This window comes from Xenopus laevis, chromosome 4S (genome assembly GCF_017654675.1).
Source record: "Xenopus laevis strain J_2021 chromosome 4S, Xenopus_laevis_v10.1, whole genome shotgun sequence".
Lineage (NCBI taxonomy): Eukaryota > Metazoa > Chordata > Amphibia > Anura > Pipidae > Xenopus > Xenopus laevis.
Window position 1 is genome coordinate 85159913 of NC_054378.1, and position 144179 is coordinate 85304091.

The following is a 144179-nucleotide window of genomic DNA, read 5'->3' on the forward strand; positions in this document are numbered from 1 at the left end:
TCACTTTGATGAGAGCTCTACTCCTACTATAAGCACAGTATCTGTAACTTTGCCATAATATAGACACAAGGACAAATTGCTGTTTATAGAGGATTAAGATATATATTTATAAAATAGTTTAGCAAAATATTCCTGTGTATACTGCCTTAAAAATATATAAAATAAGCAAAACCTTTTTTAGATGGAAGCATTTGGCAAATGCCAAATTTACACAACCGATGCATGACAATTATACACTCCTGCACTGTGCTGCCATCCAGTGGAGAGACTTGAAACAATATCAGAAATGAAGTAAAACTGGTTTTGTTCTTAACATTTAATAAGCAAAAATACATGTGACCAATAGCATCAAAATCTGCAGCTATGTAGTGCATGTGTTTTCTTCTATTCTATCATTTGTAGACACTGCTGACATTTTGGAAGATGTTACTAGCAGTTCATATTTTTGGCCTAATGTCCTGAATCACAGAAAAGGGGAGGAAGCTTACTGGAAAATAGGCATAGAAGATGAAGGTATGGCTTAAATTGCCCTATTTCTGAATTCGAAAATTGAATGTTGGTAGGGATGTGTCACTTCAAAGCTGAATAGTACATTCCAATCAGCAGCTATTTTAGTAGGTATAGACATGTCAGTTTAGCAAAACTACACCTGTTTGAACACATGGACACTATTTAGAAAGGATACTTGGCTCCTATAAGTCTCTTACACAGGGGTCGTTTTTTTCTGCGTGTTTAAATGCAAGTTTGAAGGCAAATTGATTGCATTGTATTCTGCCCTGCACTACTCAAAAAAAGCGTATAAAAACAATATATGGGTTCAGCGCGCGTTTTAAAAACGTAGAATCAAATGCCGTGTATAAGAGCCCTCAAGCCTACTTAAAAGTTGCGCATAGCACCAATGTCCTGGTCCACTCAAGTATAATGAATTGCATGCAGCTGCAATTGTGCGTGTGATAGGGTGTGTGAATGTAATGTTTTACATACAGGATTCCTTTGGGTTCAGGTTGCTCCTACACACCATGAACTTGTGTCCAGTAAATGACACACTAATGCTGATACTGACCCAGCATATCATATGTGACAACATTCCCACTAAGAAAAACTTACAGAAATTTACCAAAGCAGAAGTTCTGAAGGCAAAATGGCAATTTCTGAATTTAGCACTTTGCTAAATGTGACTTCTCTTGTTCTATACCCAGCAGTGTCACACATAAATAGAAATATTACCTCCATTATATCCTGGCACAATTTTTACCTTTAGTAGTAAGTGCCTTGTAAATTCAAGAGTAAACTGCTTTGGAAGTAATAATACTGTCAGCCACTTCCTTATCTGAAGCATTTCCCCAAAACTTTTAGGCATCAGTTGTTTTTGTTTTGCTTTCCTTTCTCTTGTATACACAAGGAAAATATTGGCACATTTATCAGTGAGTATGTAGATACAGTAGTGGCTGACTGGCAAAGTGTACAATACATGATCACTCTTGTCTGGAGTCCATGGGGTATATTTACCAGTGAGTGAAGTTAGAGGTCGCCACAGTCCTCTAGAGTGAAATTCCGCCACTCTCCATTCATTTCTATGGGATTTTAAAAGGCATATTTACTTTCACCCATTGATAAATACTCTTTTAAAAATCCCATAGAAATGAATGGAAAGTGGCGGAATTTCACTCTAGAGGACTGTGGTGACCTCTAACTTCACTGTTTGATGAATATAGCCCCATGGCTGTCTGTTGCAGAGCTGTCGGCTTTTCAAATGCACAAGACGGAGGGATTGTGACGTCATTGGAAGTCCTGGCAGGCCGCCATCAGGAGGGCATGGGAGGACAGTCCCACCCCATGGCCAAGTTTTAAGGGAAGCCCAGCTGTGCTGAACTTTCCAGATTAGCTGGGCCCTCTTTGAATCGAAACAAAAAAGCAGCAGAATCCATCAAAAGGAAGCAAAGATAACTGAAGCCACCGCAAGGGAGCCAAAGCCACTGAAAGGAAGCAAAAGCTGCCCCAAGCCAGCTTAAGAAGAGGAGAATGGAGAAGGCCACATGCCAAACTTTTTAGGTAAGTTCCACTAAACACCACTGGTCTTTTTTTTTTTTCTTCTAAACCCCAGCCACCATTTTTTTTCAAAACTTTTATGTGGGACTCTGACCCCAAGGGGCCCAGAAAATTTTGTCGTACAGGGCTCTGTGATTTCTGATGGTGGCCCTGAAATCTAGGGGGCGCAAGTGCCCTGTAATTGAGGACTAAGAAACACCCCTTAGTTCTCTTATTTAAATAGTGTTTGCTTTCAACATGTTTGCAATGCTTAGGTGAGACTACTTGTTGCCCTGCAACAAGGTAAACTGTTATTTTTATAATGCTTCCTTGACAAGAAAAAAACATATGTACTTTTGTTGCCTAATTCCAAATCCTGTCCGCCTCCACTGGTAACAGATGCATTTTCTGTAGTCGATTCTCAACCTGCACATCACTAGTCTGCAGCCTTAGATCAGAATGAAGTATAGAAATTGGGTCCATATGAATTACATTATAACAGGAAATCACTCATCAACCAACGGACCATGAGTGAATGTTACAAGGTCGCCTCCTCCTCCATCTCTACTATAAAAATGTATTGTAACGTTATGTAAAAGCAGAACCCTGTGTTAATGTAATTATTTATGATATTAACCTGCTCACCTTACTCTTTTTCTCTCCAAACTATCTTAGCTTGTTAGATTACTTACCATTATTTTACCTTGCCTTATATTCTCTGATATGTTGTCATCTGTTCTGCTTACAATTCCTATGACTGATGCACAGTGGATTTCTCTGTTCATATTTTATTATTTTTGGCCGGTCAACTGTTGTAATTTAGTTTCTTTATATGAAAATGCAATAAAATTGTTTAATTAGAATTCGAAAAAAAAGACATTATAATGGACAAAGTTCCTTCAGACTTTCCATAAGCTTTATCATCCTGCAGTTGGCCTTCTTTGAACACTGTTTCAGTAATTTCCCATTTGAGCACTGGAGACTAAAACTGCGCTGTATATTCCAGATGGGGCCTTACTAGTACTTTGTAAAAGGGAAAATGACCCTCTCCTCTTGTGACTGTAAGAGCCTTAGAATACAGTTTAAATGCTTGTTTGCCCTTGCAGCTGCTACACGATCAGTTTTTTTTGCTTTTGTGTTCCATATGGTTGCGCTGTTGTGCTCTCCATGAGATAGGAATACAGACATTAAAGGGGAGGTTCACCTTCAAAGGACCAGTAACATTAATTTAAAAAAAAAAAAAAATTGTTAGTATAGAACGAAAAAAAAACCACAAAGACAAATTAAACATTTAAATCACTAAGTCTTTATTAAGAAATAACTTACCGAAAACGCCACTTGCGCTCCTCTTCAGAAAAGGCGCCGCGGCAACGCTTCTCCTATTAGGAAGGCAGGGAGGAGCAATTGAGCGCCGCATGATGGATCGCCTTTTCTGAAGAGGAGCGCAAGCGGAGTTTCAGGAAGTTATTTCTTAATAAAGACTTAACGATTTAAAAGTTTAATTTGTCTTTGTGTTTTTTTTTTCATTCTATACTAACGAATTTAAAAATGTTTTACTGGTCCTTTAATTTAACTTTTAATATGTTATAAAAATGGCCAATTTTAAGCAATGTTTTTCTTTATTTTTTAAACTATTTTTTCTTCTTGTGACTCTTTCCAGCTTTCAAATGGGGGTCACTGAGAGCCGCAGAACAACAAGCTAAAAAACCCAAATAATAAAAAAAAACTTAAAAACAACTGCAAATTGTCTCAGAATATCACTCAGTATCAGTACGTCATATTAAAAGTTAACTCAAACTCAAAGGTGAACAACCCCTTTGTCCTGAACCAGCTCTATGGGGACTGTGCTCACAGATAATGCAGATAAAATAGGACGTGCACAATTATACGTCGTATTTAGCATTGACAAGCATTCTTGTGGTCACAGTTCTTGAAAAACAAACAGAAATCACTTCAAATGTACCCGCAATGTAGCCAGGCTGAATATACCCACACTGCACCTCGCCAAAAGCGCAGACGCCAGCAAGTTCTCGCGGCTTTTTCTTTAGCTGTCAGGGCTGCGAGCAAATGACTTACGTTTTACGTCCGTCGTCCAGCATCACTGGGCACGTGACCAGGTAGTCTATATAGGCAGGAGTGCGCCGTCTGTCGGGGGCTTGTTTAAAAGCTGATTGAAAAGTCGGCGGTAGAAGGAAACAGTCATGGCGTCGACGAGTCGGTGAGCATACTGTCCGTCTTACGGTGGTTTACGAGTTGTGTTTGCGACGTGTCCGTGGGGCAGCATGCAGTGTAGTCGTGCTCTGAATAGACTTTCGCTTTCTCCTACGGCCATGCTATTTTGAGAACTTTGAAATCTTTCAACGCCCCCGGCATCAGAACGTATTGTGTCATAAACAGCAGCTGTTCTGTCACAGTCCCCGGGAACTTCGTATTAGTCGCTGGGTGGATGGCGTGCTGGTTAGTGCGGTCCACTTCACCGTCTGCGTCACCTTCTGTAGCCTTTGTGTCTTGTCCTCTGAGTGGGCCGGGAAGAAAGTACTTCTGGAACAGACCATTAGTGGGGGGGCACTGTTACCTCTACGACTTGGGCTTTTCTTCCTCGTAGACTTAGATAGAGGCCACCAAGGTGCAGATAAGTGCTGTGTATTCTCAGTGGGATCTACAGGTGGAGCATGGAGTCCAGTTACGGTGCCATTTGGGGGCAGCACTTAAAACTGGACTCGTCACCCAAAAAAGTAATTCCAAATCCTATTTTATCATGTTGCCTAAGCAAAATAAACTTTAATTACACTGTAAAAAATTTTGTCTTGTGTCCTTCAGTCTGGAAATTCATAATTATAACAAGCAGGCAGGAGACATTTTGAGACACTGTTATTAAGACAAGCCTTGCATCAACTCAGAATCTTGTTTGTGCACCAGAATGGGGGACCTGATGTCCATCCCCATGCCCTGGCTACACATTAAATGGTTAACAGAACGGGGAATGTGGGGAGAGCAGTGACATCTAGGAAGTGCTGAATGGAAAGTGAAAGTAATTGTCTGCCCCGCCTCTATGCCTAAGGCATAGAGGAGGGACAGACAATATTTGACTGACAGCTGAGATTTTAAAATTAGTTTACAACAGCTATGAATGCTTAACTCAAAAAAAGAAAATTGAGTTTCATGTTTAATTTGAAAAGGTCATTAATTGTACAGCTTTTTATGTCTGCGTGACGGGTCCACTTTAATTGCCCTGATGAAATACTCTACAATCTTATATTGACGGCCAGTGAGAGAGATTTGACCAGAATAGACTTTGTGCCTGTGGTGACTATTCTGGGAAACTGGAGTTGAATGGCTGATACAGCAGTGACTTTATATCTGTAGCCTTTGAACAAAGGAAAGGGGGAACCTCAACATATGTTGTACTTTAAAGGAGTTGTTCACCTTCAAACACTTTTTTTCAGTTCCGTTGGTTTCAGACTGTCCACCAGAAATAGACTTTTCCGATTACTTTCTATTTTCTACGTGAAACCATTTCTCTAATATTGAAGTGTAAAATGTCCTCTTTCACCTTCTAAAGCCACTCTGGAAGGGGGGTCGCAGACTCTTAACTGTTTTAAATCCATACATTTACGTTTATCTTTGTCCCTGCTGAGCAGAATCCCTGAGAATCCCTTTCATTAAAGACGTTTTGTGTAAAAAAAAAAAAAAAAAATAACAATGTACCAGTGCGTTATACTCCTTTAAATATTGGAGAATTGTGCAAAAAAAAGTGGTGTTTCAGGCTGGTTTATTGAATATTTCTGCAAAAACCCTAATAATCCCTCCCTTCCACTTCCTGCTCCCTGAATTCCCAGGCTGTGCAGGGGAGCTGGCAGGCACTCGGCTCACTGCACTGTAGGACAGGAACCAATCAGCAGCTACCAGGACCTGATAGGGAACTGAAGCCTGTCTTTGCTATTGTGACTGCAGGACTCTGGCTGTCCCGCTCCTACTGTGCTTCTGGCAGGGGCTGTTATGACACGCCCACCCCTCATTTGAAACACAGATGGGGACCTCAGAACATCTATAGGGAGCTCCAATAAAGGGGCTAGTTTTAAAGATAATATACATTTTTAGCACCATGTTAAAGCACCACCTTATATTATTTATAATTGCCTACAAAATTAGTTTTTTGTTTTTTTTCATTTATCCTATATGTCTCCTTTATAATAGTTGCTAATATTCCTCAAATATGGCTGAGAAATGTATCTGGTTGCTAGGGTCCCAATTACCATAGCAACCACACATTGATTTGAATAAGAAACAAGACTATGAATAGGAGAGGACCTAAATCGAAAGATGAGTAATACAAAGTAGCAATAACAATACATTTGTTGCTTTACAGAACATTTGCTTTAAGATGGGGTCAATGACCCCCATTGAAAGGTGGAGAGAATCAGAAGAAAAAGGCAAATAATTCAAAAACACTAAAAATAAATAATGAAGACCAATTGAAAAGTTGCTTAGAATTGGCCATTCTATAACATACTAAAAACGAAATAAAAGGTGAACCTTTAAACCCTTTAAACTTCAATTTTGGAAAAAATAAATGTTAAATAGTTAGGAAAACCGAAAATAAAAGATGGAAAGCAATTGAAAAAGTCACCACTTATGCATAACAATCTGAAAATTTAACTGAAAAAAGTGTTTGGAAGGCGAACAACGCAGGCTGGTGCAGAACTTCACAATAATGCTGGAAGAATCTTTGTAAACCTAGTTAAATGTGTATCAGTCATTCAGATAGTAGAAAAGTTGTATTATAAAAGTCTTCTTAAAATTAAACATGAAACCCAAATTCTTTTATTATTACAACATTTTTCTGTTGTTAATGCACTTATAATTCTCCGCAGTCAATCATATAATTGTTTTCTGAGTCTGTGCCACAAGTACAGCAGTCACTTTCACTTTCATTTCTGCTCTTCCTCAATGTCACTGCCCTCCAAGTTCCCATCTCTCCTGTGTATAATTCTGTAGCACTGGCTCCTTCTTTCATATAAGTTTAGGATGTTGCAAAGCTTGCCTTGATGATTGCCTCTACAAAATGGCTGCTGGGTATTGTTTCTGTATCCAAAATAAGGAAACCATATTTCCATAATGTATATATTCTGAAGTTTTATTTTGCTCTACTAGTACAATATAATAGAATTTTATAATTTATTTCTTAGTGACCATAAGTTCGCCTTTTATAAATACCCTTTGGACACGGTCCCAAACGGTTCCCTGCCATTTTTTAATTAAACCATAGAAGCCTCCAGGAAACTATTGTTACCCAGTGGATCCAGAACTTCATGGTCACACTGGACAATTGCCATGAGTTCTTATCACCACTTTATAGCCATGTCACACCAATACTTAGTTTGGCTCTTCCAGTGGATCCTGTTTGATTTTTCTTTTTCAGATTTACATTAGCATTTTTATCCAGGGAACAGAACCAGCTTTGTGGCCTATTTATTCCTAATTTAATGATATAATTATGCACCTCATTTCAGTTTTGTAGTAGAAGCTACACTGTTAAGTGACCCAGTTTTGGGTTCTGATCTATAGTTAAAGGGAAACTGTCATGGGAAATTTGTTTTTCAAAATGCATCAGTTAATAGTGCTGCTCCAACAGACTTCTGCACTGAAATTCGTTTCTCAAAAGAGCATATTTTTTATATTTAATTTTGAAATCTGACATGGGGCTAGACATATCCGTTTCCCAGCTGCCCCCAGTCATGTGACTTGTGCTCTGATAAACTTCAGTCACTGCTGTACTGCAAGTTGAAGTAATATGGAAGGTAACAGCTCCCTAACACATAACAGCTGCCTGGTAGATCTAAGAACAGCACTCGATAGTAAAATCAAGGTCCCACTTCGACACAATCAGTTACATTGAGTAGAAGAAACAGCCTGCCAGAAAGCAGTTCCATCAGAGTGCTGGCTCTTTCTGAAAGCACATGACCAGGCAAAATGACTTTAGATGGCACCTAAAAACCAATGTTACAACGAAAAAAAATACTCTTGCTGGTTAAGGAATGCCATTTTATGTTGTAGAGTGAATTATTTGTAATGGAAAGTGTAATTTAGAAATAAAAACTACATCATAAAAATCATGACAGGATCCCTTTAAGAACCTTGATGTATACACTTCTCTCCTGGGTTTTAATTACATTTGACTAGGGATGCACCGAATCCACTATTTGGTATTCGGCCAAATCCTTGGTGAAAGATTCAGCCGAATACCGAACCAAATCCGAATTTGCATATGCAAGTTAGGGGCAGGAAAGGAGAAAGTGAAAAAAAAATCTTCTTTTATGATGAAAAGTCACATGATTTCCCTACCCGCCCCTAATTTACATATGCAAATTAGGATTCGGTTTGGTGAGGCACAAGGATTCGGTCGAATCCGAATCCTGCTGAAAAAGACCGAATCCTGGATTGGGTGCATCCCTACATTTGACTTCTTCAGCCAGAGCTACATGGGTCCATAAATTCCCTGGCATGGCACTTTCAGATGTAGGAGGCTTAACTGCACTAATGTCTGGCAGTAGGTCTGCAGTCTAATGCAACTCTGGTCTTTCGCCTATGTTGTCTGTGCTAAAGAAAACTGGGCAAATTACAGGTTGGCACCCTCCCTTTGCTCAAAGGCTAGTAACAGCGGAAGTGAATGATATATAAGCGATGTAAAGTGATGAATAAAGGATCATTTGTTTGTATCCAATTATACAAGTTGTACAGTCCATATAGTATACTGATGCCTCTTGTACATCTATTGCAGTCATTCCCACGGTGTATTTTACTTGGCTGGATGTTAGATGTGAGTTCTTGCAGCAACAAATGTTTACTTGTATTGACATTCTCGTATACCAACCTTTCAGTTTAGCAAACTGATCTCGCAAGTTATTTTTTTAGAATTTTACTTTAGGGCATTGATAAACTCTCAAACCATAAGCCAGCTGAAAACTTGTTTCCTTTAATTCCCATTATTATTTTGCCTGGTTTATGGGAAGATGAAAGCTTAAAGGATTTACTGCAGATTGATAGGTCTCATGTAGCTCTCCTGAAAAGCCACACATTGACCCATTTTCCTTACAGTGTAGCTGCCATCTTTGCATTCCTAAGCCCCATTGCTTCACAGAGCTGCACAATTTAAAGCCGCCACTTGACCCTGATCAAGAAAAAAATCAATGAGCGAGGGAGCATGGTCAGCGATTGGGATGACTGCTCAACACTCCCCCCAACACTTTGCTTTATTGCATGCAGACATACCACTCCATACAAATACATACTGTTGTGGAGATCATTTAATCACTTTCACAGTTGGAACATGATGTGAAAGTATAGTAGAGGAAAGTATGAGTAATGTATTACACCTTTCAATGAATATGATCAGCAATGAATCAGAATGTGACCTTGCTCTACTGGTTTATACAGGCATTTTACTTGTCATGTGATTGGCTCATGTAATATAAATGGGCTTTGCACAGTTGATGAAATTAACTTGCAGTGTGCAACATAAAGGGCATGTAAAGACAAAAAAAATAAAACCCCATTTTACTATAATTAAAAAATGTGTACAATTTTTATAAGAAACCTGACTGTATGCAGTGAAATTCTCCCTTCATTTACTGCTGGGGATAGGAATTGTCAGACAGTCCCTAACTGCTCTGTAGGGAAACAGTCATACTTATGAACAGCACTGGGAGCCCCACCTTACTTCCCAACCATGCAGAACTCAAGCAGCTTTGTTTGTTTCCCTGTAGAGCAGTTGGCGACTGTGTAGAGAATTTGTACTGGATTTTATTTTGGCTTTGCATCCCCTTTACTGTTTCCAACTCCAGCTGCAGGGACAAAGATCATGCAGCCAGATTTAAACAGATAAATTATGATTCTATTTGGAGGATTATTTTGCTGCAGCCACTGGTTCTGCAGAGTTGTAGAAAGTTTATATTAAACCATACAAAAACTATAAAATCCACATTAGATTACATGACAACACAGGGCCCAGTGTAGTCTGCATTTTCTGATTATTAATCAGTCTTGCTGTATCGGCTTCTGGCAGATATCATTTGACTTGTTCTGTTTTGATCATTTATGACGATCCCTAAGCAGACCACACTGAGCATGTGCACAGTCTTTGTCTTGCAAAGATGTTTAACAAAGTTACAATATGGTGACCCCCTGTGGCCAACTTTGAAAGCATAAATCATTTGTTTGATTAGGCTTGTGGTGCAGTAAGTTCATGTTTCTGTTTAATATACAAAATACAGCATTTCTAGCATTATTCTATTTTAGACTTCCCCTTTTAAGGGCAGTATGTTCACTGCTCAATCACCAGTCCTGACAAATGCTCCATTATTGGTAAATGCATAGAAGCATGATGCTGGGACAATCCAAGTGTTGCTGAACTGCAGTTCATTTTAGTGTGTTCTCATGGGACAGGATTCTGAACACAAAAAATGGTCTCAAACGTTTATGTAGTTTTAGCTTGTGGCTTGACATAAACGCCTGTTCCTTTAGTTGCCAGCTGTAATCAGACTGACTTTCACACTTTGAATCATTTCCCCAGCGAACAGAATTGTGTATTTGTGTGTGCTTTTATTTAGACCAAATAGTAATACTGACAAATCCTTATGCCCAGTATTGGATAGGGCAGGGCTGTCCATCTGTAGGCATGCCTTAATAAGCTTATTATAGCCACTGGATGCCAAGAGCTCCAACATTCTTTATCATTGTTATAGAATAATCTGCCCAAAATTAATTAAAATAGAGAAAAATGTACCCACAACGTGCAAAATACTATACTGGACAGCTTTTCGCTTTCACGAGCAGGAAGAAGTTTCTACTCACAATCTCTGTGAACTGCACAATCCAGGCACATTCCAAACTAGTGGCTCCTGCATGAAAAGCGTTTTGACAAGGTCATTAACGAAGGGGACAATGTGAAGTACTGCAACTCTTTCACAAATTGTAATGTCAGCACAATGCAGGAACAATTATAATGAACTAAAAAAGCTTTATTCCGTAAATCAAAATGTTTAAGCCAGCAAGAAGCTGGTACATTACAGTGCAGTAGCAGAGAACCTCTTTGTGAGGATCCTCCTGGCATGTGCTGAGAACTGGACTGAGCAGTGAGTGAGGCAGGCACACAGCAATAGGCTTTGCTGGGAAAAAAACCTGCTCGTGCTTCTCTCATAATGTCACTTGCACATGCAGCAGGCTCCTCTCCGACTACAGTCCTAGTTGGAGAGATAAGGATGGCTCAGAAAGAAGGGACGGAGATTCCCACTCGAGCGGCAAGTAGGTGAAAAGAGCTGGAGATTTCAACTTGTTATTCAGAAACCGAAAGAAACTGAATGCAGAGACTATGTTCTTCTGGGGGCTGTTTATATTTTAGAGTTAGAAAAAAAAGGTTTACTTGTTCTTTAAACAAAGTTGATCTTTTACCGATCTGGTGAAAAGTGCATAAGTATATAACCAATTTATTTGTTTTTTAAATCCAAACAGCGTCGATGCACTTCCAAAGGTCACTTGCCCAAACCATGCTGATGCCCTTTTGGTAGAAGATTATAGAGCTGGGGATATGATCTGTTCAGAGAGCGGATTGGTAGTGGGTACGTTTTTTTATCAGTTTTGAAAGATAAATCTGTGTTTGAGTTCACTGGGCTTGTGTTGAACAGAAAAATGTGTGAAAAATATTGCACCCTGGTGTGATAAAAATCCAGATGGATAGGCAATGTTGTCAGCTTCCTGAGTGACAGGCAGTTTAGACTGATCAAGATGATGTATAATCAGAACATGTTGGTGCCATATAGATAAAGCATAATTCAAGAGGCATAAAAGTTGAAGGCCGCTGCATTTTACATTCTAATATTGCTGCCCACATCATGTGAAGTGAATTTGAAGGTGTGACGGAATGTATAACTGCAAGTGTCGATTTTCTTCAGGTGATCGCGTTGTTGATGTTGGGTCTGAATGGAGAACATTTAGCAATGACAAAGCTGCTAAAGACCCTTCTCGAGTTGGAGATGCACAAAATCCTCTCTTAAGCGGCGGAGACTTGACTACAATGATTGGCAAGGTGACATTTATTAGAGTTAATACATATCAAATATACAATAGAATGAAAGGGAGTTCTTTTCGTTAATGGAACAGTAAAACACTTTATATTTTTGGTGTTAGTCAAAATATAATATACGGTTCCCCTACACAGGTAAGTTTTGTCTTTTCTTCAGAAACACTGCTGTAGTTGAAACAAGCTGCTAAGTAATGGTAGGAGCAGCCATTCTAGCTACAATACTGAAAAAAGCACAGGTAGCCTAGAAATGTGTATAATTCAATATATTTATACTGTGTGTATATGATGTGTTTAAAATGGCTGTTTCAGGGGACTGGCGCTGCAAGCTTTGATGAATTTGGAAACTCCAAATATCAAAATCGCAGAGCAATGAGCAGTTCTGACAGAGCAATGATGAATGCTTTCAAAGAAATAACAACTATGGCGGACAGAATTAACCTTCCTCGCAACATAGTTGTAAGTAACGACCTTCTATAAAGATGCTAAAAATCTTCATGGATAAAAAGACATTGCTGACTTTTCTTTTCTCTTTCACTCCCTGTTTTTGTATTGAAGGATCGGACTAATAACCTATTTAAGCAGGTATATGAGCAAAAAAGTCTAAAAGGGAGGAGTAATGACGCTATAGCTTCTGCATGCCTCTATATCGCCTGCAGACAGGAAGGAGTCCCTAGAACATTTAAAGGTAAAGGTCAACTTAATTTAGTTTTGCACATTTTTAATGTGGGCTCATATGGTCTGGGATTTTTTTTTTTGTATTGTACAGCACTGCAGCAGTTCACCTTTCATATAACTTTTAGTATGATGTAGAGAGTGATATTCTGAGACTATTTGCAATTGGTTTTCATTTTTTATTTAAGGTTTTTGAGTTATTTAGCTTTTTATTCAGCAGCTCTCCAGTTTGCAAAGTCAGCATTCTGGTTACTAGGGTCCAAATTACTCTAGAAACCATGCATTGATTTACATAACAGACTGGAATATGAAAAGGAGAGTACCTGAATTGAAGGATCAGTAATAAAAATTAACAATAACAATACATTTATAGCCTTACAAATCATTTGTTTTTTAGGAGTTAGCAACGCCCATTTGAAAGCTGCAAAGAGTCAGAAGAAAAAGTCAAATAACTATAATACTATACAAAATAAATAATTGAAACCGATTGAAAAGTTGGTTAAAATTGCCCATTCTATAACATACTAAAAGTTACCTTAAAGGTGAACCACCCCTTTAAAGTAATACTGACGCTAAATTTCTTCTTTTTAAAATATTAATCTATATTAAAAGTTACCTCTAGGTTGTGTCGATTGCTTTTCACGGATAATTCTGCTGTTGTAATGCTGTTACTTGAAGTTCCTAAACCTGACTGTCCCTTTTTAACCTGTCAGAGTTTCTAATGCTAAGATACTACTGCTGTACAAATATGGCAGCTCCCTCATAGAGGAACAGGGTAGTAAAGGTAATGTAAAAGCATCAGGCAAATACTTTTATGGCAAAATTATAAATCGTATGCAAAGACAATATTATGATCTAAAAAAAGGTTTAATTTCTGGTGTCAATATCTCTAACAAATAGTGATACATACATAGTGCGTATACCATATGTACACGAGAGATGTGTTCTGAGAGTTGGCCAGTGAAGAAAGTAATGCTTTATATATATATACACTGTAATATTTCATTTGTTTTTCCCAGAAATCTGTGCTGTATCAAGAATTTCCAAGAAGGAAATTGGCAGATGTTTTAAACTCATCCTGAAAGCTCTTGAGACAAATGTGGATTTGATAACTACTGGAGACTTTATGTCCAGGTTCTGCTCAAATCTGGGCCTTAGCAAACAGGTGCAGATGGCAGCTACTCACATTGCACGTAAAGCTGTGGAACTAGACTTGGTTCCAGGGAGAAGTCCAATCTCTGTGGCAGCTGCTGCCATTTACATGGCATCTCAAGCATCTGCTGAGAAGAGAACCCAAAAGGGTAGGTAATATCCAGGGTCTTCATCAAAATTCAATGTGTTATGCACTTAGAACTTGGCTACATGTCACTTTATCCTACATGTCTGAACAGACAGTTGCTGATGAATAGTGATATAGAGCATAGTATAGTCTAAATAGAAATGTCTAGGAGAGGAACTCTTGAGAGATGATGGAAATTATTTTAAAATAATGATCATCTACTGGGCCACAGCTGTAGCTGAATTACATTTCACAGATTATTAATGAGCGAGTACTGGGAAGTTTTAAAGGACATGTAAACACACGCACACACGTAATCCATGAACAGCCTCTTTGAAATCATTAGATAACTGCCACTCTGGTTGTTAAAATGTTAACAGTAAGACTGCAGCATCCCCATAATCATTTAGAAATCATTCTCCTCCTCTAACCCACTCGCCCCCTCCCTCAGGAATTTGCATTGGCTGTTGGCTAATAGGCATGCGCAGTTCTTCTCAGATTACTAAACACCTCCTCCAGTCTAACAGCCAATGAAGAGATAGCATTATTGGTTCCCATAGAAACTCTGCTCTAGCTGTCTGATCCTATTGATTTCTCCTAACCACTTCACCCGAGCTCAGCTTAACCATTACAGTGTTCAACCCCAGCAGAACTGTTTATCAAAGTATGTTGTGCCGGTGTAACCCTGCATTCTGCATGGCACAAACTTTACAGCATACGTGTCCTATTTGCACATGTCAAGGTTACTGATGATGTGTCAGAGGGAAAATGGCCGCCCGGTGTAAGCTATTTGTTTTAGGAAAATCTGATAGAGAAACTGTCATACAAGCAGTAAATGTTGAACAGAAAGTTCATGTTCTAGAGTTTCATCTTTTTTTGTTGAATTATTAAAGAATAACAATTGAAAATATACTGTTAATACCACTGTCGACATCATATGCATTTCATCATATTCAGTTTGAAAACTTTTTTTTTTTCTTTTTCCCCCCTATAGAAATTGGCGACATTGCAGGAGTAGCGGATGTGACCATCAGACAATCTTACAGACTAATATACCCACGAGCCCCTGACTTGTTTCCTGCAGACTTCAAGTTTGACACACCAGTTGACAAATTACCTCAACTATAAACTCCGCTCTGATTGGTTCTAAAATATATTGATATTTTACAACCTTTTTATTTAAATGTGTTGATATTGAGCCATCAGAATAAAATTGGGTTATTTGCTGCATATTTCTAACTCGACACATTCCAGACTGGTATATCGTGTTTATACAGGTGCGTTCAATATTCCTGTAAGGTATATTTGGTTGCTTTTTATTTCTTTCGGAAGCAGCAAATATTTAAAGCCCTGTAAACTGTATGACAGTTCCCAAAGTGCCAGATTGTGTTCGCTGGCACATGATGGGAGTGTGGTGATTCTGGTGCCTAGGCCACGAAGGAAAGAATATTGGAATGTTCTTTTGTACAGACTGTCGGCAGAAACCCAGTATTTCATTTACTCTTTATTGTAATGTAAAGTTTACAGTGAACTTGTCATTTTTGTGTACTTTTTTATGAATGTTGAGTACATTTTCTATTTAATATATGCTTAATAATGCCAAACGGGGTCCTTTTTATCTCTGCTTATTACCACTTACCTGATATTAATGGTAACTTAAGTAATAGCTGCCAGAAACGGCGGTCTGAATAATTATTGGGGGTTTAAAATGGTTTGTTTAACTTTGTAATATTTTGTTACAATGCGAAATCCAATGTCGCTCATTTGCAGTAGCAGAAACCTGTTGCCGAGCTTTGTAGTAAAGGATTTTTTTTTTGCTTTTCATTGTGTCTGTCTGTCAGTTTGTGCCGTGGTGCTCCGTTAGTTTTGTGCTTATCATTAACTCACAGAACACTTACTCCCATTTTCACTGGATGGTATTTAGCAGTATTTGTAACTCATATCAGTTTGAGAACTTTCCTTTGTAAATGTATTTATTTGGTAAATTTGCAGCTTAAAGGAACCATAATGGTTTTAAAGTAATGAAATAATCATGTAGTTGCCCTGCACTGATAAAACTGATCTGTTTGCTTCAGAAACACTACTATAGTTCATATAAACAAGCTGCTGTGTAGCAATGGCGGAAATTGAAAAAAGAATATATGGCACAGGATAAATAATGGATAACAGATAACACCATTATGTTGTACAGAGTTTATCTGCTGTGTAACCTGACCATTTTCTCCTTTGAATGGCTGCCCCCATTGCTACACAGCAGCTTTATTTATATAAACAATAGTAGTGTTTCTGAAGCAAACACAGCAGTTTTACCAGTGCAGGGCAAATTATATTTGTATTACTTTAAAACACTTTCATTTTTTAATGTTACTGTTCCTTTAACAGTGTAAGTGCCACAGATCGTAGATTTCACAATGTGTGGATAAAAGATTAAACAGGTCATAGATTCTGCAGGTAAAAGATTGGCTATTATCCACACAGGAGTGGCCACTGAGCCTTGATCGCCCACGTGCCCCAAGGTAGCAGCAGACATGAAAAGTACATGGCTGATATTGTATTCACTTCCTGGATCCCCTCAGCACTGCCCAATCACTGAAGCCTCTGCAGCTGAAGGGCCACTTCCTGTGTGTGTTCCAGATGGATCTGCTACTGCAGGTAAGTGACACACACACATTTTCTAATACACCTGTACACTTACACACTTACACACTACCCATGCTTTACAACAGTTTTTTATTTGCTGTGCCTTTTCTCCTTGAATGGCTACCCAGCAGCTGGTTTATATAAACTATAGTAGAGTTTGTGAACCAAAAACTTTTACCAGTACAAGACAACGGTACATATTTCAATTACTCTAAAACACATTCATCTTTTGGTGTTACTGATCCTTTAATACTCTTGCCAATCCTATCCCCTCTGCTGGGTCACAAATAATCTGATTGCAATGGTCATCACCAGAAACATGCTAGGGAGTATGTAGAATTTAAATGGCATCTGCTTTATCTTACACATTTATAATAAGAAGTGGATTAAGTAACACAAGCAGAACATTACACAAGCAGAGGTGGAACTACAGAGGAAATAGACTGTGGTTGCAGGGGGTCCCAGGAGGAATAGGCGGCTCTATGAGTCCCAAATAAAGAGCAATTTTATTTATTATTAACATATGTTGGTAAAACAGGCAACCTCTGGATCTGTTGGGGGCTGTAACATCTTGTTACACAACTGTACAAACAAGTTGCTAACTTGTACAGGGTGGATTGCATGCTATTTGTGTAAACTACTGTTGGGTCTGTAAAACTACTTCAGCACAAGAATTATTTTACTTTTTATGTTGGTTTGTTGAGATGGTCTTGAGAGAACTTGATTGGCCTACATACAGTGCTGGAATTGGGGTGCAATGATGGCATCCCACCACTTCTTTTATTTCACTCAATTGCAACATTTCTGGTGAGATGCTAATGTTTTTAGAATATTGGAGCTTTTTCTCCCCCAGATGTTTTTTTGCCTCTCAGAAGGTCAGAGAGATCTGAACCTGCCCCTAATAACTTAAACCCTTTCAAAATAGCAACAAATTACAATCCCTCTTATGGGATTAGCCCCCCCCCCCAGTTAACTTCAAACACAGCTGTCTCTTCTCAAAGTCTAAAATAGAATAAGGCTAGATATGCTGTATTTTGTATACTAAACATAAGCATGAACTAACTGCACCACAAAGCCTAATCAAACAAATGATTTCTGCTTTCAAAATTGGCCACAGGGGGCTGTCATCTTGTAACTTTGTTAGACATCTTTGTCTGACCCTGACCCTGCACATGCTCAGTGTGGTCTGGGCTGCTTAGGGATTGTCATAAACAAAGCTGCTTGAATTCTGCATGGCTGGGAAGTAAGGCGGGGGCTCCCCCTGCTGTTTATAAGTATGATTGTTTCCCTGCTCAGCAGTTAGGGACCATCTGGCAATTCCTATCCACAGCAGTAAATAAAGGGAGAATTTCACTGCATACAGTCAGGTTTCTTATAAAAACAGTACACATTTTTTTAATTAAATTATATTGGAGATGGGTTTCTTTTTCATTAAAGTAAAAATGGGGGGTGTTTTTTTGCCTTTCCTTGTCCTTTAATAAGAGCGTGTGGGAGGAATGGACTGCACGAGTACCTGTAGTTTAGTCAAGTGCTCATAGAAGTGCACGCTCTTACCTGACACTGCCGATTGACACGAAAGGGATTGTAATTTGTTGCTGACGATGCATATTGGCTGCTATTTAAACTAGTTAACAGGGGTTTAAAACTGATCACATTGTGCTTGGCTAGGGGAGTAGAGACAGAACAGAAGGATATTATTGCTGGCTATTCTGCTATTTTATGTATTAGAGCTCACTATTAAAATCACCAGACATCATGTCTCTCTACCTGTAGAATTTGTGCAAAAGGCAGTTATTTTATTAGATTTTGTTTGTACTGGAATCCGTTATTAGAGTGAGCTCTTATTTATCTGCCAGGAAAGGAAGCCCCCCCCCCCCCCGTATAAGATATATTGGATCTAACTGTCAATGAATATCTGACACCCAACTGCTGCATGAAGACAGAATGAAGAGAAACAGATGCAGAGAGCAATAGTGAAGTTTAACTTGATTATTTCATAAACAGTATAGAATATTTGATTGATTGTATTTAGAAAGTTTCTTTTTTCAGTGTGCTGAAGCTTATATTACATTTTAATTTTTGTGATTGTTCCCCTTTAAAGTAAACTGTTAAGCTTTAGAAGAAAGAAAGACATTAATGTATAAAGGAAAGACGAGCAGAGGACACAAATATAAGGTTAGTTAGTAGGTTGCTGGACCTTTCCCATGAGTAAAGCTGGCCATAGACACACAGATCCTATCGTACGATTTTCGGATCATGTGTGGAGAGTGCCGACATCTTTCGTCAGGCGGAGATCCCGCCGGAGCCCATTGCGCATCGTAATCGGATCGTTTGGCCATACGGCCGAACGTTCAGATTACCCCTGATACAGCCATGCTGGTTAATATCAGGGAAAGATCCGCTTGTTTGGCGATGTCGCCAAATGAGTGTATCTTTGCGTCTATGGCCACCTTAACTTGTGTTCATAATAATGTTCTTGTTTGTGGTGCAGGGTAATTGCCCAACCTCAAAGATACTTCTGGGGCTAAACCAAAGCAAATCCCACCAACAACGTTCCAACATGGAGTGGAACCTTCCCAGAAGAGAAGAGGCTGAAATAGCAACAAAGAGAAGCAACTCAGAGCAATGGCTCAGTGACAATGTATTTGTACCTTTGGTGCGGCTCTATCACTAGTTCTATCAGTGACCCCTGCTCTACCACCAGGTTGTTCACCTTCTCTATGTCATTTCAGTTGGTTTCAGATTGTTCTCCAGAAATAAACATGTTTTGCAACCTCTTTCTATTTGTGATCGTTTTTCTAATATTGAAAAACAATCACTATTTTTACATTTTCCGCTTTCTAAAGCAGCTATGGGAGGGGGGTTACCGACACTTTAACTATTTTAAATTGATACATTTAGTTGATACATTTGTTATCTTTGCCCCAGATGAGCAGAATCCTTGAGTTTCATTAGTCAGCTGTTAGAATTGATACAATAGTTGCTAATATCCCACAGACAAATGTATCAAGTAAATGTAGCAAATTGTAACAGTTCAGATGCTCCTGGATTGTTGAGTTTGCAGACTGAAACATTAGAGAGACAAACTTACTCTTTAGTTTTGGGAAAACAATAAAAGATGTAACATGGTGAACAATCTGAAAACAAAAAAAGGTGTTTAGAAGGTGAACGACCCATTTAAATGACAATGTCCCAATGCAATGAAAGCATGAACAAAGTACACATACTGAGCAGAGATTTCAGTCTATTTAAATGTTTAATTTGTGCATTCATAGGACTCCATGACTGCAGAACACTCCTTTGGAGAATGACATTTTCTTAAAGGCACAGTTAACGTCAATGCATAGTGTACCATCCTACAAATCTTCTACATTTCCTTACAAAGTACTTGAGCAGCCACTTACAGGTATAGCAAAATATATTTACAATCTAGAGTTTAAAATCATAATTTGCCTAAAAATAGTTATCTATATATATATAAAAAAAAAAAATTGGAACCAAAATAAAAAAATATCCTAGAAAGAAAAGGAGCTTACGTTTGTGACATAGTCTGGCTTATAATATTTAGTGATTCCTTTAGACTAACACTTCATGTACATTATGTGGTTGGAAATGTCTCAGTTGTGATTCTAGAGATTTCTTCGACACTGAGGCCTTTGTAAGTAACAATCATATGGGAAACTGCAACTCCAGAACAAACTCGCTACACACAGGAGTAATTCACACAGGAGTAATACACACTTACCTGCTCAACATTCTCACCTAGGGGCTCCCCCTCCCTGGGAGATTATACTGTGAGAGTTGGGGTTCAGTAAGGACTGGGGACCCCATGCTTATGTAATAGCTACACACAAACCAACAGCTATGATTAAAGGAGAACTATTGTGAAAATGAAAATTTAATATAAGCAAAGGAAAAAAACTTTCTAAAGGATAATCGATTTAAAAATTCTGTACCGTTTCTGAAATAATCAAATTTATCTTCACTACCCCTCTCTCAGCAGCAGTTTCTCCTCATTCTGCATTCTGTCTTCATTCAGGAGTTGGGTGTCAGACGAATGATCCAATATATCTTATAGGGAGGCTGCTGTTGCCTAGAAGATGTATTAGAGCTCACTCTATTAAACTCACCAGACATCATGTCTCTCTACATGCAGAATTTGTGTATTTTGTTTGTACTGGAATCAGTTATTTGAGTGAGCACAAATACAAAGCCCCTCCCCCCCTATATTCATCTGACACCCAAGTGTTGCATGAAGAGAGAATGGAGAGAAACAGATGTTGAGAGATGAATGGTGAATATAAACTTGATTATTTCAGAAACAATGCAGAATTTTTAATTGATTATATTTAGAAAGTTTCTAACTTCAGTATGAGAAAGCTTATATTACATTTTCAGTTTTGCGATAGTTCCCCTTTAAAAGAAAAAGAACAGAAAAAGACGGCGGTTCTACAACTAGTAATACTCTGGCTTATGGAAGCAGCAGCCGGATGTTCCCAGCAAGCCACAGTCTGTAAAGTTACACCGTGGGAGTAATCGAGCCAATCGCTTTATTCCTTTGTACATCCCATTTTCATGTGTGCAGCATTGGTACAATTAGTACAGATATACAGATGCACAATATCAATTTGGTAGCGGGCAAATGAAAACAAGTCATTCATACAATGTAATCCAAATGAAGCCACGGTTCTGGAAATGAGAAACGCGTGTTCCATGTGTAAGTATTCAGGAGTAACACCTTCTATACGTGTAGTTGTGTATTGAGGCGGATAGGATTGTATTGTACAGACCAGAGGTGAATGTAGCACACACAATAACAACACAACTAACAATGTATAAACACCCCACACGTTCACAAAGCCAAAGCTGCAATGTAACATTCATTTTCCTCGTTAGCTGCTTAATCTGCTTTGCTGGGTTATTTCACAAAGTTTTTCAAGTGATGAAACATGATTGGGTTTTATTTGGGTGCAGCGCCCCTTATACTGACAGACACACACAGGCTGGGATTAACAAGAAACAATATTATATGATGATTCTTTTTTTTCTTTCTAAAGTCTGAATGGAATTCGGCAAAGCTACGGTGGCCTGGTGGGTAATTTGAGGTACTCTGTCTTACTGCTTAGTGCATTTCTTGTACATGACAACAATACTTTGATCATTCCAGGAACATGATGAGGAATTGTGAAAGGCCCTTATCCATACACACAACAATGGGATACTCCTTGCCGTCCAATAAAAATGCAGAACCCTATGCAAATTGCTGCCGCTGGGAGGATCTCAAGGTCGGACGCTCCCGTTAAGCAGCAAATAACAGAAGATAAGCTTTGTTCTCTAATCTTTGAGGTACAGCTACAATTAGTGTTACAATACGATTATAAAATATACATTTTTATCAAAAATATTTATACATTCTGTTACAACATATTGCGTTTACCCTCAGATGCTAAAAAAAACACAAAACGGAAAATCCAGTGGCCCATCATGTTGGTTAGTGTACAACTATAACTTTGTGTGTCTCCATAGTCACATGCCCGAGTCACAGATAAAAGAACAGAAATCCATAAATATGAATGTAAAGCAGTAAAATGAAGAAAATCACCGGATCATCTGCAAAGAAAATATGCCAAGCGCCTTTATGAAATAGGCTGAACGACTGGAGGAACTTGGGTAATACATGGGCAGGTCTGATGAAGAAAACTAACCCTCCTGCTGGAACAGCTGCTCACATTAGATTAGGCCAATGGCTGCCATCAATACTCCGCCATTTTGTACAAGGTAAAACAGTTCAAGGTAAAATGAGTTTGGCAAGTGGCTTTGGTACATCTATAGTCATTCCTATGTATTAGCCACCACTAGTTGTGTTCATCATAAGGTCTGCTCATCACATTCTCTTACAGCTAAAAGGCTTGAAATCAAGGCTACATTTCAGTTTCTTCTAAAAACACATGAAGAGGTGGGGTAGGAGGCAGCACTGGGCAGATTGTACACACACATCTATATATTTTAGGGAGGCATCGAATCCACTATTTGGGATTAGGCCGAATCCTTGGTGAAAGATTCGGCCAAATACCGAACGGAATCCTAATTTGCATTTGCAAATTGGGGGCAGGAAAAGAAAAAAAATTGAAAAAATCTTGTGATGAAAAGTCACATGATTTCACTACCTGCCCCTAATTTACATATGCAAATTCGGATTCGGCTGAATCCGAATCCTGCTGAAAAAGGCCGAATCCCGAACCGAATCCTGAAAAAAAAGTCACGTGATTTCTCTCCCCGTCCCTAATTTGCATATGCAAATTAGGATTTGGTTTGGTCGGGCAGAAGGATTCGGCCGAATCTGAATCCTGCTGAAAAAGGCAGAATCCTGGCCAAATCCCGAACCGAATCCTGGATTTGGTGCAGCCCTAATTTTTGCCAGTACAAATAGTTGCATAAAATTCCTCTTATGGCCTTGTGCTACACTTCCCATTGGCTGGACACCCAGAACAGATGTAGTGAGGCATCCCATAATGCATCTTGTGTTGCACTGGAGCAGCCTTCAACCTACTGTTCCTGCATATGCAGTGTGTAGGTACATGTGCATTAAAGGGAAAGTACTGCCCCCCTTTCAACAGCAGTGCAATAATTAGGACTTACTTTTTGCCTATGTTAATCATTAAAAAAAAAAAAAAATCTACAGATTTTGTTATTTATAGAGCTAAACAGAAGCTACTCCACATTTGGTTCTTGTAGGGTCGATAATTAACTTACCAGTGAGAGACAGATAAATTGACATTATTACGCAGGGGGATTATCAGAGCACTGGGAATCCATCTCCCTTGCAAGAACCAAAACATGGAGTAGCTTCAGTTTCCCTGTCTGGTTCAAGAAATAATAGAAATAAAAGAATAAGCACATTCAGCACAAGGCCTATTATTGCCCTCATGTTGCAAAGGGAGTTTGGCTTTTCATTAGAATAGAATGATGTTTGAGGATTGTTTGATTTAAAGCTGTAGCCTTGATATGAAACAAAACAGAGACACCTAGTGGCAGAGCCAGGCAAGCTGGCAAATAGCTGCAAAGATTTAAGGCATTGAGCAGTGAAAGTCTGGCTTAGAAATGAACACTCATACGACACTGAAGAGGAATACGGAAATATACTCTGTATATACCTGGGTAGCACAAAGTCATTAGCAAGAGGTGCAAGACGGGAACAATTCATAGAAAAACATCATTCTCATTAGAAAACTTCACCACAAATTCAAGTTGGCTGCGGCTGTCGATACATTTCAGTGGCTGAGCCTCACAATTTGCTCTAGTTGCATCCAATTCACAGCTTACTATACACAAACGATCAGCCATTACAGAGAAGCAATAGCAACTCTGCACATTTATGTTTAAAGTGGAGTTCAATAAAACACTATCGAGGGGGAATTTATTTGTACGGCCAATCCCATTGCTCATTGATAGGAATAAAAACTTATCTTGAGCATAACTTTCTACTTGTTAAAGGGGAACTATTGTGAAAATTAAATATAAGCTTCATCATACTGAGCTAAGACACTTTCTAAATGCAATCAATTAAATATTCTGCATTGTTTCTTAAATAATCAAGTTTATATTCACCATTCCTCTCTCAGCATCTGTTTCTCTTCATTCAGGAGTTGGGTGTCAGATAAATGATCCAATATATTTTATAGAGGGGCTCCTTTTTCCTAGAAGATGTATTAGAGCTCACTCTATTAAAATCATAAGACATCATGTCTCTCTACCTGCAATATTTGTGCTAAAGGCAGTTATTTTGTTTATACTGGAATCAGTTATTTGAGTGAGCTCTAATACATCTGCTAGGAAAGGGAACCCCCGTATAAGATATATTGGATCATTCATCTGACACCCAACTCCTGAATGGAGACAGAGTGAAGAGAAACAGATGCTGACAGAGAATAGTGAATATAATCTTTATTATTTCGGAAACAATGCAGAATTTTTAATTGATTGCATTTAGAAAGTGTCTTACTTCAGTATGAGGAAGCTTATATTAAATGTTCAATTTCACGATAGTTCCCCTTTAACAAACACCCTGAAGCTTTACAGGGCATGAGCATGGGGTGTGACTGCTTGGTTGTCGTGGTATTTTTAGCTCATCAGGCAGATGATTAAATTAAGCCATTCCTTGGAGAGACACACTGTACCCCCTTTTTTCTTTTTTTTTAACATGCTGTCCATGAATACGGCTTGTGTTAAACATAGTTTTTGCCTTGTGTTTTGATCACAAAAATGTCTGCAAAATGGTAGGGCGACGGTGGGCTAGCAAGTGTTAAAGGCCTGGCAAAGTGTTGGGTCTCTAACAGTGACAACCAACTTGCCATTTATGGTAACCAGGAGGGACGCCTATACTATGGCTTTTGTTTTGGATAAATCATTCCCTTAAATCAAACAAACCACACTAAAATAACACCTTGTTATAAGAAATCTAACAGATAGAGGTTAGTAGGCTGCCGCCACAACTTTTCTTGGACTACAATTCCCAGAATGCCTGGGCAATAAGAGCTGTAGTCCAACAAGTGATGCATTTTTATAAAGTGACTACTAGTGTTATGGTTAAAAGAACTCTCTGAACATAGATTTAGCATTTGAACATTATAAAAGGTTGGTCAGTGTAAAGGGTTGACCTTCCCTAATTTGATTGGTTCTCCTCAACTCTTGATTCAGAAGATCTCCTGCCGTGGATGATTCTTGCCAATATGAACAAGAGAGGGTACAGTACAGTTATGTAGCTCAGTGCCTGTATCCGTAGGGTTAGCTGGACCACACTTGAAACTGCTTCCAGTGCTCGTTAAAACAATAAAAGAAAATTAAAAAAAAAAAAATGGGCATAAGTTGAAAGTGGCCACTCTTCAGCAGAGTTCATATAAAATAGTAATTTAAAAGAATCTTCATGTCATTTCAAAAATAAAATTAGGAACTGAAGATGGCTGGGGACAGTATTTGCCATTTTGCTCCAGTTTCACAGTGTCCTCAACACCAATCCGCAATGTAGTCAAAATCTCTAAAGGTTTCTTGCTCTCCTTCTGTCAGTATCCTGGGCTCCCGGGGAGGTGTTAAAATTGGGGCTTCTGAGGTAAATTCATCATCAAAATTACTCACGTCTTCCCGCCCTTTTATGGTGGGTACAAATGGGGGCGTGGCTTTCTTCGCTAGCAAAGCGTCCCAGTCTGTGTGCTGTAAAGAGACAACAGAGTTTTCAAGTAAAGTCAGGCGGATGTTGGTTAGAGAAGCTTTTATTCAGTTTTGTCTCAATTAAACGCTGCAACGGCACAAGAGATACTGATCAGCACAACAAAGCTCCTTGTATTGGAGTCTAATGACCCTATGGCTGTGGGCCTGACTGGAACTGGACAGATGCACAACCAATACCCAGGCAGGTATAAAAGGTATACAAGGCCTCATTATAAAAAACATGCAGGAGTAGGGGCTAAGTCTATGGGGGAAATTCACAAAAGTGGTGATATTGAGACAAAATAAAAATGGAGATAAAATTGTCAGTTTTCCCTCCACATTCACAAACCTGTATCTCCACTTCTGTGATTTGTCTTTTAAACAGAACAGTTTCCAGATTTTCTCTTTCACATGACATTTTCCCAATATTTTTTCTGAATTTCTCTTTAAAGGGATACTGTCATGGGAAAACGTATTTTTTTCAAAACGCATCAGTTAATAGTGCTGATTTCTGTTTGTGACTACGGAGACTGTAATTACACCACTTTTACATAAAAATATGCTTCCTCCACTTTTGTGAATTCCCGCCTTTGTGTCTATGGCCCCACTGGAGTATTTCTAACATATTTTGGTAACCCCAAAACTGGAGAGATGGCTGATATTACAGACTGCACACATTATGAATGGTCAGATGAGTGGCCTTACTGAAAACAAGACTTTTCTCTACTACTGCACAAACCAGTGAGAAAATCCATTCATGCAAAAAAAAAAAAAAAAGGAGAAAAATGAAGGAAAATGGGAGTCCAGATAAAGGACACAGTTGGGTGGGGAACACTGAATGCTGGATACAAAATCAAGCAAGATAATAGATACAAAAGTGGAACATTAATGCATGTCCCATATTTTATTATATATACATATTTCATCTATTATTGTGATGTGACAGATCTCAGCTATGTACATACTCTGAAGAAAGGGTGCTTCTTTACATCTTCAGCATCTTTTTCACTTGCACCAAGACGACGCTCTGGATTTCTTCTTAAAAGCTGCAAACAAAACAATGATTATACATTCTAATCTTAATATTTCCAGAGGTTAAATAAAACCGGAAGAGAACATGTAACAGCACTTGCTTTATGGAGGGTATCTGATGTTCAACGACTAGCACTATATTTTAACCTGCTCCGTACTGAAAGAAAAACATGTAAAATGTTACTTTGATTTTTTTCTTTTAATTGTGTGGTTCCTGTTTGGCCTCTGAACATAGTGAAACAAAAATGATACTCTTTTTTTTTTTTTACTTTTCATTCCACTCCTAGTTGTCTTGCCTTGTGGCATTTAAACAAATGCCTGTTTGTTATGGTCTGTCAGCCCAGCAACCAGACAGCAGTTACATTACAAAAGCAAGAGCTGCATAACAACCAGATAATAGAAATAAAAATATATAGTCAAAAAATATTTGTAGTGGTTGAGTGGCTTCACAGACAGCCCATTTCTCCTCTTATTATTTTCCCCAAGTCTGAAGCTATGAACATGAAATGTATAGAATGTAGAGTCGGAAACCAGGGATAATGGTCTGAGGAGCAGATATGAATGGTTACAAAGAGGTACCTAACCACAAGTCTGCAGGTGATTGGAAATAACACTTAAATGGGTGGTTCACCGTTAGGCTCATTTTTAATAGTCTAAGCAACTTTTTGGTCTTATTTATTTATTTATAGCTTTCCATGATTTGCCTTCTGACTTTTTCAGCTTTCATATGGGGGGGGTCACTGACAAACAAGTGTTCTTGTTAAGGCTATGAATTTGTTACTGCTAAAGGTGATTAAAAGGTGAACAACCCCTTTAATATTATAACGGATACTTTCCACTTCTAGGTAAGTGCTCCAATTAATCTAAGGTGTGCATTTATGTTCACTGTGTAACCAAATTCATTTCAGCCATAAAGCAGGCACAATAAAGGGCTACCTAGGATATAGCTGCATAACATTTGGGGTTTCCTGCTTTGTAAAATGGCAAATACAAAACAACGTACACAACCAGTACATTTTATATGGCAATTTTTGTAATCCAATTGGAGTATCAGTGTTCTACCACTAATGAGGTTATGTAATAAAAGGCACTAAGTTTGCCCAGGAGCAGTAACCCATATCAACCAATCAGCAGGTAGAATTTACCGGTCACCTGTTCAAAAGCAAACATCTTATTGGTTGCTATGAGTTACTGCTCTTGGGCATACTTAGTGCCTTTTTATTAGATATGGGGGTAAGCCTCTAATCACCAGCAACCCCAGTAGCTACAAATGCTCAACTGCAGAATAAACCGTAAAAGGGGTATATACTGTCCCTTTAACATTCACAAACCACTAAGAGAAATCTATATGGCGTCTCTTCAATGATATAAATAACAATGTTTGTCTGTTTTAACATATGTAATGATAGGTAATGCTAGTGGCACAATGAAGACATATAAGGCTACAAACATTATATGTAAAACTATATTATGATGCTGGAAACTTACTCTTCTCATTATGGAGATCGCTTCTGTAGACAGAAATCGCGGATATCTCACTTCATCATTAACTATACTGTCAAACACCTCCTCTTCATCGTCTCCTGGAAAGGGGGACTGAAAAAGAATATTGTGCTTAACTCAGCCAGTCGGGTATTACAGAGAATCACAACAGGGTTAAGGCAAAAAGGCAGCGTTCATTGGTATATTTGATAGGACCATAGACAGTTAACTCGGAAACAAAGTGATATTAACAATGGCTGATGGATAACCTAGATCAGAGAGATAAAGAGATACCGTAGGAAATTACAAAAGCATGCATCTTCTATGTCATACCTCATTCCTATGTATGTTTTCGCCCACTAACACTGGGACATTTAGATGATCTTACTGAAGAAGACGTAAAAGCTGTCTTTATAGTATGCAGCAGGGATCCCCAACCTTTTGAACCCGTGAGCAACATTCAGAAGTAAAAGGACTTGGGGAACAACACCAGCATGAAAAATGTTCTTGGGGTGCCAAATAAGAGCTGTGATTGGCTGTTTGGTAGCCCCTATGTGGACTGGCAGCCAACAGGAGACTGTTTGGCAGTGCACCTGGTTTTTATACAACCAAAACTTGCCTCCAAGCCTGGAATTTAAAAATAAGCTCCTGCTTTGAGGCCACTAGGAGCAACATCCAATCAGTTGGCGAGCAACGTGTTACTCACAAGTGTTGGGGATCACTGGTATACAGTATACAGAAATGAAACTAAAAAAGGACAATGTGTACATAAAAAAAAAAAAACTAAATTAAGGACTTCGCTTCCTCAAACATGCTCAAAAGTGGTCTACTGATGTAAAGAAATGTGGGATCAGTGAAAACAAAATGTTGACACACACACATTTTATAGATTCTGCTGTTGTTGGTGGTTGCAAAGCGGCTATTTAATAAACATTTTTTACTTTCATATATAAAATCTAGAAGTACCCTATGGTTTTTCTAAGATTGGATATATGAGATTGCCTGAGTCCACCCAGCAGCAGGTCATTTTGACTGTGTGAGATGAGTGCCGCATGACTACAAGCAAACAACTTCTGAAAAGCTGCCAATGATCCATCAGTTTATGCTTCATTGGTTTATAAGGAAACCATCATCTTACCTCACCAACAAGCATCTCATAAATGAGAACTCCCAAACCCCACCAATCCACTGCTCTGGTGTACGAGGTCTCTGTAAGCACCTCTGGAGCCAGGAACTCAGGAGTCCCACAGAAAGTGCTTGTCCGGTCCCCAAAACCCATTCCTAAAATACAAACAACATTGTAAGCTGGAAGCTTAAATTTCTTTTATATGCAAAGCTTCTGTACAGAATTGGACAGCAACTACAGTGAGGTGCACAATACCTTGTTTATTTGCAAACACAAACTACAAATTAAATAGAAATGCTAAAAAAAGATGACATTTTATTAGTATTGGGCTAAAAAAAGATGACATTTTATTAGTATTGGTACAGGTATATGCAAATTCCTCCATTTTCCATTAGTGGTGTCTATTATTACAAAGTGTTTTCCTGAGGTTCATTATTCCAGCAGGTGATTGTAAAGTGTGTGACTTGCTTGTGAGATTCCATAGCAGAATTGATTAACCAATGGCTGTTAGAAAGGCAAGGTGCTAATGTGAAAGGAAGAGCAGAGATATTTGATAGATTTCTCTATATTCAGCTTATATTCATCAATCAAAGGTTCAGCAGCCCCTGAGAAGCCAAAGCAAATGATATGGGCTTTATCATTACATGGTATGGCAGTTTATCAATTTAACGATCATAACCTTATAAAAAAACAAAAAATAACAACTGTTTTTGAAAATACATGCACTGGCATAGATACTAAATTACTTATGAAAGTAACAAGGGACTGTGCATTGATAAATCCCCTCTCTTTTTTTGTATGTTTGTAGTTAATTTAGCCATATCAGAAGCACTTTCCTTGTATTTATCTATTTTCACAGTCTTGAAGTGCTCCCATTTTTTGCATCAAGATATATCGTACCTTCTTTGCAGAGGCCAAAGTCAGCAATCTTTACAAATCCTTCAGTGTCCAACAACAAATTATCCAACTTCAGATCTCTACAAAAGAACAATGTAATGCAATAAACTTAAATATAACATAAATTTACTTTTCCAATCTTATTTTTCCCATTTTTTGAATGGGATAGTAGAAAGTAAGTCACTTACTATAGGTGGGCAGCATGTATTATTGCCTCCTTTAGCTGAAGAAGCTACTAAACTGGTGCCTAAAGTAGATTCAGTTCTACTAAACAGCATAGTAGGGCATTACAGTCCATCATATAGCTTTGCTTTAGGGTTCTAACAGACTTCACTTATACAGTTAAAGTGGTTGTTCACCTTTGGGATAACGTTTAGTATGATACAGAGAGTAATATTCTGAAACAATTTGCAATTGGTATTCATTTTTTATTAAAGGTGTTTGAGCCATTTAGCTCTTTATTCAGCCGCTCTTAAATTTGCATTTTGAGCAAACTGGTAGCTAGGATCCAAATTAGCCTGGCAAACATACATTGATTTGAACTGGAATATGAATAGGAGAAGCCTGATTAGAAAGAGGAGTAATAAAAATGATCACTAACAATACATTTGTAGCCTTACAAGTCATTTACTTTTTAGTAAGCGTCAGTGACGCCCATTTGAAAGCTGCAAAGAGTCAGAAGAAAAAGGCAAATAATTATAAAACTATAAAAAATAATGAAAACCAACTGAAAATTTTCTTAGAATTGGCCACTCTAACATACTAAAAGTTACCTTAAAGGTGAAACATCCCTTTAAAAGGCATAATGTAATCTGCCTGGACCATGGTCAACATACATATAGTGTGAGAGAGTGCGTGTGTGCGTGTGTAAGAGTGCGTGTGTGCGTGTGAGAGAGAGAGAGAGTGTGCGTGTGAGAGAGAGAGAGTGTGCGTGAGAGTGTGTGTGAGAGAGTGAGAGAGAGAGTGAGAGAGAGTGAGAGAGTGAGAGAGAGTGTGAGAGAGAGAGAGTGAGTATAAGAGAGTGTGTAATTCTATGTTCCTGTACTATGTTACATTATCTGTATAGCCTTTTTTTTCTTCTGTATCACACCCCTTGTTTTGAATTTAAAAAAAAAAAAAAAAAAGTCTGGGGATGGACTATAACAGGGGTCGGGAACCTATGGCTCGCGAGCCAGATGTGGCTCTTTTAATGGTTGCACCTGGCTCTCTGCCAACCGAGGGATGCGCGTGGCCTGCGCTGCGCTCCGGTTCGCTTGGGCCCCACATCCCTGAGATGTTTCTTCGTAGCGTCTGAGCCAGCAGACGTGCGGCGCACACTGAAAACATGCGCAGACTGTGCAGTGCGTCTGTACAGTGGTGTGAAAAACTATTTGCCCCCTTCCTGATTTCTTATTCTTTTGCATGTTTGTCACATGTTTCTGCTCATCAAAAACCGTTAACTATTAGTCAAAGATAACATAATTGAACACAAAATGCAGTTTTTAAATGAAGGTTTACATTATTAAGGGAGAAAAAAAACTCCAAATCTACATGGGCCTGTGTGAAAAAGTGATTGCCCCCCTTGTTAAAAAATAAGTTAACTGTGGCTTATCACACCTGAGTTCAATTTCAAAGGTTATAAAGCCATTTCTAAAGCTTTGGGACTCCAGCGAACCACAGTGAGAGCCATTATCCACAAATGGCAAAAACATGGAACAGTGGTGAACCTTCCCAGGAGTGGCCGGCCGACCAAAATGACCCCAAGAGCGCAGAGACAACTCATCCGAGAGGCCACAAAAGACCCCAGGACAACATCTAAAGAACTGCAGGCCTCACTTGCCTCAATTAAGGTCAGTGTTCACGACTCCACCATAAGAAAGAGACTGGGCAAAAACGGCCTGCATGGCAGATTTCCAAGGCGCAAACCACTTTTAAGCAAAAAGAACATTAAGGCTCGTCTCAATTTTGCTAAAAAAACATCTCAATGATTGCCAAGACTTTTGGGAAAATACCTTGTGGACCGACGAGACAAAAGTTGAACTTTTTGGAAGGTGCGCGTCCCGTTACATCTGGCGTAAAAGTAACACAGCATTTCAGAAAAAGAACATCATACCAACAGTAAAATATGGTGGTGGTAGTGTGATGGTCTGGGGTTGTTTTGCTGCTTCAGGACCTGGAAGACTTGCTGTGATAGATGGAACCATGAATTCTACTGTCTACCAAAAAATCCTGAAGGAGAATGTCCGGCCATCTGTTCGTCAACTCAAGCTGAAGCGATCTTGGGTGCTGCAGCAGGACAATGACCCAAAACACACCAGCAAATCCACCTCTGAATGGCTGAAGAAAAACAAAATGAAGACTTTGGAGTGGCCTAGTCAAAGTCCTGACCTGAATCCTATTGAGATGTTGTGGCATGACCTTAAAAAGGCGGTTCATGCTAGAAAACCCTCAAATAAAGCTGAATTACAACAATTCTGCAAAGATGAGTGGGCCAAAATTCCTCCAGAGCGCTGTAAAAGACTCGTTGCAAGTTATCGCAAACGCTTGATTGCAGTTATTGCTGCTAAGGGTGGCCCAACCAGTTATTAGGTACAGGGGGCAATTACTTTTTCACACAGGTTTGGATTTCTTTTCTCCCTAAATAATAAAAACCCTCATTTAAAAACTGCATTTTGTGTTTACTTGTGTTATCTTTGACTAATAGTTAAATGTGTTTGATGATCAGAAACATTTTGTGTGACAAACATGCAAAAGAATAAGAAATCAGGAAGGGGGCAAATAGTTTTTCACACCACTGTACCTGTTGACGTCACCGACGTCTAATGCGTTCCTGCCCTACTCACTGTTCAAGTCGGATGGGCCTCGCCGCCTGAGGGAAGAAGAGAGTGGTGCACATCACGGCCCTGCTGTTGATTTCAAAATACAACTCCCAGTACAGGAAGACAGGATTAGGAGATAGGTAGGATATCTCACCCCAAATGCTGTTTAATTTATTATCAGTTATTAGTAAGCAGTGCAGCGTGCCAGAGGCTGGGGACTATCAGCAGTGAGCGCTCTCTATTCTCTATCTGTGCCATGTGCTATCTTTGATTTATGTCCCATACGCCCAGCACGTGCCAGGAGCCTGTGCAGGGAGTAGCATGGGGGAAGCTGCAGTTCTTTTGATGCAGGATTCTGGGGACATCCCTGTGCCCTCACCACCCAGTAAATGTGCCTGCAGTAGGGAGGGGGAGAGAGCAAGGGTGGGGTAGTAAGGCAGGACCACATTGTAGGACAGGGGGATTTGTCTGTCAGGCTTTCAGTCTTTGAAATGGCAGAGCTTCACATTGAGCCTTTTTTTTGGTGTCCGATAAACATATCAAACTCACATTAGGCTGCAGTTTAACCCCTACTCCTCCTGCTTTACATCAATAATCCCATATTCCAGTCTCATATTCAAATCAATGCATGGTTGCTAGGGTCATTTGGACCATATCTACCAGATTGCTTAAAATTCTAATTTAGGAGCGGCTGAATAAAAAGCTAAATAACGCAAAAACCTTCCTCACTAACTGATTAAACATTTTCTTTCAATCATAGATCTCCTCACCTCAGTCAGCTAGCTAATTGCAGAAACCCTTTTATTGAAGAAGATGGCTAAAAGAAAAAAAGATGAGGAGTATCGTACTTTTCAGCAGGAATGGACAGAGGAATTCGCCTTTGTGGAGAAAGCAGGTTCTGCAGTGTGTCTAATATGCAATGATAAAATTGCATCGTCGAAACGGTCAAATATAAAGCGGCACTTCGACACGCGACATACTACATTTGCATCGAAATATCCTGCGGGGGACAGCAGGAAGAAAGCATGTCAAGAGCTACTGTGCAGAGTGCAAGCTAGTCAGCAGCAACTCCGTGTTTGGACCCAACAAGGTGACTTGAATTCGGCTAGCTTTGCTGGTGCTTTAGCAATTGTGAGAAATGGAAAGCCATTCACAGATGGGGAGTATGCCAAAACATTCATGCTTGATGTTGCCAATGAACTTTTTGACGACTTTTCAGATAAAGACAAGATAATCAAACGAATAAAAGACATGCCTCTGTCGGCAAGAACTGTTCATGATCGTACCATCATGATGGCAAATCAAATTGAGGCAAAACAAGTGAAGGACGTAAATTCAGCGCTATTCTTTTCTCTCGCCTTGGATGAGTCAACAAACGTAAGCCATTTATCCCAGTTCAGCGTGATTGCAAGGTATGCGGTCGGTGAAACACTACGTGAGGAAAGTCTTGCTGTTTTGCCTATGAAAGGGACAACAAGAGGGGAGGATTTATTCAAGTCTTTCACTGAGTTTGCTAAAGAACAAAATCTACCGATGGATAAACTTATTTCAGTGTGTACTGATGGTGCTCCATGTATGGTGGGAAAAAACAGAGGATTCATAGCGCTTCTTCGTGAACAGGAAAAGAGACCCATCCTAAGTTTTCACTGCATCCTACATCAGGAGGCGCTTTGTGCTCAGATGTGTGGCAAGCAGCTTGGTGAGGTGATGTCGCTGGTCATTCAGGTGGTCAACTTTATTGTTGCCCGAGCTTTAAATCATCGCCAGTTTAAAACACTGCTGGATGAAGTTGGGAATAATTATCCTGGTCTGCTTCTGCACAGCAATGTGCGTTGGTTGTCAAGAGGGAAGGTGCTTAGCCGTTTCGCGGCTTGTCTGAGCGAAATCCGGACTTTTCTTGAAATGAAAAATGTCGAGCATCCTGAGTTAGCTAACACTGAGTGGCTCCTGAAGTTCTACTATCTCGTGGACATGACTGAACATCTGAACCAGCTCAATGTGAAAATGCAAGGCGTTGGAAATACCGTCTTATCACTTCAACAAGCAGTGTTTGCATTTGAAAACAAGCTAGAACTCTTCATTGCAGACATTGAAACAGGTCTTTTACTACACTTTGAAAAACTGGAAGAGTTAAGAGATGCATGCACAGCAAGTGACCCTGCTCAACAACTTGATCTTCAGCAGCTAGTGGGCTTCACATCTAATCTCCTGCCGTCATTCAAAGCGCGCTTTGGAGAATTTCGTGAGCGCACTCATCTTTTTAAGTTCATCACCCATCCACACGAGTGTGCAGTGGACAGCACCGACCCGAGTTACATCCCTGGTGTCTCCGTCAGAGATTTCGAGCTACAAACTGCTGACCTGAAGGCCCCAGACATGTGGGTGAATAAGTTCAAGTCACTGAATGAAGATTTGGAAAGACTTGCACGACAGCAAGCAGAGTTTGCGAGCAAACACAAGTGGGGAGAAATGAAAAAACTTCAAACCGCGGACCAGCTGATTGTCAAAACTTGGAACTCACTTCCTGTCACATACCACACACTGCAGCGTGTGAGTATTGCTGTACTGACAATGTTTGGCTCTACGTATGTATGTGAGCAGTCTTTCTCACATCTAAAGCACATTAAGACCAACCTACGATCACGTTTAACTGATGGAAGTCTCAACGCCTGCATGAAACTTAACCTCACCACGTATCAACCAGACTACAAAGCCATCAGCAAAACCATGCAGCAACAGAAGTTGCATTAATGGTAAGAATTACTTTATTCATCATTGGTTAGCAGCGCTGCTAATTATTTTTAATAACATTGTTATGCTGTTGCAAACCGTTAGCAACAGCATAACAATGTTATTTAAAATAATTCAGAGACTTATTGTTCTTTGAAAGTGTTGGTTTTACATAAAATGCACACATTTACTTGTATTTAGTTTTAAACATATTGTATGGCTCTCACGGAATTACATTTTAAAAAATGTTGTGTTTATGGCTCTCTCAGCCAAAAAGGTTCCTGACCCCTGGACTATAACATATAAAGAAACATAGGAATAGTATGCTGCATTTATGCCAACACTTCTCACTCCCATTAAGTATCAGGTAAATGATGCAGCATGCTATAAACCAAATAGGGGGGTTGGTACTAGTTTTAGAGATGTAGTATAGTATAGCCATTTCTTAAAACATAAAATATCCTTACACACAAGGTTATAGATCACAGATTAATTCTGTTAGCTATCAGTTGATTTATGGATGAAGACTTTCCAATGCATGTACAGTTACCCAAGAAACCCTTCTTTTGTACATGCTTACCTATAAACAATCTTGTGCTCGTGCAAATACTGCAAGCCAAGGACGACACAAGCTGCATAAAATCTAAAAACAAACAAGATGTCAGTTGCTGTACAAAATAAACATTTCCTACTGTTACAACAAACCTCTTCCTCCCCTTAAATTGCACAGGAATAGCTTTCTGGAAGGATTGGGCTGATTTTTCAGGGAACTGAATAAGCAGTAGTTAATTCAATTTTAACAGTGCTATGCAGTCAAATCATGTTTTATTTTGTCAGAAATGCTGGGGTTGTTTGATGCATACAGTCTTAAAAGAAGGTGTATTAATGCCCTGGTATGCCCAAAGCTGTAATTTACAGAAGTCAAAAATGGATTTGCATTGGTCTCTGTTGAGCTCCTAAAATTGTGAAAGGCCGAGCCTATATTTAGAGCAGTTGCTTTTATAGCCCTAGAGTATTTAAACATTTTTCAAAGATTTGTATAAATCAAATAAAGGGTATTCCTGAACTGTATGCCTTTTATGTTGGGGGACGTTCTCATATGTTATGCTAGAGTAAGAGAAACGGGGGACACCACAAATTGGAAGTTAATTTCAGGTAGAGAACTATTTTGCAGGATTTCCCAAATAGTTACATATTCTCTTAAAAAGGAACACAAAAACCTACTTACACTGCCCTGGGTTCTGAAAACACGTCAGTATGAATGTGCATCATCAAGTCACCGCCAGCTGCATATTCCATAACAAAGCACACGTGATCTTTGGTTTGGAAACAGGCAAATAGGTTTACCAAGAAAGGGTGCCGTACGCTATTCACAGTTTCAAAAATGCGCTTCTCGCACATAAGGCTGCAAAGTAATAGAAATAAAAATGAAAATATATACATGTAAAATGCTGAAGGTCATCCTAATGGGTTTGCTAACTGCTTAAGGAGTTACAATACATATCCAAATTCTTTATGGAGCAAAATAAAACGGTTTTTTTTTCTTTCTAGCACAGGTATGAGATCAGTTATTCAGAAAGCTCTGAATTATGGAATGGCTATCTCCCATAGACTCCATTTTATCCGCAGAACTCCAAAATTTTATAAGTTATTTCCTTTTTCTCTGTAATAATAAAACACTACCTTGTATTTGATCCCAACTAAAACCTAATTAATCCTTACTGGAGGCAAAAACAGCCAATTAGGTTTATTTAATGTTTATATGATTTTCTAATAGACTTTGTTATGAAGATCCAAATAAAGGAAATAAGTTATCCTGAAAACCCCAGGTCCTGAGAATTCTGGATCACAGGTCCCATACCTGTATATAGATTTATTTATTTTTTAAATTATATTTTTAAAATTATTGGTGAAGATATTGGAAACCGTATTATATACCTTTTTGTTCTATTCAATGACAATTTTGACTCTTGAACAATGCAGCAGATGGCAGCTGATTAAAAGGGGGAGAACTGACTCCTGCAACATTGTTTTAAGTGTCATAACCAGCTGTGAATAGACTGAGGCAGACATATCCTGCTATCAATTGTACTTACGGTAGTCACAAATCACTTCAAATTGAAAATGTTTTAAAAGTGTATGTTGTAAGGTTGCTTAGGATTTTTTTATTATACAAAAAACAATTTTAGAATGGACATCCCCCTTTAAGCTAACTATACACCTTTGCAATGAGCAGCAGCATTTGCTTTGTCTCAGTCAAACTGAATTTGACGCTTACATTGCAATATCACGTGTCTGCATTTACTAGCAATATCCATGTGCAAGGGATCTTTCCATCACTTTCCATACCTAAAGTCTGCTAAAATAAATTTAAACATTAAAGGACAGATATATTAAGGGTTGATTTGAAAATTTTAATTTTCTATTTTTTTTTTTTTTAAGGTAAAAACAGTCAAATTCGACTAAGGAATTATGCTAACTTGATTCGAGTTTTTTTTAAAAAAATTCAAAGCTGATTTTCAAGATTTATCAAACTATGGCCCTTTAAGAATTAATGGCCACCTAAAACCTGCCAAATTCATGTCAATGGGAGAGGTCCAGTGACCGATTTGGAGAGGTTTGCAGCCTTCCTGACATTTGAGTTTTTCTTCGGAGAAAAAAAAACTAATCGAGTTTGGTCGAATTTGAATCAAATTAGATTCGAGTTGTCAGTTTTAGATATTTAATTTTGTTCTTAAATAACCCCCCCCCAGTCGGATTTCAAGTGCATTCAAATTTAAGGGAGTTTAAAAAAACTCACATGATTGTTTTATGACTAATATGGATTCATGCAGCTTACTTAGGATCAAGTGCAAGGTACTGTTGTACTTTTACAGAGACATAGGGAATCATTTCTAAACATTGGAATTATTTGCTTAAAATGGCCTTCCCATAATCTTGGGCTTTCTGGATAAAGGATTTCCGGATAAGGGATTCCATAACTGTATACACATACAAAAAAAAAAAAAAATCCACTAACCTGTCAACTTCATCACGTGCAACAATGTCTCCTTTTTTTAATGCTTTGATTGCAAACATCTCGTTTGTGCTTTTGTACTCTGCCAACAACACCTACGACAAAACAGCTTCATAAATTAACTGAAAAACATTTAAATTACATGTACCTATACAGTTTGGGAGCAGCTCACCTTTCCAAAATGTCCCCTCCCAAGCACAGCACAACAATGGAAATCCTGAAGATTGAACTGAAAACGCTGTTGAATCCTGAAAGTGAGTAAGTGTGGGATTAGTTCTGCCCAACAACAAAGTCTCAGCAGCTTGATCACCATATTGTTAGGTTACAGTTTTTACTATACCGTCTGTTCTCTGATTCGCTGATTGTGCTATAGTTCATATCTGATACTGGAATCTCTGGTTCAATATTTACTTCTGCTGTTGGCTTTGCAATGATACTATTCCGGTTATTTGAGTTTTCATATGTTGTTCCTGAATCCTATAAAAAAGGTATCAAGGAATTATTATAAAAAAAAAAAAAAAAGACTCAAATTAAGGACTCTATTTAAGAAACCTGAATATGCACAGAACCTAACAAAACTTGCTTGTGTGTCTATAACCAATGTACCGGTATATCTTGAAAATCCCTACAGCATGCAACAATGAATTCATCACTTCATTCTGCAGCATTTAGGCCCTTTCACTTTGAATAGGCATGCTGCATTTACAACAAATGCATTCATTTACACTTGTGCTTCCTGATAGGTTCTTTTTTTAAAGGAGATCCATACCCCAAAACACTTTTTTGCATAAGGAAAAAAATATATATAAATATAGCATCTGTCTAGCTGCTGGTTCCAACTCCTGAAACAAAGCAGAAGCCAGCTGCTTAAAGGAACAGTAACAGCAAAAAATGAAAATGTTTTTAAAGAATGACAGTATCATCTAGTGTTGCCCTGCACTGGTAAAATTGCTGTTTTTGCTTCAGTAACTCTACTAGTTTATATAAACAAGCTGTTGTGTAGCCATGGGGGCAGCCAATCAAGCACAGAATACACAGTAGATAGAAAAGATCTGAAGAATTTCATTGCATAATAGACATCTTATCTGTTATCTGCTGTGTATGCTGTGCCTAGTCTCCTTTTTCAGCTTTGAATGGCTGCCCCCATGGCTACACAGCAGCTAGTTAATGTAAAAGATTGTAGAGTTTTTGCACAACACACCAGTTGTACGAGTGCAGCATCTGTATATTTTATTTTCATTCATTTAATACACTTTCATTTTTTGCTGTTACTGTTCCTTTAACAGACCTGGCCAATTGACTTCTGCAACACGGTTTCAAGAGCCAGAGCAGAAATGTCGTTTTCATTAGTGTACACTCCATATCTGCTTTGAATATTTTCTTAAGACTGCTTTTGGAAAAACATCCATTCTAATAGAAGGCTTAGTTTTATCTAGCCTTGGTAAGGTTTAAAAATGGCTATTCCCAATCCTGTTAAAAGCAGTACCAGATGTTAATAAAATTAACAAAAAAAAACCAAAAACATCAAAAGTTAAATCTGTTGCACACTTTGTCATAAAAGAACAGCTTGCATTTTAACCTGTGCAAAAATTAGAAAAATTAAGTAGTGATACCGGTACTGGGACATTAGGTGCTTTGTGGTCTGCTGAAGGCTGATAGAGGTCACCCAGAGAAGATGACCGAGGTGGAGCAGGAGGAGCTTCTGGTTCTATGTCAAAGTCCAACTTTGCTACAGTAGACTCACTGTAAAGAAAAAAAAGTGATTATTATTTTTTTTTTATCCCTCCTTGCATCTGTTTTTTTTCAAAATGCACTATATAAAGGAGAACTAAAGCTTAACTAAAGAAGTAGCTAGAAATGTTGTACATTATGTTTTGGGCTTCTGTACCAGCCCAGGGCAACCACAGCCCTTTAGCAGGGAAGATCTGCGTCTCAAAGATGCCCCAGACGTTTTGGTCCTCTTTGGGACCTTTTTCAAGGATGAAAAAGGTCCCAAAGAGGACCGAAAACCAGTGCAACTAGCATCAGAATTTAATAATCAGCCCTGTAGCATCAGCTGATATTACAGACAAACCTAATTTTCTGCTTGATAATTTACGACGACCCCTAAATTTAGCTTCTCAACAGCTGCTGAGAGCCCAATGAGCATGTGAGTGTCGCAGACACTTTCCAAGATAGTGACCCCCTGTGACAAGTTTGGATCATTGCTGCTATTGAGAAGCTGAAACTTTAGGCTGGTGCCATAAGTTCAATATGTAAAAGATGGCATTTTAAATCATATTCATTTTTTAGGGGTTTAACCAGCTAAAAAATGTACTGGTGTTTGTAAATCATGTTTCATCAGTAAAAGAAATACCTGATTGGTGAAAGCTCTAGGTTCCGTGGATCCACCGTAGGTACAGAGGTGGGAACAGCAACTTGAGGGCTGTACGTTCCAGAATGATTCACTGTAGGAATTGCCCTTCTCACCAGCCTGCCCCATGTGGCAATATTTATGTTCATCTGAGGAGCACGAAGAAATGTTTTGCCTGCAAAAGTCACAGCATGCCATTATGATTAATATTCTGACATGTTTTTTTTATTAAATCTGCCAATAACGTGAATGCAAGCATAGAACTGTAATGATGATTTTTTTTTTTTTTAAACAAATAATTATATAGCAAATAAATTAGTTGGGAGCAGAGCTAACATTTTACCCATTGATCAGTTTTAAAAATAAAACTTCTTCACAATAACAATAATAGCAATAATAATAACAACTATAATAACAATTATGTCCAACGTTTCCAGTCTATCCCTGCTCCATTTCCCCTTCTGTTCTGAGGCAAAAGGGAGGGGGCAACAGTGTAACCCGCTTCCAAATAATTCCAGATTTGTTCCAGAGTTAATGCCCATCTTGTATTAATGTTGTCCCAATAATGCAAAATTCCTTCCCAGAATTGTACAATCAGGTGCAAAATATTCCACCATATATCAGAGGGGTAAAGATTAAAATGGGTTAGACAAAACAAAAAATTAAAGGACTCCAGCAGATAAACTGCAAAACATTTATTCCAGGTTGTGGCAACATGACATGGTTCGGGTCAAAACCCTTTATCAAGTGTTAAATGTACCCTTGATAAAGGGTTTTGACCCGAACCGCTGTGTTGCCATAACCTGAAATAAATGTTTTGCAGTTTATTTTCCTTTTCCTTTCAATTTTTTGTTTTGTCTATTCAACTGAGAAGGAAGTGGACATACAAGTATTTTCTTTGTTGTGTACAGACCACCAACCCCATTTTCTGCTTTGGATTTCCATGAGTTAGTAAACTACTTGTACATCAGGACACCTTACTAGGGGAAAATGCAGGCACAACATAGGCTTTGAACACCTACAGATGCAACATGTAATGGAGCCCTATACTTTTCTCCTGGTCAAGGGACATGTAATACGGTTACTTTGTGTTGTATCAAGAGTAATTTTGTGCCAAATCTTGTGGCTCATGATTGTACATGAGCTGAAGTTCATGCACGCTGCAGCTCTAATGAGCTGAATTTACTGCTAATGCTGGAAGGGCTCAAGACCCTCAGTTTGTGTTAAATGCTTAACTTCATTACAGGTAATAGTAATGGAGTATGTACCAACATATCAAAATTGGGGACCTAACCTAATGCCATGGTTAACAGTCCATTTATAGAAGTAACGATATATTACCTTGTTGCTTTGAAAAGATTTTCTTTTGCCTCTGAAGTTTTGGCCTTCTTTCAATAACCGGGTTAAAGAAAGTTACCTGTTTAAGTGAAAAAAAATTATTTTAATATGCACCCGTTCCAATGTTGTGGTTCTATTTTAAAACCAGCAGCTATTGTATAAGTTCACGTAGGACATCCTAAGCCGGCTTTTAAAAAAATAAATAAAAAAAAGAATGACACCTACACAGCAAGATGTGTTGAGTCTTGGCTAGAAGAACATGAAGCGAACGTTTTGGAACAAAACTGACAGAATTAAATATAACCGAGACACAGAGATAATTTCTTGAAAGTTTGAGAAAGTAAAACAGAATTTACACTGTGAAAAAGCCCTTTTTGAAGTTTCTGACATGCAATAAATACAATGTTGGCAGTTGTGTTAACCTACCTCAGCAAAAAGTGTGCCCTGAGGTTCTAAATAAAGGCACATGCCATGTCGCTGGTTGTCCAAGAAGTCTTCTAGCCTCAGAAACTTAACTGCACATAATGACCTCCAGTCTCGCCAGAAAACGGAGATCTCCAACTCTCTTGACTAACAAGAGAAGAAAAAAAATCAGTATGTCTTCGATAAACTTCCAATACATATATAATTTTAACTTCATGCCACCAACCTGGGAATAAAATGTTCACAACTTTTTGGACAGGGATAGGTAAAAACAAATAGGTTAGGAGAAATGTGGGTTCACCAGGCAGTTAGGGTGAGGTGTTGAAGTCGATTTTCAGAAATGTAGATGGTGACTAACAGAAATTTATATATATATATATATTTTAACTGTGTAACAAGCAAGAAAGGCCTGGCAAAAATTTTGACCACAAAGGGAAAACTCAGCCCAAAAAGTCTGAAATCGTCTTGAATAGTTCTTAACAAAACCATGTATATATTATTATGTTCTTATAAAGTTACAACATATTCTACAGCATTGTACAATAAATAGGTGTATGTATATACATACACTGATTGAGTAACAAATTGGTCCCTACTCATTATAAATTGGGAAAGGGTATGAGACACAAGGGAACAGATTTATCAAGGATCTAATTGAAAATCTAAATTTGAATTTTTGAGTTTTTTTATGGTCAAAACTGTCAAATTAGACTAGGGATTTATTCAAATTCGATTCAAGTTTTTTGTTGGCGTTTTAAGAGCTTGAATTCGACTATTCGCCCCCTAAAACCTGCTGAATTGCTGTTTAAGTCAATGGGAGAGTTCCAGGGATCAATTTTGAATAGTTTGCAGTTTGGGAAATGGACCATGCCCATGCTGCAGAGTCAGTCAGATTTTAGCATTCCACACCGGTCTCCTCAATATCTGTTTTGGAAGTGCCCAAAAGAAGGAAAATGCATAGGCAGTGAAAACAAATGGACAAACAAGGGATTGCAAGGGCTCCAGAAATGGAAATAATACAAGGCAAAGAATGAGTGGACAAAAAGAAATATACAAGTATTAACAAATACAAGGGACACAAATGCACGGCAGCGGGTTCTTTTCAGAACATATTTTCAGTGCATTTACTAAGGCTAGATTTTACATATATACACATACATATATAAATATATTTTTGAATATGATATCTTTTTAATCATATTTCCACACTGAAATTTCTTGTTGTTGGTGAGACAGGAGGCTGTCCAAGGACTTCATCCTTACCCTATCCAATTCCAGTGTAAACTTCTGATCCCACGACTGATTGGATATTGGTTTCCAGCTGGTTTGACCAACCACGGTATTGTCCAGCTTTAACACAGCACAGACCTCATCTGTAAGGAAATTTTAGCAACTCAGCTTAAAAAGACTAAGAGGATTTGAAGGAAAAAAAAACAAAAAACAAAACAAAAAGCTTGCTGTTAAATTCAGCAACAACAAAATATCTACTTAAGAACAGATTAGTTAGGATTTTTCTTTTTTACCCTTGAAGTGCCGAATGGTCCACACATTGGGTGTGTTATGCTTTGTGATCATTTAGTTGCAAGGGTTAAGGGACACATGAATGCACATTCCATTGACCTAGCTGTCTCTGCCATCAGGCATGGATTTTAACCACAAATTACTGAGAACAGTGTTGACCACCTCAGTATCACAAATCCACAAAAATCTGTTAAAAGGCCATAACCTATTTAACTGAACAAAGGTATTTAAAAACTTTAGCTAAAGCACTACTTGCTCCCAAGTATGAGAGTGTTTTGTACCATTGAGCAGAATTTCAACATTGGATCTGCTAAACTAGATACCCTGACATAGCTCTCTTTACAATCCTTTGAAGTGTTTTAGCAGCCGTTCATGGTACAGCAAGAGAATGAATGGGCCATATACATAAGTGTGCCAGACTAAAGGTGGCCATAGACGCACAGATAATATCGTACAAAACAAATTTTCGTACGATATTCGGTGCGTGTATAGTGGGAAAAGAGCCGAACAATATTGGCAGAAGACTTGAATATCGGTCGGCTCGTCGATTGGGCTGGATGGAAAATTTTGATTGTGCTCCTTTGAAGGCAAACATCCCAAACATCGCCCATTGTTAGTGCTAAATCGTCAGATACAGGTAGAATTCTATTGTTTCTACCTGTATATCGGACGAATCAGCTCTACACGTGTGTATTGAAATGAACAATCTTTCTTGGATCTTTTCTTCCAAGAAAGATCTTAATTGTTACGTCTATGGCCACCTTTACTGTATACCTCAATATTTTCTATAATGTTCTATAAAATGTAAAACCCATGGGGTTACATATGATTCTAGCATAAAAGTGTTAAACTAATTTAACCCGCTTTTATCTAAATCCAGAGAAATGTTGGTTCCCCCTCACATTAATAACGCTGCACTGTTCAAAGTAGATTGCATCAGTCAGTGGTTTCCACTTTGCATGGCATCTGTTAAATATGCTGGTGCCCTACGTAATCTAAAGCAAATAGCTTAAATGGGACATCATTAAAAATGGAATTCCATGCATTAAACCAATGGTGCATGTGACAAGATACTAACGGGAGATTTTGTCCTACGTCACAACCTACCACTGTAACAGTGCTCTAATGCCTGCCTTAAAAAAACAATATGGCAAAGAATTACAATCAGATAATGCATCTTATTAACAGTCTGAACTGTACTTAGGAGTAGGATATGCTGCTGCATGTTAACACAACATTAACCAATTAAATGAAACAAAAAACATTGTTACTGAACTAGAAAATTCATCCGTCTTCAGAAGATTCCGACTGCTTCCACTTTTATTTTTACTAGTTCGGCTCATGAAGGAGGACCTTGCTTCACTTGGGCTCCATCCTGGTAAGGTAGCAGAGGCAGCCTTGGATCTGCCTGGTACATTTTCCAGAATATCTTGACAACCCATAAGTCGAACTTCCAAGGTACCTTCAAAATAGAAGCAAGAATGTGACTTTGCAAAAAAGTTAAGCCCTATGATCTCAGTACTTTCAAGTGGATTAAAGACACTTCGAACACAAAGAAAAGTTTTGCTGTACCAGTTATATTAATGAGGGCAAGCAATCCAAAATCCTGAGTCTAGAATGGAAATCCATGTACGTCTAGAATGGAAATCCATGTACGAGAAATGAGACATGCTCAGATCAGTGACATTCTCTCTATGGATGGATACATTCATTGCATTGTTTTACAGTTATGCTGGACAAGTAGACATTTAGTTGAGCAACAAAGCATGGAAGAGACAAGAATAGTGAACAATTTGGTGAAAACTAACCAAGGTGTGAAACAAAATACAAATAACTCATGTATGAAATATTTATGTTTTTAGCTACATAAATAATATTAGTTTAGTATACGGCAAGAACATCTGTATCTTAGTTTTGTATACTGTATATTAGTTTGGTGTTGTCTATTAGTTTAGTATACTGCAAGAAATGTATGTTTAAGGGAAAGAACATCTTTAAATAAACTTTTAGAGTGTTATAGCTGGATGTATGCTTTGCAAATGGTCCTAATTTATTTTAGTTACTCTGCTTTTTTCTGGCCTGCAACCAAAAAAAACTGCAGTTACCATTTAAAGGTGAAGGAAGGTATAAACCACTTACCAGAGGCCGGTGCTGAAGGAAACTACACTGGCCTGGGGTACTTATCCTGCCTGGCTAACATAGGTGCATTAGAGTGAAAGAGCTGGCATTTTTGTTTGGCTTTTTATTCTATTGCGCATGTGCACCTATGCAAAGTAAATTCCAGCTTTACAGCTGCACATGTCAAGTATTCAAACTGTAAAAAAAAAAAAATGTAGCAAACTGTCGTACATCATACTAAGATACAGCGCCGCATTGACAGCTTGAGGAATATTTGAGTTGTATCATGTACAAATCTATTCATTGTAAATTTGTAAGCCTTCATAGAATGACTCATGCATATTATCACCTGTTAAAGCTGCTGGCTTGGATAGTGTACTGTACTGATTCTGTGTAGAAATCATGCTTAGGCGTGGACTTAATGTTGGAGATGCAACTAAGGAAAGCTCCTCAATGATAACACTGCTCTTGGGATGGTTTTTTGGAAGTTCACTGAGTCTCTGTTCCAGGGAATATTTTAAGAGGTCCAGCTTCTGACTTGACTCGTTAAATCTTGCTTGAGCCTGTCAAAAGCATATTGGAAACAAGAATGTATGGCCACGAAACAACATAAAAGCACAAAATACATAGAAGATAAAAGGACTGTTATGTGATGGTACAGAATGATTTCCTTTATTTAACAATGGATTTAAATTTAGGATTGCTTTACTGAAAAATACCCAGGTGTGGTATCAGATAATCCTCTAGGATGCAATTTTGTTCTAGGCTAATAGCTATATATTAGATTAAACTAGACTTAAAGAAGGTGCAAAAATGCATATAAATCAGCTTTACTGATTTGCAATACACTGTTTTTCTGAAATGCAGGGCAGACCAAACAAAGAAAATAACACACAGGGTGTAGGGCTGAATCTAAGCATGACATTACTTGCTTGCCTTGCTCAATTAGAATGATAGTTGTAATGTTGGTAGCAATTGCCAGTTTGCTCATTTGCCACTTGGTGTGACAGGTGATTCAACACCTCCATTTAAAACGGAGACCTACAGAACTATAAAAGCAGGAATTCAACTTACTTCTGTTTCTCTCACTTCTGTTTCCTTAAAATAACTAAATCAACCATCTTTTTAAACAAACTGGTCAATTAAGCAGTTATTGAAATGTATGACACTAGGCACTTTGTGGCAGTTTTGTCTTAAAAGACAAAACGTTGATGCCACTCGATGGTAACTCTGGGATTTGTCTTGGCTTCCCCAATGTGCCATTGCAAATCTCCTGGAAATGCCTTCCCTTTGCCTATCCTTCGAATCGGAGCAAGGAAAACACATTATCTGGCTTAATCACAGGATAATCTGAAAGCGAAGCAGCAGCCCAATATCACCTGCTGTGCGACTTTTAATGTTTGACTTATAATGCAATGCACTTCACTGGTTTGCCTGGTATTTATTGTGTGTTTCTTTCAGCTAAACCCTAGCTAGCAGCTGTAAAAGCAGGAAAGAGTAGGCTGGCATCCAGTGATATACAGAATATTTTAAAATTCATCCTGAGTATACAAACTGTATATGTGACACGCTTGCCATTTCTGGGCAATTTTTTGCTGTAGTTAGTACTGCTGGAAGAATAAAAAGGTATAATCATAGGGGGGAAATGTTGGGACACCTCTGATTATAATCGGTTACCCGATACCCCAGGGCAGTGCTCCAGTGCCACTATTATTAGTCTTCTTCAGTCTTCTCTTTGTTCTGGTGCAGGCATATGCACAGTAGCGTGAAAGCTGTTCTTATCCACATAAAGCCAGCTTTTTTACTCTATGGCACATGCACCCGCCCGGGCCCAGAGAAGAAAAGACAGAAGAGGAAGATGATTGTGGTTAACAGAAATAGCCCAAAGCGGTGCAGTTTTCTGTTAACAGGAGCACCAGTCTGGGGTATCTGGTAAGCAATTGTATTCACTAAAGGGGGGTCAAACACTTTAGTTCTCTTAATATATTTGTCCTTTGTGGTCACACCTTTATGCTGGGAGACAAAGGTCTAGCCATTGGTTGCAACAAAAAAGTTCCACCTGTGATTTGTGTTACAGAAATATCAATGGGTGTTTGACTCTTTTGAACAATGGAAATGGACCTACAATAGCCCAGTTTTGGAAATGTACTTTGTAAACATTAAAAGCAAGCAAAAAGCTTCCACTCCAAAGATTTTCTTTCATAAACAAGAAAAATCGAATGACACACAAAGAAACTACCACATTAATAATACAAATACAACTTGACTAATAAATGGATTTGAAACATATAGAATCATTTTAAAAGGGTGATCGTCTCTGAATGGTTCAGTTTGACTCAAAAAGTGAATGGTAGCAAGGTCCAAGGCTCAGAAACAATATAAGTGAGTAATACCATCACTCAAATTCCATAAAAAAAAAAATGCAAAAGAAAAATTATTTTGTTTTGCATTAAGAATAATTATATGATATTTGCTTCATACTACAGCAAAGTTCTCTACGTGGCTATTATGATATTAGTAAATTAACTTTTCAAGAGTAGAAAAGTATTTGCAGTAAATGCATTTGAGTACTTCCTAATTTTAGAGTTTAACCTACTTTTTAGTTTAACATTACAACTCATTTTTAAAATGAAATAATTACAATATTTCATGTATCAGCCATATTCAAAACTCACAGATGTATACAATAATTAAATTAGGACTTTTATTTTGCAACTACCAGGTTAGCCCTGTATAATAGACGCTCAATAACCAAAGCCGCTGTAGCAATCAACATTTTCACTGCTGAACAATAAACTTACTTCAGAAAGAGCCTTTCTGTCTGTAACTTTTCCAGAACCTAAAAGCTTCATAACATTCTTTGCTCCTTCAGCTACAGCAAATTCTATCTTAAAATGGTGCCGTAGTTCCTCCATTCTCAGCTCAAGGGGACTTATCACAGGTTTTGCTGAAAGACGAACACAGCATGTTTATAAATTTAGGGAAGATAAAAAAAACAAAAAAAAAAACACGTGTATACTGTGTACACTATAAAATGTTAAATATGCAGCAGAAGGATGATAAGTTGTAGTTCAGCAACAGCTGAAGAGCTGCTATAGATCATTGGCCCACAATGTAATTAAGTACAGAGAGACAAAATTTACTTGAACCTCTGCATAATCGGATTCATGCAGTGCATAAAGGCTAACCGCAACATAAGCCCTCTGTGTACCAGAATGTGAGTGTGGGGGATCTTGAAATGCTAGTATTCCTATTGGCATCACTTGGCATTCTAGGAGTTTACTCGCCGTCATTTATCATCGTAAAAAATGTAGTAGTTGAGTATATTGTGTTTTTTCCCCCCTTATCACTTCATCAATAAATTACTTGTCCGATTTTGGGTGTTTTACCCACTGCATTTTTTCTGGGCATAACCTAAAATATCACCTAAAAGCATCAGCATTCGGGTTCATCAGCTGATTCAGGCCTGAAAATAGAATCTGCAGTCTTCGAATTGCAAGTGCCAGCGATGATCCCAAAAACTGGATCAGTCTGTGGACTTCCAGAGACCCATCAGATGAGAAGAACAGCATCAAATCACTGCAGTCCTCACCCAATAGGATTTTGGTTTATTTTCAGACAGATAATCAGCCAGACAGGCGGTGGAAAGGGGCCCAGACATGGGCCAGTAAGCTGCTCATTGTATGTAGGGGCCAGAAGCTTTTACTGGCCAGTGTATGATCACCTACACTACTATATAACAATGGAACTACAATCAATCAAGGCACCTGCTGTGGTGCACCCAAGTGATGACCATTTGCTTAAATTCAGCAGTGTAAGAAATGCACAAGATTTATTATTTATCTACTGAAAACAGAGCTACTGGCTATGCCACTCTTTAAACATTTACCATTATCAAAGGACATCTCATTAGTCTGCTGATTGGCTTGTAGAATTTGCATGCGTATTACTTCTATTTTTGTCTTGCTATCCTGGAGCATTTGCTGAGCAGTGCCAAGAAGTTTTCGATCCTGCAAAAAGACAAAATGTATCTGTAAGATGGAAAATAGTTAAAGCAGTGTAAAAAAACAGAATATAAAAAAAAAGTAAAAAATGTGGTCTGGCACTGTAAAAAAAAAATCACAAATATTCCCAATGTGAATAGTCTTACAGCTGTCTTGAAAGTATAACTTTTTTAATTATGCCTTTGCCATGAATCACCTGCACAAGCAATATAGAAGAAATTTCAAGTGGCATAATGTTGAACATAGTCTTTTTTTTTTTTTTTTTTTTTTTTTTTAAAAGAAATGCAGCAGCCAAAAGGCGTTTGTAGCTGCATGTATATATGAGTATAATGAGTGAGCTTTTCTAAACTAAAATGTTTTAATAAAACTTAAAAGGAATACTATAATCCCAAGCGTGATTTGTTTACACAAAAGTCTACTGGGAGCTACAAAATAAAAGTAGCGCTCAGATTGGTAGCCATGGGCAAATGCACTGGTGCACCAGTTATGTAGAATCCTAAAAATCATTTTTTGGCACACAAACAGGGAAGTAAAAACCTTTATTCCATACCTGCCTACCAACACAAGGCACAATTTTGTACACGTTTTAGGCCTTCAAGAGCGGTGTGTTTCTTATATTTTATTATATGCAATTTTAAAATCATTAACAAATCAGTGAAAAACAATTTTGTTATTTTAATGTACTGTACTTACTTTTGATGGGCCATTAGAGTAAGTCTGAATCATGTTTTCAGCTCCTTGCTTCACTTTTAACTCAATGTCTATCTGCTTCTGCAATGCTATCAGCCTTCCATTAAAAGTAGAAGAGCCAGAGTCACTTTTAGGAGTATCTGGCGTTTTGGGACAATCTGCAAAAAATCATCAGATTCCATATATTATCATTATAAACATGTATTTTTAGAGCGACCATATTGCACAGCACTGTAAAATGAATGTACTTATATAAAGAAATCACATGAATTACATACATATAACATACAGGGTTACATAACCAGTACAAAAGAGAACGACAGCGATGTGCAAAAAGCTTACAATCTAGAGGGGAAGGGAATAAAGCTGGCCACAGACGCAAAGATCTGATCGTAGGAATCAATGTACGATCGGACTTTCCCATCTCCCGACCTGCCACTAACCATCCAGATCAAAGTCTTACCATTCCGACCAAATAAAGTAGATAAAGAACAGATCAGCCAATGTTCTGCCCCTGACAGCAATCGTACGATAGACAAAGCTGGTGATAGTCTCCCACTGAAAATTGTACAACTGGCAATACATGCAGACATATTACCCGCAGCCGACAGACATTTTCTATCCTGTCCGATCGACCAAACAACCGATCTCCGCCGGACGAAAAATAACGGGACTCTTCGCACACGTTCCGAAAATCGTACGGTCCTCGATTCGTACGATGAGATCTTTGCGTCTATTGGCCAGCTTAAGACACAAGGTGTAATAGGGGGCAAGATCAGGATGAAGTGAGTGAGAGATGTAGTACTATATGTGGTATTGCATTTGGTAGTTAAGCAGAGTGAGGGTAGGCTTCTCTAAATAAGTGTTTTAAGAGATTTCTTAAAAGCAGAAAGGTTTGGAGAAAGTCGGACAGACTGTGGGGAGAATTCCAGAAGAGGGGTGCAGCCCTTACAAAGTGTTGAATGCGAGCATGTAATTAGAGAAGCGTTGAGGAGCAACAATAGTAAATTGTTGGGTGAGTATCTAGAGGTGAGTTCAGAGATGTAGGAAGTGCTTTGAATGCCAGGTCATTAGTTTGAATTTTATTTTGAAAGGTGGCGGAAGTCAGTGCAGGGATTGGCAGTGGCATGGCAGAGGAGGAGCAGATGCTGAGGTGTATAAGCTGGGCGACACTGTTCATTATGGACTGGAAAGGTCTGGCGGGGAAGGCCAATTAATAAAGAGTTACAGTAGTCTACATGATCTGATAAGAGAGTGAATAAGAGATAAATCTGCCACACACAGCAAGTCCTTCGAATCATCCAGCTACCTTAAGTAAGAAGCTAAAGATTATATTTAGGCCATCTTGCTTTTGCATATGGGCAGACAGGTGAGCTGGAAAAAGTGCAACTGAGAAAGGCAACTCAGGGTGCAACATCTTCCGGCATAAAAGCAATGCTGATGTTTTAAAAGGACTTTTGTGCTTTCAAGATTAAACTTTTTTTTTTTGAGCAAGAAGGTGGGTGCATGGGCCCCCAAAAGGCCTGCTGAATAAATATGGGCTTAAAAATTGTATTCGCATAATCCTGGTGTGGCCCAGCATGTGGGTAGCAAAATTTGGCATAAATCTGTTCATTTGGCACCCTTGCAGAAAAAAACAGTATGTGTATGGCCAGCCTGAGGCACACAGTGTAAGTGCCACAGTCAGGAATCCCACTACATGTCAATGGCAGGCAGCCTGGCCTAGTATCAGCAATATATTTTTCTGTGGAATGAATGCACTCTACAGTATTCATTAGTGATTTTCTCATTTGTTATTGTGCTCGTTTGGCATAGAAAAATGGCATGTTTTGGATGGCCAAACACTTTATTCTCTGCTGGTATTTTTCAACCAGTGGAGAAGAGCCTAAATATGGCTGTGCAGTATGTCATTTACTTAAACTGAATCTTCCAAGAGGCGTGCAGTCACATTTAGGTGCTTCTCTGCTGAAAAATGCTGGTGGAAAATAAGTCCTGTGTGCAGTGGGGATTTCTTTTGCCATAGAAAGTGTCTTAAAATGAGTGGAACAGAAAACAATGACAGAATGTACAGAAAATGTGGAAAGAAAAGTGTAAACAGAACAATGACACGTTTGTTTCAGTAGCAGTTTAATTCAAATACCATACGTTGCATAGAAAAGGAAAGGGGAAAGAACAGGAAAAAATGTTAAAGAACCAGTGTCATCATTAAGTGAAGCATTTTTTATTTCAATTTTGAATCTGTTAAGGCAGCATTTAGGACATCTGTTGCCGATATATAGTTTATTTCTAATTATATACTTAAGAAGTTTTCACCCCGTTTATCATCCCATGTAAGAACTAAATGTAAGCATTCTATGGGAGAGAGAGAGAGAGAGAGAGAGAGAGAGAGAGAGAGAGAGAGAGAGAGAGAGAGAGAGAGAGAGAGAGAGAGAGAGAGAGAGAGAGAGAGAGAGAGAGAGAGAGAGAGAGAGAGAGAGAGAGAGAGAGAGAGAGAGAGAGAGAGAGAGAGAGAGATAGAGATAGAGATATATATAGAGATAGAGATATAGAGATATATAGAGATAGAGATATAGAGATATATATAGAGATAGAGATATAGAGATATATATAGAGATAGAGATATAGAGATATATATAGAGATAGAGATATAGAGATATATATAGAGATAGAGATATAGAGATATATATAGAGATATAGAGATATATATAGAGATATAGAGATATATATAGAGATATAGAGATATATATAGAGATATAGAGATATATATAGAGATATAGAGATATATATAGAGATATAGAGATATATATAGAGATATATATAGAGATATATATAGAGATATATATAGAGATATATATAGAGATATATATAGAGATATAGAGATATATATAGAGATATATATAGAGATATAGAGATATATATAGAGATAGAGATAGAGATATAGAGATATATATAGAGATAGAGAGATAGAGAGATAGAGAGATAAGATATAATTAATCCTTATTGGAAGCAAAACCAGCCTATTGGGTCTATTTAATGTTTAAATGAATTTCTAGTAGACTATATATATATATATATATATATAGAATGACTGACTTAGTTGGCCAGCTTAAATATATTGCAATATATGGACAAACAATCCATGTTTTGTTTAAAGGGTAAGGCATTTTTCAGTATAGCAGTATGCACAAAATGTCTCTGTCTTAAATATATTGATAATGGGTTGAGTGCTGAGGACTCTTGTATGTGTCTATATGTATTTTGTGGTCACAGCCTCATTGCACCGCCGGCACAGCACATATACTGGTATAAAGTGCCTGGGTGCAGAGCTATGTATTAGTATTTACAATGGCTCAGAAGAAGCTAGCACACAAAAAAAATGTTTTTATTTTAACAGAAAAAAAAAAACTAACGTTTCAGCTAGGTCTTTGAGAAAGGCTAGGGACCAAGCTGAAACGTTGGTTTTTTTTCTGTTAAAATAAAAACCTTTTTTTCTTCATAAGTCCTGTGTATTTTCAGTAGTTTGATTTACATAATATCATTAACCTGCACCCAGGCAGTTGTTTTTTATTACATTAGTGCTCCAGCTAGATGAGCTGGGGGGAAAGATGAATTGTTCGCTGTGAGTCATGGTTTACTTTCAATATCAGAATTGTGGCTGTCCACACAATATAGATTTCTTTAATTTTATTTAGGACACCGGCTAAGAGGCAGAGTGGCTTGAATGTTGCCCAAAAATTCTGGGAAAGAATACAAATATATTTAAATAACAAAAAAAAAAAATAATCTACATGTGATATAAGTAAGACTTCCTGGGTGGAAGAATCCTGTAAAATTATGGCAACTCTTATTTGTCAGAAATAAAAGAACCACCTATTGGCAATTATATGACTAAGCACATTTCTTCCAGCTGACCCCTGACCTTGCATTTTAGATCAGAACCTGTACTAAAACATTTGATATACAATATGTTGGTGTTACATAAGGCTGAACGGACACGGAGCTAAATGCCTGCTTTCACGCTTTTGGGCCAACCTTCGCTCCATGTCCTGAACTCAAGCAGAAGCTGTACTTTTTAGTGCAGATAAATGGAGATGGGTAATGGAGCGGATTCTCTCAGCCTGAAGAAATAAAGGCTGAGACCAGCTGAGTCAGCATTGTGTGTGCCCTCAGCCTATGATTGTATGTCTGTAGTTGGCCAACACCAATGAGCAGGTCAACAGATGAACTGCCCACTTGACCAGCAGGTCATCCAATGAACAAGCCAACAATCTTTACACACACTTGTAACATAGAAATATAAAGAGAAACCAAGAAACAGCATGCCTTCAGATGCCACTACTGTGCACATTCTAGTGGGAAGTGTTGCACATTCCTAAATGAAATATTGAGAGGCACATTTATTAAGGGTCTTTTTTAAACTCCCCTAAAAATGTATTAATATCATATTTTTTTTTTAACTCAAACTAATTTAAACGACCTGAAAACTCGAATCGAATTTGATTCAAATTATAAAAACGGTTTGAATTTAAAAAATTCGATTCCCACGCCTCTTCCATTGAATTATACAGTAATTCGACAGGTTTTAGGTGGCAAATAGTCAAATTAGAGTATGATAAATCTTGAAATTCGAATACAAATTCATTTAAAACTCAAATAGCGTTTGGATAATTCACAATTCGAATGAGAGTTTTGAACAAGATTTTTAAAAAAAAAAAAAAAAATTTGAATTTTCACTTTGACCCTTAATAAATCTACCCCTTAGTATTTATATTATGTATATGCAGGACATAGATGCCTCAATAACAGGACAATATCGGTTGTAAAATCATCAGTAATCGGGTCAACTGAAAAGTTGTAAATCTAAGCAGGCTCTATGACTGTTGAGACTTCAGCAAACTAAGTGAATTATAAGTGCCAATAGGCTGACTCTTGGCCTGCGTATAAGCCACTGCAATGGTGTACTTTTAGTATGATATAGACGGAAGCAGGGCCGCCATCAGGGGGGGACAAGTGTTCCGGGCATGAATGGGGGCCCGGCAGTGCTGCACTTTTGAAAGAGCCGGACCCCCCTTTGCGAGCGCTGAAGCTTTGTGGCCATTTTTGAAGTCCTGAACAGCCAAAGTCCAGAAGCAGCGAAATGACCCGAAGCCACGAAAACAGCCGACATTGAAGTCTTAAAGCGGCGAAAAGACCCAAAGTCACGAAAGGAGGCTAATTTGAAGTCCTGAAGCCATGAGTTCAATTCTACTGAATACCAATTTGTGTTTTTTTTTAATCCCCTGGCCACCAATGTATTATTTTAATATTCTATAGGCCCCTGCCACCAAAGTTTTTTTTTTTTAAATTTGGGGCCCCAATTTTTTTAACTTGTAAGGGGAGCCCTGGCACCAATGTTTTTTTTAAAAAAATATTCGTTGGGGCCCCAACTTTTTTTTAACTTGTAAGGGGGGCCCTGGTGCCAATGTTTTTTTAAAAAAAATATTTTTGGGGTGTGGCCCCAATTTTTTCCACTTGTGGGACCCTGCCACCAATGCTTTTTTTTTTTTTTTTTAAACGTATGGGGGGCCCTGGCGCCAATGTTTTTTTTAAAAAAATATTCTTTGGGGCCCCAATTTTTACTTGTAAGGGGGTGCCCTGGCACCAATGCTTTTTTTTTTTTTTTTAACTTATAAGGGGGCCCTTACCATCAATAGCTTTTTATAATTTGTGTTTGTGGGGGGAGTTACTTTTTTAGCTCTGATGTCTGTGTCGTCTTTTAACTGTGATGTGGAGTGGGCGGGATATGGGTGGGGCTTGGGTGCAAGGGTGGGAGGGCCCCAAACATTTTGTTGTACGGGGCCCCGTGATTTCTAATGGCGGCCCTGGACGGAAGCAAGATTTTCCATATAGTAGCCAGGGTAAAAGCTTTTAGGGTAGTAGCACTTCAATGCCTATATTTAAATGAAATAAACAAAAATACAACAGCATGCCCCTTCTCTATTGGAAACACTTCAGGTTATATATCGCAATTGTCAACTATATGACTAAATGCTAAGTCACTGCCAGGAAGAAATGAACAATGCTATCAAACTGTAAATGAGTCAGCATTTCTTTCTTACTATAGAACAATTGCCATAGAAATCCTGCTCAGTCAGCATAATAAAAAATAAACAACCTCAAAAACAATATTTAAAAAAAAAAAAAAATGTAAGCTACCTCTTAATGGACTAATTTGTATTCTAAGATGGGAATGTGATCATTAAGAGGCACCACTACACTTTCTAAAAAGAGAATTTTCATTTGGCCGACTAGAGACACAAAATCCATCAATTTCTGACTCCAATTTTCCAAAGTGAATATTAAATTACTATAAATGTATTAAATTAAGTCAGAAGCCACAGAATTACAGTACCTGGAAGATTCTCTGCCTCTCGCATTACAATATGTGCATTCAGTTCTTGAAGATTGTTGTGAAGCTCTTCTAGTTTTTTGTTTGACTTTTTTAATATATTGTCAACATAAGCCAAATTTTTTTTATCCGTAGTGACTTTTCGAAGATTTTCAGCACCTTCTTTGATTTTAAGTTCTTTTCTAATTTCACGCTTTATCTGGTCCTTCATCTCATCCAAATGTGGCTGAGCCAATGGGTCTGAAAAGTCGATTTTTGGGAAAATACCCATGGGTTCAGCGACTATACTGCTTCTGCTGTCCTGTAGAGAGAGAGAGAGAGGAGAACTTAAAAAACATATTTGTATTTAAAGGTTATACCTTTTTGTCTAGCAGCTGCACCTAACATATTTCTTAATAATGACAGTATACTGTAGCAGCTTACCTACCACAGGTTTCAGATGTTCCCGAAAATGCCTTAACTTCACTAACATTGCACAGGTATGGGACGTATTATGCAGAATGCTCGGGACCTGGGGTTTTTCAGAAAACGAACGTTATTTGGATCTTTGTACCTTAAGTCTATTAGAAAATCATGTAAACATTAAATAAATCTAATAGGCTGGTTTTGCTTCCAATAAGGATTAATTATATCTTAGCTTGGATAAAAGGGGTGGTTCACCTTCAATCAACTAGTTGTTTTCAGATAGATCACCAGAAATAACTTTTTCACAATTGCCTTGTGTCACCTTTTTTCTAATATTGAAGTATAGGGTCATTTTTCACTTTCTAAAGCAGCTCTGGGAGGGGGGGGGTCGACCCTGTAAACTTATAAATGGATACATTTGTTATCTATGTCCCTGTTGAGCCTCAGTGAGGCAACTTTGGGCGACTATTGAAAACGTATCGCCGCGTGTGCATTAGCGCAGGCGACTTTTCATTGTAGCCTATGGGGAAAAAACGATGAGGCAGTTTGGGGAGATAGTCGCTCGAAAGACAAGGCGATTAGTCGCCAGGCGACAAAATCTCCCCGAATCTCCTCGTGTGGCCTTACCCTAATTGATAATTTACCACTTTGTATATGGGATCAAATGTATAAACACAATTCCTGATCTATAATGGTCAGCGATAATATAAAGTTTGCACTGAGGCTACTTACACAACAAAATGATGAAGAGGCCATGACTAAATTCCCTTTGTGTTTTCTGCTTTGAACAGTATTTATTATTGTTTCTTTCTGAAAGGCTTGCATGCCATGGCGTGCTAGTGTATACTGCCAGGTTTTGCATGGTTTCATTTGTTATGATCCATTAAAAAGACACGATCACGCTATTTATAAAGAATATTTTCTTCCCCACACCAGACTTACGCTGTCATTTATCTACCTTTACTTTCAATTACGACATTACATCTGTATAAGGATGCAGTAAGGTGTACTGGGGCATTACTGTGGAATGTTTTGTCTATTTCAATTACTTATTTTAATTTGGCTTTTTCAATAAGCCACTAAAAAGCTGCCATATCATGCATGGAAAGTCTCCAGTGAAAGTGGCAAGCGTGGGGGTTCATGACAAGAAAGTATGTGTATTTATGGGAATAATTATGCTTTATTTTATCCTTGATGAAAGTATAGACACTTTGTAGGCAATAGCAAGGCTTATTTCTGGAAGAAGAAAAAAAAAAAATAAAAGTAAGGGGGTTGAGATTAGAGCACTTTGCACATAGTAAGAGGATATGACCAGTGTAATATAGGCCAGACAGTATGAGATATGTACATAAGAAAGAGGAGAGGTTCTCATGTAACATTAATGTATGTCTAAAAGCTTTTGCACGAGTGCAAACTATCTTCTCATTGTACAAGTTATCAAAACACCTTGATTATTACGGTTACCCAAAAATCACAATATTTCTCACTTTTTGTTACTCATTTTGACAATTGCAAAACACAGCTCAAGGTGTTTTGATCGTGTTTATTAATTTTAACTTGGTGGGTAACGGTAAGAATTCATGTTATAGTCCTAAAACACCTTCTGCACAGGTGTCTCCTAATTAATAACAAACACCAAGTATGCAACATTTAAGAATATTTAATAAATGAAAATTATTGCTAAATATTCTATTATACCCTTCCCCTTTATGGAAATGTGTGTGCATTACTCACATGGGGTGTATAATAGTAAAAGTTAAATAGCAGCTAAGTAGACGGAGCATCAGGTTTATCAAGTTTATTTTTAAACAGCTTTGAAAGATTACAAATCATCCACAAAAGAATTTAGTTCCTGCAAGAATAATACTGTTGTCTAGCTCTCTGCAATTGCAATCATTATTAATAGACTTTATTTGCATAGTGCCAGCATGTTACTCTAGATACACAGCACCACCAATGTGAACATACAAACAGATCCTTTTCATTCAATAAGTCTCCAGACAAAGACCAATGCTCATAATAAAAGAGCAATATGACAAAAGTCAAAGAAGGTAAAACCAGGTTTGCTCTTCTCCTCAAAGAGCAAGAGAGTATGAATGTATGGTTGAGGCTACATTTGGTTGCACAGGTAATTAGCAATCCAAATACAGGTATGGGACCCGTTATCCAGAATGCTTGGGACCTGGGGTTTTCCAGATAATGGATATTTCCGTCATTTGGATCTTCATACCTAGTCAACTATAAAATCATGAAAACAAAAAAAAAAAACAATAGGCTGGTTTTGCTTCCAATAAGGAGTAATTTTATTTTAGTCTTGGTCAAGTACAATTTACTGTTTTAGTATTACAGCGAAAAAGGAAAAGTGTTTAAAAAATAAGGATAAAATTGAGTCTATGGGAGACGACCTGTCCGTAATTCAGAGTTTTCTGGATAACGGGTTTCCGGACAGCGATCCCATACCTGTATATGATTGCCCTGCTCTTCCTTAGCATATTGATTTAGTGTATACTGGCTTAGTTGGGACTTTTAAAGAACTCAAGAAAACCCATTAAATGTGCTACTGACAGGTTTCAAATTAAGGGATGGCCACCCTAACCTGCTGCATAGCCCTGATATTGTTAAGACCACTAAAGTCAAAATAGGGGAAATATTTTATGTTTTAATCATAGCTAAACCTAAATATTTTCATTCTGTCTTGAAGAAACATACATTCACTCTGACTGCTTGTTTTACATGATTAAGCACCAGCTCTTTTACTCAGCAAAGAGGCCATGTGGATGCTTTAATAACAAAGTGCTAACTATTCCCCATTAGAAGAGCCAAATCCTTCCCGTAAGAGAATTATCAGGCACTTAATGGTATTTCTCTCCTCTGTGTACCCACTATAGCCCAGCCTGAGTCTGCACAGTGTATTGCTCCCCACTGCATTGCTGGAGAGACACTAACAAGGTATACTTCAACATAGAGAGCCAATACATATTGCAGTATGGTGGACTGACAAGATCTACTTTTATACAGGTAATGAAAGCTTACGGTACATAGAAAAGAAATGTCTTAAAAGGGATATGGTCATGGGAATTTTTTTTTCCCAAAACGCATCAGTTAATAGTGCTGCTTCACCAGAATTCTGCACTGAAATCCATTTCTCAAAAGAGCAAACTGATTTTTTAATATTTATTTTGAAATCTGACATGGGGCTAGACATACTGTCAGTTTCCCAGCTGCCCCCAGTCATATAACTTGTGCTCGGATAACAGCAATTGTTTGAAAACAGATCCACACACACAAACAATTACTGTTACTAGGGGAGCCGGCAGGGACTACGGAGGACCTGCACCACCATTGCAGCAGAAGTGGATTACAGGTGTGCGGCAGAACTCATTCACTGTATACAAGTTGTGCTCTGATAAACCTCAGTTACTCTTTACTGCAAGTTGGAGTGATATCACCCCCTCCCTCCCAGCAACCTAACAACAAAACAATGGAAAGGCAACCAGATAACAGCTGCCTGTAGATCTGAGAACAGCACTCAAAAGTAAAATCCAGGTCCCACTGTGATACATTGAGTTACATTGCATAGGAGAAACAACAGCCTGCCAGAAAGCATCCTAAATTGCTGGCTTTTTCTGAAAGCACATGACCAGGTAAAATGACATGAGATGGTTGCCTACACACCAATATTACAATTAAAAAAAAAAATACACTTATTGGTTCAGGGATTACATTTTATATGGTAAAGTGAATTATTTGCAGTGTCATTTAGAAATAAAATCTACACCATAAAAATCATGACAGAATCCCTTTAAGGTTCTAAAATATCAGTAAGGCAGATTGCACAAGCTCAAATGGTTCCGTTTCTGTTCAACATGTCAGCACAGGTAGGCCAGTGTGCACAGTTTGACACAGAAGAGAGCTGGATGCACATTACCCAAAGATCCACCGGTTAAGCCTCATACCCTAGGAGTTATAGGAGAAAGCATAAAAAGGCATAATAAAACTTAGCTTAGTGCTATTTCTATAACAGGTTGTAACTATAGATGGGCCATGAGAATATTTGAAATACTCCATTATTTCAATGTATGATTTTGTGCTTAGCGGCAGCAGTAGCAGCTTGAGATGCAATGCATAAGACATCTTGACTGAACTGTAACATTTGGAGAGAGAAACCATCGTCACACTCCAAACGGAGAACAAAGCAAATATAAAAAGGGAAAAGGACTGATTCACTAGGACACAGAGGACTAGGTCTTGTTACTTTATGTAACAGACATGACGTGGGTTTAAGCTCTTCTCTAAAATGAAAAAAGAAAAAAAATGTAAACAGACTAATGCAGGAGAAAACCAAAACATGTGATTAGGAGAGACGAGGTTGCGCACAACACATACACCATTTGCCAACCATCAAATGATAAGGAAAGCTGAAAGCTTGTTTTTTTTACACCTATATGTGGTAACTGGAGATATTTAACACAAGATACCAACCAATATTTACTGGAAGTACATGAAAGGTATATAATCAGCAAACTACTAAACCTGCAATATCAAGTTCCTTATTTATGCAACAAAGAACTGGTTGGGCCTGTTCCAAAGCTTTATAAAACGGTCACTTCTAGGCAAATTTACACAGAGAATACATATAGACACAGCTAATATGAATTTTAAATCACATCCTTCAGCTAGGGTATTATGCCATGCCCCAAGAATTTTACTGTGAGAAGTATTTCACAGTTTTTACCACTATGGGACAAGTTTCATTTGCAAGAAAGAAGCAAGAAAGTGTAAACAGTGGCTCAGTGGTTTACGGTCATCATCATCATTTATTTATATAGCGCTGACAAGATGCGCAGTGCTTCACCTTAGTTATATCAACAGGGAATACATGGTGGATAACAAACAGGGGTTACAGAGTACAATAGGATTAGAGGGCCCTACAAATTAGAGTTTACAAAGTAAAGGTTAGGGTACAATTGAGACATTAGGATTTTATTAACAATTTGTGATTTTTGATACAGCAATGATTGATTAATTAAGGTACATTGAATAAGCTTCTTTAAACAGTGGGTCTTAAAGGAGTGCTTGAAAGTTTGGAAAGATGGAGAAAGTCTGACAGCTCGAGGCAGAGAGTTCCAGAGAAAAGCAGAAGCCTGAGAGAAGTCTTGTAGATAAGAATGGGCAGAAGTGACCAGAGGAGAAGTGAGGCGAAGATCAGAAGCAAAGCGAAGGTTGCGTGAAGGAGTGTTTTTGGAGATCAGAGATGAAATATAGGGAGGGGCTTCATTATTGAGGGCCTTGAATGTGAGCGTTAGTGATTTGAATTTGATTCTAGAGGAAATTGGGAGCCAGTGAAGGGACATGCATATGGGAGCAGCTGATGTTGAGCGGTGAGATAGATGAATGAGTCTAGCGGCCGCATTTAGAATAGATTGGAGTTGTGAAAGGTGACTTGTTGGAATACCTGTGAGGAGTAGGTTGCAGTAATCAAGGCGGGAGATGATGAGACAATCAGTGTTTTAGTTGATTCTGAACTGATATAGGGTCGTATTCGGGCAATGTTGCGCAGTTGAATATGACAAGATTTTGCAAGTGTTTGAATGTGAGGGGAAAAAGACAGATGCGAGTCTGGGATAACTCCTAGGCAGCGTGCTTGTTTGGTGGAATGAAAGGTGGTGGTGTTTAATGTGAGTGATATCTGAGGGACAGGGGAAGATCTTGGAGGGAATATAATGAGTTCTGTTTTTGAAAGGTTCAGTTTCAGGTGGCGCTGTGACATCCAGGAGGAGACAGCAGAGAGACAGTCTGTAACTTGGGAAAGGACAGAATTAGAAAGATCGGGAGTGGACAAGTAGAGTTGTGTGTCATCAGCATAAAGGTGATACTGAAGTCCAAACGACTGAATAAGTTTTCCTATCGAAGTTGTATAGAGCGAGAACAGCAGAGGACCTAGAACAGGGCCTTAAGGTGGCCACAGGCATAACAATTACAATCTTTCTTAGAAATGATCTTTCCAAGAAAGATTGTTCGTTTCAATACACACATGTAGAGCTGAAGTGTCAGATATACAGGTAGAAACAACAGAATTCTACCTGTATCTAACGATTCAGCACTAACAGTGGCCGATGTTTGGAGGTCTTCAAAGGCACCCGATCAAAATTTTCTGTCCATCCTGATCGACGAACCGACCGATATCCAAGTCATATCAGTCAGTGGCCGATGTTTGGATGTCTTCAAAGGCACCCAATCATAATTTTCTGACCCAGAGAATCCTCTATCTATATCTATATCTATATCTATATCTATATATATATATATATATATATATATACACACACACACACATATACATACACAGGGGCTTCTCGGTGGGCTGCTGGTTTGTTTGACTTTACTCATTGGGATCAATAAGTAAAATGTGATTATTTTCAATTTCAGAATTTGCCCGGTTTAAAGCAAGAATTCTAAAACAACTGGACTTGCAGAGTAATCATTGAACTGAAGAAGCCCCTCTTAAATGATTACTCAGCAAATTCAGTTGTTTTAGAATTACTTATACTCTATACTTGCAGCAAGAAATAAAAAAAACAAAACCATAAAGGCAAATAAATTATAAAACTATAAAAAATAAATAATGAAAACCATTTGTTGCTTAGATTTGGCCATTCTATTACATCCTAAAAGTTTACTTAAAGGTGGACCTCCCCTTTAAATAAGTAATTGGTGATTTTAATGTTATACGATGGTAAGCAAGAGATTTGTTACCCACAGTACTACAGATTTAACCAAGGATGACAAATCTTACAGTGTACCATCACACTAAGAAGCAGCACGCAAAACCGAAAAAATAGAACTACCAGAGCCATATCTCCCAACATTTTGAAAATAAAAAGAGGGACAAAAATTGCTACAAATGTATATAAGTGCACCTGTCACATATTCTGGGCTCTCTGCCAAAAGCCAATTAAGCTTTAGAAACTTTGTATCTTTTTCTGGCTATTCAGTACAGGAGATCAAAGAGAAAATTGGGACATTTCACTAACAATCCAGGACTGTTGAGCTGTCAAAATGAGGACTGTCCCGCAAAAACAGAACAGTTGGGAGGTATGCAGAGCAGAAAGGAACAGAAAAATACTGCTTTTAAAGGCAATATAATTTTCAAATATCTTAATTTCAAATTTGCTTAGAAGTCATTTTTAAGTTCCAAAGGCATGGCAAACATTACAAACATAACAGCAACTACACAGGATGTAAAAGGACATATAATACCCATCAAATGATCAGCCAGACAAAGTAACAGCTAAAAGCTAAGAAACAACACAAGTGTACTTTATTAAGCACGGTAGTGCAAAAAACAAATAATGATCAATACATAAATGAATAAGGCTTTCTATTTCATAAGTAGTTGTACTCTAGACTTTCACCATAGAAATCCCAGTTCTTTCTTGGCAGGTTATTATATCTGAATAAAACATGACTTTTCATAAAACATTAAAGATAAATTACAGACTCCGTAAATTATTTAAAAAGCAGAAAATACAAATGAAAACTCTGGGTATACCACTTCTCACTAATTAATCCCATGGTGCCAGAACAATTCCACAAGAAACAAAGTCTAGAATTTACAGAAAGTAGTCAAAGGTGTATTTTAGAGGTAATGGGATAAAAACAAAATATTATAAAGATAAAAGCTAAACAAAGATTATGTATTAAAAACCTGATTTCTTGTGCATCTTTCACCTGCCATGCAAATTAGTCACAGGAATATAAAGCTTGCAAACGGCTCCAAAATCACCCCACGTACCACAAGCTGGTTGTCCATTGAACCTACAGCCCAGAGATTTTTATTCTTTTTGGCCATAAGACACTTAACTCCACGTGGACTAAACCACAGCAACCAATAAGATGTTTGCTTTTAAATAGGAGACCAGTATAGGATGGCAAATTGTACACCTTTGAAACACAAGGACTTATATTAAAACAATGTTCTACTGTACGGAGTGGCAAGGCCAGGCGTGGCATTTTTAAAAACGCTCCGTTGGGCGTAAATACGCATAAACTGCACTATCACTGAAACTAATGGAAAACGCACTATGGCAATTCTTACAGGGCACTTGCAAGCTGAAATCCACCACGGGACGCAAGTATTGGCGTTTTTTTAGCAGAAACTCCAATACATCAATTAAATACCAAATCAATAGACTATACGGGATCTGCAAGTTTAAAACCACACTTTGCGTAAATATCCAGCGTATTTTAAATATGGCGTCCAAAGATAAATGATGCATATACGTTTTTACGACTGTGACGTATTTACGTAGCATATTGACGATCATTCCTGCTCCATTTGGGATGTAAATAGTTTTTCTATTTCTAAATAGCTTTTCTATTTTCACGGAATTATGGGGAAAGAACAATGAGAAGTGCATATTGGGAAAAGAAACCTACGTGCTGAAAAACGCATGTTGAAGGTTGCGTGCGGTTTCAGTTGTGTATTTATGCCCGACTTGAGCTTTTTTAAAAAAACACAACGTAAAAAGCCATGTCTGCCCTTGCTGCAATCAGCATATCTGCACTTGGTCTGCAGTTAGACACTCCCAGTGAGGACTGCAGCAACATAAACTTCATGTGTCTATACCATTCATCAGATGGATTCTCTTCTCTATATTTAGGACCACTTAAGTTAAGAACATGCTGCATAAAAGAAGCAGAACCTATCACAATCAGTAGCAAATATCCAGAGATGTATCTACATAAGAAGGGGGAAAAATTGTGATGCAAAAATAACGTATAATATTGTATTAAAAGGGTTGTTCCCCTTCAAACACTTTTTTGAGTTCAGTTGGTTTGAGATAGTTTACAAGAAATACTTTTTCTATTTGTGACTTTTTCTAATACTGAAGTGTAAAGTTTCATTTTTCACTTTTTAAATCAGCTCGGGTGGTCACCGACTCTATAACTGCTTAAATTGATACATTTAGTTGATACATTTGTTATTTTTAGCCCTGCGGAGCAGAATCCAAGTTTCATTAAAGGCAGCTGTTAGAATTGATACAATAGTAGCTAATACTCTAGAGATGCTGCTGAGAAATGTATCAACTAATTGTATCAAATAAATGTAGCAAATTGTAACAGTTCAGAATGTTCCTGCATCCCTGAGTTGCCAGACTGTGAAATTTCGGGAAACCGGTAAAAATTATAAGATGAAAAGCAATTGAAAAAAAGTATTTGTTTATGGTGAACAATCTGAAAATAAGTGAGAAAAGTCTAGAAGGTGAAAAACCCCTTTAATATTCATTAAAATACAATTGTATAAATACAATATACAAAAGGTGATATCCCATAAGAGAATGTGCCATGTTTTATCCCAGAATTGTGTGCACTGCTAATTCTATAGCATCATGCACAGTCTCTACTGAGAAAAGATAGCAGAAGCCAGTTGGCGCTGTCATTGTGGCAGCCCAGTTTAGGCTCAAAGAATTACACTGACTTCCGAGGTCAAAAGCTTGACAAGACAGATAATGGCTAGTCACCAACACATTTTTTTTTTCTATTAATCCCATACAAATGGGGGTAATTCATTTTTAAGAAGATTTTCGTTTGCTGTAATTTTTAATTATACCGTTTCTACATAGTTATTTGCTTTTGATAAATGTTGTACAATACAGCTGCACCTTTACCACAGCATCTTAAAGTAGAACTAAGAACCCTAAGAATTAATGTGGCTAAAAGTGCCATATTTTATATACTAAACTTATTGCACCTGCCTGAAGATTTAGCTTCTCAACAGCAGCAATGATACAGGACTTCAAACTTGTAACAGGGGGGCCGCCATCTTGGAAAGTGTGTGACACCCACAGTGGGTTCTCAGCAGCTGTTAAGAAGCTAAGCTTAGGGTTCGATGCAAATTATCAAGCAGAAAATTCGGTTTGTCTATAATATAAGTTGATGCTACAAGGCTGATTATTAAATTCTGATGCTAGTTGCACTGGTTTCTGTTCTGCCATTTACCGATAATCTGTATTAATTACCAATCAGCCTTATATTGTGACATTTATATTCTATATGTACTGTATATTTTGAGTCAGTCCCTAAGCTCAGTAAGTGACAGCAGCACAGAGCATGTGTAGTGAATCAGCAGAAAAGAAGATGAGGAGCTACTGGGTCTTATTTGGAGACAGATCTTTACTGCTAAAGGGCTGTGGTTGCCTTGGGCTGGTACAAAAGCCCAAAACACACTGTAAAACATTTCTAGCCTACTTCCTTAGTTAAGCTTTAGTTCTCCTTTAATGTATATAAAAAAAAAAATAAAAAAAAAAAGCTTCTTGCAGAAAAATCCATTTTGCTGGTAGAAGACAGGGTGCCACTAAAGTATATGCTAAATGATGGGTTGTGTGAAATTAATACAAATATCTTACATGCTTTGCATTTTACAGATGTAAAAAATACTTTTGTTAAGGTGGCCATACACGGAGAGATCAGCTCGTTTGGCAATGTCGCCAAACGAGCGGATCTCTCCCTGATATGCCCATCTTGAGGTGGGCAATATCGGGCTGATCCAATTTTGGGCCCTAGGGCTTAATGATGGGATCCTAACAATGGCTAAAGGGCGGTCGGATCGCGGGACCGCATAAACGAACAGACGCGGGCTCGATCCAACAGGATTTTTAGTCCCGTCCGATCGACTTCTGGCTGATTTACGGCCAGATATTGATCGGGGTAGCCCGTCAGAGGGCCCTATACACGAGCCAATAAGCTTCTGACTCGGTCTGTCGGCGGCTTTGATCGACCCGTGTATGGCCACCTTTACACCGATACTGGCTATTTCCTCAGTGTTTTTTTTTTTTACTGAATCTTCACAGGTGAAACCCAGTTGTTAAACTCAGAATTGTAACTTAATACCCTACAGCAGCAAATGCAAAACTTTAGAACATCACTTGAAACCCGGAAAATAGAAAACATTGCTATTTTTAGGGCCTGGACGGGCAAACTCTCAAATCCCTTTGATCTCAGTAGTTGAATGTTCACTGTCCAAAACATACTGTATCAGCAATCACAGCTAAAAGGAAGAGTATTAAAGCATATTGCCAACAAACATTTGCTTGAGCCAGAGGTCTCAGCCTACTGTTAGGGAGCCAGTAATGGGATGCCAAGCTGTTTAGGGTGGGCTACAATGATCTTAATGAAACCTATGCTCCTTCACAACTGTGTTTTTTCTTTGTGTACACGTCTACTTCTTCTCTACATGAAGACATGAATAAGCACACAAAAAAAACAACTTTTAGTATGATGTAGAGAGTGATATTCTGAGACAATTTGAAATTGGTTTTATCTTTTATTATTTGTGGCTTGAGTTAGCTTTTTATGAATTTTTATTTTTATTAAGCAGCTCTCTAGTTTGCAATTTCAGCTGCCGGCTGCTAGGATCCAAATAATCCTAGCAACCATGCACTGATTTTTATGAGAGATTAGAATATAAATATAAGGGGGCCTGAATCGAAAGAGGAGTAATAAAAAGTAGCAATTAAGAATACATGTTTAGCCTTTCAGAGCATTTGTTGTTTTTATGGGGTCAGTGACCACCATTTGAAAGCTGGAGACAGAAGAAGTCAATTCATTCAAAAACAATAATGAAGATCAATTAAAAAGTTGCTTAGAATTGGCCATTTTATGATGTACTAAAAGTTAACTAGAAGGTGAACCACTTTAGATGTCAGATAGAATTTCACAACAAAGATAAATCAAATAATTACAAAAAAACCACTGATAGAAAATGTTTATACGTTTAGAATGAAATCTATGGATCCTTAGCATTATAAATCATCACATTGTATGGGATGAATGGATGCTGCAATGAGGACAACTACGGAGATGTACATAGTTCAAGTAAAAAAAAATTGTTTTCACACTTGGCTTTCTGAAGTCATGGCATTTATTAGATTAGCAATATGTCTGTACTGCAGTTTTATTATTGTCATTTCCTTGTCAGTAATATACACACAATCGCAAGCCTTCAAGTTTCTAGATAGATAGAATATATATATTATATATATATATATATATATATATATATATATTACTTTCTAAGTGACTATAGGAACTAATTGAATGCACACACAAAATGAAAGACAGAGACAAAGAGAGGGAGGGGGTGTGTGTGTCCCTCTTTACCAGAATTTTAGGAGATCCTACACAGAGATTTGATTTGTGGCAATATAACTTTATTCCACAGCACCAAAACACAAAATTATTATTCATTATCTGACATTGTGTAAGCAAACTGGCAGGTTGTTAGTTGGTTTGTGCAACACAGTTGAATCCCTCATCCAGTTGGTTAGTGGTTGCTCTGTTTTCACCTATGTCTGTATTCATTGCACTTTAGTTTTTTCTATTTTAAAAATACACTTGCTTCCTACAGATAGATGTCTTTATTATGCCTTGTTTATATAGTGCGGACACATTTTCCTCTGTGCTTTAGAAAAGCAGTTTCAAAGCACTATGTCACCACTATACTTTATTACAGGCATGGCAGTTTAAGGTGAAGACAGTTTAAGATTTTCCAGGCATATAATGCTTTGCAAAATACTTTGGGGATTATGAATGGCCAGTCAAACAAGGGCCAGAGTAAATGGGATTTTGCCTCAGTTCCAAGGGCATAAATCACCACTAACAAGAATTATCCCATAACTCAACTCATAAAAAATAAATCTTTTGTTCAAAAACACAGTAAAAAATTTTTAAATAGAGAGCCCATGATAATCCACCATACACATAATGCTTTGAACCTTGATCAAATACTTATGTGCTATCACACATATTAATTAATCCAGAACAGCGAGTTTTGCATTTACACATTTGAATGTTCTATTATAAAACACTATGGAAACTGTACTTGTGTCTTTAGTTCAGTTCCTCACATATTAAATGCACATTTTAGGAAAAAAAGTACACCTTAATATAAAATAGGAGTTTGATCTCTTCTTATAGAGTCAAAAAGGGGGCATGGCCAGTAAGTCAAGGGGGTGACCACTCAAAGCTGGCAATTAAATACTCTCTGCATAGCAGGGACAACTCCCTAGATTTTCTCACAGCATGCATCAAGATAGCATAAATCTGTGACTAAAATAGTCCTTGCCTTGCAGTAAGCATGCTTTGAGGGTACAGTGAACATTAAAAAGGATGTTATAGCCCCACAACTTAATCAGGGAATAAGTGTATTTTTCGCATATAATATGAACATGCTTCCTTAAAGGGGTTGTTCATCTTTGATATAACTTAATTATGTAGAGTGATATTCTGAGGCAATTTGCAATTGGTTTTCATTTTTTTTTTTTATTATTATTATTTGTGTTTTTTTAAATTTAGCTTTTTATTCAGAAGCTCTCCAGTTTGCAATTAATTAGCGATCTGGTTGCTACGGCTCAAATAACCCTAGCAACCATCCACTGATTTAAATAAGAGACTGGAATATGAATAGGAGAGACCTGAATAGAAAGATGAGTAATAAAAAAGTAGCAACAACAATACATGTATAGCCTTACAGAGCATTTGTTTTTTTAGATGGGATCAGTGACCCCCATTTAAAAGCTGAAAAGAATTAGAAGAAAAATTCAAAAACTATAAAAAATAAACAATGAAGACCAATTGAATTTGCCATTCTATAACATACTAAAGATGAACTTAAAGGTGAACCACCCCTTTAAGGAGGACATACTATACTACCTCCCCCACGATTTAATGTAAATTTGCATCCCATGTTTTTATTATGTGCTCAAATGTAAAATACTTTGCAGTAGGATACATGGTGTAAAAACACGGTGGTAAGATATCACCCTATTTTTTACAGCAGAAATAAAGAAAAATATGTTTAAGGCATTGTGTTATCATTCCTTCGTGTGCTGAATTACAGATTGGCAATTTAGGACAGGCCAACACAAACTTACTGTATACCCATTTAATTATCTCTTCTAAACAAACCATTCTAAGCAGTTCACTAATAGTTGTCACATATTTGGAAGGCTAATGGCACACCATGTAGATTCTCTGCCTGCAGATTAACATTTTGGTGCTGAATTCCAGTCCATGTGCCTGCAACTGGACAGATGCTGTGGATCTAAGTGCAGGCACACAGGAAAGCTGAGAATAGGGGTGATTTATCCGCACAATGAAACCGAGAACAACCAAATTTATGATGCAGCACAATAGTACTTTATGTCTGTACTGCAGATTCTGCTGTGGATGTGGCTAAAATGTCTCTACAATCATGATTACTAAAAACAAAAAATGAAAAACAGCAATTGGGACTTTCCCTTCAAAGGGTTTGGGAAGCACACAAAGACATTCAGCCTTAGGTTCTTCCTGCAGCTGCACAGGTTCATACTGTCTCAGACTGGACAGGACAGGCATACATTAGCCCAAAACTTTATAACACATCAGGTTTCAAAAAACCTTCTCAAGCCACAGAAAAACAACAACATTAAAGGAAGAGCTTCCCTACCTATACTCTACATCTGTATATTCCCCTTTTACATCAGAGACCTGAGAGGAATGGGTTTGCATAACCATCTAAGCGATGGCATCCAAAATACCGATAAAGTACTGTATATAAAGTAAAAATAAGTGATGGCTCCCAACATACCAACACATTATATACAGTATAGTATTCCTTAATTGTTACACAAGAAAAATCTTTTTTAAATGGCGTTTTACCTGTGTTACTTTTAGGGGCCCATTTACTTCGCTCGAGTGAAGGAATAGAGGAAAAATAGTTAGAATTTCGAATGATTTTATTGGCTACTTCGACTATGAATGATTCGAATTAAAAATCATTCGACTGTCGAAGTACTGTCTCTTTAAAAAATTCTTCGACCCCCCTAGTTCGCCACCTAAAACCTACCGAGTCCAATGTTAGCCTATGGGGAAGGTCCCCATAGGCTTTCCAAGGTTTTTTTGACAGAAGGAATTTTGTTTGATAGATTCGAAGGAATACCGGTAAATCCTTCGACTACGATATTCGAAGTCGAAGGATTTTACTTCGACGGTCGAATATCGAGGGTTAATTAACCCTCGATATTCGACCCTAGGTAAATGTGCCCCTAAGTGTGAGTGATTAAGAATCACTGTTCAATTTGAAGGGACTGTTGAAAGAGACAGCCACCAAAACAAAGATTTTACCCATCTATGTTGTATCAGTTTTCTCCAAAGCAAATAAGTCAAATGTTTTTCAAAAAGCAGTCGGTACATGAATAGATCTGTGAGCAGATTTTTGCCAGATTTGTCCGTCTAATTGGTTTGCCAAGTTAGTCTGATACAATCATTGGAAATTGCTTTTACAAAAAAAGATCTGTGGATAAGGGTAATGTCACATCTGGAGATTTGGGGAGATTTCATCGCCCAACAACAAATCATCTCTTCTTTGGAGCAACTAATTTCCCTTGTGAGGCAACTTGGGGCAACTTCGGAAAACGAAGCGCCACGAGTGCCATTCCGCAGGCGTTTTTCATTATAGAAGGCGGAAGACAGGGGGAAGCCATTCGGGGAGATTAAATCTCCAGGTGTGACCTTACCCTAAAAGTTACGTGCTTTAGTGCTCCAGGGTATGTGTATGTGTGACCAAAGGAGTGTAGTAAGCTTCCTGTAGATTCAGCCACGAATATGGTTCTTTTTCTAAACTGGACCCGTTACCCAGGCATAAAAAGCTGTATAATAAATGTCCTTTTCAAATTAAACATTAACCCCAAACTATTTTTTTTTTATTTAAGCATTCATCACTGTAAACTCATTTAAAAATATCAGTTGTCAATCAAATATTGCCTGCCCCTCCTCTATGCCTTAGGCATAGAGGCAGGGCAGGCAATTACTTGCACTTTTGAACTCAGTGTTAAATGTTACACACTTTGAACAATGGAAGTGGACTGTCTCTAGACAAGTTTGAGGACTTAACATGGACTTTTATTTATATGAACTTATTTTGGAACAATTTAGTTGGGTAGGCTGTAAATCCTCCCAGCAGTGGCCTGATAACCAATTAAAAGATAGGTGGGAGGAGTGTTAGGTATTTAGGATTGTATCACTGTGGTTGAAGGTTACATTGAAGTTCTATTCTTATAGCTGCCTACCTATGGGGAATGACCCCCCACCCCCAAGCCAAGCAAATAGACAAGCTCCAACTCTGATGTATAACAGTAGTATATGCCCTTATATTTTGCAGTATATTTCTTCTTAAAAATCCACTTCTGTACTACAACACAAAAATAACTGTCAAAGAACATCATAACCACCTTTATCATAAAACTAATGCATACAATGATTCTTTGTGCCAAAGCCTAATTAAATCTCAATCACAGAGAAAATTGGTTTGATTGGGCAGTTTACTAGGTTTACAAATTCATACACTCACCACAATGTCATTGGCATTACAATTATTCGGAAATAACAGGAAAAACTGCTTACAATTTTAATATTAATAGAGGATATGCTGCATGCCTTACAGAACAAGCAGGATTTTTGTTTAGGCTCCTTTGACTATAAGTGATATGGAAGGGGTCTCATACTGGAAAGAGAAAGCGGCCATTAAAGGACATCTGAATGTCCTTTCGGAACAGCTGAAAATGGGCATCAGTTAAAGAATGCTACAAGAAAAAGTTTGGCATATAGGTTCAACAACAGCCTAGCTTGTTCCAAAACGATAAGCAGTAGCGGAAAGGATTTTTAAGAAGCAGGAGTATATTAAATATACATCCCAGTAGTGACAAGAAAGATTTTGCCAAGAGAAAGGAAGTTAAGATGGAAGATTAAAGCTCTCAATTTACCCCTTTCAGCCAGAGTCATCAGCTTACCTGCTTGTGTATTGATCTAGGTTTGAAAATCCGGTCTGGCAGGGCCACACTTGTTTTGACACGACCCTATCCTGACAATGGGCTTGCATAGGTGCCTGTTATAAACAGCCATGGGCTAAGAGATTGGAAATGTCCGATTTGGCCCAGAACATAAGTGGCCAAACTGGGCCAAGATCCCCATGTTTGGCAATCTAGATCAAGATCTTAATATGTATATGGGCAGTTTTAGTCTGGCAAACATCGATCAGTGGCTTCATGAAGCAGTATGTTGTTCTGATGCAGGTAGATTCACAATGTGTCCAAAAAATAAAATCAGATGTAAACTAGCCCCTAGATAGAGATTCATTTTGGAACAGTTTAAGTTTTAAAAATTGCATCCATGATAGGTGGCAATGTCTGCCTGGAGGTTAATGAGGAGTGATGGGAAATGTTCTTATAGAAGATTGAGAATGGGAGAAGAACAGGGCCAAAGAGACTGCTATCTAAGGGCCCTGTTTTGCTAAGAAAATGAGACAAAAGTGAAGGGGAAAGAAGGTGAGTGAAGGAGAAGTGGCATGGTAAGAATGAGGAAGGGGCAACAAGAGTTTGCTAACTAAATTTCACTTTTCTGGAAACATTTTTAAAAGTGCAGTAATGGAAAAATTAAGTAGACAAGCTGAATCAGAACATCTATGTAAATCAAAACACATTTTTACTGCACATGCCAAGACACATCTACACAACTACTTGGTGGCTTGTTCTAATTTTTATAATCAATTACATGGCATGTTCTACTGGACTTTAAGGCAATCAATATACACCCCCAGCACAAAGTCTTATTTCTTTATCACAAGCGGTGCAATAGCATATGCCATGTTTTGGTATCAGGGCAATATCAAGCTCAGGATGCTGCAATTCCAAATGGTAATCACCTGGCCCATAACTGCATTGGCATGGGTCAGTCCTTAGAAACGTATTTCCAACCTTTTTGCCTGTGAGCTTGTAAATACGTAGATTTCAAAACAAGCCATGTGCCATTGCCCTAACATGCACAAAATAGAGCCACTTTTTACAGAAAGGAAATTGGCCATTTTTTTTTCTTTTGTACTAAGGAAGGGGTATTGAGGACCCTGGAGGAAAATATACAAGAACAAGAGTAATATGAGGCAGAAATATTTACCACTATGGCAGCACTCTTACAGTGATAAGCATAATACACATATAATGAAAATTACTGTTAATATACCTTCGAGTTTTGGATTGTTTTCAACATTTAAAAAGAATTGTGATTAATCATTCCCAAAATATTGCAAGCACGCAAGCAGGTTCACAAATGTTTTCCTAGTAATTACATGTTTAGGTTTGTGTTAAAGCATATTAAGTTGGGTGCTGCAAAGAGTAAAGAACAGCAGTATATGGACTATACTTAGTTTGCGATTTATGCAGTTCTTTTCTTTATACTATGGGTTAGCCTAAAGTGCAGTCCTCTCCCAAGGTAATTTCCCAAGGTAACTGTTGCTCATTTTCAGAATTGAAATTAAAGTAAAGTACCCTGAAAACAGACCCCGAGTACTGCCCCTTGCTTACTACTACAATAATCTCATACCACTCAAAAGTCAATACTATGCATATTCACAGCGGATACTGAACACTGCAAACATGCATTAACCTAGGTACATGAGGGACCCAATATTCACACCAATTCCCATAGGCCTAAGTGTCCGATTACAAAGTAAAAACAAGCAGGGAGCTGGGCAACATGGCTCAATAGACACAAATAGGCTAAAGCATGCCACACTTATCAACCCAATTGGACAACGTGTGAAACCAAAACATTTTACATATTGAGCAACTGCTTTGCAATGCAACAGTATCACGGTCATAAAACCTTGTTTACAAACAACCTCCCAAAGCACCATCATTTAGTTTATCTTTTATTGCAACATTGCTATGGAGCTGTGCAGTCAAACTGCAAAATTATCTGTATTTTATGTGAACTGGTTTAAAAGGTAATCTAAAGAATTAGGACAACCTACATTTTCCCCATGATTGGTGTTTAATTAGTAGTGTGATCACTTGTGGTTTAAATTCTATATTGTACTGCACTGGTCTCTATATTATACCAAGTTGCTTACATGAAGTCTAATGTTGATATTCCACTATATCAATCCCACGTGATGCACTACATCTCAATGAATAACTAGAATATATTTAAAAATGAATGACACCCACTTCAAAGTTACATTTAAAGGGGATGTAAAGTCATTTTGTAAAAGTGCATGTATATTCTTAGCACTAAATTAAATAAATTTCTAATATATGTTTGTGTGCCTGCCTTGAGATACAGGGATCGTTTCTGCAGCTCTCTCTCCTTAAAGGAAAACTATACCCCCCCAAACAATGTAGGTCTCTATAAAAAAAGATATATTGCATAAAACAGCTCATTTGTAAAACCCTGCTTCATGTAAATAAACCCTTTTCATAATAATATATTTTTCTAGTAATATGTGCCATTTAAAAAAAATAAGGGCAGCCCCCTGGGATCATACAATTCACTGTGCACACAAACATACCAAACAAACTATACTTGTTAGGTCACATGAGCCAATTAACAGACAGAGTTGTGTCTTTTGCTTCAACACTTCCTGTTAAAGTTAGAGTTGCAGTATTTCTGGTCAGGTGATCTCTGATGTTAAATATATATACCAGTTTGGTAAGATTCTTTAATATGATGTAAACTGTTGCTTAAGTATTCATTTTGGGGGTATAGTTTTCCTTTAAAATGATCATGGTAGAGCAGAGAAAGCTGCAGAAACCATTGACTGTATCACAAAGCAGGTACAAATGTTTAAACAGAAATATTACAAAGTTGTTTAATTCAGTGTTAAGAATATATGCATGCACTTTTGTAAAAATGACTTTACATCCCCTTTAAGAACATAGCATATGTTGCCCTCCTGATGTAACGGTTCTATACATAACTTTACCTATTGTAAAGTTAAAAAAAAAGGGTGTTTAGTTAAAGTATTACAGGAAAACAACGATTGTTACGGTGATGGTAGAAAGTACAGTTTCACTTTTTTGCTTTCTATAAATGAGAAACCGGTTTGCCACGTTTTTAAAAACCACAAAAATACATTAAAATGTGCTTTCTAAAAAAAAAAAAAGTACATTGCATTAAAAAAGGAATTGCAAATACATAGTAAAATATTAATAAATGATTGTATAGGAATACAAATATGCAAACAGTCTAGTACAGTTTACAATACAAAGGCAGGTACACACATACAGATTGGTTGTAATTTGTTCGCCCTAGTCATACAATAGGATTGCTACAGAAAGGCGGATATATGCATTACCAGATCAATCTAGAACAGGAGTGCCCATACTTTACTCGTGCAAGGTCTACTTTTAGTGATGTGTACCATTATGATCTACATCCATAAAAGCATTGTTAGTATTGTTAAATGGAAAATATTACTTAAATATTGATTTATGAGAATGTATATTGTTATATTTAACAAAAAGGTTGGGACCACATTTTAGTGGAAGGGAAAGGTCAGGGGCTACAAAGAAGAAGAATTTTACATGCAACTCTAGTAACACCTGTTTAACATTCCTAAAGCAATCAGCAGGGGTGCCCAAAAGGTAGATTGGGATCTACTAGAAGACCTTTAGCTGGTGAACAGTAGATCTCAAGACACTGTCAACAAACAGCATGTCTAAATGACCCTCCTGTTTCATGATTTTCAGATATTTATTACATTATGGTTACATAAGAAATAGTTGTTTGTCATTTTCTCATGAATCAATATTTAAGTAAAAGTAATGTTCTCAATGAAATATAATGCCAACAATGCTTATATAGATGTAGATTATCATGGGACATCATCACAAAAGGTATACCTCACATTAGTAAAGTATGGGCATTCCTGAGCTACACAGACAAATTGGGAGTCTCTTGCTTACAAGTGCTGCATCAGAGACATAAAGGACAAGGAAAGTGTAATAATAAAGAGTCTTCTTTAAGAGTCATACCTCCTGTGATGCCATGCTTTTTTAAAGTCTGCTGTATGTTAAAAAAAATCCGTTTGTAAGATCTGCAGTTATATTACAAAAAAAACCCTGACTTACAGAATTGAAATTCACAGCATGCAACGCTCCTGCAGCAAGACCAAGTCGTGGAGCCTGTGCAGTTCTTCAAACACAAATGCAGCGCGTGCACAATATTGTGCCAAGCTGCAACAGCACACAAACTTTGTAGACATACTCACATCCAGGGGGAAGGAAGAGATTTGGCGCATGCGCATTGGTTGCTGGCGTAATTTTTAGAGGAAAGAGGAAGAAGAAATAGCATTAGCTTCCACTGGGCACTACAAGACAAAGGAGCACATTTTTGAAACTTCACCTTAGCGATCAGGTACATAAAGTGGCACTCTAAGCGTTAGGGGTAATGATAAAGTAACTTTCCTTGTCCTTTAAATAAGACCTAAACCCCTCATTGTGATGAGTCACCATTGGCCCCCCTCCCTGCATAGTCTTACCCCTGAATTCTTTCCTCTCTAGAAATATCTACCGCACATGCAGAGGGAGCACAGCAGAGCTCACGGGCACCATCTTCTTCTCTTCGCTATTAGAGGGGAAAGAATTCAGGGGTAATACTGTGCAGGGATGAGGCAAGCGGAGGGCGGGGACAATGGGAGGGGGTTTAGTTCTCCTTTAAGCTCTAAATCTTAGGGTTTTCAGCAGAGGGTATCAAAAACACAAAATGGCACAGTGACCCCTAAAATCTAACTTTTTGTTGTTGAGGTATCTGCTTGATATGATGCAGACACAAATCTTAACTTACCCTGTAACAAGTATATGTCCCTGCAATGCTTATCAATAAGCTTATCAACAAGCTGAAGGTCTCGTTTTGTTATAGATTGGCAGTGGCAGCCATAAGGTACAAAAATAACTTCAACACAAAAGTTCTAAGAACGTCATCTGTCTCTAGGCTTACATGGTGGTTTTACATAAGTTTGCGAATTTGGGTTTTTATTTGTATTTGTTCTTCTCAGACAAAGGCAATTAAAAAAAAAATAATAAAGAACAACAGACAAGCCCAAAGTAATACAGCTTTTCTTTTGAGGCAAAAAAATGTAATCTTTCAAATAATCAGAAATATAAGAAAATAAAAATATGCACAAAACAGACAGGTAAAAAAACATAATATGCTAAAATACAGCTTTCCTCCTTTGACAACAATTACATTTAAGGATTAATCAGTCCAAGCTCTTATTAACACCCCTGAGAATGTCAGGCCATTTGAACTCCTGCCCAGTCAGCAGGTTCCCCATCCTCCTTAGCAGTCTATTTGCCTTCTAACAAATTAAGAATAACCTCCTCCTCAGACAGATTATTTGAAAAACTGCCTATGCAGTTTTTTGTAAAAAAATTCCACGGCATTGAAACATACCTATTATGAATGTCTAGACGCCAAATAATGGAAAAATCAATCAAAACAATGTATTCCGTGATCAAATTTTTCTCTGCCAAATGTTATAATTTACAAAATGAATGCAGAACATTCCAGAAGACTGCATGACTGGCAGCTTTATCTTTCTATAGATGCAACACTTCTTCATATAAGGCAATGCATTTGTCACTGAACTGTATATTATTTAGTGCAGATGCCTCTTCCAAGTGCTGTACAAAAAAAAAAAAAAAAGAAAGAAAGAAAGAAAGAAAGATGGCTGAATGCAGACCATATTTGGTCTTTAAGGTCATCAGAAAACCCGGAAAAGGTGCACACACCTCGTCAACTTCGAGCAACTTTGGAAAACGAAGCGCTGCGTGTCATAATGCAGGAGACTCTCATTACAGCCGGCGCAGGAGAAGAGGAAGCGGTTCGGGGAGATTAGTCGCCTCAAAGAAGAGGCAATTAGTCGCCAGACGCTAAATCTCCCCGAATCGCCTTGTGTGGACTAAGCCTAATATGTTTCGATTAATTCATTTTGCAGGGGCAACCCAAGAGTATTTTTTTTTTAATTCAAATATACCTAGTAGCAAAACAGTACTATAATAGTTACATTTAAATAAAAATCCTTTGAGGACCATTTTCTGTGAATGCATTTTTATTATTCCCTACTTTTTAAATCTTTCAAATGAGATATTTTAATTAATATATAAACCTGTTTTATAGCAATAAAAAAGAGCTTTTCTCAGATTCATACAAAAAAAGTCATAAAAATAGGCTTGCATTAGTTACATAATATAGTTTCAACTCCATATACACCACTCAACATTAACACTTCTGAGCCCTGACATTTAGCCAGTTCTACTGCGGATTTAAAAAAAGATCAGCAAGGTAATTCCGGTGGTACTAAGTCTTCTCTGGCCCAGTCTTTCTGCTTTTCTGATGGAAAACGCTGCCCACAATTGTAATCCTGTGGAAATTTATGAGAAGGTGTTGATGATAATCAAAAAAAGAAAACAATCCCGTTTCCCTGTATAAAGGCTATAAAGACCTGTCCTTGAACTAATATTACTTAGATGTTTTACCATAATTAATGTAATGTTTGAAAGAGGAGACATGCTATAGCAGATCCTATGTCCTTATGTAAGGCCAAAAGTAAGCAGCCACAGTATGCCTGCCCATCCCCAGCTAGGAACTGCCTATTGTTAATCTGAACAGAATGAATGAGTGCACTTCCTGTAAAGTACTAACAATGACTGTTCTGCTCACCAAGAAGATATGAAGTTCATTTTTGGATAGCAAAGTACTTTGAATTACATTTTTACTAAATGCAGATTAAAGAGCATTTTACGCAAGCATCTGTATTTGTGAAAATGTATCTATACTCAACTCTGTTAAGTTGTTCTGAACCTGAAACTATTAGGGTAAGGACACACTGGACGATTTGTCGCCAACGTTTTAAAAAAGTAAATCGCGGCGACAAGACGATCGTCTTTTTTGAACAGACGATTCACAGCGACTATTGGGACAGAGCGATTTGTATCCCATTACTCTGTGCGGTACGTGCTCCACCCAAACCGGAAACGGTTTGTGCTTCCCGCTGTAACCTGGCGTCTTTACGTGCTTGCGTCATTGCGTTCGCATTGTAATTTGAATACAATTGCTGCTACTTATCTGTATGTGTGTGCGCGTGTCTAGGAGATTTCAGTGCTTTTCTAAGTACATGCTATTTCTGATAAATCGCTCGGAAAAGGGTCTCAGTGCGTTGTGGAGCTACAGGCGATTCACAAACGCGCTGTGGGCACAGGAGCTGGCGTCTTTCATTTGTTTTTGTTCAGACAAAACGAGCGATATGTCGCCGCGATTTGCTTTTTAAAAACGTTGGCGACAAATCGTCCAGTGTGTCCCTACCCTTATAGTTGCCAACACAGTGTATTCTGTGTTTCAAAAAAACAAATTATCCTTTCATAGAAAAGATATTTATGAATAAAGCATGAAGTTGCAAAAGACCTCTCTTGTGCCCGATTACTACAAAAGACCTGGAGGGCATACACTGTATGAAAGCTGCCAATTATCTTTCTTGTTGAGACTCTGCTAGTTGAAAGGTATTTAGCAACTGCTGGCTTCTGATGATATGCAAAGATCCTTTTAGAGAAGCCAGTATTTGAGATGCTGCTGATAAAGCTGGAAAAGCCCTGTGTTTGGGAGAACTTGCAACTGCTGCAGACTTTGCATTAGTGCATTGCCAAAAAGGCTCTGATTAGCTCATTGTTGTACTTTCCTCTCTCTCTCCACGTTATCTGTAGCTTACAGCCCTTCACTGTGTGACTAAAATATCAGGAATGTATACATCATCATGTATTTGGAACCAATGACAACAACTATAAACTTTAAAACCTGACAACAGGTCAGTGTTCATTAAAGAATATACTTAAAGGAACAGTAACACCAAAAAATGTTGCACGGATGTATTTGCCTCAGATAGACTACTAAAGTGTATATAAACAAGCTGCTGTGTAGCCATTGGGGCAAGTCCTTCTTTAAAGTATTCTTGCAAATTGTGCTTACTTCAGAGGAATGTCTATAATTCTGTTTTTCTATTGTACCTTCAAGGATAACAAAACACAGGACGATTTAGAGAAATTAATCGCCCCAGTGTTTTGAATCTCTGTTATCAGGGGACAAAATGTTCCTAATAATCACTCCACTAAGTATGAATTTAAATAATCTGGTACAGTATGGTGCACAAGGTGCTTTAATCGATGGAGAATCATCAAAGGATTTTGCACAGAGCTACAAAACAATCACAATTAAATAGTGAAAAAATGTATGCACATATCACCCCCCTTAAAAAATGATACTGGGCATTTTCTGTGCTTGAGACTTTTTTGGATCTTGGATGAGCCCAAAAATCCAGCCATTGTGGAAACTTACACAAGGCACTGTACCATAATAAGCAGTGGGGGATTCTATTCCAGAGTTGCTGACCCCCAAGTCGCTAAAACGTACATGGGCTTAGGGTGGCGGCACACGTTCAGATTCGGGAAGATTAGTCCTAACAAGGAAACTTCAGAAAACCAAAGCAATCCAAGTGCCATTCAGCCTGCGATTCACATTCTTGCCGGCAGGAAGGCATTTTGGGGAGATTAGTTTCCCGAAGAAGAGATTTGTCGCTGGGCAACCAATTTCCCAGGAAACGCCACGTGTGCCACCACCCTAAAGTGCATGTGCCAAACCAAAACACAATTTTTGTACATTGTAAGCTCACTTATGGCAGGGCACGCTTTACCCCTTGTATTAGTTCTAAATCTGTATGTTTAAAGTATACACTCATTTAGTGCTGTGGAATATGTTGGCGCTTTATAAATATTATCGTTTTTTTTTTTTAACACTCCCAGAACTAGGGTGACACTTACACATTTAATAATGGAGGCACTGGTTGGTTTTTATAAAAATAAAAAACACACATTTTCTCCACATAAATAAGCTTCTCTGACAATATGATACTAGGGTTGCAATCAGGCCGGTATTTCACCGGTAAGATACCAGCCAAGGTTGGGGCCGGTATTACAAATTTACTGGCAATGTAGCTGCCGGTAAATTTGTGATCACCATTCAAACAGCTTCCGGCCTGCCTCCAATGCACCCCCAGCCCACCCCTTTCTTTCTTTTAGAGGCAGAATACTTACCAATTCCACGCTCCACGACTCAGGTCCTCCCCTCGTCATCATGACCCCGCCCGTGACATCACAATCCTCCACCCTGGCCGGTAAACTTTTCTCCAAGAGGTGGCAACCCTACATGATACCCAGATCTACATTGTTTTAAGGGGGTGGCAGATAAGAGATGGTTCACCTTTAGTATGTTATAGAAAGGCTTATTTTAAGCAATTTTTTAATTGGCCTTCATTCCCCCCTATTTTTTTTTTTATAGTTTTTGGTTTATTTGCCCTCATCTTCTGGATCTTTTAATTTTGCATTGGGGGTCAAAATACCTCTAAAAAAAATGCTCTAAACAATAAATGTATCTTATTTTATCTTTCAGTCCAGGCCCTCTCCAATTTATATGTGGTCTCTTATTCAAATAAATGCTTGGCTACTAGGGTAATTTGAACACTAGCAATCAGACTGCAAAAATGGCAAACTAGAGAGCTGCTGAACAGAAAGCAAAATAACAAAAACAAATAAAAAAACAATTGCAAATATTACTCTCTACAAGTCTACATGATACTAAAAGCTATTTTTAGTATAATGTAGATTTTAAGTGTGATGTGTATGTGACATAAGTACCATGCACAATGTATGCAGTCTAAAGGCTTCAATAAAAATACAATTTTGCCTAAAAAATAGAATGCAATTCTAAGAAATTACCAAATGTAAATTCATCACACAATTTCAATGGTTTTAAAGTTATTGGTAAACATAAATGCAATTGAAAGCACTTTGTTTCATGAATTAAAACCAGACACATAGACAATGTAGCAGAACACTGCTCTATTCCAAGTGTAAACTCCCCATAGACTCAAAGATTTCTCTTGCCGAACGACCGATATTAGCGAAGTCCGACCAATCCTTCGAAATTATCGTGCGGTTAGTGGGATTTGAACGATCGAACATCTTACGATTTTTCGGCCGACATCTGTCAGAAAATTGATCGGCCGGGTTAAAAATCTTTATCGGTCCCAGTGAAATCTATCTATGTCTGCAGGGCCAAGCAGGCAGCTACCCTTCAGTTTTGCTGGCAATATCGCCTGAAATGGTCTTTTTAGTTGATAGACACATCGTACATTTAAACGATTGTTTCGAAATATTCGTGGTCTCACGATAATGATTGGATCTTTTAAAAATCTTTACATCTATGGCCAGATTTACACTCCAGTCACGACTTCAATTTCTCACAAATCCTTGTATGTTTTCCACCTGCCAGGTGGCTTGTGTTACACTGTTTCAGTGCAGATGAATATACAGAGTACATGTGCCATTAAACATATAAATAAAGATTAACATTACTATATGGGGGGAAAAAAATATAAGGATTCCCACTATCAGAAATAAACGTTAATCTTCCATAAGAGATAATCAGACAGTTTTTTCATCTTTACAAGCAGGTAAAGTGATTATTATAACAGTAATGTGTTCATCAATATGTAACCTGGTGGAAACAACATGCCTTCTCACAAATTACTTTCAGAAATCTACTACTAATGGAAATCATTCACTCAAGCCAACCAGTATATGAAGCTTGCCTTAGAGTAAGAAGATATTATGTAAAAAAATAATAATGACATATTTTAATATTTATATAAACTTGAAATACAAGTAATAAAATCACAAACATAAAGCTCAGTGCCTCTGTGTATGAACAATTAGTCAACAGGTGCGGATTTGTCCACAAAGCCATGGACAGGAAAATAATGGTTAAGAAAGAAATGCAGCAACACTAATGGCAATAACTTGAATTTTACTACTGATTTATACAGCTGTGACCTTGGACGCCAACTAGACATAATACCATGGAAAGAAGTAGGCAAGTACCATCACCACATTCCCAGTTGTCCCCCATATCTCATGGGCAATGCTGGGTATATAGCAAGGATCTGCCTATTCAACAGCCAAAACAGAAAACATATAGTACTGATGCTATCATTATGCAGTCTACCAAGTCAAGTGCATAGCAGGGATCATTCTGGTAATTATCACATCCTGATACAATATTCAGCCAAACAGATTTACTAACTTCAAATGTTATTTTTTTTTCTTCCATCTACATCACTGGCATTTGCCCAAACGTAACTATACCCCTTAGGACCTCGTGAACTTAAGGCCTGCACAGCAATTTTGGTGGATGTCATCTTTGGCTGCCCATCTTAGATACTGCTTCAAGGAAAACTATACCCCCAAAATGAATGCTTGAGCAACATAGTTCATATCATATTAAGTGGCATATTAAAAAATCTTATCAAACTGGAATATATATTTAAGTAAATATTGCCATTTTACATCTCTTGCCTTGAACCACCATTTTGTGATGGTCTCTGTGCTGGCTCGGAGATCACCTGACCAGAAATACTAAAACTTACTGTAACAGGAAGAAGTGTGGGAGCAAAAGTCAAAACTAAAGCTGGCCATAGACGCAAAGATCCGATCGTACGAATCGTGGATTCGTATGATTTTCGGACCGTGTGTGGAGAGTCCCGACATTTTTCGTCCGTCGGAGATCGGTCGTTTGGTCGATCGGACAGGTTAGAAAATTTCTGTCGTCTGCCGATAATATCTCTGCGTGTATTGCCGATCGTACGATTTTCAGAGGGAGACTGTCACTAGTGTTGTCAGACATAAGTATCGTACGATTGCTGTCAGGGGCAGAACATTGGGTGATCTGTTATTTGATCGGAATGGTAAAGACTTTGATCTGAATGGTTAGTGCAGGGTCGGGAGATGGGAAAGTCCGATCGTACGTTGATTCGTACGATCGGATCTTTGCGTCTATGGCCAGCTTTAGTCTGTTAATTGGCTCATGTGACCTAACATGTATTGTTTGTTTGGTATGTTTGTGTGCACAGTGAATCATACGATCCCAGGGGACGGCCCTTATTTTTTAAAATACCAGTTTTCGATTTATGATTAACCAATGGCACAGACTACTAAAAAAGTATATTATAATGAAAATGGTTTATTTACATGAAACAGGGTTTTACATGAGTTTTATGCAATATATTTTAATAGAGACCTACATTGTTTGTTTAAGGGGTATAGTTTTCCTTTAACATCTGGGGGGCATTATTGTACCTTGGCCATGTGGATAAGCGTTTATGAACCTGGTCGCCAATCATCAATGCAAGATGGGAATAAATGGTGTGTTTCAATACCACAAGCAACCGTTTAGTTTATAAGGGGCTACAGGCGAACAGTTAAATTGGAGCAAGCTGCATTGATGTGCTTAGGGAGAGCACCTGTGTATTGGTGCTAAAAGGGAGAAGATTTTCGCTCTCTTTTAAAAAGTATCCTAATAGTACAAAATGTATTGGCTTTCTATTCCATGCAAGGACATGTCATTTCTTCACCAGGTAAAGACAGTTAAAAAGTTAATTTGGTTTAATGCCTTTCTTCTGAGCAGTAGATCCATCACTTACTACCACACTGAATTTTCCAATATATTTCTAAGGGAGGCAGTAGAAGGCAGAAAGGGGTGGTTTGAGCACCACTGTTTTCAGCTTAGTTACAGCAGCAGTCAAAACACCCCATGTGCCATTAGCCTAAAGACAGAATGCAGCAATCTCAAATAATCTTATTTGTTAAATAAAATGACACAAACAGCTGTTCAGAGACCAGTGCACATGCTTTGTCTGTTGCGCCTGAATCCCTGTAAAGATTGCAAAGCAGATGGCACCTCCTTATCTTTTGCAAAAACAATAATCTTTACAAATAAGAGTTGGAATCAAAATAGTTACCTATGCTGCAGTGAAAAGGTACCAATAAACAACTCCCCAAAAAAAATCTCTAATATTGACCAAGTCTGTACAGTCACATTTCAAGGCACTATGGACTTTAACAAGGAGCTTTCACAAACAATACAAAGGTATTTGTAAGTAATCCCATTGATCCAGCAATATCCAAGAATACAGTAACAATTTCACCTGTGTTCTGATTCATAGCACCAGCAATACTGGCAATATTAACAATACCCTGATCAGTGGAACTATATGAACATATAAAAGAGGTCTTATAGAGGAAATATGCACTCAACGAAAAAAAGGAAAAACCCAGCAGATAAAAATTTTTTATAGTACCATAACAGTGCTGTATACTTAAAGCCAATATTATTATCTATTATTTATATAGCACATACACATTTACGCAGCACGTATAGATTATACATCATCCACAACAGTACCTTCCTCAGTGAAGTTTACAAACTAATACATTTTATTCAAATATATGCTGTAATATTTCCATTTTTGCTCAAACTTAAATATGCATATTAAGTTCTCTTCTTTTATAGACCACTTAATATTCACTTTTATCCAAATCTTGTGGTTACTGTATAGCCGAAATGTGCATTTCTACCAGTCGTGTGACTATCTTGACTGATTTGAATTGTATTTATGACACATCATGCATGAGAGTGTAGGGCTATTCAAAATATATATTGCTGCAGCATGTAGAAGAATAAATAACTAGGCAGCAATTAAGGAACTATGTAGCATTATATAAGACAAACTAAAAGGGCATATACACCTTTGTTCTACATAAGCAAAATAAGTAGAACTTAAAACTAAAAATGTATTCTGCCTATTGTTCAAAAGGACAAGTCAAGTGATATTCACTGAGGCTGACAGTTAGTCACCCCAGTGAATATAATGCTAATGGCAGACTATTTCTTGGCCTGCGTATATCTGCGACAGTCCCTGTGTCTGCCAATGCAGTACCTGCCCATACAGAGGAGAGAGCATATTATATGTTTCTCCATGTACAATTATATATCCAAGAAACAGCCAAGAAGTCTCTGGCATTAGCCTATCTCTAACCAGAGCTCAGAATAGAAATCCTGTCTGCTGAAAAAGGCACCAACCCTGGTATATATATGCACATTTGCCTTTAAGTTCTGGGCCCCAAATACAAAGCTGACTTTGGCACTATCTGCAAGGAGATTTTATTTTTGTGCATTGTGGGGGTACTTTCATTGCCTCCCACATAGGTTAACTGGCCTCTAATGAAAGTGACTAGTGGGATGAGCTGTGACCTTAGACTGATAATTCCATTGGGGCATGGAGTGAAGTCCATGATAAACAATCTCTTTAAAGGGCAGCTATCAGAGGAAATCTGTTTCTCCCCACCAAAGGTGAGTGCTAGAAGAGCTCAATCTGATTAGGAGAAATACCATTTTGTGCATTAAAAAAAAAAAACAGACAGCAGTGCAGGCGACCAAGTTGAGACACAAGCATGCAAATGAGGCTTATTGTTTCAGTTAACTTATTAAGTGCACACGTAATGTCACATGCATAATGAGCAAGCGAAGAGGCTCTCTCACGAAGTGCCTGCATGTAAAAAAACATAGTAGCATAGCACTTCTGTGGGTAGAAACAACATTTCTCCAATAGGTGCCCTATAAACCACTACGTAATGTGATGAAGCTTTGTAAGGATATTATACTGCATCTCTATTTCAGATTTCTAAAATATAAAACCACAGCATAAGAAAGCTACACATACTGCTGAAATCAATACACAGATTTATAAATATACTGAATTTTACGCAGTGGTCCCTGGCATTCACATGCCAATATGTGGTGTATTTATACAGTAATTTTAGTACGCTTATCAAAAAGGCATCATAAGTTTACCCTGGCTCACATTTGATTTACTTTTACACAACTATATAAGAAGAATTGATTATCTGCATTGCTCTATGATATAATTTTATGTCATGCATTCAAAAATTAATTAAAACAAATCCAAAAAAGTATACAAATGATTCAGTGCTCATACAAGTATATATGTGGAAACTTGGCACGCCAAGCCTTGTGCTTTAAAGAAGCCAACAATTAAACAGAATATTTACTACAGAATGATACCATGTGTCGCAATCAAGGATACTATAATCCATGTACTGATGCTAAATTACTAGTAATTGTTACAATGAATGCACAAAATGCCAGTGTCATTTCACTTCCATCAAAAATATTACAGTATAAACAATAGGTGCTTATTTGCAAGTTAGTGTGCATTTATGATTTTCAACCCAGCAATGTAACCTGCTGTGCATTAGGAATCTGAGCTCTCGTATACAAGCTATATAAATACATATGTATATTATATCTGATAGATACTGTTGGCCCAACACTATGTTATACAGATATGTTTGTGTGCTATGGATTTCCAGGACAGCAATAGGAGTCTATTCAGATGTCTGAAGAAAGGACTTATATGGTATGAAACAGCTCATGGTCATTGTCATCTGTGATAAACTGTAATGTTGGTTCAATGAAAGGTATCAAGGCCAAAGACTCAACCATAACCACTGTACACAAATGTGCAAAAGAAAAAAAGGTTTAATCAAGAGAAGAAAAATAATGTACAATTTCTATTTCAACAGTGTGCGAATACTCTCTATAGAAAAAGATGGCTAAACAACTGACCTGCTTTTTACCACAGACATCATGGAGCAAAGCAAACAAGCATTAGTTTCATTCTTTAACTGCATTTGGCTTAGCAATCTCCTCCAAAAATCAAGTGAATTGTAATTAACAGGAAAAGGGGAACCATTTCCAAACAGATGGGACTGCACAAAAATATTGCTAACAGGTTAAATGAAATCAGTGGATGTTGTAACCAGAAAGAAATTGTCTGCTATCCTGCACTTCATCAGAATTCAAGTCGCAAGCCCCGATAAGGTAAAATAAATATAAAATAACTAAAAAAGGCATGCATCAAGGGCAAATTCAGTTTATCTTTCAGCCACTGAAAACTACGACACCCTGCCATTGTGACCTATATATATTTTGGGAGTTCAGGCTAGTACAACAGATGGTACCAAGTGACAAAAGACTGCTGCTACTTAATCTTAAAAGGACATGCCAATATGTTAGGCACCTCCCAAATTAATATAATCACTAATCCAAAATCTCGGCTGGCCTTTTTTGGGTGCTACTCCTTGAGCAACATACTACTATGCCCAAGCAATTCTCTTCTGTGACAGTAGAGTAAAAATCAGAAGTTCAATAATAAAGTTCCAATTTTCACTCTTACCATGCATGTGTGCTATACAAAACAGCACCAAGGAATATGAATATATATATATATATTGCACATTTTACACTTGTGTGTGTTTTAACACAAGCTTTGGTAACATTGCAGAGGATTGCTGGGGCATCAGGCAAAGCTAAAGAAATACTAGCCCAGGCTGGTGCAAGCATAACGACAAACGCAAACACACGGGTCAATTCAGCAAATTGACTAAAATTAGTTTACAAATGAAGAAAGCTTAATAACAATATGCCCACCTGCCATATCAAACTTTTGTCATTCCAGCTAGAGTCCTGCGCGGGTCCATTTTTTGGGACCCGAACCCGACCCGTACCCGCAACCTGCAATCCGCACCCGCATTCTTACCCGCTTGGACCCGTAACCCGACCCGCAAGTACCTTCTCTGCAACCCGGACCTGCGACCCGCTGACCATCAAGAATCAGAAAGTGCTGTCATTATAAACCGGAAGTGACATCATCGGAAGTAGATATGATCTTGAAAAAAAGGGAGTAAAACCGGAAGTGCTGTCATTGTGTACCGGAAATGACATCATCAGAAGTGGACGTGACCAGAAAAAAGGAGCAAATATTGATATTGAGAAGACCCGCAGCCCGACCCGCAACCCGCAAACCTGCAGAACCGCCGACCCGCGGGTATACCCGCACCTTGAACTTCAACGAAAAACCACCATGGTACTGCAGGTCTCTTAATTCTAGCTGCTGGGAAATGAAAGGGGTAGTTTACCTTAAGCTGGCCATAGACGCAAAGATCCGATCGTACGAATCGTGGATTCGTACGATTTTTGGACCATGTGTGGAGAGTCCCGACATTTTTCGTCCGACGGAGATCGGTCGTTTGGTCGATCGGACAGGTTAGAAAATTTCTGTCGCCTGCCGATAATATCTCTACGTGTATTGCCGATCGTACGATTTTCAAAGGGAGACTGTCACTAGTGTTGTCAGACATAAGTATCGTACGATTGCTGTCAGGGGCAGAACATTGGGTGATCTGTTCTTATTTGATCGGAATGGTAAAGACTTTGATCGGAATGGTTAGTGGCAGGTCGGGAGATGGGGAAGTCCGATCGTACGTTGATTCGTACGATCGGATCTTTGCATCTATGGCCAGCTTTAGAATTAAATTTAGTATAGATAGCTGTATTCTAAGGCAATTTACAACTAGACTCCATTTTGTTGTTTTTGAAATATTTACATTGTTTTTTTCTGCAGATCTTAGCCTTGGAATGTTTGTGCCAAGCATACTTTTTGGCTATTATTTTAATCACAAATCTATATTTTTTATTATTTCTTGAGCTAATCAGGGCATAGAGGGAGACGGAAGCTACTCCATGTTTGGTTCTTAGATAACAAGTATACAACATACATACAGTAACCCACTATACTGCCCCTTAAATTACTGCAACAATCACAAAGGAATATGCATAAAGAAAGATTGTAAAAAAAATAAATAAGAATGACAATAAAACCAAACACTTGTTCTCTTTGGTTTTGGTTAAGGAGTCAGTGACCTTAACAGACTGCAAGGAAGCAGAATGCAATAAAAACTGGAAAATTCACCTACCCTAGATTATGGACAATGACAGAGGAAACCTTACAAAGCTGGTCGAAAATGGACCTCTCATGGTTCGGTCGGATCCAGGCATTTAAAATGACACTTTTACCTAAAATTCTCTACTACTTTAGGGCACTACCCGTTCCCGTACCAGAAAATGTCCTTCGAACTATACAAAAGAAGGTTTTCCAATTTATCTGGGCAGACAAACACCCCAGGATTCCGCAACGAACCATGTACAGCCCCTATACTCAAGGAGGCCTAAATGTCCCCAATCTGCGCTATTATTATGCAGCAGCTCAACTGGTGCCACTTATCCATATGCATGCTACCATACCACCCAAATGGGCTACAATGTTGAAACATCAATTAAACCCGGTCACCCCACAGGCGTTGGTATGGTGTCCCCCTGTATTACGTCCTGACGCCATTGACCCTTCCTTGGCCCACTCCCTCAAAGTTTGGGATAGATATAAACATCCAGCTAAACTTATTTCATCTACACTCCCATCCTTCCCCCCTGGCTTATGGGCTAAACCATTCCACAGGTGGTCATCCAACGGCTTCCGATATATATATCATTTCTATTCCATCTCGGGACTCAAAAGTTGGTCCTCTATACAGGAATCTTTCCATTTCCCATTGTCTGAACAGTTCAGATACCAGCAGATATGCCATTTTCTCCATTCGCACAACAAAGAAAACATATCCTTGACTACTACCTACTTTGAAAATGCCTGTATTAAATATCCATACTCACGAGGATTGATTTCCTATCTATATCGTCTCCTGCTAGATATGGACTCCCGGGTCCCCTTGTCATATACGATGGCTTGGGATAGAGATCTCAATGTTACCATTGACAAGGAAACCTGGGACAAGATGTGGGAAACTACAGCCCACTGTTCCAGAAATGTCTCGTTACTAGAAACTGCCTATAAAGTCCTTACTCGATGGTACATGGTCCCAACTCGTTTACATAAAATTAATCCTCAACTTAGCCAGGATTGTTTTAGGGGCTGTGGTCAGAGTGGGACCGTCATGCATATTTGGTGGACCTGCCCTCATGTTCATAGATTCTGGATTCGGATCTATACTATTATATATTCAGTGACACGGGTTAATCTTAAGAAAGATCCGATTCAGGCTTTATTGAACCAGAAGGTCTCCAATGTTCATAGTAATACAAAGTCCCTAATTACTTTTATGTTCCTTGCTGCGAAAATTACAATAGCCAAACATTGGAAATCGTCTCAGATCCCAATACTGCATTTTAAAGAGAAACTAAATTGGATCATGGTCAATGAAAGGTTAACTAGTATACTTGTGGACAAATATCAAAAATTCAAGGAAATCTGGGAACCATGGTACAGATATTCCTTTCCATTGGCGGAAACCCCTTCTATTCTCTGGTAATCCCCTCTGAATGTATAGTGTTTATAATCATTAGACAGTACCTGGTGTGACCTGAGGTAATGGGCACTTGATGCTATTGTTTGGATAAGCATTGGTTTTTTCCTGAGCCGTGAGCCAACGAAAATGAATCCATCTCATCAAGATATTCTACATAGTCAAGGGACCCCGCTGAAGTCGCCAACATCTCTGCTTCACAGATACAGTTAAGCATACGTCAACTGTACCATGTCATCTAAAGTTAGTACTATCATTGTTGTAGCTCGTCTCTCTCCCACTTCTGACAGAGTGTCTGGAGGGGGGGAGGATGAGCTCGTTTCATTATCTTTCTCTCTTCTCTGTTTTCCTCTGTTTGAAAATACCTGACGACACTGCTTGATTGTAAAACCTTTTTCTTTTCTTGGAAAATCAATAAAAAACTATTGAAAAGAAAAACTGGAAAATTCACAAATCATACCAAATGAAGATCAGTTGACGTGTTGCTTAGAATATCTACAACAGAGGTCTCCAACCTTTTTTTTTTCTTTTCTTGTGAGCCACATTTAAAATGTAAAAAGAGTTGGGGAGCAACACAAGCACACAAAATAAATTCATGGGGATGCCAAATAAGGGCTGTGATTGGACATCTGGTTGCCCCTATGTGGGCTGGCAACCTACAGCAGACTATTTGGCAGTACACCTGGTTTTATGCAACTCAAATTTGCCTCCAAGCCTAGAACTCAAAAAGCACCAGGTTTGTGGCCACTGGGAGCAACATGTTAAAGCAGATCCTCTCAACCCAGGGTCTCCTTAAGTATGGTTACAAGGAATCATGGGTCACAAATTTGGTATGTCGTACTCCTTAAATATACATTGCGACAACAAAAAGACTACCTGCCATGCTATCACAAAATATACAAATACAAGGACAAATATCCAGCATTCATAACAAACATAGCTGACATGTACATGTTATTGGAAGGACAGTTTTACATTCCACGATTAAAAACACTATTTTCCTCTTACAAATTTCAACTTTTTCTAAATTTCCATTTATCTTCATTTTAACACTGGACAACTGGAAAAATATAAAACCGGGTACTACTGCGTCTATGGCATTACCTGAAGTCTCTACAGCTTATTAACAGTAAGTGACATCAAATATTGCTCATTTGCTCCAATTAAACCTATACACCTGCACAAAGGGCTTGTGTGATCAGACTATTTTGTCACCTTGTGGGTGTGTAATGTGATACCGGGGGGCTTGTTCACTAACTGAAGTGTACCAGGGCTGCTTTGTGTAGCAACAAATCAGCAACTCATTTTGATGAATCTATTTTAAATTAGAAAGCTCGGTTGCTATGGACATATACACTAGTGCAATTTAGGGCCTATATGAGGATGTCAGACAGGAAACATTGTGGCATTTTTTCAATCACAGCAGGTGCCTTTCAAGCTTTCACTGAGGAAATACAGGTCTGTTGCGCTGAACAAGTTTCTGGCTGCATTTAAATAAATCCATTTGTATCCGCCAAACCCACTGCTAAAATATGCTAAATAAATAGTAACACAATGATAAATACAGGAGGGAATTGCTATATGCTGCACTGCATTTAAACCTCCGATATGGTACCTGGTGGATGGGAGATATATTTAATTTTGACCCATCTGCAATGCCCTTGTACACTGGCAAATGCACAGAACATGAGGCCATACACAGATCTCCAACTTTATATATATATATATATATATATATATATATATATATATATATATATATATATATATATATATATATATATATATATATATATATATATATATGTGATGCCATTTGTATCCTGTGTGGCACAGGCAAACTCTGGAGCTTCCTGAGCCTGGTCCCTTCCAACAGGGAACTACAACTCCCATGATCTCCCTCAGTAGAAGAAACATTGTTTATGTGGGGATGCGATCAAACGACGACTGACGATCCAGAATAGATAATAAATCTAGCCCCACACAACCTTGTCCCAAAAGCCCCATGGCAGCAGCCTAATCCCCAGTAAGCAAGCGAGACAGCCCTCAAGACTCGTGCGTTTCTCCCATTTCCCTGTGAAGAAGTTTGTGGAGCAGTGTATGAAGTGACTGCCAATGAAACACACCCTGGGGAGCCTCGCTCGCCTCACACTGAGACATGGAGCTGCAACAGGTCCCTTCCCAGTGTCTCCCTGCCCGGGAAACCGCCCGCCTTTCCTTACCGAATAGTCGGTCAGAATGATCTCTCTGTCCGTGTTGGACGCCATTTCGCTTTCCGGCTGCTCCTGTCCGAGCACCTGGGGGTGCGGAAAGGGGAGAAAAGATCCAAACTCGCTGAGGGGGAGGGTAAAATCACCCGTCTCCCCCCCGTTTCTGCCCCAGCCGAGAGCAGACAAGCGCAGGGTGGACCCTCCTCGCATAAAGTCCTGGAAGCCAAGAGAAAGGAAGCGGGAGCCGGGGGTAGCGAGGATACAGGAAACCAGCCACACGCAGGGAATGGCAGCGCCGCCTCCTCCGCCCTCACCCTGCCCCAACAGCAACCCTCAGACCCTCTCACTATCGCCGTCCGTAAGAAGTGCCTGTCGCACCGTTTGCGTGTCACGCTGTCGTGAAAAGGGCGATCTTTTTCGGCCGTTTTCACAGAGTCACGTGACGTGACCCTCTAATTGTGACAGAGACGCTGCGTTGGTCAGTGTTGCTGCAGTCTGTGCTCCAACAGGGCTCGTAGAGCCGCAGCTTTGTTGTTGTTGTTGCCGAACCACCTCTTTTGTGAAGTGACCCTGGGAGTTGTAGTACATGGGCAGCTACTGAGTCGCCCCTTTATTAACGTCAACAAACAGAAACCGCGTCGGATACAACATAAAAATCCCTTGCTGTATTGGAACGTCTGCACAACCCAAAGATATTTGCTCAACGATTGGTTGCTTGTGTATCTTGCACTGCATGTGTATGTATCTCCTGTATTACTATCAAGCTTTAAATTAAAGGAAATACAAATTGAAGAGCAGAAAAAAAAAACACTACACATTCCTGAAGGCTTTTACACAGTCATTTGTTGTGCTTTTAACAACAGGCCACACATATGTTGAATCACATGTACCGCGTTTATATATTCATTTTTTAAAGCTTATATAGGTGCGTTTTTGTGAGTTCAAACGTAATCCTCTTTTCAAGTTGGGTTGCTACCTGGCCGGTAAAAATGATGGTTGATCCCAATGTTATTAATAGGGGAGAAAAAAAAAATATATAGAAAGGCCGGTATTTTTTTCCAGAAAAGGTGGCAAGCCTAACGTCAAGTGCAAAAAAAATGCAGAATGTTGCTTTAAACAAAAAAAAAACACAAATGCAATAAAACAATGAACTACAACCAGGCAGAAAAACATTGAATCAATGTGCTCTGATAGAATCGGCGTTGGACTGGCCCACTGGAATACCAGGAAAACTCCCGGAGGGCCCTAATGCTGCTAAATAGTTGGCCTATTTTGTGGTCATTCCCTATTTCTATGAGAACAACGAGGCTAAATAGATGGAATACTAGATTATAGTATGTAAAGAAAAGAGACTAGGAGAAGAGAGGTTGAGCAAGGAGGCGAAGAATAATAGTACTGGGAGTAGGCCCCTGGTCTAAGGCTTTTGGGTTGGGCCCTGGTGTCCCAGTCTGACACTAGATAGAATCCAGCACAAAATAAATCACACACAATAGCAAGAAAACATTTTAACACTTCCTAGTCCAATGTGCAAAAACAGGCACATGGGGTTGGACTGGAAAAAACCTAGTGAGCCTTTATGGGCCTTGCTTACCCAGTCCCAGACCCGCTCCCCTTGTATGCTGACAACACACCCCTGCCCATTTACAGCAGCCCATCTGTACTTATTAAGGAGTAGGTAGGAGGTATTATAGGATATGGGGAGGGGGGATCCTGAGGTTGCAAGGGGGGCCTTCTGAATGAAGCCACAGTGAGCCCAGGAGACCCCAGTCCAACACTGAAGGCACAGGTTATACTGGCCTGGGGCTGCACTAGTATAGTTGTGATTGTGCAAATTTACCCACAGTCAGTTGAGAGAAAAATCCCATTCATTAAAGATATATGTGTGATTTTGCCCTCATTGTGCTTCTGTGTAGTTGAACTTTGTGGTGCTCAGTCCTTCTTGCCTCCTGTTTAAATCAAGCACAATTGCGCCTATTGACACAGGAGAACCGTGGAACTACCACCGGCTCCAGAATTCTCACAGCTCCTGCATTAATTGCTGCAGCACAGTTACATTGAAAGTATAGGAAATACATGTCATTCACACACCAAATTCTGGATATGAAGCCAACCGAATTTAGAACATTTGCAATTGCACCCTGTTCACATCAAAGCCCAAAAGTCATTGTTTTAATTTAAATGCATCAGCGCTACAAGATAAAAAAAAACTGTTGATAATATTGAGCATAATTGTTATGGCCCAGAGGGTTAAAATACCAAGGAAAGATAGTTTCTTACCCCATTAAGAGCAGTGGCAAAGTGATTTTTAGTGAGCAATGGCTACAGGGAAGCAGGTGCTTTGGCTAAAATAACTATACTTCATAATTAATTTGAAGTTTTGAGGTGGCACTTGAGCAACACTTGAGTGCGCATGTTCATTTATCTATACATAGTTATATGGAACTGTACCTTTAGGAGACTGAGTTTTTGTAGTCAGACATGTAGGCTCCAAGCATTACAGCTCCATGTGTATTATTGCCTTTTCTGCCGCTCCCCATGGGTGGGTTCCAAAGTTTGCTTGATTACCAGCATGTGAGCACCTGCAGTTACTTAAAAGCCAAACCCTCCCCTCAAAAGGTAAAACTTGTGTTCATGTCATCCTGGAGCAATCCAATTCACTAAGAAGCAGCGGGTTTGTCTAAAGGATGCTAGGTGTTTTTAGAAGAGAAAAGAAAGGGGGGCCCAAAGGGGAGGAGAGAGTCTCTCAAGTAGAGAGGCTCCAGAGTACGTTAAAGTAACCTAAGAAGAGTCTATCTTGTCAGAGATGGTGTGGGCACTATCCAGAGAAGCAGTTTGGACATGAGATGAGGCCTCAAGCTTCAACACAGATTAAAATGATTGATGTGCTTGTTGTTGAACTATCTCAAGCACACACACACATGACAAAGTTCTTTTTATATTGTATTTCTTCACTTACTCTATGTAAATTATTTAAAGCATCTTTCTTTCCTTCAGTCTTGGAATTCACAATCACAACAAGCTGACAGGCACCATTTTGCGGGCTGTTATTAAGGAAAGTTTGCATCATGCCAAAATCTTGCTTATATACCAGAATAGGGGATACAAAGCCTGTGCCTATACACAATTACACAGGTAGGAGGGAGGGGGAATGTGAGGAGTGCATTGACATCTATGAAGTGCAGAATGGAAGGTGAAATCACTTGCCTGCCCTGCCTCTATGCCTGAGACATAGAGATGGAACAGGCAATATATGATTGACAGTTGAGACTTTTAAAGACCTTTGTAACAAGTATGGATGTGTTAATAAAAAACTGAGTTTCATGTTTAATATGAAAAGGAATTTTATTACACAGATTTTTATTTTTTGGTGACATTCCTCCTTTAATACCTATAATCATAAGTCTACAGTTTACACTTTGCAATATTTACATGGGGGGGCAATAAAAAATAAATAATGCCGCAACAAATGTAAGAATAAGCCTTTTTTTTAGTTAAGATATTCAAAGAGGTTTGGTCAGGGCCCTCCTCTTAGATTATAACAAGGTTACAGATAGTTATCATATGATGTGCTGAAGACAATGTACAATACAGTCTTGACAATGATAAGAGGGTCAGTTACCACAACAGAGAAGTTCACTGAATTTGAGATTGAAAAAATACAACTCCATGGTTTGGTTTTAAAACATACAGGCACAATTAACATATACCCACGATATTTTTTGGGGCTACATGGCGTTAATTTGAATTCCTAGCTTAGCTACATTGCAATCTACCATTAACCCCATCCTCTCACTCTAGAAAGCAACACTTCTTCTGACCCTTACAGAGGCTTAATTTCTGTTGGTCTTGTAAGGCTCATCTTGTGGCTATATTATTACTGTCCAACTCCAGGCTTCAATATTCTTATTAAAATGTAAAGTAGTTATTGGTTAACTCATATCTTTCACTAAGTGCAGATTTAATTCAATTCAAGATTGCTTTTTCTTTGCAATAAAAATCGTTTAAAGGGGGTGTTCACCTTCCAAACACTTTTGTTAAGTATAGCTGTTTTCACATTGTTTACCAGAAATAAAGTGTTTTTTTTTTAAATTACTTCCCATTTCTTTTCTGTTTTTAACATTTAATTTTCCCATCCCTGGTGTTTCAATCTGGCAGCTCATTAATCAACGTGCAGATTCTGAACTGTTACAATTTGCGGTTACCTGCGGAAACGTAAGCACCTAAAAGTTCAGGTAAACTTATGTAGGGGCCCCTACGAGTTAATCTGCGCTGCAGCTTTAAAGGAGAAGGAAATTCCCTGGGTGCAAAAACCCTCCCCCCACCCCTGTGTTGCCCCCCCTGGCCTAACTTGTTACTCACCCCTCTGCGCAGGTCCTGTCCACGGAGTTCACAGGCGCCATCTTCTCCCAAGTGTCTTCTTCAAAGTCGCCTTCCTGCTTTGACCATGGCGCATGCGCAGTAGGAGCATTTATCCGGTATGGATCTACTGCGCATGCGCCAAAAGTCACAAAGTTTTTCGTGACATTCGGTGCATGTGCAGTAGAACCGTACCGGATAAATGCTCCTACTGCGCATGCGACAAAAACGCTGGTCAAAGCAGGAAGAAGACCGCTTGGGAGAAGATGGCCCTGTGCACTCCGTGGACAGGAACTGCACAGAGAGGTGAGTAACAAGTTAGGGGCATTTGCCTGGGGGGACAGGTAGGCCAGGGGGGAGGAAGGAGGGGGGGCAACACAGGGGAGGGATTTTTGCGCTCAGGGGGTTTCCTTCTCCTTTAAGGCCCCCCACCCTTTTCTTAGTGTGATCTGCCCAGAGAGGGTATGACAACTTCCTGCCGCACTGCTATATAGTGTGTGTAGGGAGTGGCCTCTTCCTTTTTGGCCTGTGAATGGTGATCCAGCTGGGTGTGCCCAGGGGAGCCTGGGTACAGCTAGGCCCAGAAAGGCCCATGTGCTTTGAAGAAGAAGCCTGGGACCAGGAATAGTTACACTAGGGCCTCGTGGAGGCCCTTCCTCATCGAAATGCCTAATGCCTGCAGCTCTGTGTGAGTTTTGTGCTATTGCCTCATCTCCTGCGTGAGCAAAAAACCTGTGGTCACTTGCCCAGTGCATAGTTAATAAACCGTTCCTGTTTGTACCATAAGAAACTCCTGGCACCCATCTTTCGTATGTTTGTATGCACCGTAGCCTGAGGGATGTAGTTGCACTACACTGTAGAGGGAACACTTCCACATGGCGAAGGCCCTGACCCTGTTGTGTAAGTCGCATGTAGCCAATGCTCTACCCTGCTAGTGGGTATTTGACTGAATACAGCCAAATAGGTGCCACACTTACAAAGATTCCTGAGCTTTTTTAAGTTCTCTAAACAGCATGGGCACCCATTTTTGTGTCCTGATCCATAGATTATGAATCCCTGGGCTAGAAGTACGGATCTTTGAAGCATCCATCTAATAATGCTAGAGATGTTGAAGCTTTGGCCTTAGTCATTCTGGAAAAATTTCAAATTTGTAGCTTTTTATGTGCCGCATGGACTTGTTATTATCAGCTGACACAAACTTTCATTGATCTTTCTAAAGTGAAAATGAGTACTTGTTTAGGTCTTGAGGAAGAGTCTAAAATGACAGAGCAGCCTTCAGCAGAGGGGTAGGAGTCTGACATTCATGATTTAATCTGTAAAAAGCAGAGCATTAAGACATTTTTTTGCCAGCAGTAGGGATGTAGCGAACTGCCGATTTGGTGTTCGCGAACGCCGTTCGCGAACACCGGCAAAAAATGCGAATGTTCGCGAACTTCGAACACCCGCTAAAATCGTTCGATTCGAACGATCGAAGGATTTTAATCGTTCGATCGAACGATTTTCATTCGAATCGAACGATCGAAGCATTCGATCAAATGCTTTTCATTCGATCGAATGCTTACAATCGTTCGAATGAATGGAAATCGTTCGATTTTTAGCGGTCGAAGGAATTCGAATGGTCGAACGATTTGTATTCGAATCGAACGCGAACGCAAAATGCGAACGTCGCGCGACGTTCGCGAACATTCGGCGGACGCGAACGGTCGAAGTTCGCGCGAACAAGTTCGCCGGTGAACAGTTCGCTACATCCCTAGCCAGCAGCTATGTGTCTGCTTCATTGCTTTCATTTCATAATAATGTAGGAATGCAATGGAAATTTCCAAAGAGCTTCAGACTCAGTTTATCAACCTTTATGAATACATTGGGAGGAATTTGTTTTACTGTGAGATAGGTCGCAATGCAATTTTATTAATTAATTCTCTGCTTTATGGTCTTATCTCTGAAAATACTATTATGCTGGAGATTATTGCTTAAAGCTCATGGTAAAGCCTTGCAATGCTGGTGCTCATGTACTAATTTATTGTGAACAGGCTTTTTGATTTGCTTTTAAAAAAAGGTGACAAAATCTTTATAGTTTACAAGGTTTAAAACCAAAGCAGCCATCAGTGGCTGACTAAAGTCTGCAATACCCAAGCCTAACCTGCACTGTATCTGTCCAATCAGCTCAAGTGCTAAATGGACAGATACTGTTAAAGGTGACATACAAGGAATGGATAAAATGCACACACCAGATGGATAGCATCCATCCCACCTTCCTATTGTTCTGTTTGTTTGCTCACACTACTGGAATGATCAGAACTGCAGTTGTGTTTTATTTTAATACAATATATGAATACAAGCATAACTGTACATAAGTTCACCATCTGCCAATGCCACACTGACATTAGTGATCATCTGCAATCCAATAAGATCACAGGATAACAGGCAACCATCCTAGGATATACAATCAGGGGCAGATTTATTAAGGGTCCAAGTGAAAATTCGAATTTACGAATTATCCAAACTTGATTCAAGTTGTTTTAAAAATTCAAATTCGATTTTCGAGATTTATCATACTCTGGCCCTTTAAGAATTCAAATTCGACTATTCGCCACCTTAAACATGCCAAATTCATGTATAAGTCAATGGGAGAGGTCCAGTGATCATTTTGGAGATGTTCGTAGCCTTCCTGACATTTAAGTTTTTTTTGGAGAAAAACTCGAATAGAATTTTGTATAATTCAAATCAAATTCGATTTGAGTTTTCTGATCGGTAAAATTAGTCAGATTTAACAATTTTATTTTTGTAATAAATGTCCCCCATCTGAATTCGAAATCCGACCCTTGATAAATCTGCCTCCCCATTTTTGGGCAGTATGACAGCTCACTGTTCTCCTTTCAATATGACCAGAGATGTTGCTTAAAACATTCTTAAATTATTTGTTCTTCTGTTTGTGGTTTCCGTCAGATCCCATTGGTAAACTCTGCAACATGTAGAAATACATAACATACATATGTTTTGGGACTTAGCTAAACTTAGAATAACATTGCTTTTATTTAAGGTAGATTTAACCAATCCTTGGAGGATATCCAGATTGTTTATTCATTGTATCATATGAGAATGTAAGCCAGTGAATTGAGCATGATCTCTTTACCTTGTCCTGTGTTCTTAGTGTGTCAATAGTAGGTGTTTTGGACAGGATCGGTTTATTTCAACCCAAGGTTAACCTGAAATGTGACTAGTCTAGGATTCTGCTGTATTACTTGGTATCTGTTACAGTCTGGTACACCTGTCTGTCTTTGTTTGCAGATAGAACCTTAGAGTGTAAATATAGGTTCACTCCCCAGCACATACAGTATGGTGGTTTATTATTGATTGGAATTTCACTAGAGTTCCCTAGGGAAATCATAAAATAAATGCAAGATTCTAGTCATTATTGTTTAACTGCATTTATGCACCCAAACATTCAGTGTCGGACTGCGACACCAGGGGCCCACCCAAAAACCTTAGACTAGGGGCCCACCAAAGAACCATAGACCAGAGGCCCACTCTCTGTACTATTATTCTTCTTCTCCTCATTCAACCTCTATTCCCCATGTCTCTATTTTTACATGCTATAATCTATTATTCCATTTATTTAGCCTCTTTGTTCTCAAAGAAATAGGAAATGGCCATGAAATAGGCCAAATCTTTAGCAGCACAAGGGCCCACTGACACCTGGGCCCACCGGGAGTTTTCCTGGTATCCCTGTGGGCCAGTCCGACACTGCAAACATTGATGTGTTCTTACTACTCCCTTTATTAAGGAAATCATAATGGAGCAATTTAAAGCTTTTAAAGCTTTACAGAGGTGGGAAAGGATTAGAAAAAATCTTAATGGTTCCTGGTAAATTTATCCCTTAAAAATATCGACATTGAATGCAAAAATCTAGTGGCTCTCTGTGTCTGAGAGCTGTAAGCTCTTGGGATGATTAAATTACAGGTTTAGTGCTTCTGTTTTCTTAAGCCATTTTTTTCATCTTCTTTATAATTTGAGTGCCTGGTTTGTTTAGCATTCACTCAATCATACACATATTACTCCCAAGTAATTAAGAGTGAGGTGGCAAGAGGAATTTTTAGAAAAGTAAAGCACATTAAGCATTGTGTACTCTTCAGTATGTAAATTAATTCTTATTTTAATTTTTCAAATAAATTCAAATTAAATGCCCTACAATAGTGCTTTTATTATTATTTTTTTAAGATGTGAAATCTATGGCATTATTGTCAACTGTTTGTAATTCACAATTGCAGTTGTGCAACTTTAGCTGCGGCTTTTTAAAAAACAGAAACTTTCATTAAAGGTACTTGCCCCCTAAACTTTATTATAGTTGCTTTGGGCACCACTGTCTCCTGTTGTGAATTGTGCACCATGGAGCTACCTTCATGTTCCATGGTTCTGACATTTTGGGGTGGAGCACTGGAAATGGTGACATCTGGACATTGAAGATTTTCAGTGCAATTGCGCAAAGTGCAACTCTGGCTTGTGGCAGCAATTATATATAAAAATAAAAATGTTTTGTATTGCATTTCAAACTACCTAGTACTTAATAAAATTATTGCTTAATCGTAAAACACCTTTTTAATTATGCATAATATAATGGAAACTAAAAATTGTTTGGAATAAAACAAGACTTTGCTGTAATTTTAACATTATTGCTTAGCTCTTTAGCAATCTTTGTGGATGCAGGTTACTGCATTTTTCAAACAATAAAATGGTAATGGAAATGGTTCGATTGGACATTTTACAATGTCTATAAAGTGAAAGCACTTCAGAGAGATATTAACCCTTAAAGGACAATTATGATATCATATAACTGGGCATACAGTATTTATACTACACAAGTATTTACAGAACAGAAAAAATGGTGCTAGTGCTGTTCAGTTTTCTGGCATATTTTAGCTTTCAAAATTTCTGTGTTGTAGGCAGTGGTGTAACTAGATGTTACTGGGCCCCACAGCAAATTAATTTTAGAGCACCCAACATATACAGAGGTTGCCCTGTTCTACCAATAAACATTGAAGATGCTCATTATTTGGGCCTCATGGGGCCCCCTATACCTCCTTGGCCCCCCTGCACCCACAGGGTCTGCTTCCTCTGTAGTTATGCCACTGGTTGTAGGGCCCCTTTACTTTTAGGGATTTATTTATTAAAGTCCAAATGGCAAAAATTCAAAAAATTATTATACCCCGAGGTTGGAAAAAGTCAGAATCGGAAAATCTGTCATCTCAGACCTACCGAGGTTGTATACAGTATAAGTCAAAGGGAGTGGTCCTTATGGTATTTGGAAGTTTCTGTGGTCTGCACTGGAATTAGCCTGAAAACTGACTATTTTGGACTTTTTGGACAAAAATCCTGTACGATTCGGATTTTCGCTCAAATTTTCAGAGTTTGTTCCCGATCCAATTAAATTACGCTAGACTAGACTCAATAAGGAACAGAACATCCAGTGCAATGCATTGTGGGTTATGTAGTTCCTGCATGCTGTCTGTAAGCTGTGGACAAGTTGTGGACATCAGTGTTTTAGCCCCTCCTTCCCTGCCAGGATTTCAAATGATGCAGAAAGAGAAGAACTGTTAAATATCTGCATTTCAGCATAGAAAATGGCATTTATTCATACTTTTTGAAGAAACAGGTAACATATGCCACTGTTTCCTATGCCATGCAGCAGGCCCAGACTGGCAATCTGTGGGTTCTGGCAAATGCCAGAGGGGCTGCTATAAAGTGCAATAGAAAGTCAGTATTTAGTGGGCTGGTGGGGACTTTTGGGCCTCTTTGTGGGCTGATTTGGCCTCTGTGTACCTGATATGCCAGGGCCTATTTTAATTCTCAGTCCGGACCTGCCATGCTCCAATCTATGCACATTGTCTATACACTGCTGGTATTTTCCTTTGTATGATAATACATGATAGTTTCCATATCAGTCATAAGTGGTGGCCCTGATGCTCCAATGAGATATTTGTGACAACCAAAAATAAATGCACCAGTTCTGAGCTTTTAAAAATGGTGAGGAAAAAATATAAAAAGTAAATAAAACCAATAGTTAATAAAAGTAAAAATGTCAGATCTTATTTTTCTCACTTTCATGAGTGCTCACTTTTCTAGTTAACTGGTTCTAGTTCGGTCTCACCTAAAATGAGAAGTCAGAAATCCCATTGTTGTGTTATAGAACATACCTGTGGCCTGATGATTTTGTCTGCACAAGAAAAGAATGAAGATAAGAAGAAAGAACATAAAGGCATGAACAAGCCTACTAAAAAAATCTGAAATTGTTTCCTTTGTGAGCTATAAAGAGCAGGGTTATATTTAATACTATTATTAGCAGTAGTATTTGATTAATAAAAAACTACTTGTAGGGGCAGATTTATCAAGGGTCGAAGTGAATTAGAGGGAATTTTCGAAGTAAAAAAATTCAAAATTCTAAGTAATTTTTTGGATACTTTGACCATCAAATAGGATACTACGACAGGTGGAAGCTTAAAGAAACTAAATGCATGAATATAGAATGAAATAATCTTAAAACACTAGACAAAGTCACTAATTACCTAAACTAAGCCCAATTAACAAAACATTACCAATTGTTTTAAGTTAGAGAAAAAAATGTTTTTTATTCAGTGTGTGTTTTTTCTCCTTCAATGGTTAGTTATCGATTGTACATTTGAATTTTTTTTTGCTGTTCATGAAAGTGTAACGATGAAGTTTTTAAAGGGTAAATATTTGTCCCTATAAATAGAAACTTTTTTTTAAATGTTTCATTTGTATACAATTTCAAGGCCTCATTATGCAACAGTACAATATGCAGAAAAGACCTGTATAAATATTCAGACAATAGACTAGTAAGGGAGATTTTGTGCTTATTTGTTTGCAATAGCTACTGAAATGCAGATAATCCGCATTTGTAACCAATAAAGTTACACAACCAAGGACACCACTGTTTCTAATTATGGAGAATGGTCAAAAAAAGTCACGTTGTTTCAAAGCCTTATTAGTTGCAAGATGGAATTTATAATTACATATTTATTTTTCTTTCTGAAACTCTGGATCAGATACGTGCCCCTATGTCTAAGGTGTTATAGTTAAATGACTGGAGTGTTCTGGGAGTAGCATTACAGATCCCCTGTTTAAAGAGCTACTTGTCTTTCTTATATTTTGTGACTTGCTTACTCTTCGTGACTTCTTACTTTTCTCTTCATCTTTTTGTTGTTAACGCATATTTAACCTTAAAATAATATTACAAAATGACAGTTTTGCATTTTAGGTATCTTCAAACAACATAGAAACCAGGTTATCTGGAAGGAGATTTGTTGTATGGCTAGTATGGGCTTGAGCAGTTTGGTGACTCGAATTAGAAGTTTATGATGCGATTGCTCCAAAACTGACATGGGAAGATACTCTGAATTATTGGAGGAACTCAGAGACAGTGTAGGTGTCTTGGCTAGAAAGGAATCCAGTAGTAGCATCCTAATTCTACTGTATCATGTGAATAACCATAATAATATACAACAGAAAGATTACCTTCTGTAAAAAGAACTGCCACTGTACTTCCATGGGCCGAAATAAAGGACCCTTAATTTATTTTTAGGAAATCTGGAGTTGATCTAATATATCTATACTTATTGACTTTTGGCCTTTCATATATAAGCATGTCTTAAAATGGTTATAATGTTTTTAGTGATATAGTGCTGACATACCCCAACATGCAAAGATTCTTTCTGGCTAACACACACACACACACACACACACACGGCTTTATGAAGGATTGGTCATGTCAGACTAATTTGATTGCTTTTTATGATAAGGTCAGTAAGATGCTGGACAGTGGGGGGGCAGTAGATGTGATCTGTTTGGATTTTGCCAAAGCGTTTGATACCATGCCCCTCAAATGACTGCTTTCGAAACTCGTTTGCACATGGATAGGAAACTGGCTACAGGATCGGGTACAAAGGGTGGTTGTACATTAGATAGCTTTAAGAAGGGGTTGGATGGCTTTTTAGCAAGTGAGGGAATACAGGGTTATGGAAGATATCTCACAGTACAAGTTGATCCAGGGACTAGTCCGATTGCCATTTTGGAGTCAGGAAGGAATTTTTTCCCCCTCTGAGGCAAATTGGAGAGGTTTCAGATGGGTTTTTTTGCCTTCCTCTGGATCAACTGGCAGTTAGGCAAAAGTCAAAAGGTTGAACTTGATGGACGTGTGTCTTTTTTCAACCTAACTTACTATGTTACTATGATTACACACACAAGGAGTCTGGAGTATGTAAAGAAAATACTCTCCCAGACCAACCAATACAAAAGAAATAGACAAAAGAGTAGTTTAGAGCACAGGCCAAGGTCAGTAAAGGGCAGAGGACAACTGAATAAGGTAGGTCAAGGGTCGATAACACCAAGTCACTGACATGAACAAAGAAACAAAAAATCAGAATAACAGGAGCTTACGGACGAGCAAACAAACTTAGAGCAAACAGGATAGTAATGGGAAGGTGCAACCAGAACCTGAACTTAGAGCAAGACAGAACAAAGACTCTGACCAAGGAGGCAGAAGACAAATTGGGACAATAACTGCCCCATGACATCATAGCATGCCAGTATCATGACCCCACCTCTGAATGTCAACTGCAACACAGAAGCAGCAATGCATAATTGGGACCCCATCAGTTTCATAGCAAAAAAAAAGCAGCTGCAGACCAGGACAGGCATTTGATTACACTCAACACTTTTGCTATAATCAAAACACTATGGGGCAGATTTATCAAGGGTCGAATTTTGAAGTTAAAAATACTTCGAAATTCGACCATCGAATTGAAATACTTCGACTTTGTATATCGAAGTTGAAGTTTTTTTCATCAATTTGGGTATTCTACGGTCAAAGTAAAATCGTTTGATCGAAGGATTTAAAGGATTTCAGAGATCGATTGAATGATTTTACTTTGACTTCCAAAAACTTGCTCTAGAAGGTCCCCATAAGCTAACATAGCACTTCAGTCAACGATTCAATTGCTGTGTCCCTCAAATAACGTCAGTTTATCGAGGGGGAAACAAAAACAGAAAAATAAGATAATATAGTGCAGTATTTTCAGCTGCTTAATGGACACACCCTTGGTGTTAGTTTAACAATTATTTTTCAGTGATGAGAGTGACCTCAAATGAAATACGTGTTACTGTGAACTGATTTAATTCTCATATAGCCAGTGACAAAAAGTGAATTTAAATATTTTACAAAGTGAAAAGTGTGTACAAGGTTATAATTATTAAAATAAATAAAAAACTAAAAAATGTATTTGTTTACACAGGCAGAGGAGAGCCTGAAAATTTGCTGGACTTGGAACACACCGATCTGTAATCTCAAAGTTTGTGGTTTAACATAGCACTTCGGCAGGTTTAATTCGGCGAAGTATTGAAATCGAAGTTTTTTTAAAGAGACAGTACTTCGATTATTGAATATTCGAACGATTTTACTCCGAATCTAAGTCGAAGTCGTAGTATTCTATTCGATGGTCAAAGTATCCAAAAAATTACTTTGAATTTCGAATTTTTCTACTTCTAAAATTCGCTCGAATTCACTTGACCCTTGATAAATCTGCCCCTGTGTGTGAGAGTGTACAATGACCTAACAATTGTCTTGAATCTATGGCATGAAGTGGAAAAACATGATTTTATCCTCTGATAACAATAGAGAATAGGGTTTGCCTCATCTCACTGCTGACAGATAAAAATGGTTGCTGTATTAATATTACAGTATTTATTGATTCATTTGGTAAATTTAAAAGGTAATAAAAACTCACCAACAATAAATAGTCATAATGTTTGGGCAGTTTGCCGCTTCCCTAATCAGAAAACATCAAGTACAGGTATTTCCTGAAGGAGTATGAATGCAGGTTTTTGGACAATGTATGGCTATTAATACAAATTGGCAGCCTGGGGAGCTTCCATTGCCCAGGAGTTAGAGTAACATGCTGGTTCTTAGCTGCCACTAGCTGGAGGGCCTTGATTGAGCTCCTTGTAAACGTGCTGTGTTCTCTGTTCACTTTTTATACGACATCCTTACTTAAACAAATCTCATCCTTATCTCCTTCCCTCTTATAGGATGTGTGATAGGTTTTGATGACCTTCTAGCCATTGTCTCTTTCCCCCATTTATCTCTCTAATAAAGACTACTGAATTCAGAAGAAATTCCAGAGCTTTAAAAAACAGAATCTCCTTCGCTTACCCTGTGAGGTAGCGACTACTCTGGCTAATTTCATGAGACCCTGTCTCAGACTATGTCTGGTTGACACACAGATTATGCCATTGCTGAGATTTTTTTTTCCTTCTGTCATTGACTAAAAGAACCCAAACCATTTTGTTGATTGGCCAAAGGCCATAGGCTAAACTAGAGCTATGTTGAAATTATGTCGTACAATGAAATCATTGAAGCTCGGTGTCGGACTGGCCCACAGGGATACCAGGAAAACTACATATTTTATGGCCATTCCCTATTTCTTTATGGGGAAAAAATGCACAATAATGGAAGAATAAAGTAAGTAGATATAAAAGACTAGGACAGGGGTCAGCAACCTTTACTATCAAAAGAGACATTTTGCCCCCTCTTCCACTAAGCCTCAAAACATAACACAGCTTATAAACTTTTAAAAGTTTTAACCTCTTTTTACTTTTAACTGTTACAACAACAGAATACAACAAACAAAAGCGCAGTGTGCATGTGTAGGCCTACTTTGAAATAAATTAAACACTGAATAGCCTTGTTAGAAAAATCTGCCAATGACCATTCAGGGTCCAGACTGGAGAATAAAGAAGTTACGTGAGGAGAGGAGAAATAATAGTTTGGAAAGTGGGCCCACGGTCTAAGGTTTTCCGGTGGGCCACTGGCATCCCAGTTCGACACTGTTGAAGCCCTTGAGCAGAGTTGGGACCATAACAGTCTTTTGGAAAAATTACATCTGGCCTGTAGGCCTTCTTTTCAAATGAAATGTCCTAGGAAGTAAGAAGTAAGGGTTACTCCTGCAGATACAGTAGAACTCCCATTTTACTTTGCAGAATTAAATGTAATATAAATACATATTATATATTTGTGGGACCTAAAAACATTGTAAAATGAAGGAAAACTTAAAATAAGGGTATGTAAAATTGAGGTTTCACTGTATCTTCTCTCATGCTATCACAGTGCCCTGCTCTTGTACCTGACTGATGCATTCACACCTTCTACAATCCTAGTAGGAATATTAACATTTCCAGTAACCTGCTCCTTTTCGTTCATTGCCAAAAGGCAGAAATAGCTCTCAACCTCATCATAGTGACAGACAGGTGTCTCTGTCACAGTAATGGCTACTATATTAATTAGTCAATATATCAGTTGATGCATGTGCGTCTTTCTCCATTAGTGCTATTGATCTCACAAAGACTGGTTTTAGTGTAGGGGCAGATGGGGCTGAAGGCTATTAGTGTGATTCTAAACATTAAACAACAGCTGGTTGGCTGCAAGTTGGACATTCCTAATTTTGTTGTTTGCCCTGTTAGAAATGGTCCAGCCTTCCTACATTGCATGGAATCTCCCTGGCTCTGACATCGCTTTTCTTACAATAGACCCATAACGTTATTTTTAACTCACTGCATGAAGGGTAACTGATAGTAATCAGTAAATGGCTGAAAAGGCTTTTTATATTTAACCTTGTTTTAAAAAATAATCTATTAATTCACTGAACTATTCACTTTTTTCACTCTTTTTAATTTTTTAATTTTATATTTTTATATTTTTTTATTTTTTATTTTTTATTTTTTATTCTTTTTTTTTATTTTTCATTTATAATTTCACAACTTTCACATTTTTGGGCTCTCTTCTTCTAAGTTAAATAAAAGAACACTATTATCACTGTTAATAATCACGGTGGGTGTTAACAATTTTTTAAAAAAAACAAAAAACAAAAAATTTTTTAAAAAAATACTATACTATATTTTATTCTTTCTGTTAAATCCCCCTCCTCAATGAATTTTTGAGGATTCTAGCACTTTATTTTCTGTACTTGGAGATCGTCTCAAACAGGTGGAGGAGGACCTGCAAGTGCTGAACTGTGGGGAAACCAAAGTTTGTCCTTGGATACAACCTGATATATTTAAAAAATAAGGGCAGTACAGGTATAGGATCCGTTATCCAGAAATCCAGAAAGCTGTGAATTATTGAAAGGCCGTATTCAATAGACTCCATAGTAGACTTAAAAGAAGAAGAAATTAAAGATCCATTATCTGGCAAACCCCAGGTCCCGGGCATTCTGGATAACAGGTCCCATACCTGTATATTCAAATAATAATCCCAGTCACTGCATTCCTTATTGCTGTAATTGCAACCTCCTTGGCTCTTGAGGACTGGCAAATTTGTGTGTGAGCAGTATGGCACCCTGAAAGCTGCTTTGTCAAATCACTGCTTAAAAAGTGACATCTTGATTAGATTACTTTTTACAAATGCAAATATTTAATGCTATTTGTGGTCTCACAAAAACATCCAGTTGCATATAAACTAATTTCACTTGTCTGTTAAAGTATAGCAAGGGTACATTTTATTGAAAATAGTAGTGGGAATCAAGTTTTAATCGCATAAACTAATATTGGCTTAAGGTACAAAAAGTATCGACTACAGCTCCCAATTCCATGATTTAAATGAGTATTTCCATATTTAGTGGAAACTAATATTGGGCTCAGGGTGGTACAGGTACCCTGTCGGGCAGTCTGCAACATATGGAATAGTCTTTTTAAAGGATAAGTAAATCTCAAAGAATACATTTACAATTGCTCAGGGTGCTTTTCTAGGCAATTGAAATTGTCATTATTTAATTTTTTTTTTTTTTTATGTTTCAGCACTATTTACGTTTTTTATTAACTGCCAGTATGATTATTTTTTTAAACATCTCCAGATAGTTCTTGTAACTGTAGAGTCGAGATATTCTAGTATACCCTCAGAAGGAAACAGTTCTGATGTCGCTCTGCTTGGGAAGGCACCTAAAGACTTCTCATCTCTTTCCTGAGCAGAGCAACACCAGAATACTTCTCTGTTTCCTTCTGAAGGTACATTGTTCCTCCTCTTTAAAAGCATACCAGCCCATGATATGTTTCATCTCTACACCATCCAACCATGTTTATTTATTTCCCAGAGTTACTCTGAACAAGTGCATAAGCTGTACAGTGCTTCCTTTCCAATCTTAGAGATTTCTATGAAACTAGTGCTGAGCACCATTTGACTGTGCAATGTGTACCTATTTCTTTGTAAAAGAGGCAGTGAACAAGGACCAGTTCAAAAGAAAGCATGTACCCAACACTTAAATTGACCAGGCAGTAACTACAGGCACCCTTTGCATGACATAGAAATAAATATAAATATATGCCCCTGTCTCACTTGTTTGCCACTCCTTTCCTCACAGGCTCCCATTGCCATGCATTTTACAAACCAGCAGAAATATTTGTGTCTCCAGTATAAGGTGCAACACTTTGCTTCTGATTGTGATCAGTGCAGATATGCTATCATTATAAGAACGAAGGGTAAATGTGCCATCTAGTGGAATAATATGTTCGGTCTGATTTTTACCATCACACTATACATCACTGTGTCATTAATTTACAGAATTGTAACTGGGGTCTTAAAAGAAAACAATGTGGCAGCAATTAGCTCTTTTCTAGCCAAAACTATTCTATTTCTTTACAAGCACGATAATTACAAAACCTGTGAGGTATTAAAGCAATAACTGATAGGAAGGAAGATTACGGAAAAAAAACTGGTTCTTCAGTAACAATCAAGCTGGAAGATTCCAAGGCAACAACAGTAGTAACCTACTTTGCAGGTTCTGCTACTTCGAAAATAACAACAGAGATCAGGCAAGTTATTAATATACAATAGAAATAGCTCAGGCTTAAGCTGCAAATAATGACAATGAAAAACATACTAAGTTACCAAGTAACAACCTGCAGACAAACTGCAGAGTAAGTTGGTAGTTGGAACCAGGTTCTAAACTGAACCATGCTGAAATGACATAAGATTCCTAACTCCTACATATCACTATTGGTCAGCCTTGGGGATATAATAGGGGAATCCTTAGATGAATTACCCTGCACTTCACTCATACAACAAAAAATAAGCTTCTTGAATTTGTAGCTTTTGACTTTATCATCAAATTGCTTGTAGCCCCATGCAAGTGTACTTTTACTACATGTTGATAATAATTAAACCCCTCTTCCAGCCTGCCTGAATATTAACCTATGAACATACCCAGATTGCATGGATTGCAGGGGAGGATTAATTAACTCTGCAACTGCAACCAAACCTTTGTGCTAGCACTTGTTTACATCTAATGTTGTCTATATTTTGACAGTTGTGTGTAAGGCTGTTGCTGTACAAGACTGGGAAATATAGATGATATGTTACACCAAATGCTACAGCATGGTGTGGTTTTCATTCCTTATAAAAGGAGAGGCAGCAAATTTAAAGAAAGTTAGGTGAGGCTCAAGCAGTACTTTCACTACTATAGTTAATTAATGCTTCCTTTCACACTGCTTATTACCAATAAACATTACATCTGGAGGTCATAGAGAAAGCATCATACCTGCTCTGGTACACATCGTTGCCAAATGTTTTCTATAAATGGGAGATCTAATCCTGCCTGCCAGCTCAATATACTCCCTTATCTTGACCTACTTTCTTGGGTCAGCAGTTGGTCTTATGCAAAAAGCATAACTAAAAACAATAAATAATGCAACTAAAAACAATGTATTTATACAATGAACTTATTGTACCAGCCCAGAGAGTCCTATAAGATTATTGATCCATGTCTTCAAAGATGGGAGAAGTACAGAGTGAACAAAGAGTCAGGATAGACAGTAGTGGAAGAAGATGCAGGACAGACATAAGACCATCACATCTGAACTGTACAATTATCCTTAGCTTGCAGTTACAGTATCTATGAGATCAGATAATGCAGTGTAAATGCACATCCTTTGCAATTTTTAGTTTACTTATTTTATCAATTTAAAATGATGTTTTGGTTTAGTTAGCTACACTCATGCTTTTAGTAAAGCAACATTGTTACATTTGCTTCTAATGCAGTCTGTTGGAGCCAAGTGCTTTTTGTATTAATTTGCTTTACTTTTTTCTGGCACATGTCCACATTTTCCTCTGGAGCAGTCAATTTTTTATTGTTTGACTTTTAGAAATCTCTTAACACAAATAATTACATCATTCCCCTCTAAGCCACCCATAAAAATATTGTTTAAACAATCATTTGGCAAGGCTGTCTATATGGCTCCAATTTAAAATTTAAGTACTTACCAAAAAAGAATGCAAGGGTATAAAATATTTAAAGGTAGTATAAAGGTTATTATACAAACTATGGTCCCAGGTCTGTTTTTAGCCAGGACCCCTATGACTTTAACACCCTCGGACTGATTTACAGTGTCTTTACACAGTCAGAATGCCAGGCATTATAATTTTCATATTTGTGGTGAATTTTAGGTTGCATTTTTTAGTTACTCCATAGGAAGTTGACAATGGAAAAAATATTCCAAAATTAATTGTAGGTTCATAGAATAGTATCATAATAATTTATGTTGAAAAAAGACACACACCCATCAAACTTTTTTTGTTTAAATGAAACCTGAATAACTACTAATTGATCCAGAGGAAAGTGATTAAACCTCTGAAACCTCAGTTTGCTTCAGAGTGCAAATGTCTTTCTTGACTCCAACATGGTAGTTGGACCAGTCCCAGGATCAACCCATTAAACTCACCTCTTTTCACTAACCTGTATTTTCTCACTTCCTAAAAAGGTATGAAGCCTGTACGTGGGTGTTTTGTAAAAGTGTGTACTGCTTGCAATGTACCTCTGGCATTAAATGTTAGCGACAAGTCCCAGCAACTTCCAGTAATGTAGATGTGAACTGTGACTCTTCTCATTCAGGTGAATGCTCACTATGCTGCTGGGAAAGAGTTGAACCACATTGAGTATCTATCAACCAACATATGCTGTAAATATTTGGAGCAACAGGGTTTTCAAAAACAAGTTAAAACAAGTGAACATCTTTATTAGACCCAGGCATATTTATTCTGGATATAGCACTTATTGACTCATATAACACAATATCACATAAAGAACAGTCTAAATACCTCTGCAGTCAGTGGTAACTCAAATAGTTGCACACACAATGATCTGGATAGACAGGAGTGGAAGAAGAAGCAGGACAGATCCAAGACCATCTGGCTGTTAAGCCGTTACTAAGAGATAGTTTTCTAACTTAAACGGAACTGATGATAAAAAGCAATCCAGAGCAGGCCTGTTATCTTAGCTCAAATTTCTGATACATTTGTAATTCATTTTAAAGCTGCGATAAGGAAGTAGGATGTGTCAGCATAATTTAATTCAACAAAATAGGGTTACATAGTATCTTGTTTTTATTTGTAGTATGGATGCATTGTATAAATGTAGAGATTATTAATAGACTCAACGTTTCTATCCCCCACAGGGATCTTCGTCATGAGACTATAGAACAAACTGACGAAGATCCCTGTGGGGGATCGAAAAGTTGACTCTCCAATAAATTATCACATTTGTTAAGCTTCAGAGGACTCCCGTGAGTGTCGCTATTCCTGCAGATATACCATTACATGTTTGCTGGCACCCGGGTATTTACACAGGAAACGGAAAGCACTCACAGCATTGATCATCAGATATATTTCAAAGTATATTTATTCGTGCATGGTGCATCAATGCGTTCCGTCGTCAGGATATATATATATATATATATATATATATATATATATATATATATATATATATATATATATATATATATAACAAGGGAAAGTTGTGCTCACCACTATTTTTTAAAACCATTAGGCGGGGGTGCAATGAGAGTGTGACCACAAAATACATATAGTCAACTACAAGAGGTCCTCTGCACTCAAACCATTATCAATATATTTAAGACAGCGACATTTTGTGCATACTGCTACTAAAAAATGCCTTACCCTTTAAACAACACAGGGATTGTTTGTCCATATATTGCAATATATTTAAGCTGGCCAACTACGTCAAAGTCATCCCATATCTGGCCAGTCCTACGCTTAATTTTCATCTGATTCATTAAGAATTCAATTGCTTAATTATACATTTTACAAAGGGACTAAGTTTTACCTGCAACTTACTTGCTGCTTTCAAAGTAAAACTCCCAAACTTGGCTGCCCTTTTATTAGACACCAGTGGGATCACCTGACTATAGTTGGGAAGGGTGGGAGCTACAACATGGAGCTGGTCACTGCTCCTGTATAACTATAACAAACAAGGGAAAGTTGTGCTCACCACTATTTTTTAAAACCATTAGGCGGGGGTGCAATGAGGGTGTGACCACAAAATACATATAGTCAACTACAAGAGTCCTCTGCACTCAACCCATTATCAATATATTTAAGACAGCGACATTTTGTGCATACTGCTACTAAAAAATGCCTTACCCTTTAAACAACACAGGGATTGTTTGTCCATATATTGCAATATATGCAGTAAGTTGCAGGTAAAACTTAGTCCCTTTGTATTGTAAAATGTATAATTAAGCAATTGAATTCTTAATGAATCAGATGAAAATTAAGCGTAGGACTGGCCAGATATGGGATGACTTTGACGTAGTTGGCCAGCTTAAATATATTGCAATATATGGACAAACAATCCCTGTGTTGTTTAAAGGGTAAGGCATTTTTTAGTAGCAGTATGCACAAAATGTCGCTGTCTTAAATATATTGATAATGGGTTGAGTGCAGAGGACCTCTTGTAGTTGACTATATATATATATATATATATATATATATATATATATATATATATATATATATATATATATATATATATATTTATGCGTAGGGTGGCACACCGCTTCAACTGTTGAGTACCCAGGTGCACGTCAAAATCATGTGTGTAGCATTCAATAAAAAAGGCCTTGAGAAAGGTCCCAGAGGGGACCGAAACGTAACGTTGGCTGTATATGCACTTTAAAAAAATATAGACGTTTGATTTGTTTCACCAAAACTCCCAGTGTTGCTGGTCTTTTTGAATGCTATATATATATATATATATATATATATATGTATTGATAATGGGTTGAGTGCAGAGGACTCTTGTACTTGACTACATGTATTTTGTGGTCACAGCCTCATTGCATCATTGGTGAGCACAACTTTCCCATGTTTGTTATAGTTATACAGGAGAAGTGACCAACTCCATGTTGTAGCTCCCACCCTTCCCAACTATAGTCAGGTGATCCCACTGGTGTCTAATAAAAGGGCAGCCAAGTTTGGGAGTTTTACTTTGAAAGCAGCTAGTAAATTGCAGGTAAAACTTAGTCCCTTTGTAAAATGTATGATGAAGCAATAGAATTCTTAATGAATCAGATGAAAATTGAGCATAGGACTGGCCAGATATGGGATGACTTTGACGTAGTTGGCCAGCTTAAATATATTGCAATATATGGGCAAACAATCCCTGTTTTGTTCAAAGGGTAAGGCATTTTTCAGTAGCAGTATGCACAGATATGTCTTAAATATATTGATAATGGGTTGAGTGCAGAGGACTATACTTACTTGACTATATGTTTATATATTTTGTGGTCACAGCCTCATTGCACCCCCGCCTAATGGTTTTAAAAATTAGTGGTGAGCACAGCTTTATTAAGCACTGGACATTCCCAACAAAAAGGGAACAGAAAAATGTTCAAGTTACAGTTCAACTTCACTGTAGAACATGCAGGGTACAGTTCAGTAAATACACTGCAAAACATTCAGGGTTTTCCCCCATCTGGTCGCTCACCATCAAGGGAAACTCTCACTTTGAAGTATTTGGGCTTCACCCTCAGCCCTGCTGGCTTACCCTCCTGTGACTCACTCACTAGCCTCTGCCAGTGGTTTCCTCTTTCTTTCCCCACAAGGGATTTAGGCTTTATTGAAAATACGTTTCTATCAGATAAAGTGACCTTCCTTATTTTTGAGGAAGGTCACTTTATGTGACCAAAACTGGATTTTCAGTAAAAACATTTTTGTTTTGTTGCCAAGACCTGCGAGTGCGGCATTTCTCTATGTATATATTTCACACATGCCTGCTGTGCCCATTGTAGACCATAATCAGCAATCAATGTGATAGGAGTCACTGTGTTCTTTCTTCTTCACTAGAAAATCTTAACTACCCCATTCAAATTCCAAGAGAAAAAGTAGGGATCTGATGTATTGAAGCAATATGTAAATCTTGCCCTTTGTTAGTACTAAATCCTGTCCTAAGCAGTAAAGATAAGTGTGTGCCTACAGACTGAGAATAATGTTGGCACCCTGGTTAATACCATTGGCTTCAGTATACAACTCTTTATGCATCTTTGCTAATGACTCATTTAACTGTGTTTGTTGACTGAAAGGGAAAATATCCTTATACAGTACATGATGATACAGAGTGAATCAGTACAAACAGAATGACTCAGAACTCTCCTGGATGTTTGACAGCCTCTGACTAATTCATTAGATTGTAAATTTTTATAACTGAGCTGATTGTGAGCAGTAACAGATGCATATCTAGGGGTGTCTTTCTACAAAGTTCATTATTACTACTAGTTGTGAGAAAAGAAATGGAACCTTTCTTTTAAAAGTAAAGCATTACAAAGAAGTAGGCTAGAAATGCTGTACATTATGGTTTGGGCTTTTTTTTTTTCCCAGTACAAAGGTAATCACAGCCATTTAACAGTAAAGATCTGTGCTTCCAAAGATGCCCCAGTAGTGATGATTGAACATTTTCTCTGGTTTTCTCTGTTAAGAAAATGCTCATAAACTCCAATGTATTTTGTGCTGAAAAAGTTGCAACGAAAAAAACAACTGACTTAAATGCAAATTTTGTCGGCAAAATGGGAAAGATTCCACTTTCACTAGACTCTAGTAGCTCCCCATCTTTTTTCTGCTTATTCAATGCACATGCTCTGTGTTGCTGTCAGGTACCTGAGCTTGTGGACCGAATTACAATATACAGTATTTAAAAATATAATTGTCATTCGAATAGGATCATAAGGTACATAACCGCATAAAAATCAAGCTGGGAATGTATGTCAAAATGTTCTTTATTCTTGCCCGGTTGTATAACTGTGAGAAATACATTCTATTGTATGAATATTTTTTTCTCTGTGAAGCTTTAATAAATACAAAGTTTAAAAAAATATATATATATATATAATTGTCATGATGAAAGGCTTATTACTTAATTCAAAATCAATTTCATGCGATATTACATTCTGATGTCAACCGCACTAGTTTTGGAGCTGTCATGTAATAAAAATCTGAATTAATTACTAAACCTTGTATCCTGACATCTAGGGGCAGATTTATCAAGGGTCGAATTTCGAAGTACAAAAAACTTTGAAATTCGACCAACAAATTTAAAAACTTCGAATTTGAATATCGAATTCGAAGTTTATACACCGAATTTGGCAATCCTACGATCGAATAAAAATCGTACGATCGAACGAACAATTAAATCGTTCGAATCGAACGGTTCGAATGATTTTAGCGTACGATCGAAGGATTTTTATTCGATATGTAAAGACATAGAAAAAGTATGTAGAAGGTCCCCATAGGCTAACAAAGCACTTCGGCAGGTTTAATTTGGCGAAGTATTGAAGTCGAAGTTTTTTTTTAAAGAGACAGTACTTCAATTATCGAATGGTCGAATAATCGAAACATTTTACTTTGAATCGAAGTCGAAGTCGTAGTAGCCTATTCGATGGTCGAAGTATCCAAAAAATTACTTTGAATTTCGAACTTATTTAACTTCGAAAATTCACTCGAACCTTAGTAAATCTGCCCCCAAGGGTAATTTCAACAGATGTGTGCCTTTGTTTTGTTTAAGGCAGGGATCCACACCATAAATTCATTAGCACATATTCCATGCAACAAAATTAAAGTTTGCTCCTATGAGAGCAGATCCAACTAGTTTGTTCCGAATAATGGAAAGACAAATAATGTGGAAAATATTCCTCATTTTTAAAAATGATTTTCTTATTTTCTGTAATAATAAAACAATACCTTGTACTTGAGCCAATCTACGATATAATTAATTGTAAGCAAAAGTAGCTTATTGGGTTTATTTAATGTTTACATGATTTTCTAGCAGAATTAAGGTATGAAGAATTCTGGATAACAGGTCCCATTTCTGTACTAAACTCTACTTACTTTTCATGTTCAGGCAATGTAACACAGCGCAAAGTTGTACTATAAGAGGACAAAGGGACCACTGGCTCATTTTTTAGGGGACTGAACTAGAATTACATGACTGAAATACAGCACACAGGAACAGGTAGAGCAGGGTATATGTAAGCAGAATAATTTCTATACATTTTTCAAATTTTCATATTAAAATATTATTTAAAAATTATTTTTTTATGAAGGTGCTTATTCATTTCATCATTATGTTCTAGACAATAAGGGGGTTATTTATCAAAATCCAAAAAATTCTCCCTTTTTCCCCTTATTTATCCATACACTTTCCCAAAAATTTTTTGTTTGGGGAAAAAACTCAATAAAATCGGGAAAAACCCTGAATACTATGACTTTTTATATTTGACGCCCCCAAAACGGCGACTTTTTCTAATTTGAGTCCCGAATCCTGCAACTTTTATGGAAACCCAGAGCAAATCAATATATATTCGGGACATCTGCTATTGACTTCTACATGAACTCGGCAGGTATTAATTGTGTTTTTCCCCTTTAATAAACATCCCCCTTAGTGAATATTTCATTTTTTTCTGTATCACTTTGAAACTACTGATAAATAATTGAGGAAATCGAAACAACACTATAATATAATGTAGGGGATCAGACAAGCCTTCCCCATATTCTGCCTGTGACATCACTAAGCCCAGGGCCGGGTTTACATAGCGAGCACCCCTAGGCCCACTGCTGTTCCTCGTCCCTGTCTCCTCCCCTTTATTTGTGCATATTTTCATCATCAAGACCAGAGCAATGGGGATTGGCGCATTGGAAATGAAAAAAATTATTGTATCTCCAGCTCATCCCCAGTGTTGAACCAATGTGGGTGTGGTTGGGCAGGATGCCACCCCCTAAAATCCTGCCTTTTCACAAATCACAGGTAGGGGAGTGACCAAGTGGCCTCCAAGTGCCACTGGTGAGATTGATCCTGCGGCAGAGCTGCCTGTAATCTCCAGTCTGAGAGCACCCCGGTAAGTGAGCCACCCACGGGAGGATACTGGCAAAGATACAAACATAGTGCCCCGATTTGAGAACAGGCCTTATGCATTCACCTGTTACGTGGGAGCGGCTGCTAAGTTCCAAAAGGAGAGGTACTTTTGGGAAAAGTAGCACTACCTGGAGTATAAGAGCTCTTGGGAAGGGACATTCCATTTGAACTGAACTGTGTGGTTATTAACCCCTTCCAGAGGATTGGGACTTTGAAAATAAAAAGGAATGTGTTGTAGAAACAGTCAGATACCTAATAGTGAGTTAGGTAGGTCCCATGTGTCCCCAGTACAGGAGTGTATTGTGTATTAGATTGCCCGAATTCTTTCACTACTGTTTTACATAACGTTATATTTGTTTCATTTGCAAACTTGTGCGTTTTATTTTTCCTAGTGGAACCCCCCTAAGGTGTGCTCCTCAGTGTTCCCTAGGTGGAGGCACTGCGCTGTAAATCCTAGTTCCCAGTACTTTTATAGGCAATGAAACTTCATGGATAGTACTTGTAGTTGTCTACTAGGCACATCCTTCATACTCAAGAGTAAACTGCTTACATTTTTCCAATTTTCACATTTGGTGTGATCAAAGGAAATATTTAGCTTTATAATTCAGGTTTACAAAACACCTGTTTGTAAGTTGGAATTTCCAAAAGAAAAAGACCACCATCACACACTGACCTCTCGAAGTATATTAGTCCGGTGCTCAGTAAAAAAAAAGGGTTGTGCACCCTCAATTACACATGGGTAAAGAAGAAAATTACCAGCACCCATACTTAGTGCAAGCCCTGCGTTTTTATTTGCAGAGTAATGTTTCGGGGGCACTCCCCTTCCAATTACCATGGTTGGTGACTTCTACTCTCTCCTTGTACAACTATATGAAAGTAATACCTTATTATCCATTTAGTCACTTTTATAATAGTAATTAGGTCATCAATTTTTTGCTTTCCCCAGATGTCAGCCTAATAAATCTTCACGCTAGGCTTACTGGAGTTTGTCAGCAGCCAACTAGGCCATCTCCTGAAATCTCAAACTTAGGGCTTGAATAGATGGTTGTTTGCCCTGCATTCCAATATGGTCAGTTTAAGGTGTTCCACCACAGGGGAGAGCAGGACAAAAAGCAATCAATTTTTTCTAAGGGACCTGTACTCACACAGACGCATGTAAGCGCTATATGCAGGTGGATTGCATACATTTATTTAGATCATTACAGATAATTAATTAAGGAGATGGTAACACAATTGATTAAAATAAACAGCACTTGACAGTAAAGCAGTATAAAATTCAAATTTGACTGCTGAAACTGATGTTTTCCTTATAGTTATACAATATAACTTCCTTCTATTTTACTTCAGTTGAAGATTTACAGTCAAGTTTTTTAAAAACTCAATGAGTCATATATTCCACCATATATTAGAGCTGTTGGTTCTATCTCATATTAGTATTGAACAAGGAAGTTATAACTTAAATATCTGCTATGTTTTTTTTACATATATAACTTCATCAGGCAATACATAATCACAATCTTTACAACTTTTTAAATATGAAATGCTTCACAATGATTGGTTATACACCCTTACCTTCACCTCGATTCAAAAAAATGTGAGCCACTTCTTTATCTCTCTTAATGCATATCCTGTTATCCAGAATGCTCTGCACCTGAGGTTTTCCGGATAACAAATCTTTCCATAATTTGGATCTTCATACCTTAAGTCTACTAGAAAATTGTGTAAACAGTAAATAAACTCAATAGGATGGTTTTGCCTCAAATAAGGATTAATTATATCTTAGTTTGGATCAAGAACAAGGTACTGTTTTATTATTAAAGGGGTGGTCCACCCTTAAGGTAACTTTTATTATGTTATAGAACAGCCAATTCTAAGTAACTTTTCAATTGGTTTTCATTATTTATTTTCTATAGTTTTATAGTTATTTGCCTTTTTCTTCTGACTCTTTGCAGCTTTCAAATGGGTGTCGCTGACTCCCTTCTAAAAAACAAATGCTCTGTAAGGCTACAAATTTATTGTTACTGCATGGTTGCTAGGTTGTTCTGGGCTCTCTGCCAAAAGCCAATTAAGTTAGAATACATTGTTTCTTTCTCTGCCTGTTCAGTGCAGAGAAAATTGGGACTTTCCAGCTGTCAAAAGAGGGACTGTCCCTCTAAAAACTGGACAGTTGGGAGATATGCACTGTGACTGGAGTAAGACAAAAAAAGTTCATTTTAAGGTGAGCAAACTGTTTGCTCTGATTGTTGCCTTTGCAAGTGAGTTTGTTAACATAGTTACATAGTTAAATCGGGTTGAAAAAAAGACAAAGTCCATCAAGTCCAACCCCTCCAAATGAAAACCCAGCATCCATACACACACCCCTCCCTACTTTCACACAAATTTTATATACCCATATCTATACTAACTATAGAGCTTAAGGACTGGAGTCCAAAACTGCACTACATACTCCAGATGAGGCCTTACCAGGGGCATAATTGCATGTTAGTGCATAACCTTGCATATATCAACATTGAACCTTATTTTCCATTTTGCAACTTAGACAAATCACTCTGCAAAGTGGCAGCATCCTGCATGGAACCTATAGCTCTGCACAATTTAGTATCATCTGCAAAAATAGAAACAGTACTTTCAATGCCCACCTCCAGGTCATTAACAAACAAGTCGAAAAGCAAGGGACCTAGGATAGAGCCCTGTGGTACTCCACTAACAACACTGGTCCAATTAGAGTCTCACTCTGTTGCCAGTAAAAGGAGATCAGGTACAGAGATATATGTTTTCTTCAGCAGGCTCCATATCCTCTACCCTTTTTTCTTTTCATTCTGTAGTATTTTAGTTGTCATCCTGCCCATAAATATACAGAAATACAGCAGTTATCCGTGTTATGTAATTAGTTCTATTTACTGCTTTTCAAATCCTATAAATTCCTAGTGTCAAAAATGCTGGACTCTGCTTACTCCTTACTCCTGCCCCACAGCACACAGGTTTCAGTGGTGAAAATAGTCTAGTTAGCTAATCCGTGTATGACCTGCTTCCCCTCTTACTTGTCTTTTATATGACATTAGTACTTATATGATTGTGTTTCTGACCCTGGCCATGATTTTACCATGTAGATCAGAGGAGTAAATGGCTATTTCTGCAGTTTATGTAAAGACAAACAAAAAAAAAAAAATAGTGGCATGAAAATGAATCTAAAAAAGAAGCTAAAAATATCGGGCATTTAAGTGTACGGTAGTTTCTGTCCTGTCGCTTCTACCTGTTTGGGTATCTAAAAACGTACACGTTCATGTCAATAGGAATTGCAAAATTCAAGTTTTTGAGATTGATTTGAGATTTGGCAGACTCTTGGAGGCCCATTTACCCATTTTTCGAGGCTGAGAAAAAACCCAATGAGCACAGAAAAAAAGACTGTGACAATTATTGTGTGACTATCTGTTTGACTTTATCTTGATTGTTTTTTTTATAAAAACTGAAGCCGAAAAGTCTCTTTCACCTGTTTTACAGAAAAAAGTTGCATACCAGTGAGAATAACGTTGTGCCATTCAATTTCTGTGAGTCTAAAAAATTCAACTATTTTATTGAAATGGCAAAATAAATAAAGTTCTTTGAGAACATTTCCACTGACTTCTATAAAACCTTAACAGCTTTTACTTGCTGTGTGTTTTCTGGCGACTTTTCTGTGTTTTTTCACAATTGAGTTTCAAGGTTTTTAATTAATATTACAGGTATGGGATCCGTTACCCATTATTCAGAAAGCTCTGAATTATGGAAGGGCTATCTCCCATAGATTCCATTTTAACCAAATTAGCCACATTTTTTAAAAATGATTTCCATTTTCTCTGTAATAATAAAACAATACCTTGTACTTGATCCCAACTAAGATATAATTAATCCTTATTGGAAGCAAAGCCAGCCTATTGGGTTTATTTATTTATATGATTTTCTAGTAGACTTAAAGAGATACGGACACCAGAAATTAAACTCTTTTTTACATCTATCATAATATTGCATTTTAAAATTACTTATAACTTTGCCATAAAGTATTTGCCCAATGCTTTTACATTACCAGTCTGATGCCCCATGTTCCTGTATAAGGGGCTGCCGTATTTGTGCAGCAGGAGTTCGTTAGCATTGGAAACTTTAACTGACAGGCTGAGGTGGGACAGTCAGATTGGCAAAACAGTCAGGTTTATAAACTTCAACTAACAATTACAAAAAAACAAAACTCTCAGCAAAAAACGATCAACATGACCTATGGGTAACTTTTAATGTACATTCATATTTTAAAAAGTAGTTTTTAGTGTCAGTATTACTTTAAAGGAACAGTTCATTGTAAAAAAAATGGCTAAAGAACACTACTTCCTGCTTTTCAGCTTTCAGCTAGTCAGTGGGGGTAATTTATCAACACTGGGCAAATTTGCCCATGGGCAGTAACCCATGGCAACCAATCGGATTGCTGCATTCATTATTCTACTTGCAGCTGGCTTTAAAAAGCTAATCACTGATTGGTTGCTATAGATAACTGCCCATGGGCAAATTTGCCCAGTGTTGATAAATGAGCCACTTTAAGGGGGCCACATGGGACATAAATGTTCAATGAGTTTGCAATTGATCCTCAGCATTCAGCTCAGATTCAAAAGCAACAGATATGACTCATATGGCTCCCCTTCAAGTCACTGATTGGTTACTGCCTGGTAAACAAGAGAGCTGCAAAGCAAGAAGTTGTGTTCTGGCTATTATGTTAGACATCCAGTCACTCCAGCCTTTATATTACATTTTTGGCTAACTAACTATATTAGAAACATTTTTTTATTTTGCATAGCCTATTTTCTTAGTTTTTATTTTTATATTGAACAATTCCTTTAAGTTATGACAATCCAAATTATGGAATGATTCGTTATCTGAAAGACCCCAGGTTCCAAGCATTCTTGATAACAGGTCCAATACCTGCATTATGTTGTCATTTACGTAGACAACATTGAGCTAGTTTTCTGTATATATTATTATTATTATTATTATTATTATTATTATTAATAACAACAAGTGTTTGTTAAGTAGAAACATATTCTGCAACAATGTACAATAAATGGATCAATATAACAAACATACAAATTACCACCACTAAACGATACAAGAGGGGCCATGTCCAAAAGAGCTTATGATAAAATATGTTGATTTAAAACAGGCTGTGTACTTTTGTCTTAATTTTACATGTCAGCTCCATTTTATAAAATGGCAATTTACGGTTATTTTGTAAAATGACAACTCAAAGAAGGATCATCAGAGTCCATAACGTTATTGAATCTAATATTTAAATATTCTAGTATCATGTTTATGCCAGTGTGTTGCTTTTTACCTGAGTGCTACAATATACCTGAGGTCTGACTAGTGTCACTAACTGGTTATGATCTGGCCCAGCTAGATTATGAGTTTAAATTCCTTCTGCTGAACCTGTACTGACCTGACCTGAATATGGATTTGCCATGTTCACTCCACACTGGTAGCAGTGTTTCCTCTCCACTTGTTCTGAGTTCTCTTTGCAAACAGCTTCCAATCTACTTTCTGTGCAGCTACAGCTATTTTCATTCTGCTGAGAGTTTTCTGGAAAATGTAGGAGGTTACTTTGGCCTTGCCAGAATCTCAACATCAAGTACTTAGAGTTGCTGGTGTGAGTCTATATGTATTGCTGGCCATGGACAGTTCTGTATCCTGTAAGTAAAGAATGCCGGCAATAATTCCACAATGTAGTCACTAGCTGGCATTCTGCCCACCACAGGACAAATGCTACATTGTGTTCTGCTGCTGTAACTATCTCCTTACTGGAACTAACTATAAAATACAGGCTATGGTGGGCAACCCTATGATACAATTTGATGGGGCTATGGGAGCATCTTAGAAAACTTGTTTTGTTCACATTCATTAAAATTTAGGAACAGCATATGGTCTTTAAAAACTATAACCCACTCATTTTCTAAACAACATCTGTTTCCCAAAGTTCTCCCAGAAAAACAAAAATGATCCTCTGCATTCTCCCAATTTCAATATATTAAAGAATTAAAGTGTTAACCTTGGAAAGAAAGTTGCAAGTAAAACTTAAATGAAGTAATAGAAATCGTAAATCGTGAATCAGATAAAAGTGAGTGCCAGACCAGGGATGACAGGGACAAACAGTTTTGTTTAAAGGGGAGTGCATTATTTCAGTAACTTAAAGCACATGTATTGGGGGAATGTAATATAAAACATTTTGCGAACCCTTTGCCCCTCACATGCCAGTAGGTTATTGATTGCGAATTAATACTGTGCAGTGAATGTAATAAAACTTATTGAAAAAGTTGTTACATTTGCTCCAAAAGTTTAGTGTATAGGATCTCTTGTCTTGTCGGTATGATGTTTGCCTGGAGCAGGATACTTCCTTAGAAAAATATTGGCAAAGTTGCTTACAGGAGGAGTTACTGTAGTGTATGGTTGGACAGTAGGTAGGCCAGGCTAAGGTAGGATAGGCTGTACTCATTTACAGAAAATCTTGTGTAGTTGAAGTTTAGAGCTACAAGACTGGGCAGCATTTTATAATCTTTTATATATATATTTATATATTTATATATTTATATATATATATTTTATATCATTCATATCACTCACTACCCCAAAGGAGCTTGCAATCTAAGGCCTCTATCACTTTCACACTCAGTTCACGCAATGATTAATCATCCTGTATATTTATGGAGTTGGGGAGAAAACCCATACAAAAAAAAGAAAGAAGATTCTTGCATACAGTGACATGGCTGGAATCAAACCTGAGGCGCCTATGCTTCAAGGCTAACCTCTAGACCACCATGCTGCCCTTATGCTCCTTTTCCTCCATTTAAATCTCTTTTCCTCTTCTCTCAAAATCTCTACTTCACAACTCATGATCTTTGCTCTGCACTTCTTTCCTCTCTTATGTCTAGTCTAGTCTAGCAGCTCTAAGCTTGAGGTAAGTCAGAAGCATTCTAGCTGTCACTCTGAGAAAGTCTGCAAACTTCCATCTTGTGGAGATGTTGCAGGGGCTATACTGTCTCAGAGACAAGGCTCTGTTTCTAAATACAAAGGCATAAACTCTAGGAAACATGCCATTAATAAAAAATAGTATACATAAATCCCACTTACAGTTCTGCAGAAATGTGTAATTTGTTTACCATTGGGATACATTGAATCCAAATTGAAGCAGGAGGTATGCCCTAGGAATTTATGAATATATTGTTTGAAATTCCCAAAGTGTATTTAGGGACATCTGCTTTTTAAAATATATACAATATTTATATTTAGCTTTCAAGAGATTGGTTTAATAGAAGAGGTAGATCTTCAACGAACATTTAATGAGCTATGTTTGTCAGAAAAAAAGCAATACAGGTATGGGATCTGTTATCCGGAAACCATTATACACAAAGCTCCAAATTACGGAAAGGGTACCATAGGCTTCATTTTATCCCAATCTATATATAGCCAATGTTTAGTTTTTCTCTGTAATTACAGTATAAAACAGTACCTTGTACTTGATCCAAACAAAGATATAATGAATCCTTATTGAAGAGATAACAATCCCACTGGGCTTAATTCATGATTAAATCTTATTTTAGTAGACTTAAGGTATGAAGATCCAAATTACAGAAAGATTAACAAGTCTCATACCCTACATATGAACTATGTGCACATAGTCTGTACAAAAGTACCCTATAGCACTTTCTGGAAATTATATTTTAAATGAAAATAACATCTTAATTTTTTGGAGATTTCTGTTAGAAGAAATGGCGTAAACCAACCTCCTAAGGGTTGGTTTAGACATTAGATAAAGTGTAAGCAGACAGCAGAAACAATGCCATAAATATCAGGGGCTGTGATTTACTGACGTAAATGCTAAATCATACCAATGCAGTAAACATAATAGCAACCAATCAGCAATTAGTATTAATCAGTTGATTATTCTGGATATCAGTATTATAAATCTATATGTATTTATAGAACTAGTTATATTATTTGTTGCTAGGTGTACCTGCCCTATATTCATCTAGCATATGTGTTAAAGAAGTATTCCTCAGAACTTCTACATATTTATTTGCACAGGTATAAGATCTGTTATCTGGAATGCTTGGGACCTGGGTAATTTGCATCTCCATACCTTAAGACTACTAACAAAATTTAAACAATAAATAAACCCATTGGTGTGTATTGTATGATTTATGTGATGTAGTTAGGATTGTGTACATGTTACAGTTATATTATTATTATATCAGTCATTATTATTATTATAAGGTAAATCATTTAAAAAAAATTTTAATGGGTAATGAAGTGGATTTTAAAACATAATGGAATGTGATTCTATCTAATGCATTTATTGAGTATAAAAGAAAATTGTTGGAAATGAAGGATATACTGTAGTGCTACAGGCTCAGCTACAGACGAATATACATGCAGTGTAGGACTGTGATGCCAGGGGCCCACCAGAAATCCTTAGACTGAAGGCCCACTTTACAAACTATTATTCCTCCTCTCCTCACTCAACCTCTTTATTCTCCTAGTCTTTTATCTCTACATACTATACTCTATTCTTCCATTATCAAGCCCCTTAAAGAAATACAGAAATGGTCATGAAATAGGCCAAAAGTTTAGCAGCATGAGGGCCCACTGACACCTGGGCCCATCGAGAGTTTTCCTGGTATCCCGGTGGGCCAGTCCGACCCTGTATACATGGCTTTTTAGAACTAGATCAAACAGGTAAAATAAAGTAATGGGATGCACCTGAGATGATACATTTTCTTTATGTATGTTATTTACCCATACTCCTCATGTCGTTTTTAAAAAACGTCAGGGGTAGGCAGATTTATCAAGGGTCAAATTTCAAGTTTAAAAAAATGAAATGTCAGGAAGGCTGCAAACAAAAAATAGGCTAAAACAGCAATTTGTCAGGTTTTAGGTGGCAAATAGTTGAATTTCAGTTCTTTAGCTCCAGTGTATGACAAATCTCAAAAATCAAATTGAATTTTAACAATTTTCTAGTCAAAATTGACCCTTGATAAATCTGCCCTAAAGCTGGCCACAGACGCAAAGATCCAATCGTACGAATCAATGTACGATCGGACTTTCCCATCTGCCGACCTGCCACTAACCATTCAGATCAAAGTCTTACCATTCCGACCAAATAAAGTAGATAAAGAACAGATCAGCCGATGTTCTACCTCTGACAGCAATCGTACGATAGACAAAGCTAGTGACAGTCTTCCACTGAAAATTCTACGATCATCAATACACGCAGAGATATTACCCGCAGCAAACAGAAATGTTCTAACCTGTTTGATAGACCAAACGACCGATCTCGGTCGGGACTCTCCACACACGTTCATACGAATCCTCGGTTCGTACAATGAGATCTTTGCGTCTATGGCCAGCTTAAGAGTTTTAAATCTATTTTTCAATTCAGAAAGTGATTCTTTTGATTATGGCTTTGCCTCTTGATGCCTCTTTCTGTCTACTACTTACTAAAAATACTACAAATAAAAAGAAACCTTTTTGAAGAATAAAGAGAGGGTAATACATGGTGTAAAATATTTTTTCCATTGAGGGGAACTGGGGCTATAAATGGTCCTTAAGCGATTGACCTCAGTGAGATGGCCATGGGAAGTCACCTTGAGTTTGCTTATTGGGTGATGGAGATTTGGTTAATGCCAAGTTATATGAACAGGTGATGTATCTGCCTACTGTGAGCCTACTAAAATTGGGGAATGCAGCACTGTGCAACACCTAATACAAACATCATTGAAGAAACCCCCCGTGCAGTGTCCCCACAGTGATCGTAAGCGCTCAGTGGTTCCTGATGAACATCACAATATTTTTTGATCATAGGTTGCTGCTATTGACTGATCCCCAATCCTAGGGCTGCTGTAATCCCTCAAAGCAGCCAACCACCAACAGGAGACTGGAGATTGACAGCCTGACTGAGATGGTAAAGGGAAAAGAAAGAGGCATGTTGTTTGGGCATTGGCCAATCCACTGCACTATTTTTAAAGGGCTGAGATCTACACTAGAAACTTGGGAATGCTGTACTCACCCAAAGATTAAGCTTTAAGACCGGAGATTGTCAGATCAGTAAGTAGCAATTTTAAAATAAAATGCAACAGAAGGTACTAAGTATTATTATTCACCTATAGAAATTAGTCAACTGATTTTCTGTTTAAAAGCAAACATCTTATCGGCTGTGTTACTGCACCTGGCCAATCTTTGTTCTATTATTACATGTGTCAGAAAGTGTATCAAAGTCATGCTTGAATGTTACATGTACGTATAATCCAAGATTCCACTAGGTGGGGGCACAATACTACAATATTCCAGTTACTAAGTTGCATATCTATTAGGCAATCAAAATAGATCTCTCCAAAACACATCCAGTCAATTGCTGTCGGCAAAGGCAGCGTGGGAAAACGACTTGCACCTGTCGATAGATCTAGAGACGTGGGAGTATCTCTTTGGCCAAACGTCCAAATTCTCTAGGGCTCTTAACCATCATGAGCTAACGGCAAAAATAATGTACCGATGGTATATGACTCCGGAGAAACTACATAAAGCCTTCCCTGAGGTACCAAATGTTTGCTGGAGGTGCCAGCTGGATGTTGGGACTCTGCTGCATATCTGGTGGGTATGTCCCATTGCACAAAGATACTGGTCTATGGTCAACCGAATGATAACGGACTCCACAGGAATATCCCATACACTGTCCCCAGGAATGGCCCTACTTGGTCTGTTTGAAATACAAATGGATAAACCAACCAAAAGACAGACTATTCAAATATTGTTAGCCAGTAGAAGCCTGTTGGCTAGGAACTGGAAAAGTCCCTCGCTACCATCTGCTGCGGAAGTCCAGTCGGAAGTGGACCGCATACAACTATATGAGAGAACAGCCCAATGGACTATTTAATCCTTACCAGAATTCGTTTTTTATCTTTGGTCTCTCTATCTTTTTCTTTATTATTTATCTGCAATGTTCGCATATGCCAGTGACCAACCCCAGGTTGTTCTCTTCTCCCTCTCCTCTTCCCGCTCTTCTTTCTCTTCTTGACTCAATCCTTTCTCCTGTAAAAGGAATATTGTTAAAACTTTTGACAAATTGTTAATAAAAAAAAAAAAAAAAAAAAAAAAAAAATAGATCTCTCCAGAGTTCACCAGAACAGAACTCTCTGTTTACTTATATAGGTTTTTATTTGTCAAAGGGTAAAAATAAAAAAAAACGTAATTCTCTGATAAATATAGATTTTTTAGAATTTCTATAAAAGTTAATAGAAAGTTATGAATTTTACAGTGCACAATTTTTATACGTAGATAAACTCGCCCCTTTATGCCTTTTCCAATACAACTGCAGAATCCTGTGCAAACAGAGTCGGACTGGGCAGATGGGACACCATAAAAAAAAACAGTGGGCCCTAGCCTTTGTGGGCTTCTCAGACCCAGACCCACTCACTGCTGAAGACCCTATTCACTACTTGCTGATGGGTGAATCTGACTTGTTGTGCTATACCGTTTTGCTTTTTTACTGTGAAACATTCACCAAATACATTCAAGTCTATGGGAGACAAATTTTTATGACGAGCAACAATTTTTTTCTTCTTCACCCATCAGAATGTATGGGCGTCTTTTTTGTGGCAATATTTGGTGAAATATTTCGCTCATCATTACTTACTCCACTGGCCCCAATTGCAGAAGACAAGGTGCATTTTACCCCTCAAGTTTTTCGAGGGACAGATTTTGACGGCTCAGCCCTTAGTCCCAGTTTCTTACTGAAATGTCCCAAGTTTCTCTTTGAATTGCTGCACTGACGCCAGAAAAAGATACAAAGTTTCTGAAACTTAATTAAAGGAGAGCTAAAGCTGAACTAAAGAAGTAGCTAGAAATGTTGAACACTATAGTATGCTTGTGGCAGTAAGGCTTGTGTACCAGTCAATGGGAACCACAGCCCTTTTGCAGTAAAGATCTGTGCCTCCAAAGATGCCCCAGTAGCTCCCCATCTTGTTTTTTGATGATTCACTGCACATGCTCTATGCTGCTGTCACTTACTGAGCTTCAAGATCCACTCACAATATACAGCACTCATAGAAATGTCACAATATAAGGCTGATTAGTAATTAATACAGATAATTACTACATGGCAGCACAGAAACCAGTGCAATTAGCATCAGAATGTAATAATCAGCCCTGTAGCATCATCTTATATCACAGACCAACCTAATTTTCTGCTTGATAATGCATGTGAGTCTCCGAGACACTTTCCAAGATGGTGACCCCCCTATGGCAAGTTTGAAGTCCTGGATCATTGCTGCTATTCAGAAGCTGAGGCTTTAGGCTGGTGCAATAAGTTCATGATATAAATAATGGCATTTTTAGCCATAATTTTTAGGGTTTAGTTTAAATAAGAGGCTTTTGGCAGAGGTCCAGAATACTTAGCAACTGCATTTATATACAATTGTAACTATTTAAGATAACCAGGTCTCTCGGGGAGACTTGCAGCTTAAAGAGCAATTCATTTATTTTAGCAAACTTATTATAACACATTAAATATGAACCTAAAAACTCCAGTAATGTGTTCAAACGTTCCCTAACCTGAAATAAATATGAACACGGTTTATGGGGGTGTTGCCATAAATGTGGTTGTGGTTAAAACAATTTTACTGTTCTGCCAGATCTTTTTGTCTTTGTTTTCAAATCTTGGGAGGTATGGTACATGTGGGGGGAGGGCCTGGCGGAGGGGGGTTGTGGCTGGGCCTGGGGGATGCAACTTTTTGTGGGGGATTCTGAGACGGAAAGCCGGGTGGGCCCTGGACACCCAGTCTGACGTTGTGTGCAACACAGCAGTTATAATAATGTCATATGTGCCACATAGAATTTTATATATTGTTTCCTTTTTATTTAAGTAACTCTTGTCTACAGGTGAGACAGAGAGCGTATTCCACAAAATAATCAATTTTGCGTCTCTCCATTCTCTCACATGTTCAGAGACAGAGGACGTCTTTTGTAGCCTGCATTTGTGTTCATTGGCCAGTCAAGTGAGGAATCTTTTTAGGGATAAAGGGGCTATACATCTGTTACATAAACTGAACCCTCAGTGATAAATAAATTACATTTTTATAGAGATCTGTTAACAATTGTGAATGGAATGAATGCATTGCAAGGTACGAGAGTGCCATCTTGTGGCTATTAGTTGCCATTTGTACAATTCCTTCAACCATAACAATTTTGTATTTCATGAAATTAGAAAACTTTACTGCTGCTTATTATCAGGGAAGCAAAATGTTAAATAACATTGCAAAAGGTCCAAGTGCCCTATTTCAAGCATGACTGATTTCTCCTGTTATAATGAAAAAGGCTTTTCTAATCACTGTTCTGTGCCTGCAATATATGATGCTTGCTGAGTATTTCTGCAGTAAGCCTTACGATTTTGCTGTACTGCCCCAATGAAGGCGTTTTATACAATCATATTTAAGTATAATCTCGGTAACCATTTCTGGAGTAAATTTGTGTTTTATGTAGTGTATAGAATAGAACAATCAATGTTTTTACGAGGAAATGGAAGTCTGAGCATATACTGAACAACAGAGGAATTATCTCTTCAAAGTCTACTGCTGAAGGTGATTTGTTCCAGATGATAAATTTCCAGTTTCCTAACACTATAGATGTTTTGTGATGCAATAAATATTTTTTTTGATTTCTCCTTTAAAAAAGAAGGAAAGGTAAAACTAAGTAAGCCTTTTCAGAAAGGTCCACCTAAATATACCAGTAAACCCTCAAAGTAGTGCTGCTCTGAGTCCTCTGTCAAAAGAAACACCACATTTCTTTCCTTCTATTGTGTACACATGGGCTTCTGTATCAGACTTCCTGCCTTCATCTTAAACCTCATTGCCCTGGGCAAGAGCATGCTCAGTTTGTTCCTCTTCACCCCCCTCTCATCTCTGCTGTAATCTGAGCCCAGAGATATAAGTGAGCAGGGAGAGACTCAGGAAGGAAGTAATGTCACACTAAGCTAATACTGCAGCTGCTATCCTAAACAAACAGAGAGCTTCTAGTGCTTTTTACTCAGGTATGGTAAAACACTGTACAGAATAAATAAAGCATTTTAGCTTGCACTATTGCAGCTAATCTATTGGCAATAAAATAAAATAAAAAATAGCTTTACTTCCTTTAAGAGCATTGTTCATTAATGTTCAGTTAGTTTGTGGCTTTGCATTTAAAACATGCTCAATATTCCAACCTACTCACAGTTACGCATACATTTCAAGAGTAGAACCCAATAACTTTATGATTGAACCTTAAGTGAATAAATGTAGACATGCCTCTAATAAAAAGAATCTTACACCTACCTCTCTTTAAATGTTTCCATGAGAATTTGGAGTGGAAACTTGATAACAAGGGATTTCTTTCTGCTGTTTAAATAACTTGTTTTAAATACATCTGTCCCATGCTTATTAGTTTTGTAAACACCACCTACCACACCTCTGTCTATTTGCCACAAAATATATACTTGATGCTTAGAGTATGTGTAACCAAAGCTAGATAGATCTATCACCCTGTAAAACAACCAGCAAAACGAGAAAAAGGAATATGTAATGATGAATATTAGTCCCATTATTGCCACAGGAGATTGTGTCAACTGCCTTCCATCTTGTTCTTACTATTTCAAGCTGTCCTGATGACAGAAAGAACCAGATTGTTTAAGGCAATGTCTCCATGTGACAGCTGCCTTGGTTGGGTGGGTAAGTAACTTTGCCACACTGGGATTTTGTATTAATATTAATACCATATGAACAATAATATAATGTATAGTATGTACGGCATATAGTTACAATGCATGGTTCACGCCAGCCTAGAGATTAATTATGGGGTCCCAAATACATTCTGTATACAAAAATATCCCCAATACACAGAATGAATGACTCTCAGGATACATAAGTATTTGTGATTAATACAGAGATAAAAAATATGCAAAAGAATGAGAACAAAATCTGGTTTGTGCACAAAAGATTATCATTATATTCCAAACTCCATTCTGTAAATCTTAACAAGCAATCTATCTTACAAATGTATAACATCCATGTAGCATCACAGTTATGTGCAAAGTTACTTACAGAATTAATTATGTAAAAAAAACTTGGACAGAATATATAATGGCGTAACTAACTAGTGGATGCCAAGCTAGATTTTAATGACAAAATAGATTTTTTAACCATTTGAAGCTCATGCCACGTTTGTTTTAGGGTGGGCTCATGCCTAGCACAATAGAGGATCTCTTTTGTCTTTATTTTGCTTCCTTGGACATTTTTAACAAGTGGCCATTTCCAGCAATTTCACCATCACTAATAAAGACATACATATGACCTTTATGCAGCCGCCATATTTAAATTGACATACGTGTAAGTATGTTAACAAAGCTTTGCTAGAGAAAATTCACTAAGTTTTGCATTTTGATGAATACGCATAGTGGTCATGAAATAACGTCTGATGTGGTTGCGCAAAGTATGGCGAAGCTTTCCGAAGTAAAAATTCAGATGTAAGTAAATCTGGAGTGAGGAAGGATTTGTTTCCCCCTCTGAGGCAAATTAAGCAACTTCAAAAGGATTTTTTTTTCCTTCCTCTGGATCAACTAGCAGTTAGGCAGGTAATATATAGACTTAAAAGGTTGAACTTGATGGACATGTCTTTTTCCAACCTATCTTACAATGTTACTACAGTAAAGTATATCAATTTTCAAATTCCAGGAAGATCCCTTGTCCAGAAAACCACAGGTCCCCAGCATTCTCCCCATACCTGTAAATCTGTAAAGCACAGATCATGTGAATTCCGCTGGCATACTTGTGCTGGATTTTATAGGCTGCTGCCTCATGCAACCATTCTTTGATGTGCCATTTTATTATTAACATTATTATTAACATGTATTTATATAGCGCCAACATATTGCATAGCACTGTCATCCATAATCTCTACAGAATTATATACTGTATTATGTGTGTTGTTTAGTTTTAACCCTTTAACCGCCAAGCACGTACGGCGTACGTGCTGGCGGTTCAGGGCTCAGGCTGCCAAGAGCCCTTCTCTCTGCATCGGCGGCTTTTGCCGCCTCTGCAGAGAGTCAGGAGGGAAGACAGCCCCCTGGGCAACGTGGATCGCAGATCCGAATTCAAAGTAGCAAATGCGCAATGTAAGCGCTGCTGCTGCTTTCCTTACCTCCTCCACGTCACATACCCGTCCACTCACTTCCTGCTGCGCAGTTACTCTGCTGACACACTGTCTTGGAGTCCTCCATCAGTTCCAGCGATCCTCCTGCTTCAAAAATGGTAAGTGCACACTTACATGCACTTACACATACTTACAGTACATTTATACACTTACACACACATTTTAGTAAAGATTGGTATTTTTTATTTTTTTATTTTAGCACAATTGGTCTCTTTTGTACACTTATTTACATGTATTTGCACACTCAGACAACTTTTAGAAGTGCACAAACATGTATACACAAAAACTCACAAACAGGTGTTTTTTTTTTTACTTATGCATTGTACCATTTGTTTTGCCTATAAACTTGTTATTTTGACAGCGTGACTATTGGATAATCGATTTTGGCCACTAATTACACTGTCGGATCAATTATTTTGTTATTTTATTGATTTACGCTATTTTTGTGGTTTTATTGCAATTTTATCCCTGTATTATTTTTCCTTATGCATCTTTAGTATAGTTTTTCTGTTTGGTGCTTTGGTATAGAAAGATATATTTTACTTTAGGGTGATTTTTCTTTGTACGTAAAACATTGTTTGCGAAAAATGCGGCGAACTGCTAAATTTTTTGCCAATTTTCAGAAATGTTGTAAAAACCTCTACGTTTAGAAAAGCTTTGCAGTTTGGTGTAGAAAGACGTCTTTGTCTTTGTTGGATTCGTCAGAATATGTTCTTTCCAAAAATATATGGTTTTGGGGGGTCTTTGCTGTTAGGAGGGTTTTGAGGCACATAATATGAAGTCAAGGGTCTATGTTCACAGAAGGCGAATCGGCAGCAGAGAAAACTCATATGCACTATTTTTATTTAGGGTCCGCACATGCCAGCTGCCTTGGTATATCTATGTATATTGGGCATCAAACTGTTAAGTAGACCCGTGGCATCAATATTTCTGGTGTTTTACAATTGTATGCAAGAAATTGGGTGAGATCAATGCGGCAATTGCAATATTTTTAGGCGATTTTCAGAAATGTAAAAACTGTTGCTTTTATTGCCAAATGTAGGAAAGGCTTGCGACTTGGTACTTTGGAGTACAAAGACATGCATACACAATTTGGATCTGCGGGAATGTGTACTTTCCGAAAATATATGGTTTTCTGGGTGAACTTACTTTTTTATACCTTTGCCCCCCGAAAACTATGTAAATGTGTTGATTTTGCAGCACCTGAAATGACAGACCATATGCGGGTCACCTTTTGGGGCCCCTATATTCCACGTGTTTAGGTACACTTATACATATTGGACATCAAACTGTTCAGAGGACCCTAGGCTTTCATATTTGGGGTGATTTATCTTGATACCTAAAAGTATGTAGGAAATATGATGCTGCAGGGTGGACATTTTGAGGTGATTTTTGGAAATGTCACCAAAATCACCAAATTTAGGAATGGTTTGCGGCTTGGTACTTTGGAGTAGAAAGACATGCATACCCAATTTAGATTCGCGGGAATGTGTACTTTCCGAAAATATATGGTTTTTTGGGGTAAACTTTTTTCTACCTTTGCCCCCCCCAAAACAATGTAAATGTGTTGATTTTGCAGCACCTGAAATGACAGACCATATGGGAGTCTTCCTTTTGGGGCCCCTATATGCCACGTGCTTGGGTACACCTATACATATTGGACATCAAACTGTTCAAAGGACCCTAGGCTTTCATATTTGGGGTGATGTATATTGATACATAATAGTATGTTGGAAATACAATGCTGCAGTTTGGAAGTTTTTAGGTGATTTTAGAAAATGTCACCAAAATTACCAAATTTAGGAAGGGTTTGCAGCTTGATGCTTTGGAGTAGAAAGACATGCATACCCAATTTGGATCCGGGGAATGTGTACTTTCCGGAAATATATAGTTTTCTGGGTGAACTTACTTTTTTATACCTTTGCCCCCCGAAAACTATGTAAATGTGTTGATTTTGCAGCACCTGAAATGACAGACCATATGCGGGTCACCTTTTGGGGCCCCTATATTCCACGTGCTTAGGTACACTTATACATATTGGACATCAAACTGTTCAGAGGACCCTAGGCTTTCATATTTGGGGTGATTTATCTTGATACCTAAAAGTATGTAGGAAATATGATGCTGCAGGGTGGACATTTTGAGGTGATTTTTGGAAATGTCACCAAAATCACCAAATTTAGGAATGGTTTGCGGCTTGGTACTTTGGAGTAGAAAGACATGCATACCCAATTTAGATTCGCGGGAATGTGTACTTTCCGAAAATATATGGTTTTCTGGGGTAAACTTTTTTCTACCTTTGCCCCCCCCCCCAAAACAATGTAAATGTGTTGATTTTGCAGCACCTGAAATGACAGACCATATGGGAGTCTTCCTTTTGGGGCCCCTATATGCCACGTGCTTGGGTACACCTATACATATTGGACATCAAACTGTTCAAAGGACCCTAGGCTTTCATATTTGGGGTGATGTATATTGATACATAATAGTATGTTGGAAATACAATGCTGCAGTTTGGAAGTTTTTAGGTGATTTTAGAAAATGTCACCAAAATTACCAAATTTAGGAAGGGTTTGCAGCTTGATGCTTTGGAGTAGAAAGACATGCATACCCAATTTGGATTCGGGGGAATGTGTACTTTCCGGAAATATATAGTTTTCTGGGGTGAACGTACTTTTTTCTAACTTTGCGCCCCCCCCCAACTATGTAAATGTGTTGATTTTGCAGTATCTGGAATTACAGAACTGATAGCTCAAATGAGGTGTCTACATTTTAGGGCCCCTATATACCACATGCTTGGGTACACCTATACATATTGGGCATCAAACTGTTCAGTGGACCCCAGGATTTCATATTTGGGGTGTTTTACATTGATACCTAATGATGTGTGGGAGATATGACGCTGTAGAATGGAAGCTTTGAGGTAATTTTTCAAAAAATTCACCAATTTCTATAAAACATTATAACTTTAGGAAACAATTGCAACTTGGTAGTTTGGAGTACAAAGATATATTTACCCATTTTTGATTCACCAGAATCTGTTCTTTCTAATAATGGGTAGTTTTCTAGGGTAAACCTACTGTTAGCGGAATGTTTGGCCTTGAAATTAGAAGTATGCCGTTTGGGGAGCAGTACTTTGGAAATTTGGTAGCGTACTGCTTGTAGATTTTAATCTATACAAGTGAGAAATCTCCATAAAACTATATTTATTTGGTATTGTTGCGTTCAGGAGACATAGACCTTTCCAAATCGGCTGTGTTCTACATAAAATAAATGATGTTTCTGATATATGTGATTGTTCTTTGTGAAACATGATTTTTATCATTTTATTAGACACTCAGAAGCCTATATTTTTTTTACAGAAGTAGAATTACATATTTGCATATTGCATATTTTGAAAGTTCAGGTTGTCCTGAAAAAAACAATATATTGTTTTCCTGGGTAAACTAAAAGACCGCCCCAGGAAAGGCCCTTAAAGTGAAAAAGAACAAAATGTCTAAAAACTGCTTGGCAGTAGATGTTCGCATCTAGGAAAAAACGGCTGGCAGGGAAACGGTTAAATATGAGTGTGAATATTTAGGATATGATCTTAAGACTGAGAGTTGGTTCAACAGAAAGAGTAATATTCAAGGCTCTCTTTTTTGCTCTGGTTCTGCTCCTGGGTCAGCTGGAAATGCTTGCGTATTGATGCATACATAAAATATATTAGATGTAAATAAACTAAATGGCTACTTTTAAAACATGTGGTAGATCTGTATAAATTGAGCTTTTTCGGTATTTGCTGAGTAAATGCAAACAAGCACACACACGGCATACATTCATATTCATAATCTTCACTATAGGAAACTTTCAGAAGAAACAAGACTCTTTTTGTAATTCCGAAATGTAAGACACTGTATTGCATTAAATCTCTTTTCTGTAGTATGTCCCAGCTTTAGGCTGTTTTATGCAGGGACACATAAATCCCAATTTCTTTAATGTTCCTCTTTGCTTTGTCATACACTTACGCATTTAATAAATTATAATTTTTATATAAAACAGAAACTGATTAATGAATTACAATGCAGAGTGGGAGGCAGGATATAAAAGACCTAGCAAACAAACTTTAGAGAATCAGTATAGATTGAGACTTGAAGCTTTTTTATCTTTATAAACAAGGTGTGAGGGGTTTGAAGCTGTAGCATCTTAAAGTACAAACCACTGATGAAAATACATATATATGTCTGTATAATAAAAAGCAATTGATACTTTTACCATGTGTATTTACTATTTGGCCCAATCGCTCAGAGGTGGTAGGTCCTAATCAGATGGTGTCTCTGCCCAAATGGCCATGCAACTCTATGGCAACAGCAGTTAGACATCCCTGGATTTCAAAGGCAGTTTCAAGCAAAACAATATGATTTGTAAATTTGTGACATCCTCATACGTTTGTCACACTTTTGGGGCACTTTTAAAGTCCATTCCCCTGAAACCAAAACTGGACAGATCACCAGCATAAATATGTCACACAAATAGTGATGGCCGAATTTATTCGACAGGCATGGATTTGTGGTGAATTTCACTGGCGAAAAAGCCGTTGTGACTATAGAAAAATTGCTGTGCGTCAAATTTGTCACGCGCATAAAAATTGTCATGTGTTAAAATTATTCTGACACCCATTGACTTTAATGCATTAGGGCAAAACAGTTGCGCGGATAAAAATTGTCGCTCGCGTCAAAATTGTTGCAATTCAGAATTATTTTGATGCCTATTGACTTCAATGCTCTTTGCAAATTTTTCACTAATTTTTTCACCGTTTCACTAATTTTTTGTCGAATCGCAAAGGGACATATTTCCTTATCACTTCACACAAAGGGGCAAATTCACTAACCTCCGAAAATTCTCCAGCGAC

At 37.9% G+C, this 144179-nt stretch overlaps 2 protein-coding genes across 6 annotated transcripts; one reads left to right on the forward strand and one right to left on the reverse strand.

Annotated features, from left to right (window-relative positions):
• The first annotated feature begins 4220 nt into the window (after positions 1–4220).
• gtf2b.S (general transcription factor 2B S homeolog) lies at positions 4221–15882 on the forward strand. Of its 2 annotated transcripts, none has more exon segments than NM_001094656.1 (7): positions 4221–4246; positions 11539–11645; positions 11979–12112; positions 12419–12565; positions 12665–12794; positions 13801–14082; positions 15055–15290. In NM_001094656.1, coding segments are annotated over 7 exon segments (951 nt in total). In that variant the 5' UTR covers positions 4221–4229; the 3' UTR covers positions 15189–15290.
• Positions 15883–24836: 8954 nt separating this feature from the next.
• Positions 24837–98994, reverse strand: pkn2.S (protein kinase N2 S homeolog). Of its 4 annotated transcripts, none has more exons than XM_018261037.2 (22): positions 98877–98994; positions 57824–58121; positions 51436–51590; positions 50628–50748; positions 49540–49685; positions 47088–47301; positions 45897–46082; positions 44363–44472; positions 43103–43246; positions 42680–42755; positions 41342–41513; positions 40599–40728; positions 39326–39462; positions 39158–39233; positions 38989–39080; positions 37198–37374; positions 36550–36612; positions 30445–30521; positions 29557–29699; positions 28425–28532; positions 26870–26950; positions 24837–25907 (listed from the first exon to the last, which is right to left on the reverse strand). In XM_018261037.2, the coding sequence occupies exons 2-22, from the start codon at positions 58089–58091 to the stop codon at positions 25704–25706; spliced, it is 2880 nt and encodes a 959-aa protein (XP_018116526.1). In that variant the 5' UTR covers positions 58092–58121; positions 98877–98994; the 3' UTR covers positions 24837–25703. The 4 variants fall into 4 exon arrangements, with proteins under 4 accessions (XP_018116526.1, XP_018116524.1, XP_018116525.2 ...); XM_018261035.2 differs by lacking the exon at positions 98877–98994 and adding an exon at positions 96441–96991; XM_018261036.2 differs by lacking the exon at positions 98877–98994 and adding an exon at positions 58248–58331.
• Between the last annotated feature and the right edge of the window lie 45185 nt (positions 98995–144179).

What these genes read in the sequence shown, in the direction of transcription:
- gtf2b.S (XM_041591381.1), top strand. An exon ending in TGACTACAATGATTGGCAAG is followed by an intron (nt 12,113 to 12,418) that starts GTGACATTTATT and finishes TGGCTGTTTCAG; the next exon opens with GGGACTGGCGCTGCAAGCTT. An exon ending in ACCTTCCTCGCAACATAGTT is followed by an intron (nt 12,566 to 12,664) that starts GTAAGTAACGAC and finishes TTTGTATTGAAG; the next exon opens with GATCGGACTAATAACCTATT.
- pkn2.S (XM_018261035.2), bottom strand. Translation starts at nt 96,638, where the DNA reads ATGCGAGGAGGGTCCACCCTGCGCTTGTCTGCTCTCGGCTGGGGCAGA. An exon ending in TTTTCAGAACCCAGGGCAGT is followed by an intron (nt 36,613 to 37,197) that starts GTAAGTAGGTTT and finishes GTTTGTTTTTAG; the next exon opens with ATTTTATGCAGCTTGTGTCG. An exon ending in GAGCACAAGATTGTTTATAG is followed by an intron (nt 30,522 to 36,549) that starts GTAAGCATGTAC and finishes GTTCTTTTGTAG; the next exon opens with AGATCTGAAGTTGGATAATT.